A 121,896-nucleotide genomic window follows, 5' to 3' on the forward strand; every position below is an offset into this window, starting at 1 on the left:
CTAGATCTGAACTTCTTCAAACACATCATTTATGTTTCAAAACGAAGCTAGATATTTTGGGGATTCAGTTCAGTTCAGTTGCTCAGTCGTGTCCAACTATTTGTAACCTCATGAATCGCAGCACACCAGGCTTCCCTGTCCATCACCAACTCCCGGAGTCTTCCCAACCCATGTCCAATGAGTCAGTGATGCCATCCAACCATCTCATCCTCTGTCATCCCCTTCTCCTCCTGCCCCCAGTCCCTCCCAACATCAAGGTCTTTTCCAATGAGTAAACTCTTTGCATGAGGGGACCAAAGTATTGGAGTTTCAGCCTCAGCATCAGTCCTTCCAATGAACACCCAGGACTGATCTCCTTTAAGATGGACTGGTTGGATCTCCTTGCAGTCCAAGGGACTCTCAAGTCTTATCCAACACCACAGTTCAAAAGCATCAATTCTTTGGCGCTCAGCTTTCTTCACAGTCCAGCCCTCACAACCATACATGACCACTGGAAAAATCATAGCCTTGACTAGACGGACCGTTGTTGGCAAAGTAATGTCTCTGCTTCTGAATATGCTATCTAGGTTGGTCATAACTCTCCTTCCAAGGAGTACGCATCTTTTAATTTCATGGCTGCAATCACCATCTGAGTGATTTTGGAGCCTCCCAAAATAAAGTGTGACACTGTATCCACTGTTTCCCCATCTATTTCCCATGAAGTGATGGGACCAGATGCCATGATCTTAGTTTTCTGAATGTTGAGCTTTAAGCTAACTTTTTCATTCTTCTGTTTCACTTTCATCAAGAGGCTCTTTAGTTCCTCTTCACTTTGCCATAAGGGTGGTGTCATCTTCATATCTGAGGTTATTGATATTTCTCCTGGCAATCTTGATTCCAGCTTGTGCTTCTTCCAGCCCAGCAGTTTCTCATGATGTACTCTGCATATAAGTTAAATAAGCAGGGTGACAATATACACCTTGACGTACTCATTTTCCTATTTTGAACCAGTCTGTTGTTCCATGTCCAGTTCTAACAGGAATAAACTTAAATAGCTGATCAAATAAATGAACATAGGTCTAATTTAATAGCATGAACAAGAGAGTATTCTTATTTTTATTTTCTGGCCACACCATGTGGCATGTGAAATCTTAGTTCTCTGACCAGAGATTGCAACTGGAATCATGGACTCTTAACCACTGGATCACTAGGGAAGTCAAAGAATTTATCCTTAATTCTCTTCAGTGTCTGCTAGGTCAATTTCTAACAATATTTATCAGTTTTTAAATTACTAATAAACTGTATAAACCCTGCTTAAAATACTTTTGAATTATTACTAGCATTGCCCATTGCCTCTACATTTTCTTATATAAGAAATTGGTGCTTTGTAAAGAACTCTACTGTACTGATTTCAAACTAGGTGATGTGAACTGCTTATATTGTGTTCTGCTGTCAGATTTTAACAAACATGTCATTTGATGCTATATTATTTGTCACAGGTCACAGATGTACATAAGATAAATCAAATTGTTCTTTGTCACTGTAATATGCACACCCAAACCAACAAATGATCAATTAAGAAGACTGACTGAATTGATTGAAAGTAAAGTCTAACTTGATCTTGTAAATCATACAATATGACATTTAAAATTTAGATAGCACTTACTATTTTCCACTTCAAGACAATTTAGGTGTTCTATCTGTCTTTCTGAAATCTGTTGAACACTACAGAGACATAAAATTCAATTGGAAGACTTAATTCTCTATTGACAGTTCAATATTTACCACTATAGGGATTTTCAGTTTATTAGTATTTTTGTTAGTCACACTTTTGACACTAGTCAATCTGACTTCTCCTAAGTATTCAGTGTAATAATTCCTTGCATTTTTACAGCACTTTGTTTCTCAAAACACTTTGAAATACATTGTCCAATTTGATCATCTCAACACCTTGTAGTATAGGATCAGTTCAATTCAGTTGCTCAGTCATGTCTGACTCTTTGCAACCCCATGAATAGCCGCACACCAGGCCTCCCTGTCCATCACCAACTCCCGGAGTTTACCCAAACTCATGTCCATCAAGTTGGTGATGCCATCCAGCCATCTCATCCTCTGTCATCCCCTTCTCCTCCTGCGCCCAATCCTTCCCAGCATCAGGGTCTTTTCCAATGAGTAAACTCTTGGCATGAGGTGGCCAAACTATTGGAGTTTCAGCCTCAGCATCAGTCCTTCCAATGAATACCCAGGACTGGTCTCCTTTAGGATGGACTGGTTGGATCTCCTTGCAGTCCAAGGGACTCACAAGAGTCTTCTCCAACACCACAGTTCAAAAGCATCAATTCTTCAGCACTCAGCTTTCTTCAGAGTCCAACTCTCACATCCATACATGACCACTGGAAAAACCATAGACTTGACTAGACGGACCTTTGTTGACAAAGTAATATCTCTGGTTTTTAATATGCTATCTAGGTTGGTCAAAACTTTCCTTCCAAGGAGTAAGCATCTTTTAATTTCATGGCTGCAATCACCATCTGCAGTGATTTTGGAGCCTAAAAAAATAAAGTCTGAAACTGTTTCCACTGTTTCCCCATCTGTTTCCCGTGAAGTGATGGGACCAGTTGCCATGATCTTAGTTTTCTGAATGTTGAGCTTTAAGACAACTTTTTCACTCTCCTCTTTCACTTTCATCAAGAGGCTTTTTAGTTCCTCTTCACTTTCTGCCATAAGGGTGGTGTCATCTGCATATCTGTGGTTATTGATATTTCTCCCAGCAGTCTTGATTCCAGCCTGTGCTTCTTCCAGCCCAGCATTTCTCATGATGTCCTCTGCATATAAGTTACATAAGCAGGGTGACAATATACAGCCTTGATGTACTCCTTTTCCTATTTGGAACCAGTCTGTTCCGTGTCCAGTTCTAACTGTTGCTTCCTGACCTGCATATAGGTTTCTCAAGAGGCAGGTCAGGTGGTCTGGTATTCCCGTCTCTTTCAGAATTTTCCACAGTTTATTGTGATCCACACAGTCAAATGTTTTGGCGTAGTCAGTAAAGCAGAAATAGATATTTTTCTGAAACTCTCTTGCTTTTTCAATGATCCAGCAGATGTTGGCAATTTGATCTCTGGTTCCTCTGCCCTTTCTAAAACCAGCTTGAACATCTGAAAGTTCACAGTTCATGTATTGCTGAAGCCTGGCTTGGAGAATTTTGAGCATTACTTTGCTAAGTGTGAGATGAATGCAATTGTGTGGTATTTTGAGCATTCTTTGGTAATATAGGATAGCTAGTGTCAAAATTATTTATATAATAAGGAACTGAGACCCCTATTGTTCAGACAACTAGGATCGGATTCCTAGACTCTTGACTCTTGTTTTACTGCTCTGTTCTTAACTAGGCACTGCCATTCTTTACTGATTTCTAAAACACCTTATCTTTTTGCATATGTAGCTCATTTTTTGTGCAATTATACAAATTTATTTATACTCACTAGAGTTTTACAAGTCAACTGTATCAATCTTAAGTATATATCTTATAGACAGAGTCCCTGAAGAACTCTGAACAGAGGTTCATGACATTGTACAGGAGGCAGGGCTCAATCAATATCATCCCCAAGAAAAAGAAATACAAAAAGGCAAAATGGTTCTCTGAGGAGGCTTTACAAATAGTTGTGAAAAGAAGAGAAGCAAAAACAGAGGAGAAAAGGAACAATATACCCATTTGAATGCAGAGTTCCAAAAAATAGCAAGGAGAGATAAGAAAACCTTCCTCAGTGAACAGTGGAATGAAATAGAGGAAAACAATAGAATGGGAAAGACTAGAGATCTCTTCAAGAAACTTACAGATACCAAGGGAACATTTCATGCAAAGATGGGCACAATAAAGTATCATATATGAAACAAGTCGCCAGTCCAGGTTCGATGCAGGATACTGGATGCTTGGAGCTGGTGCACTGGGATGACCCAGAGGGATGGTATGGGGAGGGAGGAGGGAGGAGGGTTCAGGATGGGGAACATGTGTATACCTGTGGCAGATTCATGTTGATATATGGCAAAACCAATACAATGTTTTAAAGTTAAAAATAAAATAAAATATTTTAAAAAAGGACAGAAATGGTATGGACCTAACAGAAACAAAAGATATTAAAAAGAGGTGGCAAGAATACACAGAAGAACTATACAAAAAAGATCTTCATGACCCAGGTAGTCACGATGGTATGATCACTCACCTATAGTCAGACATCTTGGAATGTGAAGTCAAGTGGGCCTTAGGAAGCACCACTATGAACAAAACAAGTGGAGGTGATGGAATTCCAGTCGAGCTATTTCAAATCCTAAAAGATGATGCTGTGAAAGTGTTGCACTCAATATGCCAGCAAATTTGGAAAACTCAGCAGTTCCTGTAGCAGGAAAGGTAAAGGACTGGAAAAGGCCAGTTTTCATTCCAATTCTAAAGAAAGGCAATGCAAAAAAAATATTAAAACTACTGCACAATTGCACTCATCTCACAGGCTAGCAAAGTAATGCTCAAAATTCTCAAAGCTAGGCTTCAACAGTATATAAACCGTAAGCTTCCAGATGTTTCAAGCTGGACTTAGAAAAGGCAGAGGAACCAGAGATCAAATTGCCAACATCCACTGGATCATCGAAAAGAGCAAGAGAGTTCCAGAAAAAACATCTATTTCTGCTTTATTGACTATGCCAAAGCCATTGACTGTGTGGATCACCACAAACTGAGGAAAATTCTGAAAGAGATGGAAATACCAGACCACCTGACCTGCCTCTTGAGAAACCTATATGCAGGTCAGGAAGCAACAGTTAGAACTGGACATGGAAGAACAGACTGGTTCCAAATAGGGAAAGGAGTATGTCAAGGCTGTATATTGTCACCCTGCTTATGTAATTTATATGTAGAGTACATCATGAGAAACACTTGGCTAGAAGCACAGGCTGGAATCAAGATTGCTGGGAGAAATGTCAATAACCTCAGGTATGCAGATGACACCACCCTTATGGCAGAAAGTGAAGAGGAACTAAAAAGCCTCTTGATGAAAATGAAAGAGGAGAGTGAAAAAGTTGTCTTAAAGCTCAACATTCAGAAAACTAAGATCATGGCATCTGGTCCCATCACTTCATGGCAAATAGATGGGCAAACAGTGACAGACTAATTTTTTGGGCTCCAAAATCACTGCAGATGGTGATTGCAGCCATGAAATTAAAAGACACTTGATCCTTGGAAGAAAAGTTGTGACCAACCTAGAGGTAATATTAAAAAGCAGAGACATTACTTTGCCAACAAAGGTCTGTCTAGTCAAGGCTTTGGTTTTTCCAATAGTCATGTATGAATGTGTGAGTTGGACAATAAAAAAAAAGCTGATTGCCAAAGTTCTTGCTTTTGAACTGTGGTATTGGAGAAGACTCTTGAGAGTCCCATGGACTGCAGGGTGATCCAACGAGTTCATCCTAAAGATAATCAGTACTGAATATTCATTAGAAGGACTGATGCTTAATCTGAAACTCCAATACTTTGGCCACCTGACGTGAATAACTGACACATTTGAAAAGACCTTGGTGCTGGGAAATATTGATGGCAGGAGGAGAAGGGGACGATAGAGAATGAGATGGTTGGATGGCATCACTGACTCAATGGATATGAGTTTGAGTAAACTCTGGGAGTTGGTGATGGAAGGGAAGCCTGGTGTGCTGCAGTCCACAGGGTTGCAAAGAGTTGGAAATGACTGAGTGACTGAACAGAACTGAACTGATATATCAGTTGTATGTGTATATTCCCCAATCATTTATAGAGAGCCTGATGCTTTAGTATCTCCTGCATACAGTGTTACAAAAACTTTTCATTACCTTGGAAATCTCTGTTTACCTACTAGTATTGGTTAACATTGGAGAAGGCAATGGCACCCCACTTCAGTATTCTTGCCTGGAAAATCCCATGGATGGAGGAGCCTGGTGGGCTGCAGCCCATGGGGTCACTAAGAGTCAGACATGGCTTCACTTTCACTTTTCACTTTCATGCATTGGAGAAGGAAATGGCAACCCACTCCAGTGTTCTTGCTTGGAGAATCCCAGGGATGGGGGAGCCTGGTGGGCTGCCGTCTATGGGGTTGCACAGAGTCAGACACGACTGAAGCAACTTAGCAGCAGCAGCATTGGTTAACATGTAATGAAGGTCCTAAACTTCCCAATATTAGCCTTAGCCTCAGTGCTAGATATTTTATCAGCTAGCTAGTTTTTCAGCTCAGTCATGTCCAACTCTTTAAGACACCATGGACTGTATGTAGCCCTCCAGGCTCCTCTGTCCATGGGATTCTCCAGGCAAGAATACTGGAACAATTTGCCATTTTAATCTCCCAGGTGTCTTCCTGACACTTGGATCAAACCTGTGTCTCTTTTGTCTCCTGCATTCTTTCCTAGCTGAGCCACCAGGGAATCTGTCCTAATTCTAGATATGTAAACCAAAGTGTTAACTCTGTACCCTGATTCATCAGTAAGAATTAGTGAACTCCTATTCCTTCCTGGAAAATCCCCATGGACAAAGGAGCCTTGTGCACTACAGTCTATGGGGTCACAAAGAGTTGGACACAACTGAGTGACTAAGCACAGCACTGCGCATCTTTATAAAAATAACATTTTTTAATACTTACAAGTTTCAACAACAGGGGTATATTTACTATCTTCAAATCCTAAGTATATTTAGTCAAATAGCATTGAACTAATAAGAACACAAGGGGACTAGATGGCATATTATCATTATAGATATGAAATGCCTGTGCCTTTTACAACACATGGGCAAGTACAATATTGACTTATATTTGTTATCCAAATGGCTAGACACATGGTAAAATGGTTATAGTTTGTCACTGCATAACATTATTCTTCTTAGCATTGCTTAGTGCCTTGATATAAAAGTGTTTTTCAAAAGTAACAGGTAACGATGCAAGTTAGAATATTCTTAGTACTGAATTCATTACTTAGAGCATTGAAACATCTCTGTAAGATTGAGTGACTATAACTGAATACACACATTTGGTAGTGACATTCTTTCTGCCCATGAGGAAATAATAATTATGTATAGGGCAACGTATACATGTGTTAAGTATTTTGAAGTACATTTCTTTGTGGATATGCATAAAGAACAAGTATTGCACTTTTGGAGACTACTGTTCACTACCAGTGGCCCGAGGCCATATATTGTGTAATATTGGCCATGAGAACCACCTTCCCCACCGCCCCCAGGCATCTCAGTATTCTTGCACTAACCAGTGTGATTACCCATGAAGTAATCACCTCTGGAGACTTTTTATTTCTCAGTTTTATTCTCAACTTTTCTGGAGGGATAAGTCAGCTTAGATAGTTGAGTGAGAGGTTTACACTGGGAGGAAGAAGGGTTATTTTCAAATGTTCTCCCAGGAGGCCAGTATTGAAGCTGAGATCTCAGTGCATGGTGTGTTTGCAATTTTATCGATAGAAACTCAAATGCCAGATGTGCTCCAATAATCTACAACATGGCATTGATAACATTCCATGGAAGCCACTAAGCACAAAGATGTTATATTATCCATTTGCAGTGTTGACAAGCTCCCAAGCAATTTTAAATACAATGAGATTTGGAGTGACATCTAACATTCTACAGCTACTGAAACTTCTGAATTTGTGGAGTTGCCCTATTCTAGTGAACTGAGTTGCTAGTACAGTTTAGACAACTAGGACTGACAGAGATTCAAGTAACATTGCAAATAACTAGCTGATCCCACGGGGTAAATGCAGACACACCTGCACCTTTGCAAAGTATTTGCTTTGCGAGAGCCAGAAATTGCCTTTTGTGACAGAAAACTCCATGCTGCTTGCTCAGCTTCATTATTGAGCCTTCTGCCTTGGCATAGGAGAATGGAGATGCTGGGACTGATGAGTTTAGGGATTTAGCACACACTGAAAGAACAAAACTGTTTCATTTGGTTCAGGCAGCTTTTCAGCATCTTGTAAGCATTGAATGTGTAATAAGACCAAATGGAATGATTCCTGCCATCCTAGAAAATTTCCTTTCTTCTTCCCCATCCACTCCCACCAGGGTCCATTTTGAGGGGGAGGTTCCATAAAGTGTATATAAAATTTTTGGACATGGCATGTGGGATGCTGAGGGGAAGCAGTTCTGTTCTATTATCAGTAACGTGTTTAAATAAAATATCGTGTAGTCACACTGTTAATAAAAAATTCTGTTCAATTATTATATACTCAACACTGTTTTTGGCTTCCCTGATAGCTTAAATGGTAAAGGATCTGCCTGCAGTATGGGAGACCTGAGTACCATCCTAGGTTGAGAAGATCTCCTGGAGAAAGGAATGGCAACCCACTCCAGTATTCTTGCCTGGAGAATCCCATGGACAGAGGGTCCTGGTGGACTACAGTCCATGGGATCCAAAAGAGTTGGACACTACTGTTCAACTAAAACTTTTACTTTCAACACTGTTTTAGGTACTATAGGGGATATAAAATGTGAGAGATACAGATCTTTCCTTCAGAAAGAAGAAACTCTCTGGAAGCCAACTTAGGTCCATATGGTAAGAGTTCTAGAGGTCTATGTGAGATTATTTTTACAATTAAGATGGGTAACAGTTATAGATGTTTTAATCACAGATAATTTCTTAAGATATATCTCTTTCTATTGATATTTCTGTCTCTGTTTCTCTGCATGTTCATATGTATGGGGGTGATTGTGTGTGTATTATGGACTTTCCAGTATTAGTTTTCAAATATGATTAGATTTTAAAGCAATAATGACTATTTTCATTGGTAAAGACAACATTAGACACTGATAGTTATGTGGCAATGGAGATCTGCAGAATATCACTGTTGGATAATCATAATCAAATACTTACAAAAAGTAAAGTTCTGGGTGACCACATATTGATCCCTTAAAACATTTTTGTGAAACTAATGAGTATGATGAGATTGTCTTGTTGTTCCTGCCTGCATTGCAGGAAATGAAGGGGTAAAGTGTGAGCTCAGGGCTTCTAATTTTCAGTTCAAGCAGTACATAAAATTACCTGAAAACTTCTATGACTTCCTTGAAGAAAATATTCATGGCTTTTAGTATCAGGTCCAAGATGCTGAAAACCAAATCCAGACTCTCATTCTCTTAGTGGATGCATGGCATAATTTGTATTCCCAACATTGTAAAGTCTCTTATTTTAAATCAGGAGCATTAATTTGGAAGGATAAGAATCATGAAAATTGGAATGGGAGCCTATGGACAGATTCCAATGAATAGGGATATTAAACCATCAAATTCTTATGAGTTATCTCTGCCAAATCTTCTACCCTTGTCTGAGAAGTATAACCATGGTTTGCCTAAAGAACTTGTATAATGGCCTCCACTGAGGAAATTTCTTTGGGACTGGAATGAAAACTGACCTTTTCCAGTCCTGTAGCCACTGCAGAGTTTTCCAAATTTGCTGACATATTGAGTGCAGCACTTTCACAGCATCATCTTTTAGGATTTGAAATAGCTCAACTGGAATTCCATCACCTCCACTAGCTTTGTTCATAGTGATGCTTCCTAAGGAACACTCGACTTCACATTCCAGGATGTCTGGCTCAAGGTGAGTGATCATACCATCGTGATTATCTGGGTCATGAAGATCTTTTTTATAGAGTTCTTCTGTGTATTCTTGCCCTCTTTTTAATATCTTCTGCTTCTGTTAGGTCCATACCATTTCTGTCCTTTAATGAGCCCATCTTTGTATGAAAAGTTCCCTTGTTATCTCTAATTTTCTTGAAGAGATCTCTAGTCTTTCCCATTCTGTTGTTTCCCTCTATTTCTTTGCATTGATCGCTGAGGAAGACTTTCTTATCTCTCCTTACTATTCTATAGAACTCTGCATTCAAATAGGTATATCTTTCCTTTTCTCCTTTGCTTTGGCATCTCTTCTTTTCACAGCTATTTGTAAGGCCTCCTCAGACAGCCATTTTGCTTTTTTGCATTTTTTTGGGAGGAGTGGACTTGATCTCTGCCTCCTGTACAATGTCCAAACCTCTGTCCATAGTTCGTCAGGCACTCTATCATATCTAATCCCTTGAATCTATTTCTCACTTCTACTGTATAATCGTAAGGCATTTAATTTAGGTCATACCTGAATTGTCTAGTGGTTTTCCCTGCTTTCTTCACTTTAAGTCTGAATTTGGCAATAAGCAGTTCATGATCTGAGCCACAGTCAGCTCCTGGTCTTGTTTTTGCTGATGGTATAGAGCTTCTCCATCTTTGGCTGCAAGAATATAATCAATCTGACTTCGGTTTTGACCATCTGGTGATGTCCATGTGTAGACTCTTCTCTTGTGTTGTTGGAAAAGGGTGTTTGCTATGACCAGTGCGTTCTTTTGGCAAAACTCGATTAGCCTTTGCCCTGCTTCATTCTGTACTCCAAGGTCAAATTTGCCTGTTTCTCCAGGTGTTTCCTGACTTCCTACTTTTGCATTCCAGTCCCCTATAATGAAAAGGATATCTTTCTTGGGTGTTAGTTCTAGAAGGTCTTGTAGGTCTCCATAGAACCATTGAACTTCAGTATTACTGATTGGGGCATAGACTTGGATTACCATGATATTGAATGGTTTGCCTTAGAAACAAACAGAGATCATTCTGTCGTTTTTGAGATTGCATCCAAGTACTGAATTTTGGACTCTTTTTTGACTATGATGGCTATGCCATTTCTTCTAAGGGATTCCTGCCCCAAGTAATAGATATAATGGTCATCTGAGTTAAATTCACCCATTCCAGTCCATTTTAGTTCTCTGATTCCTAAAATGTCAATGTTCACTCTTTCTATCTCCTGCTTGACCACTTCCAATTTGCCTTGATTCATGGACCTAACATTCCAGGTTGCTATGCAATATTGCTCTTTATAGCATCAGATCTTGCTTCTATCACCAGTCACATCCACAACTGGGTATTGTTTTTGCTTTGGCTCTGTCTCTTCATTCTTTTTGGAGTTATTTCTCCACTGATTTCCAGTAGCATATTGGGTACCCACCAACCTGGGGAGTTCATCTTTCAGTGTCCTATCTTTTTGCCTTTTCATACTGTTCATGGGGTTCTCAAGGCAAGAATACTGAAGTGGTTTTCCATTCCCTTCTCCAGTGGACCACAATTTGTCAGAACACTCCAACATGCCCCAACCATCTTGGGTCGCCCTACACGGCATGGCTCATGGTTTCATTGAGTCAGACAGGCTGTGGTCCATGTGATCAGATTGGTTAGTTTTCTGAGGTTGTGGATTTCAGTCTGTCTGTCCTCTGATGGAGAAGATTAAGAGGCTTAAGGAAGCCTCCTGATGGGAGAGACTGACTGAGGGGGAAATCTAGTCTTGTTCTGATGGGCAGGGCCATGCTCAGTAAATCTTTAATCCAATTTTCTGTTGATGGGTGGAGCTGTAAAAGTGCTGCACTCAATATGCCAGCAAATTTGGAAAGCTTAGCTGTGGCCACAGGACTGGTAAAGGTCAGTTTTTATTCCAGTCCCAAAGAAAGGCAATGCCAAGGAATGCACACACTACTGCACTATTGCACTCATCTCAGATGCTAGTAAATAATGCTCAAAATTCTCCAAGCCAGGCTTCAACAGCTCATGAACTGTGAACTTCCTGATGTTCAAATTGGTTTTAAAAAAGGAGGAACCAGAGATCAAATTGCCAACATCCATTGGATTATCAAAAAAGCAAGAAAGTCCAGGAAAAAACATCTCTTTGTGCTTTATTGACTATGCCAACGCCTTTTACTGTGTGGACACCACAAACTGTGGAAAATTCTGAAAGAGAGGGGAATACCAGACCTCCTGACCTGCCTCTTGAGAAACCTGTATGCAGGTCAGGAAGCAACAGTTAAAACTGGACATGGAAGAACAGATTGGTTCCGAATAAGAAAAGGAATACATCAAGGCTACATGTTGTCACCCTGCTTATGTAACTTATATGCAGAGTACATCATGAGAAATGCTGGGCTCGAAGAAGCACAAGCTGGAATCAATATTGCCAGGAGAAATATCAATAACCTCAGATATCCAAATGACACCACCCTTATGGCAGAAAGTGAAGCATAACTAAAGAGCTTCCTGATGAAAGTGAAAGAGGAGAGTGAAAAGGTTGGCTTAAAGCTCAACATTCAGAAAACTAAGATCCCATCTTAGATCCCAACTAAGTGATGGGCATCTGGTCCCATCACTTCATGGCAAATAGATGTGGAAACAGTTGAAACAGTGACAGACTTTATTTTGGGGGGCTCCAAAATGGCTGCAGATGGTGACTGCAGCCATGAAATTAAAATTGTTTGTTCCTTGGAAGAAAAATATGACCAACATAGACAGCATATTAAAAAGCAGAGATATTACATTGCCAATAAAGGTCTGTCTAGTCAAGGCTTTGGCTTTTCCAGTAGTCATGTATGGATGTGAAAGTTGGACTGTAAAGAGAGCTGAACGCTGAAGAATTGATGCCTGTGAACTGTAGTGTTGGAGAAGACTCTTGGGAGTCCCTCGGACTGCAAGGAGATCCAACCAGTCCATCCTAAAGGAAATCAGTCCTGAATATTCATTGGAAGTACTCATGCTGAATCTGAAATTCCAATACTTTGGCCACCTGATGCAAAGAACTGACTCATTTGAAAAGAACCTGATGCTGGGAAAAACTGAAGGCAGGAGGAGAAGGGGATGACAGAGGATGAGATGGTTGGATGACATCACTGACTCAATGGACATAAGTTTGGGTAAATTCCGGGAGTTGGTGACAGACAGGGAGGCCTGGCGTGCTGCAGTCCATGGGGTCACAAAGAGCCGGACACGACTGAGTGACTTAAGTGAACTGAACTGAACCTGAGGTAATTACCTTGTAGGAAACTACAGATTGAGAAAAATAAAATTGTCAGATACTAATGGGATTAATATATGGTGGCTCTGAACTGATAATAATTCCAGGAGACTGAACATGTTTGTATGCCACATCAGTGAAATTAAGAGTTTATATAGATCAGGAACTCAGTGGACCGTCAGCTTCAGTCAGTCACACATTGGGCCAGGGGGTCTGCAACCTGTCCTCTAGTTCTCTAGTTCTAGAATGCTAACATGGAGTAAAGATACTTGGCACTAGTAGAATATCCATATTAGTTACGTGACATGTGGAGTGAGGGTATTATGGTAGGAGAGGCCAAATGGAAGTCACTTAGAGCTTCCTCTTCCTGGGAAAATGGAAAACAAAAGCAATACCACATTCCAGGAGGGATTGTAGACATCTGTCCCACCGTCAAAGACTTGAAGGTGATTCTTACCACATTCCATTTAACTCACCTGTTTGGCCTGCAGAAAACAGGTGGATCTTGGAGAATGACAGTAGATTATTATAAACTTACTCAGGTGGTGACTCAATTGCAGCTGCTGTACCAGATGTGATTTTATCGTTTGAACAAATTAGCAGATACTATGGCACCTGATATGCAGCTGTTGAATCGATCTGGTAAATATTTTTGTTTTTGTTTTTCTCCACACCTCTTAATAAAGGCCACTAGAAGCAGTTGACTTGCAATTGACAAAGCCAACAATGTACCTCCATTGTTTTGTTTCAGGAACGTATCAACTCTCCAGCTCAGTGTCATCACAGAAATGCTTGGGACTTGATCTTCTTTCCCTTCCACAAGCCATTACAACTAAAAAGAGGCTTAACTCCTAGTCAGTCTCTTTGGCTATTTGAGACAACATATTCTTCATTGGGATGTGCTGTTCTGGCTCATTTACTGAGTTCCATGAAATCTCATAGTTTTCAAGAACAAGAGCAGGTTTTCCAACAAATCCGGGCTGTCATGAAAGCTGCTCTGCCACTTGGACTGTCTGATCCAGGAGATCCAATGCTGCTTGCAGTGTCAGTGGCAGATAAAAATATGTCCCATTGTCAATGAATCCTTGAGTATTAATAGATTCTTAGAATTTTGGGGCAAAGTCCTGTCATCTTCCTGGATAACTACTTTTTTTTTTTTTTTTGAGAAACCACTTTTGACTTGCTACTGAATCTTTGTGGAGATTGAATGGTTGGCCATGAGCAACCAAGTTATCTAAGTTGCCCATCATGAACTAGGTGTTTTATGAGCCACCAAGCCAGCAGTACTCCATCATCAAATGGAAGTGACACATATTGGGCTGGCCAAAAATTTTGTTTGGGTTTTTCATAAGATGTTACAGAAAAACCCAAATGAACTTTTTGGCCCACCCAGTAGAAAATCAGGATTGAACAGACTGTGAAGGCACAATTAATTATATTACAAAGTGACCCTAATGCCTATGACCCCTTCTCCTGCTGTATATTGTTCTTTCACCCAGCCGGAATCTATGGCCTCATGGGGAGTCCATATGATTAGTTGACTCAGTAAGAGAAAACTCAGGCCTGATTTACAGATGGTTCTTTATGGCATGCAGGCATCACCTGAAAGTGGACAGATACAGCAGTACAGCACCTTTCTGAGACATCCCTGAAGAACAATGGTGAAGGGAAATCCTCCCAGTGTGCATAGCTTTGAGCTGGTCACTTTGTTGTTAATTCTCAAAGAAGGAGAAATTGCCAGAAGCACAAGTATATTCCCATTTATTGACTATGGGAAGTGATTTGTCTGGGTAGGTAGGGATTTAAAACATGATTGGAAAATTAGTAACAAGGAGGTCTAGGGTGAAGATATGTGGATAGACTTTTGTGAATGTACAAAGCAACAATAACAACATGAAGATATTTGTGTTCTATGTGAGTGCTACTAGTGAGTGACTTCAACAGAAAAGGATTTTAATAATCAAGTGAGTAGGATAGCACGTTCTAAGGATAGCAGTTGGACTCTTTCCCCAGCTTCCCTGGTCATTACCAAGTGAGCTTATAACAATGGTCATAATGGCAGGGGTGGAGGTTATCACGGGCTCAGCAACATGTACTTCAATTCACCAAGGTTGTCCTGACTATAGCTACTGCTGAGTGCCCAATTTGCTGGTGGTGGAGGCCAACACCGGAGAAGGCAATGGCACCCTACTCCAGTACTCTTGCCTGGAAAATCCCATAGGTGGAGGAGCCTGGTAGGCTGCAGTCCATGGGGTCGCAAAGAGTCGGACACGACTGAGTGACCTCATTTTCACTTTTCACTTTCATGCATTGGAGAAGGAAATGGCAACCCACTCCAGTGTTCTTGCCTGGAGAATCCCAGGGACGGGGGAGCCTGGTAGGCTGCCATCTATGGGGTCGCACAGAGTCGGACACAACTGAAGCGACTAAGCAGCAGCAGCAGCAGCAGCAGCAGCAGCAGAGGCCAACACTGAGTCTCCAATATGGACTGTTCAGGGTGATCAGACCTGATGTCAGGTTGATTATATTGGGTCACTTCTATCATGGAAGAGGAATTGCCTGATTTTTACTGAAATAGACACTTTGTCTTTGGATTTACCTTCCCTAAACACAGTGCTTCTGTAAAAACTGCCAGATGTGTACTTGATGGTGCCTTATGCACCATCCTGGTATTCCAGACAGAATTACTTTTGGTTAAGGAACCTACTTTAGAGTAGATGAATTGCAACAATAGGTCCATCATCTTGAAATTCATGGTCTTACCATTGTCCCTACCATCCTGAAGCAGCTGGCTTGGTAGAAGAGTGGAATGGCCTTTTGTGATTTTTTTTGTTTTTGTTTTTCTTAATTTTTAATTTTATTTTTTTACTTTATAATATTGTATTGGTTTTGCCATACATCAACATGCATCTGCCATGGGTGTACATGTGTTCCCCATACTGAACCCCCCTCCCACCTCCCTCCCCATACCATCCCTCTAGGCCATCCCAGTGCACCAGCCCCAAGCTTCCTGTATCTTGCATCGAACCTGGACTGGCAATTCGTTTCTTATATGATATTATACATGTTTTAATGCCATTCTCCCAAATCATCCCCCCCTCCCTCTCCCACAGAGTCCAAAAGACTGTTCTGTACATCAGTGTCTCTTTTGCTGTCTTGCATACAGGGTTGTCGTTTCCACCTTTCTAAATTCCATATATATGTGTTAGTATACTGTATTAGTATTTTTCTTTCTGGCTTACTTCACTCTGTATAATAGGCTCCAGTTTCATCCACCTCATTAGAACTCATTCAAATGTATTCTTTTTAATGGCTGCATAATACTCCATTGTGTATATGTACCACAGCTTTCTTATCCATTCATCTGCTGATGGACATCTAGGTTGCTTCCATGTCTTGGCTATTATAAACAGTGCTGCGATGAACACTGGGGTACATGTGTCTCTTTCAATTCTGGTTTCCTCAATGTGTATGCCCAGCAGTGGGATTGCTGGGTCATAAGGCAGTTCTATTTCTAGTGTTTTACAGAATCTCCACCCTGTTCTCCATAGTGGCTGTACTAGTTTGCATTCCCACCAACAGTGTAAGAGGGTTCCCTTTTCTCCACACCCTCTCCAGCATTCATTGTTTGTAGACTTTTGGATCACAGCCATTCTGACTGGCGTGAAATGGTACCTCATAGTGGTTTTGATTTGCATTTCTCTGATAATGAGTGATGTTGAGCATCTTTGCATGTGTTTGTTAGCCATCTGTATGTCTTCTTTGGAGAAATGTCTATTTAGTTCTTTGGCCCATTTTTTGATTGTGTGATTTATTTTTCTGGAATTGAGCTGCAGGAGTTGCTTGTATATTTTTGAGATTAGTTGTTTGTCAGTTGCTTCATTTGCTATTATTTTCTCCCATTCTGAAGGCTGTCTTTTTACCTTGCTTATAGTTTCTTTTGTTGTGCAGAAGCTTTTAATTTTAATTAGATCCCATTTGTTTATTTTTGCTTTTATTTCCAGTTTTCTGGGAGGTGGGTCATAGAGGATCCTGCTGTGATGTATGTCGGAAAGTGTTTTGCCTATGTTCTCCTCTAAGAGTTTTATAGTTTCTGGTCTTATGTTTAGATCTTTAATCCATTTTGAGTTTTTGAAAACTCAGTTACAATGTTAGCTAGGTGGCAATACTTTGTAGGTCTGGGGTAAGATTCTCCAGGTGGCTCTATATGCTTTAAATTAACATCCAATATAAGGTGTAGTTTCTCCCATGGCCAAGATGTATATGTAAAAAATGTATACCTTTTTGTTTTTCAATTATACTGTAATAAATTATTTTTTAAAAAAGAAACAAGTAGATGGAATCCAGGGTGAGGGTAAGTGGAAAGATATGGATGACAAGATATGGATTCTTTTTCCTTGGTGATAGTGATCTGGATTATTTGTTTTTAAGTATTTCATGAATGTTTAGTGTATACTAAACAATGATGCTGCAAAGGAAAGACAAAGGGTGGAGGAATGACACATCAGTAAGGAAGATAATAAAGAACAATGGACAGTTCTTGAGAAGTAGAGATAGAAAAAATTAGTTGTTATATAGAATGACAAAAAAAAATTCATTTCTTGGGCAAACTGTCCAATTGGTTGTGGCTCCTTGGGCTGTAAAGGATTATCTGAACACATCTGGGTTCAAAGCATAACAACATGATGAATTAGACATATTTGTTTAGTGTCATGTTTCTGCTAATCCCAGTTATTTCTAGGCTGCCCTTTTTTCCTTTTCTTTATTGAAATGTTTAAAGGTCACACAGTGGCAGAGACAGGACTAGAATCCAGGTCACCTGACTTTTATTTCCTTATGTTTCTCCATGTGATTTTGCCTAGAGTAGAAAATTATATAGGTTTATATTAATATTTAGGAAAGTAAAATCAACAAATAAAATACCATTTACAGAATGAATAAAAATATTTTTTAAATTTTATAATTAGACAATTTTATAGTGATGTCAGATACGCAGATGACATCACCCTTATGGCTGAAAGTGAAGAGGAACTAAAGAGCCTCTCAATGAAAGTGAAAGAGGAAAGTGAAAAAGCTAACTTGAAACTCACCATTCAAAACACTAAGATCATGGCATCCAGTCCCATCACTTCATGGCAAATAGATGGGCAAACAATAGAAACACTGACAGATTTTATTTTTGGGGCTCCAAAATCACTGCAGATGGTGACTGCAGCCATGAAATTAAAAGATGCTTGCTCCTTGGAAGAAAAGCTATGATAAATCTAAACAGCATAATAAAAAGCAGAGACATTGCTTTGCCAAAAAGGTCTGTCTAGTCAAAGCTATGGTTTTTCCAGTAATCATGTATGGATGTAAGTTGGACCATAAAGAAAGCTGAGCACGGAAGAATTGATACTTTTGAACTGTGGTGTTGGAGAAAACTCTTGAGAGTCTCTTGGATTGCAAGGAGATCCAACCAGTCAATCCTAAAGGAAATCAGTCCTGAATATTCATTGGAAGGACTGAAGCTGAAGCTCAAGCTCCAATATTTTGGCCACCTAATGTGAAGAACTGACTCATTGGAAAAGACCCTGATGCTGGGAAAGATTGAAGTGGGGAGGAGAAGAGGATGACAGAGGATGAGATGTTTGGATGGCATCACTGACTCGATGGTCATGAGTCTGAGGTAGCTCCGGGAGTTGGTGATGGACAGGGAAGCCTGGCGTGCTGAAGTCCATGGGATCGCAAAGGGTCAGACACAACCGAGTAACTGAACTGTTAGGGATATCGCCTTTCTCCAGGCATTTATCATTTGATACAGAGCCATATAGGAATATTGAGAATCATAAAAAGATAATGGATTAGTGGATCATTATCTGTCTTAAAAAATTAGTGTAGAATGTATTTAAATAGCCAACTTGCCCATTAGAATGAAAACATAATCCATTTTATAAAGACGTAGCCTATTTTATTTTGTCATGAGAAATTATTTTCCCATCCCTTCTTCCCACTGACTTTGTCCCTGAGGTAACTGATAATTGATATTAACTGTATAGTTCTTTTGCCCTTGCTTTTAAGACTATGTGTGTGTGTGTGTTTAAACAACTTTCTTTTTTTTTTTATAAACAACTTTCTAATTTCACTTATTATATCCTGTTGATATCTACAGGTTGATAGGTACAGTTCTATTATTTTTTTTCTGTTTTAATGTACATATTCACCCTTTTATGCAATTTCCTGTGAATGACATTACACTATTCTTTGATAGGTTTGGGAGGGGTGCAATAATTTTCCTATTTTATGCCTCTACAAGTTGCTTTCCTTCAAACTCCAACCATTTAGACTGTTTGTATGATAGAAAAGTGATGTGTAAACATTGACATAGATAGCTAGTTTTTGTCCCTGATTGTTTTACCTATCACTAAATAAACTGTATGTTAGTGGGCATGAACTCTTGAGTTAACACAGTAGTGCATATGTATTAACATCAACATATAACTAAGAATTAACGTCTTAGTGAATATATATATACACACACACACATACACACAATGGCTTTGTTCCTGTTAGAGTCCCATATTGCTTTTCCTGTCCAATAATAACTTATGAAAATTATTTCATCTCAAATGGTATAGCGCTAATTCATTATTTTAATGGTTATATTTATAAGTATAGCTGCTTCATAGTTTATTTAATAACATAAGTAAATTTAAGCATTCCCTTTTCTTTTTATTCTTTGTTTCTATAAACAATGCTGCAGCAAACATATATGTACGTACATTTTCCATATGGTTGGTTTTAACACAGTAAGTCAAATTCCCAGTAATAGGGCTGTGACCTTGAAGTGAAAGTGAAAGTCGCTCAGTCATGTGTCCGACTCTTTGCAACCCCATGGACTATACAGTCCATGGAATTCTCCAGAATACTGGAGTGGGTAGCCTTTCCATTCTCCAGGGGATCTTCACAACCCAGGGATCCAGCCCATGTCTTCAGCATTGCAGGTGGATTCTTTACCAACTGAGTTACAAGGGAGACTTTGAAAGATATGTATATTTAAAAATTTGATAGTTTTATTAAATAACTTTTAGAAAGGGTTCTGGTAATTCAAATTCAAAGCCTACATTTTATGAAAACAGTCCTTTACTGTATATCCCTCTCATCATAAAAGAACTTTTTTTCCTTTTCTCTTGTTTTGCCAAGTAAAAAATAATACATGAAAGCTCATATCACAGTGTTATATGTATTTCACTATTAGTGATTTTAGCATCTTCTGAAATGTGTTGGTCATTTGAGTTTTTGCTTCTAAATTGCCTTTGCATACTCTGTCTATTTTTTCCCATGGGGATGCTTCTTTTCTCATGACAAATTTCTTAGTGTCAGTATTAGCATCACCTATGAGTTGATTGGGAATGCCCCATCTCTGATCTACTGTATTAGAATTTGCATTTCAATAAGGTCCCCAAGTAATACTCCTTAAATTTTGAGAAGCATTGATGTACATGTTGCACCTTTTCTTGTCATCTAATTTCTTATTTCCAAATTTATTTCTTATTTATTTACTTTGCTTAATGCATTTTTGCCTTATGCTGCTGCTGCTGCTGCTAAGTTGCTTCAGTCGTGTCTGACTCTGTGCGATCCCATAGACGGAAGCCAACCAGGCTCCCCCATCCCTGGGATTCTCCAGGCAAGAACACTGGAGTGGGTTGCCATTTCCTTCTCCAATGCATGAAAATGAAAAGTGAAAGTGAAGTCGCTCAGTCGTGTCCGACTCTTTGCGACCCTATGGACTGCAGCCTACCAGGCTCCTCCGTCCATGGGATTTTCCAGGCAAGAGTACTGGAGTGGGTCGCCATTGCCTCCTCTGCTTTTTGCCTTATAAAAGTTATTAATTTTTCATAAACTGGAATGCTTATTTTGTTTTCCTTTTGCAGATTTTAGGTTTCTTACTTTGTTGAAAGACTTCTTAGAGAACAAGAATCCCTAGGTTACATTTTTAGCCTCATACATATCTTAAGAAGTTTTAAATTTATTTCCCATTGACTTTAATACCTCTCTTTATTTTGATATTGGGAAATAGGATTTTAATTTATATTCTTACAAATTACTATCCAGTTGTGCTTATGCTACATATTAAATATTCTTCTAACACTCAATTGGAATCCTATCTGTGTATTATAGTGAATTCTTGTATGTCCGAACATCTGTTTCTGAATTCTTTTCTCTGTTCCACTGATGTATTTCTCTCTTTCTGTATCAATACCGCATTGATTTGATTACAGTATATTAATAGAATATTCTCATCTGGCAGGGCAAGTGACTACTCACTGATCTTTTAATTTTTATTGGTTATTGTTGTCAGTTACTCTTCCAAATGAAACTTAAATTATTTTTGTTTCTAATAACCAGAAAATTGACTAATGTATAATTCTGGAATTGTAATTAGAATTGCATTAAACATGTATATTCATTTTAGTATTATTTTCATTTTTATGGTATAAAGTCTTTACATACAATAGCATGATATCTCTCCTAATATCCCAACTAAATGTTGAGATAAAACATTATTTACTAATTATTATAATTTGTACCTAAATACTGTGGCTCTATCAACTATTAGCTGGTGGGCATAGTATAAAATAATAATGAGCAAATGCAGAGGTCAAGAGAGTCAACAGGGTATATTGAGAAGAACATAGGCTTTGGAATTTGAAACAATTTTGAATCTCTTGCGCCTATGCTAATTATTTAACCTACCAGAGCTTCAGATTCCTCATCTATAACAAGTGGATAATAATTGTTATACTTGTGAATATTAGGTTTTTGTACAGAAAAGAACCAAATACATAGTAAGCACATAACAAATATTAGTTACAAAATTCTCCTTATGATATGATCTTGCAGTTTGGCAATCTTCTGTTGATTTGAATAATGCTCTGTTCATTAACTTTTGATACTCTGAAGCATTTCTGCTCTGTCTGGGACCCTATTAAAAACTACAATGTGTGTAAACGTATGTTTATACTTAAGGATTTCTAAATACATTTGCATTACCCATGGGGATGATTTGCGTTAATCAAGTAGAACTTTTTGTACAAAATACACTGATGATCCCTGCATTAATTTGCTATTTCTCTTTGATGCTTTCAGATAAAGTGTGTCCTTTTACTTGAAATACACAAACACTAGAAAAGACCTATTGAAGAATGTAAATTAGATAGAGCTGATCTTTTCATTGTTCTTTCCTGTATCTCATTTATTTACTCAGTAAATATGTACTGAATTCCAGTTATGTACCGGGCATATGATAGGCACTGGGAATGAAAGGATAAGCATCAATGAGTGCTCCTTGTTCTCATGGAGATTATAGTATAACATGGAAGACAGATTAAAAAAATAGCTATAAGTTCTTAAACTACAGTCATGTGTTATAAACAAATGATATACATTAAGAAAACCCTTGGGGGCTCTCCCAGCTGGCTCAGTGGTAAAGAACCTGCCTGTCAAAGCAGGAGACACAGGAAACATGGGTTCGATTCCTGGGTTGGGAAGATTCCCTGGAGGAGGAAATAGCAAGAAATGGCAACCCACTCTAGTATTCTTGCCTGGGAAATCCCACGGACAGAGGAGCCTGGAAGGTTACAGTCCATGGGAGGAAAAGAATGTTAAAACTGAAACCTTAAGAATAGATAAGTATTAATCAAATAAATAAGGAATGAGACATTTTAGGGAGAGGTAACAGTGTGTATGAAGGCCTTGGGCTATGAGAAGCATGACAGATTTCAAAAAATGAGAGCAGCCCAGTAAGGCTGGAGAAGAGGAATACAAAATTAAGTTTGCAGAGAGAGGAATGGGTTAGGGTTTATGAACTTAGCCCAAGAACAATGGGAAGTTACTGCTGGATTTTAAGTAAGAGAGTTTCTCTTTAACTAATACAATTATGTAAAGTTTAAAAATAAAATAAAATTAAATTAAAAAAAAAGAAAAGAAGGAAAAAAAAAGTTACTCTGAAGAGTGGAAAACATAGAAGGGCAGAGGTAGATATAAAAAGACCAAAACAAGCTGATCATTCACTAGTATTGCAAGTGCTGCAAGTTCCAGAAAGATATACAGGGGAAATATCCAAAAGAAAGAAATTGTATTAATTAATCTGAATTTTCTGTGGATTAGGAAAGCTAATCTCCTATTTGATTAGCAACATAGTACACTGGTGGTGTTTTTAGGACACCAGTGTTTGATGGGATCACACTTTGAAAACTTCTGTCTCAGAGGCTACAAGTAAACATAAACATGTAACTTTTGGCTTTTCTGAATGTGAATGCATTCCTTATGTTCTTAAATGATCATTCATAAATGGGATCTGTTTTATTTTCATGATTTACAGATTAATGTTTAGAGTAATAGCTTATATATCAAAATTCCCTGAGATGATTTTTGGAAAGACAGTAGATTTCATTATCAGACAGCCCTGTGTTTGAATATCAGTGCTTTTATTACATAAATGAGTTACACAATCTCACTTAGCCTTGGTTTCCTTAGCTGTAAAAATGAAGAAGTGCCTTTTTAGATACTGATTTTACAGGTCCTAAGTGAGATCTAATTTAATTAATGTAGGTATGGTGCTGAAAACACTACAATTATTCAGTGATGGTAATTGCTTATGACAGAAAAATTATAATAGAGATAGTAGTTATGTTTATTATTTTATTCATTGTCACACTGGTTAAAAGGAAGTTCTTCTTGTCATGCATCACAAGAAAGGACATTAGAGAGAAAGAATCCTTGATGGTACAAAAGTGAACACAGAATGCCTCAAGAAGCTTTCATCAGACCTGATCCATTAGAACATCAGACAAGGAAATACTACTCCCAACCTATGACACCCAGAGAAATTCTTCACTCACAAAGTAGGAAAGTTATCATTAGAGGAAAAGAGATGTGAAGAGAAATGTTCAAAGAGAAAAGCAATGGCTGAACTGCTCAAAATCAGTCCATTTGCAAAAAATAAAAAAAGAATAAAAGGGGTTATTTCTGTTACTTATGTACATTTGCAGAGTGATTTTACTCGATTTATTTCATAAAACATTTATAATACTGCATGCAGTGATCATTTCAGATATAGAATTAGTATTTTCCCTTTATTTAGATGAGTAAATGGAGTAACAAAGTTAAGAAATGTTTTTATAGTGATACAATTTGTTGATGACAGCTCTTTGTCCAGGAAAACTTAATCCTAGTCTAAATTTAATTCCCAGCTCACTCACTGAATGTTGTCAAAACATAAACCATCAGCAGATGAATGGATAAGAAAGCTGTGGTACATATACACAATGGAGTATTATTCAGCCATTAAAAAGAATACATTTGAATCAGTTCTAATGAGGTGGATGAAACTGGAGCCTATTATACAGAGTGAAGTAAGCCAGAAAGAAAAACACCAATACAGTATACTAACGCATATATATGGAATTTAGAAAGATGGTAACAATAACCCTGTGTACGAGACAGCAAAAGAGACACTGATGTATAGAACAGTCTTATGGACTCTGTGGGAGAGGGAGAGGGTGGGAAGATTTGGGAGAATGGCATTGAAACATGTAAAATATCATGTATGAAATGAGTTGCCAGTCCAGGTTCGATGCACGATACTGGATGCTTGGGGCTGGTGCACTGGGATGACCCAGAGGGATGGAATGGGGAGGGAGGAGGGAGGAGGGTTCAGGATGGGGAACACATGTATACCTGTGGCGGATTCATTTTGATATTTGGCAAATCTAATACAGTTATGTTAAGTTTAAAAATAAAATAAAATTAAAAAAAAAACATAAACCAAATAAAACATAAAGAGTGACTCTAGTAAAACATTGTATGCAGTATCCAGTGGTTCCTCAAGTATTGCTAAGTGTCATCACTTAAAACCAAGTATTACAGTAAAGCCTGATTTCTCACACAACTTAATAATAACAAACAAGAAAAGGGAAAAAAAATAAAATGGCTTGAAAATTAAAATATATAGGATACATTAATGCATGCATTCCTTGTTCACTGAATAGCTGTTGCATTCCTGTCCTATACTAAGTGTTTAGTACTCAAAACAAAGGAAGGCCATTAGGGAATTAATGTTTCTTAAGGGCTTAAGACACCACATCCAAAGTCAGGAGTAGTGGCCAAGAGGAGCTATCCCACGTCCAAAGTAAGAGAAACCCAAGATGGTAGGCACTAAGAGAGGGCATCAGAGGGCAGACAGACTGAAACCACAGTCACAGGCAACTAGCCAATCTGATCACATGGACTACAGCCTTGGTAACTCAATGAAACTAAGCCATGCCACGTGGGGCCACCCAAGATGGACAGGTCATGGTGGAGAGGTCTGACAGAAAGTGGTCCACTGGAGAAGGAAATGGCAAACCACTTCAGTATTCTTGCCTTGAGGACCCCATGAACAGTATGAAAGGCAAAAAGATAGGACACTGAAAGATGAACTCCCCAGGTCAGTAGGTTCCCAATATGCTACTAGAGATCAGTGGAGAAATAACTCCAGAAAGAATGAAGGGATGGATCCAAGACAAAAATAACACCCAGTTATGGATATGACTGGTGATGGAAGCAAGATCTGATGCTATAAAGAGCAATATTGCATAGCAACCTGGAATGTTGGGTCCATGAATCAAGGCAAATTGGAAGTGTCAAACAGGAGATAGCAAGAGTGAACATTGACATTTTAGGAATCAGCAAACTAAAATGGACTGGAATGGGTGAATTTAACTCAGATGACCATTATATCTACTACTTCGGGCAGGAATCCCTTAGAAGAAATGGCATAGCCATCATAGTCAAAAAAGAGTCCAAAATTCAGTACTTGGATGCAATTTCAAAAACGACAGAATGATCTCTGTTTGTTTCTAAGGCAAACCATTCAATATCATGGTAATCCAAGTCTATGCCCCGATCAGTTAATGCTTAAGAGGCTGAAGTTGAACAGTTCTATAAGAACTACAAGACCTTTTAGAACTAACACCCCCCCAAAAAATGTTTTTTTCATTATAGGGGACTGGAATGCAAAAGTAGGAAGTCAAGAAACACCTGGAGTAACAGGCAAATTTGACCTTGGAGTACAGAATGTAGCAGGGCAAAAGTTAATAAAGTTTTGCCAAGAGAATGCACTGGTCATAGCAAACATCCTCTTCCAACAACACAAGAGAAGAGTCTACACATGGACATCACCAGATGGTCAACACCAAAATCAGATTGACTATATTATTTGCAGCCAAAGATGGAGAAGCTCTATACCATCAGCAAAAACAAGACCAGGAGCTGATTGTGGCTCAGATCATGAACTCCTTCTTGCCAAATCAGACTGAAATTGAAGAAAGTGGAGAAAACCACTAGACCATTCAAGTATGAACTAAATGAAATCCCGTATGATTATACAGTGGAAGTGAAAAATAGATTTAAGAGACTAGATCTGATAGAGTGCCTGATGAACTATGGACAGAGGTCCGTGACATTGTTCAGGAGACAGTGATCAAGACCATCCCCAAGAAAAAGAAATGTGAAAAGGCAAAATGGCTGCCTGAGGAGGCCTTACAAATAGCTGTGAAAAGAAGAGAAAAACAAAGGAGAAAAGGAAAGATATACCCATTTGAATGCAGAGTTCCAAAGAATAACAAGGAAAGATAAGAAAGCCTTCCTCAGCCATCAATGCAAAAAATTAGAGAAAAAAATAGAATGGGAAATACTAGAGATCTCTTCAAGAAAATTAGAGATACCAAGGGAACATTTCATGCAAAGATGGCCTCAATAAAGGACAGAAATGGTATGGACCTTACAGAAGCAGAAGATATTAAGAAGAGGTGGCAAGAAGACACAGAAGAACTGTACAAAATAGATCTTCACAACCCAGATAATCACGATAGTGTGATCACTCACCTAGAGCCAGACATCCTGCAATGTGAAGTCGAGTGAGCCTTACAAAGCATCACTATGAACAAAGCTAGTGGAGGTGATGGAATTCCAGTTGAGCTATTTCAAATCCTGAAAGATGATGCTGTGAAAGTGCTGCACTCAGTATGTCAGCAAATTTGGAAAACTCAGCAGTGGTCACAGGACTGGAAAAGTCAGTTTTCATTCCAATCCCAAAGAAAGGCAATGCCAAAGAATACTCAAACTACCGCACAATTGCAGTCATCTCACACACTAGTCAAGAAATGCTCAAAATTCTCCAAGCCAGGCTTCAACAGTTTGTGAACCGTGAACTTCCAGATGTTCAAACTGGTTTGAGAAAAGGCAGAGGAACCAGAGAACAAATTGGCAACATCTGCTGGACCATCAAAAAAGCAAGAGTTCCAGAATAACATCTATTTCTGCTTTATTGACTGTGCCAAAGCCTTTGACTGTGTGGATCACAATAAACTGTGGAAAATTCTGAAAGAGATGGGAATACCAGACCACCTGACCTGCCTCTTGAGAAACCTATATGCAGGTCAGGAAGCAACAGTTAGAACTGGACATGGAACAACAGACTAGTTCCAAATAGGAAAAGGAGTACATCAAGGCTATATATTGTCACTCTGCTTATGTAACTTACATGCAGAGTACATAACCCTAACCCTAACCCTAACCCTAACATCATGAGAAATGCTGGGCTGGAAGAAACACAAGCTGGAATCAAGATTGCCGGGAGAATTATCAGTAACCTCAGATGTGCAGATGACACCACCCTTATGGCAAAATTGAAGAAGAACTAAAGAGCGTCTTGATGAAAGTGAAAGAGGAGAGTGAAAAAGTTGGCTTAAAGCTCAACATTCAGAAAACGAAGATCATGGCATCTGGTCCCATCACTTCATGGCAAATAGATGGGGAAACAGTGGAAACAGTGGCTGGCCTTATTTTTCTGGGCTCCAAAATCACTGCAGATAGTGATTGCAGCCATGAAATTAAAAGACGCTTACTCCTTGGAAGGAAAATTATGACCAACCTAGAAAGCATATTAAAAAGCAGAGATATCACTTTATCAACAAAAGTCCATCTGTCAAGGCTATGGTTTTTCCAGTAGTCATGTATGGATATGAGAATTGGACTCTGAAGATTTCTGAGCGCCGAAGAATTGATGCTTTTGAACTGCAGTGTTGGAGAAGACTCTTGAGAGTCCCTTGGATTGCAAGGAGATCCAACCAGTCGATCCTAAAGGAGATCAGTCCTGGGTGTTCATTGGAAGGACTGATGTTGAAACTGAAACTCCAATACTTTGGCCACCTGATGCGAAGAGCTGACTCATTGGAAAAGACCCTGATGCTGGGAAAGATTGAGGACAGGAGAAGGGGACGACAGAGGATGAAATGGTTGGATGGCATCACCGACTCAATGGACATGAGTTTGGGTGGACTCCGGGAGTTGGTGATGGACAGGGAGGCCTGGTGTGCTGTGGTTCATGGTGTTGCAAAGAGTCGGACATGACTGAGCAACTGAACTGAACTGAGGGCTTAAGGTTTTCTGTTTTCCTCATCTCCCCTCACACCCTTCCCCAAACATATTTACCATTGCACCTTTTATCTGTTCAGCATGTAAAATATATCCAAATCCATTTGGTCTTTCTCCAAATGCATTGGTAACTCCCAAGCCCAAGCCATCTCTCTGTTTATTTAAATCACTGCAGCAACCTCTTTTCACTATTGCCCTACTTCAATCCATTCTCTACATAGAAATCACAGCGACCTTTCATAAAACACAAGACTTTCCTTTTTTTATTGTTATTAAGACTTTATTTTTAGAGCAGTTTTAAATATATAGCAAAATTTAGGACAACAGACAGATATTTCTCATGTATCCCCCCCTCCACAGGCTCCCCTATGTCAACATCACTCATTAGAATGCTGCAATTGTTAACATTGATAAACTGAGTTTGACAACATCCTCATCACCAAAAGCTCATAGTTTGCATTACCGTTCACTTTTGGTGTTGTACATTCTAAGGAATTGAACAAATGTATGATGACTTGTGTCTATAATTAGGATATCATGCAGAGTATTTTCATTGCCTTAAAAATTATCTGTGTATTGCCTATTCATTCTTCCCTTCACCCTGAACCCTTAGATATTCACTGAATGTTTTACTGTCTCCATAGTTTTTACTTTTCCAGAATGTCATATAGTTGGAATCACACATTACATAGATTTTTCAAATTAGCTTCTTTCAGCTAGCAGTATACATTTACATTCCTCCATGTCTTTTCATGGCCTGATAGCTCATATCTTTGGGTAATATCTCATTGTCTGGAAGTGTCAAAATTTGTTTATCCATTCACCTACTAACGAATATCTTGGTGGCTTCCAAGTTTCAACAGTTATGAATAAAGCTGCTATAAACATCTATGTACAAGTTGTTGAGTAGACATAAGTTTTCCACTCCATTGGGTAAATACCAAGGAATATGATTTCTGATTTATATGCTAAGTGTATGATTAGTTTTCTAAGAAATGGCGAACCTATCTTCCAAAGTAGTTGTACTGTTTTGCATTCCCACCAGCAGATATTGAGTGTTTTCATTGCCCTATGTCCTCATCAGCATTTGATGTTGTCAGTATTCCAGATTTTGGCCATTCTGATAGGTATGTAGTGGTATCACACTGTTGTTTTAATTTTCATTTTCTTGACAGCATATGTTGTGGAGCATCTTTTCATATTTTTATTTGCCATCTGTATACCATCTTTGAGGTATCTGTTGAGGTCTTTGGGACATTTTTAAAAGGATTGTTTGGCTTTTTTTACTATTGCATATTATAGAGTTTTTTGGCAAAGTATTTTGGCTAACAGTCCTTTATCAGATGTGTCTTTTGCAAACACAGTTGACCCTTAAACAGCACAGAAGTTAGGGACACCAAACCTCCCACACAGTTGAAAATCTCCATATAATTTAGAATTGGCACTCTACAGAGTCAACCAACTGTGAACCCTGCAATACTGTTATAGTTACTGTTGCAAAACATTTGCCTGTTAGGGGACCATGCAGTTCAAACCTGTGTAGTTCAAGGTTAAACTGTGTTTGCTCCCAGTCTATGGCTTTCTTCTCAATTTCTTGACATTGTTATTTGCAGAGCAGAAGTTTTAAATTATAATGAAGTCCAGCTTATCAGTTATTTCTTTCATGGGTAGTGCATTTGGTGTTGCATCTACAAAGTCATCACCAAGACCAAGGTCATCTAGGTTTTTTCCAGTATTATCTTCTATCAGTTTTATGGTTTTGTGTTTTACATTTATGTCTGTGATCCATTTTGAGCTAATTTTTGTGAAAAGTGTAAGGTGTTTGTCTAGACTTATTTTTTGCATAGGGACATCAGTTGTTTCAGCACCATTTGTTGAAGAGTCTATTTTTGCCCCAATTTAGTTTATTATTTATTTATTTATTTATTTTTGGAAATTTCAGTGACTTTTTTTTTTAAACTTTACATAATTGTATTAGTTTTGCCAAATATCAAAATGAATCTGCCACAGGTATACATGTGTTCCCCATCCTGAACCCTCCTCCCTCCTCCCTCCCCATACCATCCCTCTGGGTCGTCCCAGTGCACCAGCCCCAAGTTTATTTGTACCTTTGTCAAAGATGAGTTGACAATTTTTATTGCTTAACCTAACCTGCAAGGCCGTGCATGATCTGGTCCCTGTTAGCCTTTCCAGCTCATGCTTTCTCCTCCATTGCTCCTTCCTATTCTTCAGGTCTCATTCAATTATCATCCTGGCCTTCTTTGACCATTCATTCTAAGGTAAATTTCCCATCTCTGCTATTTAGCTACTATCTTACATTACACTGTTTTCATTTCTCCATAACACTTACCACATACTATGTTTTCTTATATATTCATTTATTTATTACCTTAGTGTATTTACTCCCAATCATCTATTCACTAGAACATACATTTTGCAAATGTAGGAATATCATTTCTTCCTGTTCTCTGCTGTATTTACAGCTCCCATAACAATGACTTGATGTAGTTGTTGTTTGGTAAATATTTTAGAAATATCTTTCTCAATATGAATAATATTTCATTGTTTTGGTCCAGAAAAGGGCAAGCTTTATTTATCTGAAATTATTTTTTAGTGGGAAAGTCCTTCTCTAATGTGTTCTGTTAGCTTCTGTTTTACTGCTAATGCATAATTGCTTTAGATATTGTCCATGTTCAAGGGCCTGTGACAGATGCATTTATACCTGGTATCATTTACTTTTAACAAATCTGTATATACCTGATCTCATGTATTTTTCACATTTTTTTTCACACACACAGCGTGCACACATGCACACAAATACTTTACAATGCTTGTTCCCCAAATCAGGTCCCTCTAGTTAGCTGGAACAGAATTAAGCATGCTGGAAACCCTGGATCACTTCCTCCTCTCCTTCATCTTGCCCCTTATAAAATATAGATTGTCACTATTGCTTGCTCTAATCCCATGCCAAGTGATATAGTTTTTCCTACCCACAGATTAGTATGTGCAGAAGTCCATGCTGTGGTGTGCCATTTTGGTCCAGGTGCTTGGACAGGCAACATAATTAACTGTTGCAGAATTATCTAAGGAATTGGATTTTCTCAGCGAAGCCAATCAGAGCTTTCACAGGATACTCATAGAGCAGGGGCTATGGGGACATTTCAGTAGATGATTCTTTAAATAAAGTTTGGCAGACAGAAGGCTTAGTTATCTGCATCACCTCTTTTCATCTGGTCTATTATTATGTTATTCTCTTTCATATTTCATTTGGCTTTCCCTATGGATATGTTCTTCATGCCCACTTTTCTTGCAACTTAAGATTCTTGCTATAAAACATTTATGTTCATGAAACCTTCCAGAGTCTTTAATTTTAATAATATTTAAGGCTAGCAGTATTGAGATTAACTCTTCTCTTCTGTACTGTCCGCCTGGCCATGGCTTAAAAAGTGTATTAGTAATCATTCTATTTCCCTAAGACTTGAAGACCTCTATGGAGAATTTCTCCCCAGTTTCACTCATTTTTTCTCATTATATTTAGTCATCTATAGGGTATCATATTTAAGATGGACAGATATTTACCTTTCTCTTTATTGATGCTAAATTCCCACAGGATAATTATTTAATAGTAAATATGACAAATATTTATAAAATCTAATTGTTTTACTATGCTCCCTGCTTTTGGTCTTTATGTTATTTACTGTTTTGATTCTTATTGGTATCATGGTTTCCTGAAATGTATACACACCCAAGGTGTAAATTCATCACTCCTCCCAAGTTGCTGAGGGGTAGGAGCCATGTTTAGTCATGTTTGGTTTTTCAACAGCTAGCTCTGTGTGTGCCACAAAGGAAGTGATTTATGAATGTTGCTGAAGGGAGCTGAGTTGAAATGAACTGACAGCTTCCAAGTTAAATGGTTATATATCCTCATTGTCTTCACGTAACCTGACAGTTGTTTCTCTTATCACTAAATGTAGATATGTAGCTGTCACAACAGAAATTCTTTAAAAAAAAAAACTTATTGATCGAACTGAATATACCCAAATATATAAAAACCAGCTGAGTTAAAATGGGAATTGACTATATTCTCTAGGTTGATCTTAGTTTATTGAAACATCTGTTGTATATTTTCACATTGACTTATTTATAATACACATCATCATCTTTGGTGTAAGGCTTAGAGTTTCTTTTCTCAACTCATTAACTTTATTTTTTTTTAATTTTATTTTATTTTTAAACTTTACATAATTGTATTAGTTTTGCCAAATATCAAAATGAATCCGCCACAGGTATACATGTGTTCCCCATCCTGAACCCTCCTCCCTCCTCCCTCCCCATTCCATCCATCTGGGTCATTCCAGTGCACTCATTAACTTTAATCTGAAAAGATGCATTTGTAACGACATGACTCAAACCACTTTGTAAATACTGATGGCCACATACACTCTTGACAAAAGGCACTACAATAATAAAGATAATGCATCCGTGCTCAGTTGTGTCTTACTCTTTGCGACGCCATGAACTGTAGCCCACCAGGCTCCTCTGTCCATGGAATTTCCCAGGGGAGAATACTGGTGTGGGTTGCTCTTATCCACTCCAGGGGATCTTCCTGACCCAGGTATCGAACCTGCATCTTCTGTGTGTCTTGTATTGGTAGGTGGATTCTTTACCACCATGCCACTTGGGAAGTCCTAATAAAGATAATAACCAAACTTTATGAAGTACTTACTATATGCCAATTGTTGTAAAACTCTAAAAAGTTGCTGAATAGTTGGAATTCCAATCCTCACAACAAACCTATGATATAAATAGTTATTATCATCTCTACTATACAAACAAGGAAAGTGAGGCATAGTTCAGTTCAGTCGCTCATTCGTGTCCGACTCTTTGCAACCCCATGAATCACAGCATGCCAGGCCTCCCTGTCCATCATCAACTCCTGGAGTTCACCCAAACTCATGTCCATCGAGTTGGTGATGCCATCCAGCCATCTCATCCTCTGTCATCCACTTCTCCTCCTGCCCCTAATCCCTCCCAGATTCAGGATATTTTCCAATGACTCAACTCTTTGCATGAAGTGGCCAAAGTATTGGAGTTTCAGCCTCAGCATCAGTCCTTTCAGTGAACACCCAGGACTGGTCTTCTTTAGGATGGACTGGTTGGATCTCCTTGCAGTCCAAGGGACTTGCAAGAGTCTTCTCCAACACCACAGTTCAAAAGCATCAATTCTTCGGGGCTCAGCTTACTTCACGGTCCAATTCTCACATCCATACATGACCACTGGAAAAACCATAACTTTGACTAGATGGACCTTTGTTGGCAAAGTTATATCTCTGGTTTTTAATATGCTATCTGGGTTGGTCATAACTTTCCTTTCAAGGAGTAAGTGTCTTTTAATTTTATGGCTGCAATCACCATCTGCAGTGATTTTGGAGCACAGAAAAATAAAGTCTGACACTGTTTCCACTGTTTCCCCATCTATTTCCCATGAAGTGATGGGACCAGATGCCATGATCTTAGTTTTCTGAATGTTGAACTTTAAGCCAACTTTTTCACTCTCCTCTTTCACTTTCATCAAGAGGTTTTTTAGTTCCTCTTCACTTTATTCCATAAGGGTGGTGTCATCTGCATATCTGAGGTGACTGATATTTCTCCCGGCAATCTTGATTCCAGCTTGTGCTTCTTCCAGCCCAGGGTTTCTCATGAGGTACTCTGCATAGAAGTTACATAAGCAGGGTAACAATATACAGCCTTGACATACTCCTTTCCCTATTTGGAACCAGTCTGTTGTTCCATGTCCAGTTCTAACTGTTGCTTCCTGACCTGCATATAGGTTTCTCAAGAGGCAGGTCAGGTGGTCTGGTATTCCCATCTCTTTCAGAATTTTCCACAGTTTATTGTGATCCACACAGTCAAAGGCTTTGGCATAGTCAATAAAGCAGAAATAGATGTTTTTCTGGAACTCTCTTGCTTTTTTGATGATCCAGCCGATGTTGGCAATTTGTTCTCTGGTTCCTCTGCCTTTTCTAAAACCAGCTTGAACATCTGGAAGTTCACTGTTCATGTATTGATGAAGCCTGGCTTTGAAAATTTTGAGCATTACTTTACTAGCGTGTGAGATGAATGCAATTGTGTGGTAGTTTGAGCATTCTTTGGCATTACCTTTCTTTGGGATTGGAATGAAAACTGACATTTTCCAGTCCTGTGGCCACTGCTGAGTTTTCCAAATTTGCTGGCCTATTGAGTGCAGCACGTTCACATCATCATCTTTTAGGATTTGAAATAACTCAACTGGAATTTATCACCTCCATTAGCTTTGTTCATAGTGATGCTTTCTAAGGCCCACTTTACTTCACAATCCAGAATGTCTGGCTCAAGGTTCGTGGTCACATCATCGTGATTATCTGGGTCATGAAGATCTTTTCGTACAGTTCCTCTGTGTATTCTTGCCACCTCTTCTTAATATTTTCTGCTTCTGTTAGATCCGTACCTTTTCTGTCCTTTGTCGAGCCCATCTTTGCATGAAATGTTCCCTTGTTTGTCCAAAATCACTCAGCCAATAAGTTTAGGAGCATGAATGAAAAAACAGTCGTTTTGGTCTAAGCAGCAGTCTCTTATCCACCTTACTTATGCATTTACTTTCCTCCCTAGGCTGCTCCAATCAGAAAACACAAGAACTATAAAGTAAAAAATAGAATACAGTAATGGAAGGGGGGATTTCAGCCTGTTTCATTAGTTACAGGTGTATGTATAAGAGTAGAATTTGATGCTATACAGTTGTCCCAAGTGTCAATTTCATGATGGAATTCCTATGTACATAAATCTTATAATTTCCTATAAAAGTAAGTCTGAAATCTCAGCCTGACTGTCATAATTGACTGTTGTCTTAGTCCCTTCATGCTACTATAACAAAGTACTGCAGACTTAATGACTACTAAATAGCAGAAACTTATTTTTCATAGTTCTGAGGGCTGGAAGTCCAAGATGAAGTTTATAGTATGGTCTCAATCATTCTCTGGGAGAAGGCAATGGCACCCCACTCCAGTACTCTTGCCTGGAAAATCCCATGGGCGGAGGAGCCTGGTGGGCTGCAGTCCATGGGGTCACAAAGAGTTGGACGCGACTGAGCGACTTCACTTTCACTTTTCACTTTCATGCATTGGAGAAGGAAATGGCAACCCACTCCAGTGTTCTTGCCTGGAGAATCCCAGGGACGGGGGAGCCTGGTGGGCTGCCATTTATGGGGTCGCACAGAGTCAGACATGACTGAAGCAACTTAGCAGCAGCAGCAGCAGCATTCATTCTCTGGTGAGGACCCTCTTCCTCGTTCACAGCAAGTGTCTTCTGTCTGTGTCCACACAAAGTGGAAGAGAATAGGGATCTCTTTGGAAGCTCTTTAGTAACACACTAGTCTCATTCGTGAGAGTTCAAACCTTAAGACTTATTTAAACATCTCCCCAAAGTCCAGTCTACTATTACCAGCACATAAGGCATTAAGATTTCAATATATGAATTTGCAAGGGACAAGTTGGACAAACATTCAGACTATAGAAACTATATTCTAGATCATTTTTCTCTATTGGTCTAAGATCATTTTTCTCTATTGGTCTAATATGTAAGAATTCATAGTTCTAGTCAACATACTCATTTTTCCCCTCAAGTTATGTATTCTATACGTTTTGTCATGCCATTCTTGCTCTACCTAGGATGTTATCCACAAGAAAAATCCCAACAATCTATTAGCACTCTTCACCATCTCTTTAAGATACATTCATCTCTCTACTTTAAAATAATCTACCAGTGCTTTTGGATGAATGTATTTACTATTGTTTTAGAGTTTTATTTAAACACTCTTTAAAGGTAAGTTTTATCTCCTTAATAATGTTAACTGAGATAGGGACAAGATTTTGTTTCTTGTATATTTCTTGTATAATTCTTGTGTATTTCTCTAGCATCACTGGGTAATGTTACACATTCAAGTGAAGTGAAGTGAAAGTCACTTGGTCATGTCCAACTCTTTGCAATCCCATGGACTATACAGCCCATGGAATTCTCCAGGCCAGAATACTGGAGTGGGGAGCCATTCCCTTCTCCATGGGATCTTTCCAACCCAGGGATCGAACTCAGGTTTCCTGCATTGTAGGCAGATTCTTTACCATTGAGCCACCAGGGAAGCCCACACATTTAACAGGTGTTCAATAAATAATACTGATTAGACTGAATTACCAAGTTGTATTAAGAGGCTCTATCTTCACCCTCAAAAAATGTATCACCCACTCACACCAGTGAATTAGCAATACCTGATATATTTAATATTGATTAGTAATAATGTTTGTGTAGCTACTAACTGGTAATTGATGCTTAATAATTGTATTTTCTAACTTATTGAACTGATGAAAATAGTGCAAATTTTATTAAGTTTACTATGTTTCTCTTGCATTGATAATTTTGAGAAGACCAATATTATTCAGTTGCTTGGCCTCTCTGTGTTTTTAAAAATTATTTTTACCTTATAGAAAGTTCTTCTATTTCAGTCTTAGAATCAAATGAAAAACTCATAACACCGAATGTATTTGAAATATTTGGAAAAAATAAGCAAGGACCCCCATCTCAAGAGGCCAATTATTAATTTGTCTTCTGTTACCAATCCCTATTCTTATACTACCTTAATTTCTCTTATTTAGTAACTCTGTCTATTTTATATTAGTAACACGCTAATATGAAACTCTGCTACCTGCTTAGTGAAGATATTTGCATGAAAGTAAAGCAGAAATAAGCTGGAAGAAGAGGACTGAGGTAGAGAGTCCATTTTTATTACACTTTTGGATCCAATTTTTTAATATTTTTTCCAGTATTAAAAGGTTTACTTTTATCATAAAAGAACTACAGATTAAACTAGGAATTGTTGAAGCAAAATTTATTTCTGCCTCTTATTTATTATTTTCAGCATCTCTCAGTAGACATGGCCTATGAAATATCTTTCTTCTGTATTCATTTGTCTACCCTGGAGTAATGGAAAGAAAAAGAAAAAACAGATGGAAATTATCATAAATCCTCTCTGTCAGCCAATCATATTCTATTCAACAACTATTCTTGCACAATAAGAGGGAACTCAGAGAGAAATCAGAGTTGACAGAAAATACAGAAAGCACAGGAGCTAGTCTCACTTGGCAGATGAAGTGAATATATTATGTGAGTTGTGCTACTTTTACTTTTAGGTCTATCAAAGGGATCTTGTATAAATTGGAAAATATAAAGGCTAGAATTGGTACTTTCACTTTACAGATGGAAGAGATTGGAATAGCTATGGACTATACCAAAAATCGTTTAACTACTTATTGATAAAGTTAAGACAATACTAAATATCTAAATTCCCAGCTGAGTGTCCTCATTTAACCATAGAACCATCACACTAGCTGAAGTATCTGACAGAGGAATTCATTGATAGCTTTTTTTTTTTTATGTGAAAATAGTTCAATCTTAATCCACAAAATAACCCTTGTAGTTGTTATACTGGAATCTTCCTCTTTAAGGAGAAGCACTTTGTGCTTTCCCCACTGGATATAATTACATTTCTTGTAAACCATGTCCTATTGTGATGTGCTGGAAATCCAATCTCTACACCATTTCCTCATCTTCCTGTACATACAAAAATCTATTTCCCAGTTCTCTTGTACACACAAGAGAAAGGTAGTGGTATATGACTAGCTCTGGCCAATGGAATATGAACAGTGATATGTGTCAGTTACAGACTGTACTGCTAAAAACATATATGATCTTTCATGATCTCTCTCTCTCTCCCCAACACACACACACACACACACACATGCACACACACCCCTTCTCATTTCATAAGCTGTCTGAAGGTACATTATCTGGTTCATAGTATTTTGTGGAGGCCAACTAGAATGGCAGAACCACTAAATACAAGGAACTTAGATCTCTGAGTCACTGCTTGGAGGACAGCTATACAAAAGAAATGTTTGTCCAGGAACACTGACTTTCGCATGAGCCACTCTGCTGAAATTTTGGCACTTTCTTTTCTCTTTTTCTTCTTTAACATTGAGCATTAATAACTAATAATGCAGGCTTTTCCTCCTGTTACATATGATTGAGTAGGTATGCATTAGAAACAGAATTAGTCACTGCTTACTAGAAAACACTCTTGTCTATAAGAGAAATGTCACACTTTACTGATGCCAATTGCCATCTGACTGTGACTATGGCAGGGTAAATACTGAATTATGCCAGTTGCCCTTTACTTTATGCCTTCTAATCATACCTACAGTACTTTCTCAAGAAAAAATGTTTTTACTCCAATTAGAACTATAATTCCCTGCAGCTGTGGGTACTACTCTTTCTTTACTATTGTCTTGACACCATAGTCTGTAATAGTGAATTCTAATTACAGAATTTTAATAACTCGGGAATAGGGCACAAATGTGCCCCAGGAGCGAATAGTGTGATTGTAATGCAATTATAAATACCTACTGTATTTGCACAGTCTGTAACCTCTATCCAAAAGGCCCCAATCCTTAATTCTGCCTAGCAGCTCTCCACATATCCCTCAGTGGTATGGAGAAAAAAAGAGCTTTAGGCTGCAGAAAATTCTTTTTCTGATTTTATACACAAAATGATTCACACTTGAAAAGCAAAAAAAACACTTGCATATGTGCAGAACTCACTGCCAAACCTCTGATTTTCTGGCAAAATTTCCCAGCCATGACCACTACTTAATTTTTGCACATACAGAGCCCAGGATGATTTGAATTTGATTTATTTAAGTAATATCTGAAACTTTAAGATTATATGAAAATATTTCTCATGTACTTTCTCATTAATTCACTGATTTTTAAAGCATATTTTCTTATTTTTAATTAATTTATTTTTTGTTGAAGGATAATTGCTTTAAAGAATTTTGCTGTTTTCTGTCAAACCTCAACATAAATCAGCCATAGGTATACATATATCCCTTCCCTTTTGAAACTCCCTCCCATCTCCCTCCCCATCCCATCCCTCTAGGTTGATACAGAGCCCCTGTTTGAGTTTCCTGAGCCATACAGCAAATTCCCATTGGCTATCTGTTTTACAGATGGTAATGTAAGTTCCCATGTTACTCTTTCAATACATCTCACCCTCTCCTCCCCTCTCCCCATGTCCATAAGTCTATTCTCTATGTCTTTTTCTCCACTGTTGCCCTATAAATAAATTCTTCAGTACCATTTTTCTAGATATTGTATCTATGTGTTAGAATACGGAATTTATCTCTTTCTGACTCACTTCACTCTGTATAATCGGTTCTAAGTTCATCCACCTCATTAGAAATGACACAACTGTGTTACTTTTTAGGGCTGAGTAATATTCTATTGTGTCTAGGTACCACAACTTCTTTATCCATTCATCTGTCGATGGACATGTAGGTTGCTTCCATGTTCTACCTATTGTAAATAGTGCTGCAATGAACAGTGGGATACATGTGTCTCTTTTAATTATAGTTTCCTCAGTGTATATGCCTTGGAGTGGGATTGCTGGGTCATATGGTGGTTTTATTCCTAGTAAAACATATTTTCAAACAAAATTGCCCCCATACCATAAAGATATGAGTACAAGTAATGTTGCAGTTTATTAGATGTCTTTTTTTGGGTTTTTTTTAATATAATTTTTATTTTATGTGGGATTTTGATTGATTTACAATGTTGTGTTAGTTTCAGGTGTACACAAAGAGATCCAGTTATACATATACATGTATCCATTCTTTTCAAGAATCTGTTTCCATATAGGCCATTACAGAATATTGAGTAGAGTTACCTATGCTATATGGTAGGTCCTAGTTGGTTATAGCCGGAGAAGGCAATGGCAACCCACTCCAGTACTCTTGCCTGGAAAATCCCATGGACAGAGGAGCCTGGTAGGCTGCAGTCTGTGGGGTTGCTAGGAGTCGGACATGACTGAGCGACTTCACTTTCACTTTTCACTTTCATGCATTGGAGAAGGAAATGGCAACGACTCCAGTATTCTTGCTGGAGTATCCCAGGGACGGGGGAGCCTGGTGGGCTGCCATTTATGGGGTCGCACAGAGTTGGACATGACTGAAGCGACTTAGCAGCAACAGTTGGTTATAGCTATGTGTGTATGTTAAAACCAAGCTCCTTATTTCTCCCCTCCAATCTTTCAACTTTGGTAACCCTAAGGTTGTTTTCCAAGCCTGTGAGTCTGTTTCTGTTTTGTTATAAGTTCATTTGTATCATTTTTTTTAGACTCCACATACAATTGATATCATATGGTATTCTCTTTGTCTGGTTTACCTCACTTAGTATGATCATTTCTAAGTACATACATGTTGCTGCAAATGGCATTATTTCATTCCTTTTTATGGCTGAACAATATTCCTTTGATGTATGTACCAAATCTTCTTTATCCATTTCTCTGTCAATGGATATTTAGGTTGCTTCTCCACCCCCAATGCAGGAGACCTGAGTTTGGTCCCTGGGGTGGGAAAATCCCCTGGAAGAGGGCATGGCTACCCACCCGAGTTTTCTTGCCTGGAGAATCCCCATAGACAGAGGAGCCTGGTGGGCTATAGTCCATGGAGTCGCAAAGACTAGGACATGACTGATCAACTAAGCATAGCACATAGCCATGTCTTGGGTATTGTAAATAGTGCTACAGTGAACACCGGGGTGCATGTATCTTTTAAAATTATGGTTTTCCTGGATATATGCCCAGGAGTGTAATTGCTGGATCATGTGGTTTTCTGATTTTAAGAAACTTCCATACTGTTCTTCATAATGGTTGTACGGATTTATTCAATATATTCCCAACAGTGTTCCCTTTTCTCCTCACCCTCTCCAGCATTTATTGTTTGTAGACTTTTGTTTGGATGTTCTAGCAGTGGGGCACAACTTCTGGTATACCCTTGACTGAAATCAGTCCTCCTCTATTGGGGATAGTTGTCCTCTTTGACCAAGTGCACAGCTTCGGGAGGGATGCACATGGAGCAGTGAGGAAGGAAGGGGTCACCCACCTAGCCAGCCAGATAAGCTGAATCAACCCTGGCAATCAATGGGGTGATAGATGTCACAACCAGATCACCCTCACATCCTGTTTATAGATGTTTTGATTATAGCCATTCTGACTGGTGTGAGGTGATAGCTTATTGTAGTTTTGATTTGCTTTTCTCTAATAATTAAGGGTTGAGCATCTTTTATAGTACCTGCTGACCATCTGTATATCTTCCTTGCAAAGCTATTTTGATCTTTGTCCATTTTTTCATTTTTTTTTAATGTTGAGCTGCATGAACTGTCTGTATATTTTGGAGATTAATCCCTTGTCAGTCATTTTCTTTGCAAAAGTTTTCTCCCATTCTATGGGCTGTCTTTTCATTTTATCTATGGTTTCCTTTGTTGTGCAAAAGCTTCAGAGCTTAGTTAGATTTTATTTGATTATTTTTGTTTCTCTTTTCATTACTCTAGGAGGTGAATCTAAAAAGACATTGCTTTAATTTATATCAGAATGTTCTATGTTTTCCTCTTAATAGTTTTATAGTGTTAAGTCCTATATTTAGCTCTTTAATCTATTTTGAGTTTATTTTTGTGAATATTGTTGGAGAATGTTCTAATTTCATTTCTTTACATATAGCTGTCCAGTTTTCCTATCACCTCTTATTGAAGAAACATTTTCTCTATTGTATATTCTTACCTCCTTGACTCTGTGCATGTGTTTAGTCCTGGGCTTTCTATCCTTTTCCATTAATCTATATTTATGTTTCTGCACCAGTACCCTGCTTTTTTGATTAATGTAACTTTGTAGAATATTCTGTAGTTTGGGACTCTGCTTCCTCTAGTTCCATTTTTCTTTCTCAGGATTGGTTTGGCTATTTAGAATCTTTGTGTTTCCATACAAGTTTTAAGATTTTTTATTCTATATTTGTGAAAATTGCCATTGGTATTTTGATTGTGAAAGTGTTAGTTACTCAGTTATGTCCAACTCTTTGTGACTCCAGGGACTGTATACTGCCAGGCTCCTCTGTCCATGGAATTCTCCAGGCAAGAATACTACAGTGGATAGCCATTCCCTCCTCCAGGGGATCTTCCCACCCAGGAATTGAACCCGGGTCTCTTGCATTGCAGGAAGATTCTTTACCATCTGGGATTGCATTGACACTGTAGATTGCCTTGGATAGTATAGTCATTTTGATGATATTGATTCTTCCAATCCAAGAATGTGGTATATATCTTTCCATCTGTTTCTGTCCTTTTCAATTACTTTCATCAATGTCTTCTAGATTTTAGAGTATAGGTCTTTTGGCTCATTGGGTAGATTTATTCTTGGTAATTTATTGTTTTTGATATGATGGGAAATAGGGCTGTTTACTCACTTTCTCTTTCTGATCTTTTATTTTTAGTATATAGACATACAAGAGATTTCTACATATTAATTTTGTTTCCTGCAACTTTACTGAATTCATTGATGAGTTCTAGTAGTTTTCTGGTGGCGTCTTTAGGATTCTGTATGTGTAGTATCATGTCACCTGCAAACAGTGACAGTTTTATTTCTTTCCAATTTGGATTCCTTTTCTTTCTTTTTCTTCTCTGATTGCAGTGACTGGGACTTCCAAAACTTTGTTAAACAAAAGTAGTGAGAGTGGGCATCCTTGTCTTGTTTTTGATCTTCGAGGAAATGCTTTCAATTTTTTCACCATTGAGTATGATGATAGCTGTGGGCTTGTCATATATGGTGTTTATTATGTTGAGGTATTTTCCCATATGCCCACTTTCTGGAGAGATTTTATCATAAATGGGTGTTGAATTTTGTTAAAAAGCTTTTTCCTGTATCTATTGAGAAGATCCTATGATTTTTACTTTTCAACTGGATAACACGGTGTATCACATTGATTGATTTGGATATGTTTAAGAATCTTACATCCTTAGGTTAACCCTACTTGATTATGGTGTATGGTCCTTTTAAAGTGTTGTTGGATTCTGTTTGCTAGTCTTTTGTCGAGGATTTTTGTGTATATGTTTATCAGTGTTATTGGCCTGTAATTATCTTTTTGTGTGATATCTTTGTCTGATTTTGGTATCAGAGTAATGGTGGTTTTGTAGAATGAGCTTGGGAATGTTCTTTCTTCTGCAGTTTTTGGGAAGAATTTGAGTTTCTTTTGCAGCTGAAAGCTCAGGACAGCTTTAGGCAGCCTGTCTCTTGATGGATAAGGCCATGTTCCCAACTTCTTGGCTTTTTGACCTAAGACATCCCAGTGCTAAAGCCTGCATGCTGTTGGGTGAGGCCAGGTTTCAGTGCTAAAATTGTGTTCTTCAGGAGAGCTCATGCTAATGAATATTCCCTGGGGCTTCAGCCACCAGTGTCTTCACCCTCACAGTGAGCCACAGACATCTCCCACTCCCTCAGGTGACCTTCCAAGACCTGAATGAAGGTAGGTCTGGCCCAGGCTACTATGGCATCACTGTTTACCCTGGGTCCCAGTGAACATGAAACTTTGTCTTTGCCCTCTAAGGGTGGAATCTGTTTCTCCCCATCCAACAGAGCTCCTGCACTCAGGTCCCACTAGCCTTTGATATAAATGCTTTCAGGGCTCCTCCTCCCAATGCCCAACCTCTAGGCAGGGGTGCCTGATGTAGGGCTCAGAACTCTGACTCCTGTTGGAGAACCTCTGCAATATAATTACTTTCCAGTTTGTGGGTTGCCCACTGGCAGGTATGACATTTGATTATTTTGTGAAAGTGCTCCTCCTACCATCTTGTTGTAGCTTGTCTTTGGCTATAGAATATCTTTTTTGGTAGGTTCCAGTTTTGTTTTTGTTTTTGTTTTTGTCAATGACTGTTTGACAGTTAGTTGAGATTTTTTGTTTTTTCGTGAGAGGAAGGAGCTCAAGTCTTTCCACTCTGCCACTTGTCTCCTTCCTCAGCCCAGCCATCTTTTAAATCTATATAGGGCATACCACTAATTCACCAGACCTTAATTTGAAGGACTTGTCTTAGAGTCATATGGATTGACATTTAATGATTAGTGACTTCTGCCAAAGCCTTCTTGTAATCTGTTCAATTTCATTTCATTGAGTTCACCCACAATGGTTTGGCATCTGGTCCAGTTTCTTCTGTATTCTCTGTGTTGCCTTTCCCTAGGGTAGTTGTGTTGGTATTGACTTTCTGACTACATCTTCTCCCTATTGATTTCAACTGTACAATACTTTTCACTCATCCTTTTTTCTATTCATTCCTTTCACCCTAATTCATGTCCTTCTTTCATTGTTGTTGTTCAGTTGCTCTATCATGTCTTTGCAACCCCATGGACTGCATGCAGCATGCCAGGCTTCCTTGTCCTTCACATCTCCCAGAGTTTGCTCAAACTAATGACCATTGAGTCAGCAATGCCATCCAACGATCTTATCCCCTGTCATCCCCTTGTCTTCTGCCACCAATCTTTTCCAGCATCAGGATCTTTTCTAATGTGTTGGTTCTTCACATCAGGTGGCCAAAATATTAGAGTTTCAGCTTCAGTCCTTCCAATGAATATTCAGGATTAATTTCCTTTAGGATTAACTGGTTTGCACTCCTTGCTGTCCAAGGGAGTCTCAAGAATCTTCTCAAGCACCACAATTTGTAAGCATCAATTCTTTGGCACTCAGCCTTCTTTATGGTTCAACTCTTACATCCAGACATTGGAAAAACCATAGCTTTGACTATATGGACCTTTGGCAGCAAAGTGATATCTTTGCTTTTTAATACACTGTCAAAGTTTGTTATATCTTTCCTTCATGCTTGGAGTCTATTGTAATATCCCGCTTTGCCTCCAGTTTCTACTTGTTCTAAACCATAATGCTCCAATCATAGTAAGCTTCCTAACATTCAAAATTGATTATGCCATTCACTTTATCTAAACCTGTTTGCTTTGAATAATATCTAAATTCCTCTCCATGGCATTCAGAAACTCAGTCATCTTTTTCAACCTACTTCTTCAGCCTGTATTCTGATTACCCTCTCCTCTGCTCCAGGTACATTGGGCAGTACTTGTTTGGCTCTTCACTTTTGCTCATGCTTTCCTGTCTCCCTGGAATGACCTTCTTTGCTCAGTCTCTGTTGATCAAGACCATATCCATTTTTCAAAGAGCAATCCCAATGTTACATCCTCCTTTACGACTTGCTCCTTGAAGTTAATTGCTTTATTCTCTTGCCTCTTAGTATACTTTTTTCTGTATTTTTTTATATTACTGTTCAAGTTCTGCTTTCAAGCAATTGCTTACCCACTAAATTTTTTTAACCTATATCTCTGTTTCTTCTTCTAGATTTTGAACTACTTGAATGAAATAACCATTTTATATTATCAGTGTATTCTAAAATAGCAGGTGTTCAATATATATACCTTATCAATTGAAGGTATCTATTGCCTACACATAAAAATTTGCTTTTATGTGAAGCCCTAAGGCCAATATACTATTAGGCATGCATGAAATAGAAGTTATAATGAGTCCTTGGGCAAATTCTCCTCATACCTGAACACTTTGTACTTGTTAACCCTAGTACATGTTTAACAAGCACAGAATTTCTTTTACTGAGCTTCTAGTCATAAAGGGCCAGAGTGTCAGATTATTCACTGTTTTGTGCAACACTGCTGGCACACAATCAAGAAAAAAGAAGCAATTTGGGGGGCTCTTATCTCTTGTAAACATGTCATTCAAGACTGAAATTTCAGTAAAATGAGACAAACAAGCATGTCTGAAACCAATGGCAACTGAAAAGTTTTTTCATCAAGGCACTTGGGAAGTTCATGTAAAATAAACAGTGTTAAGAAAGGAGAAGCGAGGACTGAATATGATCAGAAATAGCTGCCTTGGCTTTATTCTATCAAAAAATCTTTACTAACTAGATTCACAAAATTTAATGTCCCAACTTTTCTTCACTGTGTTCATGATATTTCCTTTTTCAAATCTAATTAATGTGTTGCATAAAATGTTAGGTTTCTAGCAAGAACGTGTTAATATGAGAGGAAGAAAACTAACTTGAGAAGTGAAGAGTTCAGTATTTTTTTTAAAGGGCTGAGATAGTTAACGATCAATCAATTGAACATTTATTAAGCTGTGCAAGAACATAATGCTGTATTTAGGTACCAGGGAGTTATCCATAAAGTGGAAGGCATGTTCTCTGACCTAAAGAAGCTCAAAACCTATTAATTATAAACAATCTTTTAGCACTGCAATGCATTTACAGAAAGCTTGTTTTATATGTGGCTTTTCTCTCATGTAAATAACAGTATTTTGAGAATTCTCATATAGGTTCATTTATTCTATGCTTTTACAAAGACTGCAGGTCCAAATCTGTCTGAGAAATATAACTTCATACAGTAAGATCACGATATGAAATAGTGCAGTAATATTATAAGCTCCTATTCAGTATTGTGCCTGAAATGTGCCAGACTCAACACCATGTGATATTTGCACCACCAGGATTCAAATGTTGGGGAGATAACAGTCTGATGGGAAAAAAAAAAAAAAACAGATAAATATACAGAAAAAAGAGGGAAGTTCAGCATTTCAAAACTTCTATTCAATACTGTATTCTAGACAGTATTTTAAATATTTGCATATTCAGTCTGTAGGTAAAATATGATGTGCTGTGTCATACAGACCATGACCCTCTCTTCAAGATCTACTAGATCAGGGTCAGTGCCCCAAATCAAGTTTCATATTTAGAAAAAGCAGAAACCTCTACATAATAAAGATAACTGAATCTAGATGCCTTCATGTACATAAAAGGAACATGTCAGTAGATATTGGTGTGGAAAACCCCTAAACTATTTTAAGATTTTATCCGTCTAGATATGAGGGCTATATACATATACAGGCACGCAGATCTAACACTTCTGGGTTTTTCCAAATTTATCTAGTTTGGTAGGAACCAGAGTTTAACTGGAGGCATTGTGGTCGTAACAAAAAAACAAACACAAATAAAACAAAAATACAACTTTTGTTAATCCCTGTATACTTCAATTAAAGCAATCTTACTAATGTGAAAATGGTAAGCTTTGTTATTTTAGACTTGATCTTAGCCCCATTCATATATGTTGTCCTAAGCTAACATGATTTGGTCTAAAAGAAATTTCTCAGAGATCAAAGAGATTATCACTACTATTTCTTTTTCCTTTCAAATCTGTATGTTTCTGTTCAGTGCTCAGTCACTCAATTGTGTCTGAGTTTTTGTGACCCTATGGACTGTAGCCTGCCAGATTCCTCTGTCCATGTATTTTCCAGGCAAGAATGCTATAGTGGGTTGCCATTTCCTATTTCAGGGGATCTTCCCAACTCAGAGATTGAACCCACATCTCTTGCATCTTCTGAATTTACAGGAGGATTCTTTACCACTGTACCTGGGAAGCCCATATATCTGTTCCTGATGAAATGCTGCTCAACAGTCACACTAGAATGGAAGGTAACATTTTCATTTGAGATTGTGACTACATACACAAAATAGCCTTACTCATACTTCATGTCCTATAGTTTATTTTGCATACTCAATATTTTACTCTTATTTAGTATATTAAATCAATCAATTAATTAAATTAATAATGTAGGACTAAACACTGAACTGGGAATCACATGATCTGCTTGTGACTTGGGAAAGTCATTGCATCCTTCAAACCCTGGTTTAATTCTCTGTAAAACTAGAGCATGTATACTTTCTAGTTCTTTGTCTCAATTGTACTAATGAATACACACACACACACACACACACACACATATGTACATATACACACAGAAACACGCTCACATATATAAATAATTATTAAAATAATTTTTAGTTATTCAAGGACAAAATATATTTCTTTTTTTAGAGTTCATATTGTTTTCTTTCAGTAACTTTATTTTTTTTCTCAATTTTATTTTTTATTTTTAAACTTTACAATATTGTATTGGTTTTGCCAAATATCAAAATGAATCTGCCACAGGTATACATGTGTTCCCCATTCTGAACCCTCCTCCCTCCTCCCTCCCCATACCATCCCTCTGGGTTGTCCCAGGGCACCAGCCCCAAACATCCAGTATCGTGCATCGAACCTGGACTGGCGTCTCGTTTCATACATGATATTTTACATGTTTCAATGTCATTCTCCCAAATCTTCCCACCCTCTCCCTCTCCCACAGAGTCCATAAGACTGTTCTATACATCAGTGTCTCTTTTGCTGTCTCGCATACAGGGTTATTGTTACCATCTTTCTAAATTCCATATATATGCGTTAGTATACTGTATTGGTGTTTTTCTTTCTGGCTTACTTCACTCTGTATGATAGGCTCCAGTTTCACCCACCTCATTAGAACTGATTCAAATGTATTCTTTTTAAGGGCTGAGTAATACTCCATTGTGTATATGTTCCACAGCTTTCTTATCCATTCATCTGCTGATGGACATCTAGGTTGCTTCCATGTCCTGGCTATTATAAACAGTGCTGCCATGAACATTGGGGCACACGTGTCTCTTTCCCTTCTGGTTTCCTCAGTGTGTATGCCCAGCAGTGGGATTGCTGGATCATAAGGCAGTTCTATTTCTAGTTTTTTAAGGAATCTCCACACTGTTCTCCATAGTGGCTGTACTAGTTTGCATTCCCACCAACAGTGTAAGAGGGTTCCCTTTTCTCCACACCCTCTCCAGCATTTATTGCTTGTAGACTTTTGGATCGCAACCATTCTGACTGGCGTGAAATGGTACCTCATAGTGGTTTTGATTTGCATTTCTCTGATAATGAGTGATGTTGTAACTTTAAAGCTGGCTCATAGTCATCTGTATTAAAATGCAAAGTATAATACAGGTTAATTTTCAGGCTAAAAGAAAGCTTGAGAAACTGGGTGTTGGAAATCTGTCTATGAAACCATATCAGTAGAATCACCATACAGTTATACACTATAATCAATAAGTCCCAAGAATGTACCTAGCCCTTCCAATCAAGTTTTAGGATCTTCTTTTAACTATGAAAGTGATTGTTGTTCAGTCACTAACTCGTGTTTAATTCTTTTTGACCCCATGGACTGCAGCACACCAGGCTTCCCTGTTGTTCACTATCTCCTGGAGTTTGCTCAAATTCATGTCCATCAAGTCATTAATAATATCTAACCATCTCATCCTCTGTGCCATCTTCTCCTTTTGCCTTCAGTCTTTCCCAGCATCAGGGTCTTTTCCAATGAATCGGCTCTTCCCATTAAGTGGCCAGAATATTGGAACTTCAACTTCAGCATCAGTCCTTCCAATGAATATTCAGGGTTGATTACCCGTAGGATTGGCTTGTTTGATGTCCTTGCAGTCCAAGGGACTCTAAAGAGTCTTCTCCAACACCACAATTCAAAATCACAAATTCTTCAGTGCTCAGCCTTCTTTTTGGTCCAATTATCACATCTCACATTTTCTGGAAAAATCCTAGGTTTTAATATATGGACCTTTGTTGGCAAAGTGATGTCTCTGATTTTTAATATGCTGTCTAGGTTGGTCATAGCTTTCCTTCCAAAGAGCAAGTGTCTTAAGTCTTGGCTGCTATCACCATCAGCAGTGATTTTGGAGGCCAAAAAACTAAAATCTGTCACTGCTTCCACTTTCCTCTTGTGTTTGCCATTAAGTGATGGGACCACATACCATGATCTTAGTTTTTGGAATGTTGACTTTTAAGCCTGATTTTTAATTCTCCGTTTTTACCCTCTTCAAGAGGCTCTTTAGTTGCTCTTCACTTTCTTCCAATATCATCTGCATATCTGATATTGTTGATATTTCTCCTGGCAATCTTGATTCCAGCTTGTGATTCATCCAGTTCAACATTTGTCATGATGTATTTATTTCCCTGGTGGCTCAGATGGTAAAGCGTCTGCCTACAATGCGGGAGACCCAGGTTCGATCCCTGGGTCAGGAAGATCCTCTGGAGAAGGAAATGGCAACCCACTCCAGCACTCTTGCTGGGAAAATCCCATGGATGGAGGAGCGTGGTAGGCGGTAGCCTATGGGGTCACAAAGAGTCAGAGATGACTGAGCAACTTCACTTTCACTTTTCATTCTGCATATAAGTTAAATAAACAGGATAACAATAAACAGTCTTGTATTATTTTCCCAATTTTGAATCAGTCTGCTGTTCCATGTAAGGTTCTAACTGTTGCTTCTTGACCCACATACAGGTTTCTCAGGAGACAGGTAAGGTGGTCTGGCATTCTCATCTCTTTAATAACTTTCCAAAGTTCATTGTGATGCACACAGCCATTGGCTTTAGTGTAGTCAATGAAACAGAAGTAGATGTTTCTCTGGAGTCAGTTTTCATTCCAATCCCAAAGAAGGGCGATGCCATAGAATATTTAAACTACCGTACAATTGTGTTCAATTTACATACAAGTAAGGTTATGTTCAAAATCCTTCAAGCTAGGCTTCAGCATTATATGAACTGGGAACTTCTAGATGTACAGCTTGGTTTAGAAAGGGCAGAGAAACCAGATATCAAACTCCAAAATTCCTTGGATCATAGAGAAAGCAAAGGAATTCCAGAAAAATATGAAATTACAGTGAATAATTAAACAGCCATTGCAGAAAAAAAATAATAATTAAAATTTTTAAAAATTTAAAATATCAATTTTATTCTTGAAGAGTCAGGAGAATATATATGAGGATATAATCTCATTTTTGTCAGATGAAACAACTACTATGTTATATATTACATTAAATATATGCATTTAATAGCCCAGTTGGTAAAGATTCCGCCTGCAATGCAGGAGACCCTGGTTCAATTCTGGGTCAGGAAGATCGTCCTGGAAAAGGGATGGGCTACCCACTCCAGTATTCTTGGGCTCCCCTTGTGGCTCAGCTGATAAAGAATCCACCTGCAATGCAGGAGGCCTGGATTTGATCCCTAGGTTGGGAAGATCCCCTGGAGAAGGGAAAGGCCATCCACTCTGGTTTCTGGCCTGGAGAATTCCATGGACTGTATAGTCCATGGGGTCGCAAAGAGTCAGATATGACTGAGCGACTGAACTAAACTGAACTGAACTGAATATATATAGAGAGAAGAAGAAAGTTGAACTGATTCTTCACAGTTTATAAAAGAAGGGAGGAAGGAAAGAAAGATTACGATAACAAAGAAAATAAAAGGAAAAATAAATTATTTATTTGTGAACATTTGATAGATCTTAAGAATATGATTTTCTAGTCTGGAGTGGTTCATTGAACACCCATTACAATGAATGATAACATAATCAAAGCAAGACAAATATTACTACATTTTAATAATAAAGATAAAGAGATAATCCTTAAGGTTACAGAAAGGGAACCACACTTTGGTCCCATTCAAAAGATCACAAATCGGAGTGATAGCAGACTTCTCCATAGTAGTACTGAAGAGTAGAGGACCAAGGAGGATAGATTTTAAAATCCTAAGGAAAAGTAATTTATAGTATAAAATTCAATACCCAATCATACTATTAATCAGGGGTAACATTAGAATAACAACATTTTAAGACATGAAAAAAATTAACAAAGAACATCTCTTGACCTTTTCCAGGAAGCAATTTGATTCATCAATTGTACCTGTAGGAATATATCCAAAGGAAACAAAACCATCAACTCAAAAATATGCCTGCACCCTTATGTTATAATAACACCATTATTTACAATAACCAGTTCATGGAAATAACCTAAGTTTCCATTGTGGATAAATGGATATTGAAGATTTATTTATATATATGAATTAATATATATATATATATAATATGTGATTTATATATTTATATATGTGATTTATATATTTATATATATGATTTATATATATATATGTTTAAACATACATAAACAATAGAATATTATTAAGCCATCAAAAATGAGGAAATCCTAATATTTAGTACAACATGGATAGATATTGAAGGCGTTTGGCTAAGTATCATAATTCAGACAGAAAAAGACAAATTCAGTATGATTTCATTTATGTTATATATGAAATCTAAAACAAAAACAACAAAATCTCATAAAAAAGAGATCAAAATTGTGGTTGCCAGAGGCAGAGGGTGAGGGATGGGAAATTGGAGGCCAGTGATCAAAACGTACAAACTTTTGGCTGATAAATAAGTACTGGAGATGTACACCATGAGTATAGTTAACACTGCTGCATGATATAGAGGAACATTGTTAAGAGAGTACATTCTAAGAGTTCTCATCACAAGAAATTCCTTTCTATGTTTCTTTCTTTTTACTAGCTCTATGAGATTATGGATGTTAGCTGAACCTATTGTGGTAATCATTAAAAAAATATGTAAATAAAACCATTATTTCTGCATGCCTCAAACTTATATAGTGATGTGTGTCAATTATTTCTCAACAAATTGAAAAAAAGGTAAAAGAAACCAGAACAATTTTAGAATATACTCCCCAAAATAGTGATGTTACCTAAGATATGGAATGCAAGGGTAGGAGAATCAAAGTGAATTTTGAGATCAATTTCCAGGATGATGGCAAAGGGAACTCCATAAAAACTATGTTGTAGTCCAGATTGTAGCAGAGGACAGAAGGATCCAGGAGTAATGCCTTCCAGATTTAGAAGGATGAGAAGGAAAAAGAAGGAAAAAGGAAGGGTAGGAAGAAAGGAAAGAAGAAGAAATCAGATTATTTGCTATGTCTGAATATAGGAAAGTTGTTATTGTTCAGTTGCTTAGTTGTGTCCAACTCTGCAACCCCATGGACTGCAGCATGCCGAACTTCCCTGTCCATCTCCAGAAGCTTGCTCAGACTCATGTCCATTGAGTTGGTGATGCCATCCAACCACATCATCCTCTGCCATCCCCTTCTTCTTCTGCCTTCAGTCTTTCCCAGTATCAGTCTTTTCTAATGAGTCGGCTCTTTGCATCATGTGGCCATAGTATTGGAGCTTTAACTCCAGCATCAGTCCTTTCAATGAATATTCAGGACTGGTTTACTTTAGGATTGACTGGTTTGCTCTCCTTGCAGTCCAAGGGACTCTCACGAGTCTTCTCTAGCACCACAATTTGAAAGCATCAATTCTTTGGCGCTCAGCCTTCCTTATGGTCCAACTCTCACATCCATACCTGACTACAGGAAAAACCATGGCTTTGGCTCTACTGATCTTTGTTGGCAAAGTAATGTCTCTGCTTTTTAATATTCTGTCTAGGTTTATCATAGCTTTGTCTAGGTTTGTCATATCCATATATATTGGAAAGAGATTAGCATTATTAAAAGAAAGTGTAGTTATGGATTATGTATAGGTTCACAGATGATCAGGGACATAAAAAAGAGGCCATTTTTAATTCCAAGGAAAATAAAACATTGTCATAACAATCTACAGAAAGAATGAATGCAATGGAAAATACTGATTTAAGTATAATGAAGCAGAGAAAGAGGACAGTTTGTGCTTTCCGAGGTAGAGAAGTTAAAACTAAATCCTCATTTTCCATAATAAAGTATCAACAAGTAATATAAAAATTAAAAAAAATGAATTCTAGTAGTATAGAAAGACATGTTATTTACTATTGTGGAAGTTATAGATAATAATTGAAAACCTTTATCTGGTGAAGAGGGATCAGTTACGAGGAGGGAAAGGGAAGGAAACTGCTCAATTTCTTTCCATCATAACCACATGGAACAATTTGACTTTTTAGACTCTGTGAGTGTCTAATTTTGATAAAAATGAAATTAAGTTTAAAGCAAAACTGAAGTTTGTACAGTTTTGTCTACAGGTTGTTCTATTTGTAGATAATTCATTCTGTTATTTTTATTCCCTGTGTGGCCTTTTTGTTTTTGTTTTGTTTGTTTTTGAGCAGTCAGATCAGATCAGATTAGTCGCTCAGTCGTGTCCGACTCTTTGCGACCCCATGAATCGCAGCATGCCAGGCTTCCCTGTCCATCAACAACTCCCGGAGTTCACTCAGACTCACGTCCATCGAGTCAGTGATGCCATCCAGCCATCTTATCCTCTGTCATCCCCTTCTCCTCTTGCCCCCAATCCCTCCCAGCTTCAGAGTCTTTTCCAATGAGTCAAATCTTCTCATGAGGTGGCCAAAGTACTGGAGTTTCAGCTTTAGCATCATTCCTTCCAAAGAAATCCCAGGGCTGATCTCCTTCAGAATGGACTGGTTGGATCTCCTTGCAGCCCAAGGGACTCTCAAGAGGCTTCTCCAACACCACAGTTCAAAAGCATCAATTCTTCGGCGCCCAGCCTTCTTCACAGTCCAACTCTCACATCCATACATGACCACAGGAAAAACCATAGCCTTGACTAGACGGACCTTTGTTGGCAAAGTGATGTCTCTGCTTTTGAATATGCTATCTAGGTTGGTCATAACTTTCCTTCCAAGGAGTAAGCGTCTTTTAGTTTCATGGCTGCAGTCACCATCTGCAGTGAATTTGGAGCCCAAAAATATAAAGTCTGACACTGTTTCCACTGTTTCTCCATCTATTTCCCATGAAGTGATGGGACCGGATGCCATGGTCTTTGTTTTCTGAATGTTGAGCTTTAAGCCAACTGTTTCACTCTCCTCTTTCACTTTCATCAAGAGGCTTTTTAGTTCCTCTTCACTTTCTGCCATAACGGTGGTGCCATCTGCATATCTGAGGTTATTGATATGTCTCCCGGCAATCTTGATTCCAGCTTGTGTTTCTTCCAGTCTAGTGTTTCTCATGATGTACTCTGCATATAAGTTAAATAAGCAGGGTGACAATATACAACCTTGACGTACTCCTTTTCCTCTTTGGAACCAGTCTGTTGTTCCATGTCCAGTTCTAATTGTTGCTTCCTGACCTGCATACAAATTTCTCAAGAGGCAGGTCAGGTGGTCTGGTATTCCCATCTCTTTCAGAATTTTCCACAGTTTATTGTGATCCACACAGTCAAAGGCTTTGGCATAGTCAATAAAGCAGAAATAGATGTTTTTCTGGAACTCTCTTGCTTTTTCCATGATCCAGTGGATGTTGGCAATTTGATCTCTGGTTCCTCTGCCTTTTATAAAACCAGCTTGAACATCAGGAAGTTCACGGTTCACATATTGCTGAAGCCTGGCTTGGAGAATTTTGATCATTACTTTACTAGCATGTGAGATGAGTGCAATTGTGCGGTAGTTTGAGCATTCTTTGGTATTGCCTTTCTTTGGGATTGGAATGAAAACTGACCTTTTCCACTCCTGTGGCCACTGCTGAGTTTTCCGAATTTTCTGGCATATTGAGTGCAGCACTTTCACAGCATCATCTTTCAGGATTTGGAACAGTTCAACTGGAATTCCATCACCTCCACTAGCTTTGTTCATAGTGATGCTTTCCAAGGCCCACTTGACTTCACACTCCAGGATGTCTGGCTCTAGGTCAGTGATCACACCATCGTGATTCACACCATCTGGGTCGTGAAGATCTTTTTTGTACAGTTCTTCTGTGTATTCTTGCCACCTCTTCTTAATATCTTCTGCTTCTGTTAGGTCCATACCATTTCTGTCCTTTATCGAGCCCATCTTTGCATGAAATATTCCTTTGGCATCTCTGATTTTCTTGAAGAGATCTCTAGTCTTTCCCATTCTGTTGTTTTCCTCTATTTCTTTGCATTGATCGCTGAAGAAGGCTTTCTTATCTCTTCTTGCTATTCTTTGGAACGCTGCATTCAGATGGTTATATCTTTCCTTTTCTCCTTTGCTTTTCGCTTCTCTTCTTTTCACAGCTATTTGTAAGGCCTCCCCAGACAGCCATTTTGCTTTTTTGCATTTCTTTTCCATGGGGAGGGTCCTGATCCCTGTCTCCTGTACAATGTCATGAACCTCATTCCATAGTTCATCAGGCACTCTATCTATCAGATCTAGGCCCTTAAATCTATTTTTCACTTCCACTGTATAATCATAAGGGATTTGATTTAGGTCATACCTGAATGGTCTAGTGGTTTTCCCTACTTTCTTCAATTTAAGTCTGAATTTGGCAATAAGTAGTTCATGATCTGAGCCACAGTCAGCCCCTGGTCTTGTTTTTGCTGACTGTATAGAGCTTCTCCATCTTTGGCTGCAAAGAATATAATCAATCTGATTTCGGTGTTTACCATCTGGTGATGTCCACATATAGAGTCTTCTTGAGCAGTAGGCACCCCATTAACAAAATAAATTTGTAGATATATTTCCCACAGTGAACTTGGATCATAAAAATATAATGTGTATTATCAAACTCATTAATAAGAATCATATTTTTAATTATATAATCAATGAAAAACCTCTCTCAGATCCACTACTTCATTGTTATGATCTTTTTTCAGGTCTTCATCATCTCTTGCATACATAATTGTAGTGTGCCCTGGATGGTCTTCTTACTTTTGTATTTTGTAAGTTTATAGTCTTTTTTTTTGAAAGCAGTCATGTACACATAAAATAATAATTTTGCAGATCACAGTGTTTTATTGGGATTTCATGAGCATGGACCCACTTTATCCAGTATATTCCCAGGGTGTCAGGTTTCAATGAGGTATAGAAAGTTAATTAAGCTAATTAATGATTATTAGTTCATGATAGAATAGTAAATGGAGCCCTAATTAATGAGTGAGCTTATAACTGCTCCCTATTTCCAGAAACTAGTCTCTAGTCCTTTTTAGTCAGTTATATATGGCATGGTATAATCATAAGATATAACATTAATACTGGAAATATCAGCAGTAAATACTCTACGTAATTATATTTCATTCCCTGCCCACATAAAATATTGTTTTAAGCACCAAATTTGTGTGGCTTGTATTATATACTGTTCAAAGAGGATTTTTTTAAATTGATATTTTAATTTATTTTAATTGGAGGCTGATTACTTTTACAATATTGTAGTGGGTTTTGCCATGCATTCACATGAATCAGCCATAGGTGTACATGTGTTCCCCATCCTGACCCTTCCTCCCACCTCCCTCCCTATCCCATACCTCTGGGGCATCCCAGTGCACCAGCCCTGAGCACCCTGTATCATGCATCGAACCTGGACTGCCGATCTATTTCACATATGATAATATACATGTTTCAGTGCTATTCTCTCAAATCATCCCACCCTCGCCTTCTCCCACTGAGTCCAAAAGTCTATTCTTTACATCTGTATCTCTTTTGATGTCTCACATATAGGGTCATCGTTACCATCTTTCTAAATTCCATATATATTCATTAGTATACTGTATTGGTGTTTTTCTTTCTGGCTTACTTCACTCTGTATAATAGGCTTCAGTTTAATCCACCTCATTAGAACTGATTCAAATGCATTTTTTAATGGCTAAGTAATATTCCATTGTGTATATGTACCACAGCTTTCTTACACATTCATCTGCCAATGGACATCTAGGCGGCTTCCATGTCCTGGTTATTGTAAACAGTGCTGTGATGAACACTGGGGTACATGTGTCTCTTTCAATTCTGGTTTCCTCAGTGTATATGCACAGCAGTGGGATTGCTGCGTCATATGGCAGTTCTATTTCCAGCTTTTTAAGGAATCTCCACACTGTTCTCCATAGTGGATGTACTAGTTTGCATTCCCACCAACAGTGTAAGAGGGTTCCCTTTTCTCCACACCCTCTCCAGCATTTATTGTTTGTAGACTTTTGGATAGCAGCCATTCTGACCGGCATGAGATGGTACCTCATTGTGGTTTTGATTTGCATTTCTCTGATAATGAGTGATGTTGAACATCTTTTCATGGGTTTGTTAGCCATCTGTATGTCTTCTTTGGAGAAATCTCTGTTTAGTTCTTTGGCCCATGTTTTGACTGGGTCGCTTATTTTTCTGGATTTGAGCTGCAGGAGTTGCTTGTATATTTTTGAGATTAATTCTTTGTCAGTTGTTTCATTTGCTATTATTTTCTCCCATTCTGAAGGTTGTCTTTTCACTTTGCTTATAGTTTCCTTCATTGTCCAAAAGCTTTTAAGTTTAATTAGGTCCCATTTGTTTATTTTTGCTTTTATTTCCATGACTCTGGGAGGTGGGTCATAGAGGTTCCTGCTATGATTTATGTCAGAGAAAGTTTTGCCTATGTTTTCCTCTAGGAGTTTTATAGTTTCTGGTCTTACATTTAGATCTTTAATGTATTTTGAGTTTATTTTTGTGTATGGTGTTAGAAAGTGTTCTAATTTCATTCTTTTACAAGTGGTTGACCAGTTTTCCCAGCACCACTTGTTAAAGAGCTTGTCTTTTCTCCATTGTATATTCTTGCCTCCTTTGTCAAAGATAAGGTAATGACACTACATTTATTTTTGTTTAAATCCTTTTTAATGTTTCTCTTTTTTAAGAAAAAGATAAAAATCAAATTATTAAGGCTTACTCCAGTTCATCACTGCCAACACATTCATACACATACACAAACATACATGTTTGTGTTTCACTACTTCTTTCAATAGATTCAGGCTGGATCATGGAAATCAAGCATTGTCTCATAATTCTTTCTGAATTTTATTGCAACAACCTTTCTCCTTATTAATAAAGGAAGTTAAATTTTTAAAGGGGTATTTTTATAATCTAGTGGAATTTGGGTGGCAAACAGAAGGGTGGTATAAGAAGATTTCAAAGGTAGTAGTCATTGAAATTTAGGGCTATGCAGATTACTTTTTTTCATTTCATATTGAAACCATCATTAGGAATTCACAGTGAAGTAACATACAATAAAGTATTGGCATCACTCCCTCTTCCTCAAGCTTTAGGGTTAACATAAAATTAGACACCTTTTTAAAAATGTCTTTTGATAATCAGCTGCAACCAAATGAGAAATAATATGGCCCTCAAGAAAATTTTTTTGCTATTCATTTCTGTCATAAAGAGAGAACACAGAAACAAGTGACAGTGATTATAAGCAAATTCTGAAAATACTACTCTGACTACATCTGAGTAATTAAATATCACCCTTGGCTAACTTGGATTTCCGTGAAATTTTGCCATGGCATATATCCCTTGCATACAAAATAATATATTTATATATTCTTTTGATGGAAATGTTGAGACAAAATGTGGATTATAGATGAGCCAAGTTGCTGGAGAGCATTCTGTTTAACAATCTTAAATAGTGATAGACCAAGCATATATTGGCCTGATGCAGAGATGCAGTAGGGTGCCAGGGACCTACCAGTGACCTGAGCATTGGAAGCCTTGAGTCCTGACTCTGCTATGAAGGAATTAAAATAGATTATCATTAAGATGTTTTCAAGTTACATAATTCTGATCATTAAGATGTTTTCAAGATATATGATTCTGTGTTCTAATATTAGACTCTAATATTAGAAAATACCTATAGTATTAAATATACATGAAAAGTCTGGATGATTTAGAATAATTGGTTAGGAATGAGTCAAGCCCTATATGAGCACTTATGAGCTCTGTAGAAGAAAACAAATTTCTTAACTCCTCTTAGTCATAATTTCCTCAGTTTTTAGAAAGGAACAAAAAGTTTCCTGAAAGAGTTTTCTGTAGTTCCAGTGAGATAGTGTATGTTAAACACCGAGTATAGACCCTGCCCCAAAAGAAGGATTAAAAAAAATTAAAAGAATTTTGTCATCTACCTTAATGCTTCTAATGTCTCAGTTATGTATCCCTATGTAAAATGGTTTTACCCACATAACTATTATACACACACATTACCACCTTAGGTGTTAAATATATATTTGATGAAACAGTCAGTAAGTATTGAAACAGTTATCTCTTTTCTGTCAACTCTTTCTAGCCAGATTTTGGCAATAGATTAACTGGCCCTTGAATGTCAGTGTGCTACTTATTGGCTGGCTATATAACTTTGGACAGGCTACATAACTTCTTGGCATTTCAGTTTTTCTCATATGAAATTATTAAATATAATCTACCTTACAGAATTTTCTTGTAGCTTAAAAGTGTAAATAAAACATCTAGTGTAATGCACAGTCATAAAAAGCATACAAGAAACCAGTTATTATCACCACTGGTCCCCAAATAAGAGAGCTAAACTATCTTCATATAAAAACAATAAGAAAATAAGACAGGGTCAGACATCAGTTAAAATCTCTGACATACAGTATGTTTAAAATTAAAAGATCTCTGAATCCTTACATTTAATTGAATGGAAAAAATTATGTGTAAATAGACTATTCATTTTGATATTTGGCAAATCTAATACAGTTATGTAAAGTTTAAAAATAAAATAAAATTAAAAAAAAAAAAATAGACTATATTAACACATTCCATTAGAAATTACACATTTTTAATTGCTATAAACACTGCATAAACCCCAAGACATCTATGTCATATTAAAAATAAAAGTTTAGGTTTTTAGTTAAACAAAATTATTTAATTTGATATTTAAAATAATAAGTTCTAGATGACAATGCTGATTATAAATGAGCAGGGAAAAACATGAATTAAAAGTTCAACCCTGCCAATAGACATCATTTGTAAATGCATTTAGGTGCCCTGATAAAAATCAACTTTCAGGGTGAAAAAGGAAATGAAAGCATTTTTACTTCATGTCAGCTCCATCAATGAAGGTCATCATTTTTTGTTCTAGTGCATTTAGCTAACAACAGAAAAGAAAGGGACTTCTCCAAATGTTATTTCAATGTATTCCTTGATTCCATTTAATTTGTGTCGCCTGTCCTTGTACCCTTAACAAAACTCCCTCCCCTTAGGACTTTTGAACTAGAAGTCATTTTGAAAACAGAACTGTTTTTTCTACAGTTTTAATGTGAGGAGAAAGTACTGTTGGCCATCTCTAGATTTTTCTCTCTTATGAGGAAGAAATAAAGTTTTTGTATATTGAATAAAGCTGTATATAGTGACTTAATGAAAAAGTTATTTTCTCATAAGGTAAGAATTAGAGAGTGAGTGGTCAGAAACAAATTGTAAAACAAAGTGAAGGGAAGCTGAAACTTGGCGTTAATATGGTATAACCTGGATCATGACATGACTTATTTCTCAAACCATAATGGGGAATTTAGATGATGAACTCTGAAAGAAGACTAGATAAGCCTATACTGATGTTGCTAATAAAACAATGCCGCCATAATGGTAAACTATATTAGTGATACTTTAGAGCACTTGTAATAACTTTAAAATTAATTAATATAATTTGCTTCTTTAGCATATTTGTAAGAAAAATCAACAAATTCTCTAGATAAAGATCATTTGTTAAAATTCAACATCCATGTTTGGCAAAAACTTTACAAAACAAAAATAATTTTTTAACAAGTAAAATATCCACAAAATCAATAGCAAACATAATATTTAAGGTTGAAGTATTAAAAATATAATTTGTGTAGGTATATGTTAATAGTTATTGCACACTGAATATATTCTACAGTTTACTGGCTACAATGTCTAGAAAAAGGTGTTTATTATCACCTTTTCTTTTCAACATTGCACTGAGGATTCTAATCAGTAATGGAAGTCAAAACAATGAAGTCATAAGGATTGGAAAGGAAAATGTGATCTATAGATAGACTATTCAAAATAATTTAAAGATAAATCATGGAACTAAGTACAAAGTTTCAGCAAGGTGGCTGGATATAAAAATATCCATACAAAACCAAGTTAGGTTTCTGTATACCAAAAACTAGCAGGAAAAAATATAACTTTTAATATATTTACACATATACCAAAATATAAATTATACTTACTAGAAATCTACCTTCATGAAAAAATTATAAAACTTTATTGAAGATCGGATCCAATCAGATCAGTCACTCAGTCGTGTCCGACTCTTTGCGACCCCATGAATCACAGCACGCTAGGCCTCCCTGTCCATCGCCAACTCCCGGAGTTTACTCAGACTCACATCCATCGAGTCAGTGATGCCATCCAGCCATCTCATCCTCTGTCGCCCCCTTCTCCTCTTGCCCCCAATCCCTCCCAGCATCAGAGTCTTTTCCAATGAGTCAGCTCTTCGCATGAGGTGGCCAAAGTACTGGAATTTCAGCTTTAGCATCATTCCTTCCAAAGAAATCCCAGGGCTGATCTCCTTCAGAATGGACTGGTTGGATCTCCTTGCAGCCCAAGGGACTCTCAAGAGGCTTTTCCAGCACCACAGTTCAAAAGCGTCAATTCTTCGGCGCCCAGCCTTCTTCACAGTCCAACTCTCACATCCATACATGACCACAGGAAAAACCATAGCCTTGACTAGATGAACCTTTGTTGGGAAAGTAATATCTCTGCTTTTGAATATGCTATCTAGGTTGGTCATAACTTTCCTTCCAAGGAGTAAGCGTCTTTTAATTTCATGGCTGCAGTCACCATCTGCAGTGATTTTGGAGCCCCAAAAAATAAAGTCTGACACTGTTTCCACTGTTTCCCCATCTGCTTCCCATGAAGTGATGGGACCGGATGCCATGATCTTCATTTTCTGAATGTTGAGCTTTAAGCCAACTTTTTCACTCTCCACTTTCACTTTCATCAAGAAGCTTTTAAGTTCCTCTTCACTTTCTGCCATAAGGGAGGTGTCATCTGCATATCTGAGGTTATTGATATTTCTCCTGGCAATCTTGATTCCAGCTTGTGTTTCTTTCAGCCCAGCGTTTCTCATGATGTACTCTGCATATAAGTTAAATAAACAGAGTGACAATACACAGCCTTGACGTACTCCTTTTCCCATTTGGAACCAGTCTGTTGTTCCATGTCCAGTTCTAACTTTTGCTTCCTGACCTGCATACAAATTTCTCAAGAGGCAGATCAGGTGGTCTGGTATTCCCATCTCTTTCAGAGACTAAAGAATATTTAAATTATGGTATTATAGACTAAATTATGTTTCCTCTCCAAATTACTGCGTGGAATCCCTAATCCCTAATGTGACTGTTTTTATACACAGGGACATTAAAAATAAATTAAGATTAAATGAGATCTTAGGGGTGAGACCAGGATACCATAGGACTGGCATCCTTGTAAGAAGAAGAAATCTCAAAAACCTATCTCTCTCACGTGTTCTCTCTCTCCCTCTGGATATCCACATAGCAAAAAGGTCTTGTGAAGACAAAGCAAGAAGATGGCTGCCTGCAACCCAGGAAGAAAGGCCTCACCAGAAAGCAGTCCTGATGGCACCTTGATCTGGGACTTCCAGCCTCCAGACTGTGAGAAAATAAGCAGCCAAGCCTGGTGGTATTTTGTCATGGCAGCCTGGGCAGACTAATACAGGTGAGATACAACATGTTTATGGATCAGAAGACTGAAAAGCATTAAGATACTAAATCTCCCCAGAATTATCTGTAGAGTTATTCTTTCCTTCAATGTTCAACTCAATTGTTTGTTGAGTCCCCTCTATGCACTAAGCATGCTTCCCAGGTGGCGCAGTGGTAAAGAATCTGCCAATGCAGGGGACACAGGAGCCACGGGATCTATCCCTGGGTCGGGAAGATTCCCTGGAGTAGAAAATGATAACCCACTCCATTATTATTGCCTAGAAAATTCCAGAGGAGACAGAGGACAGAGGAGCCTGGCTGGCTATACTGTCCATGAGGTCACAAAGAGTTGGACATGACTGAGCACGCATGCACTATGCACTAAGCACTATTTTAGGCACATAGAATAAAATAGTGAACAAAGAATCAAAATCCCTGCCTTGATGATGCTCTGTATTAGCTCCTGGAATGCAGAGCCAATTCGTTTAGGACACAGAGTCCAAATTTTGAAAACTTCTAAATTCAATGCAGTTCCAATAAAAAATACCCACAGGTTATTTTGGTATAACTTAATCTGATTTAAAATTTTGTATTCAAAGACAAATGTCCAAAAATAGCCACATAAAGAAGAAAAACATGATAGGAAGATTTGTCAATGCCAGTATCAAACAGTAATTTAAAACTATATCATATTAGTTTAAGTCAGTGGTGAACTTTGACAAACTGATGAACTGAACAGAATGGGGAATCCAGGGACAGAACCATATACAAATGGAGATTTAATGTATAATGAGTTGGCAAGATTAGATAGACTTTTCAATAATGTTATGACAATTGCTTGACCATGTGTTTTTTTTTTTTTTTAATTCAGACCTATGTTTAAACCATGCATTTTAAAAATTGATCTCAGGTAGATAAAAGCTTTAAATGTGAAAAAGCAACAGGATAAGTTTTATAAAACATATAGAAAAATGAGTTTGTTAACCCAGGTAAGAGAAAACATAGAAGGCACAAAACTTGTAAAATTTAAAAATGGAAAAAATAATTTTAATTTATCACACTAAAATGAGCAAATTCTATTCATCAGATGATACCACAAAGAGAAAAGACATGAGGTAAACTAGAGAGTATGTTGAAAAGACATTTATCTGGCAGAAAACCTGTATTCATATTATATAAAAACTCCTCACAGGAAACAAGAAAATGTACTTTACATTTTGACTAGATGATCCAAAAATTTATATAGGAATGACAAGGGCCAAAAATAACTAAAGCATTCTGGAAGAAGAGTTTAGTCAAAGGACTTATTTTACTCAGTGTGCAGACTTACTATTAAGCTGCAGTTAAGGTGCTTTGGATTTAATACAATGAAAGGTGGTATGGATTTGATGTTTGATAGACAAACAGATATCAGAAAGAGATTATATGGAAAAATAGAGATTGATTGATAAAGGCATCAAGAGGAAAGATAGCATCTTTAATAAATAATTCTGGCTCAATTGCATAGTTATATGAAAAAGAAATAAATCTTGGTCCCTACCTACACTATTCACAATAATCTATTTTAGGCAGTACATAGATAAAATTGTGAAAAGCAAAATATACATCTTTTAGAAGATGATAAAAACAAATATCTGTAGAAACTTTGGTGGGAAAAGATACTTTTAGGAAGAACACAGGAATTGCTAACCTACAGGAAAATGTATTTGAATCAAACTAAATCAAAATTTCATAAAAAAGCCATGTTCATGAAAAGTCACCAGTAAGAGAATGAGAAGATAAAATTGAAACTGAAGAAGGGTGACATTTGCAACACATATCACCCAAAAGGGGACTGTATCTAGTATATATAACGAGCACCCATAAATCGATAAGAAAAGGACAAACACCCTTACAAAAAAATGGACAAGAGACTTGAACAGGCACTTCCCAATAAAGGAAAATTGAATGGCAAACACACATCCTAAAAGATGTTCTATCTCAATAGAAAGTGGAAAGTGCAAATTAAAACTGGAAGATGTCATATCATATCCATCAAGCAGGCAAAAATGTCAAATTTAACATTATCCATGTTGCTGAGGATGTGAAATAAATCTATACATTTATACACTGCTGTTTGGAATATAAATTGCTACAGATATTTGGAAAATAATTTAATATTGCACAATAATTTTGAATGTGTGAATGAGCATTGGATTAAGCATTCCACTCCTAGGCATATACCCTAGAAAATGTCTTACCCCTGCCCACCAGGAGATACATATAAGAGCATTTGTATGAGCATTGTTTCTATGGGCAGAAAAAATAAACCAGAAACAGATCAAATGCCTGTCAACAGAAAAGGGTTAAATAAGTTGTGTTGTATTAATAAAATATACTGAGGCTACACAGTAACATGAATTATCTCACTGTCATAATGTTAAGCAAAAAAGAAATGATGTTTAAGAAATTAAGAAGTCACAGGAAAGTTCCTACAGTATAATTGCTTTATATAAGTTTCAAAAAACAAACAAAAAAAATCAGAGTTGTTTAAGGAAAAAGATAAAAATTTGTAAAGAAAAGTGGGGGACAGCACATATAGAATTCAGGATTCTGAGACTCTGAGTGGGCAAGAAAGGACATGAGTTGCTTCAATGTCACACAGGCGACATTGATATTAATGCAGGTTTTGTTGTTTTCTTTAAATTGAATGGTAGGAATATGGATGTTAACTGCATTCATTACTTTTCTTCATCTTAAATTCCATTCAATATTTAATGAAAACAAACAGAGCTATCAGTGATCCTTTTTATATAAACAAAAATGTATGTATATATCTAGATATTATACATATATAAATTTACCATTAAGTAAGTAAGTAAGTGAAAGTCACTCAGTCGTATCAGACTCTTTTCGACCCCATGGACTATATAGTCCATGGAATTCTCTAGGCCAGAATACTACAGTGGGTAGCCTTTCCCTTCTCCAGGGGATCTTCCCAACCCAGGGATTGAACCCAGGTCTCCCACATTGCAGGCAGATTCTTTTTACCAGCTGAGCCACATGAGAAGCCTATTACCATTAAGAGAGAAGCAAACATTCCATTTTTCATTATGTGCTGTTAAACCCAGAATTTAAAATTTTCTATATCTCTATATGCATTACTATTATTATTTTTATTCCATAACATGATTTGGTGGTCAAATTATACGCCACTAGATAATAAAGCTTGTTCTTTCTAAAGAAAGAAAGACAACCAACCAAATATGTGTTATTAAGAAGAAATAAAAAGTAGGAATCAAAAGAACCACATCTGCCTAAGGAGCAGAAAGTCTCTGAGTACTCCAGAAACCTCCACCATTTCTTATCATCAAGCCATAAAGTGCTCAAAGGTATACAGTGTATCATTAGTAGTCCTTTGACTCTCTTAGGTACTGTAGACTCTTCTATTACTTTGCACCAGAGCTGAATCTCAATACCTTCCTCTGAAACGTGATAGAAAGGCACAAGGGAGTAACAGTGAGTGGGACAAAGAACCCCAGTAGCAGCCCGCCTGAGTCTTCACCTTTTGAACGGGTCTTTAGCTACCCGAGTGAAAAATCATCAGCATGGAAGGGCAACCACTGACCTAGATGCTGTTGTCTATGAAAAGTTATTCAAGAGCTGTGCCTTCTGGCTCAGAACTGTCAAAGCCCTGCCAATGTGTGGCTAGTGGAGAGCATTTTGGAGGATAAGGGCAGAATATGATGCAAACAATCTTTTTAGCCAGATAGAAATGTGCCAAACAGTGAGAAGACAGCTTAGCTTGTTGTGTGTTACTTCCAGGATCCCCTGAGAGCCCAAAGCCCAGCCAGACTATTGGTCATGAGCTCTGTGAACTGCTGCTGAGAAACTGTCACAGAATTAAAAAGGAATATAAAGTCAGCTAATCTGACTAGTGCTAGGAGTAAGAAGGGGATTGGACGACTAAATGTTTTGGCTTCACAGGTCTCTTACTGGGCTTCTGACTTGAGCAGAAAAGGGGTTCACACACTTAGGTGGATATAACCAGAGTGAACAAACATCCACAGTTTATATTATCATTATCAAGAAGTAAAGTAGAATATTTACTACCACAAGAGTGGTGTGTTGTGTTACCACCATGTAGATGTGACCTTATTCTCTGAGCTCATATTCATACTCTTGGGTGATTCTTCTGGTTTCCTGTTCACTGGCCTAGGGTTACATTACTTTTTATTGTGCCTCAAAGTATCCTTGACAATATTTTAGTGTTGGTGGTGGTTATATTGAAGTAGTGTGCATGGCTTCTTTCTGAATAATATCTTGAACTCCTAGCCATAGTACAGAAGGCATTACTGCACTTCTGGTATTGGAAAGCATCATGGTAGACTGGAGCAAAGGGAAATGGGGATATCATATTGTTTGTTTTTTGCTGACTAAAAGTAACATTTCATGTTGATGGTAAAGTCAAATATTTAATCTTTAGTTGTTCATACTTAAAACTCTGTTACAAAAATAAAGCTATACTAGCCTTCTAAAATGTATGTTCTTCTAAAACCTAGGAATAACTCAATCTTACCCTTGGTAATACAGTTCCAACTCAATAGTGACTTTGAATTATAAATGCAAAAGGAGTGTCAGTTCAGTTCAGTCACTTAGTCCTGTCCGACTCTTTGCAACCCCATGAATTGCAGCAAGCCAGGACTCCCTGTCCATCACCAACTCCTAGAATTCACTCAGACTCATGTCCATCGAGTCAGTGATGCCATCCAGCCATCTCATCCTCTGTTATCCCCTTCTCCACCTGCCACCAATCCCTCCCAGCATCGGAGTCTTTTCCAATGAGTCAACTCTTCGCATGAGGGGGCCAAAGTACTGGAGTTTCAGCTTTAGCATCATTCCAACCAAAGAACACCCAGGAGTGATCTCCTTTAGACTGGACTGGTTGGATGTACTTGCAGTCCAAGGAACTCTCAAGAGTCTTCTCCAAAACCACAGGTTACAGTTCAAAAGCATCAATTCTTTGGTGCTCAGCTTTGTTTACAATCCAACTCTCACATCCATACATGACCACTGGAAAAACCACAGCCTTGACTAGACAGACCTTTGTTGGCAAAGTAATGTCTCTGCTTTTGAATTTGCTGTCAAGGTTGGTCATAACCTTCCTCCAAAGGAGTAAGTGTCTTTTAATTTTGTGGCTGCAGTCACCATCTGCAGTGATTTTGCAGCACAGAAAAATAAAGTCTGACACTGTTTCCACTGTTTCCCCATCTATTTCCCATGAAGTGATGGGACCAGATGCCATGATCTTAGTTTTCTGAATGTTGAGCTTTAAGCCAACTTTTTCACTCTCCTTTCACTTTCATCAAGATGCCCTTTAGTTCCTCTTCACTTTCTGCCATAAGGGTGGTGTCATCTGCATATCTGAGGTTATTGATATTTCTCCCAGCAATCTTGATTCCAGCTTGTGCTTCTTCTAGCCCAGCATTTCTCATGATGTACTCTGCATATAAGTTGAATAAGCAGGGTGACAATATACAGCCTTGACATATTCCTTTTCCTATTTGGAACCAGTCTGTTGTTCCATGTCCAGTTCTAACTGTTGCTTCCTGATCTGCATATAGGTTTCTCAAGAGGCAGGTCAGGTGGTCTGGTATTCCCATCTCTTTCAGAATTTTCCACAGTTTATTGTGATCCACCCAGTCAAAGGCTTTGGCATAGTCAATAAAGCAGAAACAGATGTTTTTCTAGAGATCTCTCGCTTTTTCAATGATTCAGCAGATGTTGGCAATTTGATCTCTGGTTGCTCTGCCTTTTCTAAAACCAGCTTGAACATCTGTAAGTTCACAGTTCATGTACTGCTGAAGCCCGGATTGCAGAATTTTCAGCATCACTTTACTAGCGTGTGAGATGAGTGCAATTGTGTGGTCATTTGAGCATTCTTTATCATTGCCTTTCTTTGGGATTGGAATGAAAACTGACCTTTTCCAGTCCTGTGACCACTCCTGAGTTTTCCAAATTTGCTGGCATATTGAATGCAGCACTTTCACAGCATCATCTTTCAGGATTTGAAATAGCTCAACTGGAATTCCATCACCTCCACTAGCTTTGTTCATAGTGATGCTTCCTAAGGCCCACTTGACTTCACATTCCAGGATGTCTGGCTCTAGGTGAGTGATCACACCATTGTGATTCTCTTGGTCATGAAGATCTTTTTTGTACAGTTCTTCTGTGTATTCTTGCCACCTCTTCTTAATATCTTCTGCTTCCGTTAGGTCCATACCATTTCTGTCCTTTATTGAGCCCATCTTTGCATGAAATGTTCCCTTGGTGTATCTAATTTTCTTGAAGAGATCTCTAGTCTTTCCCATTCTGTTGTTTTCCTCTATTTCTTTGCATTGATCACTGAAGAAGGCTTTCTTATCTCTCCTTGCTATTCTTTGGAACTCTGCATTCAGATGCTTATATCTTTCCTTTTCTCCTTTGCTTTTCACTTCTCTTCTTTTCACAGCTATTTGTAAGGCCTCCTCAGACAGCCATATTGCTTTTTTGCATTTCTTTTCCATGGGGATGGTTTTGATCCCTGTCCCTGTACAATGTCATGAACCTCCATCCATAGTTCATCAGGCACTCTATCTATCAGATCTAGTCCCTTAAATCTATTTCTCACTTCCACTGTATAATCATAAGGGTTTGATTTAGGTCATACCTGAATGGTCTAGTGGTTTTCCCTACTTTCTTCAATTTAAGCAAAAGGAGTGTAGTGGCTCTATTAATATTTCAATAAGGTGAGGAATTTCATGTTAGACACTGAGCAAAGGAAGTTAGTATGAAGTCCTGCAAAAAACAGTGAGTGGAAAGAAAGGAAGCATGGGTCTTAATCTATTGGCAGCAGAGTATTATCAGACAAGATCTGCCAATAGATTGCAAGGCCCATACAGTCGTCCCCAAAATTGTTAACATCTTTTAGCACAGGCTTTGTTCTTTTTTGTTTTGTTTTTCATTTTGGTTTTTTTCTTTTTCTTCTTTCTGTATAATGAGTTCCAGATTTGTGATAGAATTTCAAATGGAAATAGAATGAATTTTACACTGAATTATGTTGGCCTATAAAGCAGTAGATATTGGTATTATAGAACTGTAAATGATATCCTATACCAGAGTGTGCTGTCTGCAGATCTATGTTGAGAGAGTCTTAGCTGAAGTCTAAGCTCAACACAAAAGAGAGATAATAATAGATTAACAAAGTTCAAGGGGGCAAGAATGGCAGGAACGTTGGCTAATATACTACTCATTCGCAATTATCATATCATTCTTTTCCCACTGTGCATGGGCATTTTTTTTCCTTGCTGTCATTTTGGTTTAGCCTACCTGACAAAATACAAGTAAATGGTCTTTACAGTGGTAGAAGCAGAAACGACTATGATTTTGTTGGTGGCAAAAAGCAGTTAAGTAATAGTGGTTTGTCAGTTTAAAGAGTTTGTGACTGATAAATTGGATATATTTGTATTACATAGTTATGCAGTCTTGACTCTTTAGGCTCATTCTTTTTACTTTTGTTCCTTTAAATGATATTGTAAATATTTACAGAAATATCCATAGGAAAATAACAAAAAGTGAAATTAACAAGATATAGTTTGTGAGTTCTGTATAAATGACAACGGGCAATATTGAAAATAAAATACCACTCTTCTCTCCTTTTCCCTCCCTCCCACCCCACCACTGCATATATTTTAATTTTAAAATATCAGACTCTTCTTAAATTGATATTCTCATTTTCACATTTCTCTACATGATTTCATAATGTCATATTAAAAACCACTTTAAAAACAGCTAAGAAAATAACAGTCAACCATGGAACTGCAGAATGGAAATTAGCACTGAAGTTAGAAAACCTGGTGTAAATGTGATTTTCTAATTTACCAGCTGAGTAACTTTGGGAAGGTCGCATAACTTCTTTAATAACAAATTTCTGTAAAGTTGTAAAGTCGTGATGAAGATAAATATGATAATGTGATATAGTCTGTGAAACATCTCAGATAGTTCCTGATACATACTAGGTACTTGAATGGTTTTTAATTTAAATAAAGTGCCTTTTTTTCCTCAGAAATGCTTCTGCATAAAATAGTTGTTTATAGTTGATAAATTTCCCAGCACTCACTGTAAGTCAAATGGTCAGAAATCAACTGATAGGAATAAGAAATATGTATCATTTTCAAATTTCTGACTTAATATACTTAATAAAATAATAAATAAAATAAATAGAATAAAGTAATATCCACAAAAATTCAAACTGAGAAACCCATGACTCAAACAGAAGTTGGAGAACGAAATGGCAAGCCACTCCAGTACTCTTGCCTGGAAAATCCCATGGATGGAGGAGCCTGGTAGGCTATAGTCCATGGGAGTGACTTCACTTTCACTTTTCACTTTCATGCATTGGAGAAGGAAATGGCAACCCACTCCAGTATTCTTGCCTGGAGAATCCCAGGGACAGAGGAGCCTGGTGGGCTGCCGTCTATGGGGTTGCATAGAGTCAGACATGACTGAGCGACCTAGCAGCAGCAGCAGCAGCAAACACAAGTAGAATATTTATTTATTCTCTACTCTGTGTTTTCTGAGTTCCAGAAAAACATCTGCTTTATTGACTATGCCAAAGACTTTGACTGTGTGGATTACAACAAACGCTGGAAAATTCTTCAAGAGATTGGAATACCAGACCACCTGACTTGCCTCCTGAGAAATCTGTATGCAGGTCAGGAAGCAACAGTTAGAACTGGACATGGAACAACAGACTGGTTCCAAATCAGGAAAGGAGTATGTCAAGGCTATATATTGTCACCCTGTTTATTTAATTTATATACAGAATACATCATGAGAAATGCCGGGCTGGATGAAGCATAAGCTGGAATCAAGATTGCCGGGAGAAATACCAATAACCTTAGATATGCAGATGACACCACCCTTATGGCAGAAAGATAAGAACAACTAAAGAACTTATTGATGAAAGTGAGAGAGGAGAGTGAAAAAGTTGGCTTAAAACTCAACATTCAGAAAACGAAGATCATGGCATCTGGTCCCATCATTTCATGGCAAATAGATGGGGAAGCAATGGAAACTGACAGACTTTATTTTTTTGGGCTCCAAAATCACTAAATTAAAAGATGCTTGCTCCTTGGAAGAAAGTTTATGACCAACCTAGATAGCATATTAAAAAGCAGAGACATTACTTTGCCAACAAGGATCTGTCTAGTCAAAGTTATGTTTTTTCCAGTTGTCGTATATGGATGTGAGAGTTGGACTATAAAGAAAGCTGAGCACCGAAGAATTAATGCTTTTGAACTGTGGTGTTGGAGAAGACTCTTGAGAGTCTCTTGGACTTCAAGGAGATCCAACCAGTCCATCCTAAAGGAAATCAGTCCTGAATATTCATTGGAATGACTGATGCTGAAGCTGAAACTCCAATACTTTGGCCACCTGATGCAAAGGACGACTCACTGGAAAAGACCCTGATGCTGGGAAAGATTGAAGACAGGAGGAAAAGGGGACAACAGAGGATGAGATGGTTGGATGGCATCACCGACTCAATGGACATGAGTTTGAATAAATTCCAGGAGTTGGTGATGGACAGGGAAGCCTGCCATGCTGCAGTATATTGGTTTGCAAAGAGTCAGACATGACTGAGCAACTGAACTGAGGTGAAACTCTTATAAAAACTACTTATTGACTTGGTGGTTTTAGTTCTGTTATTTCTGTATTTTTTACATCTGGTAGAAACACTTTAGCTTGATATGGCTTATTTAATCATAAATACTTGAAGCACAAACTAAAATCATGTATGAAAATGACATCAGCAAAATGGCAGAACAGGCAGCTCCATGCTCTTACTCCCTCACAGAAACATCAACACATGGCAGAAACTGTCAGAACGAACATTTTCAATACTCTGGAAAACAAAGTTTTATAGTTGCCAAGAAAGCACTGAATTTCTTAAATAGGCAATTTGAAAATGGTATGAAAGTTTTGTGGCATTTTTACCTGCCCTTGCCCAACCCCCAACCTTATATACTGGCAGTTTTAAAGCAGTTCCAGCCTGTGTCCCACTGTGGGAGTAGCCTTGTCCCTAGTTCTAGATGGCGCAGATCAGATATTATTTGCACATTATTTTGTGCATCTGTTCTAATATGTCCAAGGGCTTCCTGAAGGAATGATGTGAGGCACTCTTTTCTATTTCAGCAAATTGGGAACACAAGTTGGAAAAGTTGGCAGAAATTGCTGAAAAGTGCTGCAAGGTGAACTCATAAGTGAATGATGTCTGAGACAAAAGATAACTGGTCCAAATATACAGTAGACACACACGAGGCCCAGTAAAACCTGGTAAAGATTCTTTGAGAAATTAGGAAAATCAAAACCAGTTGTATATATGAGAGGATTTCACAAGCCACATACATGTCAAGGGCAGAGTGTGTACTCAAAAATAGCACAATAGACCCTTAGCTTTCACCTCAGACTGATTCCTATACTTGGTGAAAGACTGGCTGACTGTTGAGGGAATCCCTCAGCAAGAGAAATCTGCCAACACTGGGAGAGGCGCTTACCTTTATATTTTGTTTTTGTTTCTTTTTCTTTAAGATGTTGGGATTCAAGAAAAATTCTGTCAAAAAGCATTAGTTGAACTTGAGCTAAAAGAATAGAGACTTCAGTTATCACATGTGACAACGAATATAGGCTTTGCAAAAAGAGTTTGGAAAAGTAGCTAAATAAATAGACTGCTAAAGCCTGTAGCAACAACAGCAACAAAAACAAACCCTGGAGAATGGAGAGAATATGATTTCCATGGCACATTAAAATATTTAAATGTCTACTTTTTGACAAAAAATCACAAGGCAGACAAAGAACAGGAACATTTGGCCCATTGAAAGTAACAAAATAGTTTCATCCACCTCATTAGAACTGATTCAAATGTATTCTTTTTAATGACTGAGTAATACTCCATTGTGTATATGTACCATAGCTTTCTTATCCATTCATCTGCTGATGGACATCTAGGTTGCTTCCATGTCCTGGCTATTATAAACAGTGCTGCGATGAACAAGAAAAACACCAATACAGTATACTAACGCATATATATGGAATTTAGAAAGATGGTAACAATAACCCTGTGTACGAGACAGCAAAAGAGACACTGATGTATAGAACAGTCTTATGGACTCTGTGGGAGAGGGAGAGGGTGGGAAGATTTGGGAGAATGGCATTGAAACATGTAAAATATCATGTATGAAACGAGTTGCCAGTCCAGGTTCGATGCACAATACTGGATGCTTAGGGCTGGTGCACTGGGACGACCCAGAGGGATGGAATGGGGAGGGAGGAGGGAGGAGGGTTCAGGATGGGGAACACATGTATACCTGTGGTGGATTCATTTTGATATTTGGCAAAACTAATACAATTATGTAAAGTTTAAAAATAAAATAAAATTTAAAAAAAAAGAAAGTAACAAAATAAATTGACAAAAATCATCTCTTAGGCATATCAGACTTGCCATTAAAAGATTTTAAAATAACTGTCTTAAATATGCTCAAAGACCTAAAGTAAAACATGGTCCCCCCAAAATAAATGAAAGCAAATTGATGTATGACCAAAATGAGAATATCAAAACAGAGAATTTATTTTTTTAAATAAAAAAATTGTGGAGATGAAAAGTAGAGACAGTAACTGAAATTAAAGCTTCAGTGGAGGGGACTTCCCTGGTGGTCCAGTGGTTAAGAGTCTGCCTGCCAATGGAGGTGAAACAGGTTCGATCCCTGATCCCAAAAAATCCCACATGCCACAGGGCAACTAAACCCTCATGCCACAACTACTGAGCCCACGTGCCTAGAGCCCATGCTCTGCAACGAGAAGCCACTGCAGTAAGAAGCCCATAACTAGAGAGTAGCCCTTACTTGATGCAATTAGAGATAGCTTACATGAAGCAAAGAAGACCCAGTACAGCCATAAAATAAACAAAAATTTTTAATTTTTCAATGGAGGAATTCAAAGCATATTTAAGCATACAGGAGAAAAATAACATGATATTGAAGATGGGACAATTGGAATTATTGAGTTTGAGGAAAATAAAGAATGAAGAAAAGTAAGTAGAACTTAAATAAAATAAAGTAAAATGAAGCAAGTAAGGTAAATGAATGACAATAAATATAACCTGTGGAACAGCAACATACATGTCAAATGGATGCACAGCATATACATCATGGAAGTCCCCAAAGGAGATATATTTCCACATCTTCCTATTTTATAGAAGTATATACATATTTCAAGGTTAAAATAGGAAATCCTACTGTATGCTACAACTTAGATGAACCTTGAGGACATTAAGTGAAACAAGCCAGTAACAGAAGGTTGAATATGACTTGATTAGAATTAAATCAAGTATATAAATTATACAAAGTCATAGAAGTAGACTGTAGAATGGTGGTTGTCAAGGGGCTAGGACAGGAAACAGAAGTTTCTGTTCAATGGTTATAGACTTTCAGTCATACAAGATGAGGAAGTTCCAGAGATATGTAGTAAACCAATGCACATATAGTTAATAATATTGTACACTTAAAACTTTGTTGATTTTTTAAAATATGTTTTAATTGAAGTATAGTTGATTGACAATGTTCTGTTACTTTCTGCTTATATGTTTTCTTTTTAATTAACCACAAAAAATAGCAAGTGTTGGTGAAAAAGATGAGAAATTGAAACCCTTGTATATTTCTGGTAGGAATATAAAATGGTATAGCAGCTGTATAAGACAATATGGAAGTTCCTCAAATAGCTGTTCATAGAATTACCCTGTGACTCTGTAATACTCCTTTCATTACCCAAAGCAGTGAAAGCAGAGTCTCAAAGAGATACTTGTACATCAGTGACACAGCATTATTCACAACAGCAAAAAGTTAGAAACAACCTATGTCCATCAACAGATGAATGGGTAAAATATGGCTACAAAGATACAATAGGATATTATTTAGCCATAAAAAAACAATGAAACTTTGATACATGCCACAACATTGATAAATTTTGAAGACATGCTAACTGAAATTAGCTGGACACAAAAAGACAAATATCTTATGAATCCACCTATATGCAGTATCTCACATAGACACATTCACACAGATAGAAAGTAGATTAGAGGTAACTAGGGCCTGGTGCAGGGTAGAATAGAGATTTAGGGTTTAATTGCTATATGGTTTCTGTTTGGGATGATGAAAAATTTTTGAAATAGTGATGATAGCACAACATTGTGAATGTAATTAATGCTACTGAATTGCACACTGAAAATGGTTAAAATGGCAAATTTTGTTATATTCTTTCTTAGTTCAACTGTTAATATGATATATAAAACAACAGAATTATACAACTTAGTGGGTATATTGCTTGAAAAATGAAAGTGAAAGGGAAGTCATTCAGTCGTGTCCAACTCTTTGCGACCCCATGGACTATAGCCTACCAGTCTCCTCTGTCCATGGCATTTTCCAGGCAAGAGTACTGGAGTGGGTTTCCATTTCTTTCTCCAGGGGATCTTCCTGACCCAGGGATTGAACCCGGGTCTCCCACATTACAGGCAGATGCTTTACTGTCTGAGCCACCACAGCTAGCCACATATTGCTTAGTATGTGAATTATATCTTGAAAAAGCTGATACGAGATTTTACAGGCTCTTTAACGGCAGAAAGTGAAGAGGAACTAAAGAGCCTCTTGATGAAGGTGAAATCAGAGAGTGAAAAAGCTAGCTTAAAGCTCACCATTCAAAAAACGAAGATCATGGCATCGGGTCCCATCACTTCATGGCAAATCGATGGGAAAAATGTGGAAACAGTGTCAGATTTCATTTTGGGCTCTAAAAGCAATGCTGACAGTGGCTGCAGCCACAAAATTAAAAGACACTTGCTCTTTGAAAGAATAGCTGTGACAAACCTAGATAGTGTATCAAAAAGCAGAGATATCACTTTGCTGACAAAGATCCTTATAGTCAAAGCTATGGTTTTTCCTGTAGTCATGTATGGATATGAGACTTGGACCATAAAGAATGCTGAGCACTAAAGAATTGATGCTTTCTAACTGTGGTGCTGGAGAAGACTCTTAAAATTCCCTTGGACAGCAAGGAGATCAAACTAGTCAATCCTAAAGGAAATCAACCCTGAATATTCACTGGAAGGACTGGTGCTGAAGCTGAAGCTCTCATACTTTGGCCACCTTATGCAAAGAGCCGATTGATTGGAAAAGATCCTGATGCTGAAAAAGATTGATTGCAGGAGGAGAAAGGGGCTACAGAGGATGAGGTGGTTGGATGGCATCACTGACTTGATGGACATGAATTTGAGCAGATTCCAGGATATAGTGAAGGACAGGGAAGCCTGGTGTGCTGCAGTTCATGGGGTTGCAAAGAGTCAGACATGATTTTGCAAATGAACAACAAGAATAACAAAATGTCCTTATTATTAACTAAGTATGTTTGTTAGTATATGTGTGTAATGGTAGCAGTGCTGGGGATGTAGGGTTAAAATCTCTACATAAACAGCATGCATGTATGTCTAATTATAGAGAGGTAAATCATCATATGAGTTTCCCTGGTGGCTCGGCCATAAAGAATTCTCCTGCCAAACAGGAGATGTGGGTTTGATCCCTGGGTCATGAAGATCCCCTGGAGGAGGAAATGGCAACCCACTCCAGTATTCTTGCCTGGGAAATATAATGAATAACAGACTCTGGTGAGCTATGTAGTCCATAGGGTCACAAAGAGTTAGACATGACTTAGTGACTAAACAACAAACCATCATATACTTTTAAGCTATCTTAAAAATCATTCTTAGTAAGTATGCCTTTATTTTATGAATAAAAAAGAACTTGTAAGATATTCTTCCACATAAAAACTGCCTCCTTATTTGTTGTATTTGTAAAGGTCTTAATGAATACCACTAGCAATAATTTCTATACATCACATATTGTTGTAGTTAAACAATTTCCTCTTCAAAAAATTCATGAAATCTCACCTTGTAAGATTGGAATGATCTTAAGCATCATCCAATTGAACTTTGACTTAGCGCAGAAAGAGCTGAATTTATGTCAACATTAACTTTTGTCTGATCCTTTCTATCTCAAATTTATTTAAAGCAATTTTCAAAATGCAAAATTTAAAGCTATCAAATAGCACACTCTACTATGTTTCTGTAGGGTGTAGCAAAACCGGCTAGGGATATCCCCTAGGATTTTTTTTTTTTTTTTTTTGTGTTTTTTTTTTTTATTTTTTTTTTATTTTTTTATTTTTAAACTTTACATAACTGTATTAGATTTGCCAAATATCAAAATGAATCCGCCACAGGTACACATGTGTTCCCCATCCCGAACCCTCCTCCCTCCCCCCTCCCCATTCCATCCCTCTGGGTCGTCCCAGTGCACCAGCCCCAAGCATCCAGCATCGTGCATCAAACCTGGACTGGCAACTCATTTCATACATGATATTTTACATGTTTCAATGCCATTCTCCCAAATCTTCCCACCCTCTCCCTCTCCCACAGAGTCCATAAGACTGTTCTATACATCGGTGTCTCTTTTGCTGTCTCGTACACAGGGTTATTGTTACCATCTTTCTAAATTCCATATATATGCGTTAGTATACTGTATTGGTGCTTTTCTTTCTGGCTTACTTCACTCTGTATAATAGGCTCCAGTTTCATCCACCTCATTAGAACTGATTCAAATGTATTCTTTTTAATGGCTGAGTAATACTCCATTGTGTATATGTACCACTGCTTTCTTATCCATTCATCTGCTGATGGACATCTAGGTTGCTTCCATGTCCTGGCTATTATAAACAGTGCTGCGATGAACATTGGGGTACTCGTGTCTCTTTCCCTTCTGGTTTTCTCAGTGTGTATGCCCAGCAGTGGGATTGCTGGATCATAAGGCATGTCTATTTCCAGTTTTTTAAGGAATCTCCACACTGTTCTCCATAGTGGCTGTACTAGTTTGCATTCCCACCAACAGTGTAAGAGGGTTCCCTTTTCTCCACACCCTCTCCAGCATTTATTGCTTGTAGACTTTTGGATCGCAGCCATTCTGACTGGTGTGAAATGGTACCTCATAGTGGTTTTGATTTGCATTTCTCTGATAATGAGTGATGTTGAGCATCTTTTCATGTGTTTGTTAGCCATCTGTATGTCTTCTTTGGAGAAATGTCTATTTAGTTCTTTGGCCCATTTTTTGATTGGGTCATTTATTTTTCTGGAGTTGAGCTGTAGGAGTTGCTTGTATATTTTTGAGATTAGTTGTTTGTCAGTTGCTTCATTTGCTATTATCTTCTCCCATTCTGAAGGCTGTCTTTTCACCTTGCTAATAGTTTCCTTTGATGTGCAGAAGCTTTTAAGGTTAATTAGGTCCCATTTGTTTATTTTTGCTTTTATTTCCAATATTCTGGGAGGTGGGTCATAGAGGATCCTGCTGTGATGTATGTCAGAGAGTGTTTTGCCTATGTTCTCCTCTAGGAGTTTTATAGTTTCTGGTCTTACATTGAGATCTTTAATCCATTTTGAGTTTATTTTTGTGTATGGTGTTAGAAAGTGTTCTAGTTTCATTCTTTTACAAGTGGTTGACCAGAGTTCCCAGCACCACTTGTTAAAGAGATTGTCTTTAATCCATTGTATATTCTTGCCTCCTTTGTCGAAGATAAGGTGTCCATATGTGCGTGGATTTATCTCTGGGCTTTCTATTTTAATTTTGGTTTGAGCTGTACAATACTGAGAGCAGTAATTAGTTGAGATCTACTCAGTCTTCATTTGGAGAAGGCAATGGCACCCCACTCCCGTACTTTTGCCTGGAAAAATCCCATGGACAGAGGAACCTGGTAGGCTGCAGTCCATGGGGTCACAAAGAGTCAGACACGACTGAGCGACTTCACTTTCACTTTTCACTTTCCACTTTCATGCATTAGAGAAGGAAATGGCAACCCACTCCAGTGTTCTTGCCTGGAGAATCCCAGGGACAGGGGAGCCTGGTGGGCTGCCGTCTGTGGGGTCACACAGAGTTGGACATGACTGAAGTGACTTAGCAGCAGCAGCAGCAGTCTTCATTTCTTTCCATGAAAATACCTGCAAGGGAATTTTATTTTAAGCTTTATAAATACAGTGCCTTATTCATTTAGGATAAACGAGTGAATGAAATTGTGATTCTATATACCTGCAAACCAAGTACTATTTGGTAAGCTCAATGAGAGCAGGGACTCTAATTGCTTAAAGTTTAGATACTTAAGTCTTTAAATAAAATTTATTGCAAAGCAAATTTACTTCCTGAAATATTTCTGCTGTCAGTTAATTATTACTTATTTTATTTGCATGCTACTATTGTTTTCTAGCCTTCTACTCTGATGGTTCTCTGTATGTTCACTGCATTGTGACAATGAAGTGAAGAGTGTGTGCAGGAGTGTGCATCAGATTGTGTGTGTTGTGTTTAAGGTGGATGTTGTTATCTATTAGGTGATTAGATGGGAAGATAATATAAATTTATTTAAATTCAAAAAGAATTTATAGATCAGAGTCATGGATATCATTGATAAGAACATTTCATATTTTTATTAATAGTTTTATATCTCCTATCACAGAGGCCCCTGTTAATGAAAATGTGTTCAATGGACCAGTAGCATCATCATCTTCTGAAACTCATTAAAACTGCAGAATCTTGGGTGCCTGTCCACACCTGCTGAATCACAATCTGCATTTAATGAGATCCTAAGGTAATTCATATGCCCATGAAAGTATCAAAAAGTATTGATTTAAGCATATAGACTTTTACTAATTCATTTTTTTGAACAAACAACCTAACACTGAATGTTTTAAAGAAACACCTTATTTATTTCCTTAGGATTTTGTGGATAGTTAATTTCAGCTTAGTACATACAGCTGGGATTTTTTTGTCTGTTCTGTAAACTATATTTTCTTAAATATTTGTAGTTAGCTAGAGGTTGATATCCTCATTCACGTGTCTAGCAGTTGTCTGCCTGTCACCAGGTGTGATAAAGGAAGCTTGCCATGTATTCATTATCAACCAGGTTCTTTCACATGGTGATAGTTGCAGTGTTCTCTAGAGCACTGGGAACAGCAGTTTCCAAGCCTTGGCTTGTGTTATATCTGCTAATGTCCTGTTAATCAAATCAAGCCATGTGACCAAACTCAGATAAGTGCCAGCTCTTAATGAGAGGAGCTATAAAAGTCTCATTGTAGAGAAGGATAGTGGTGACAGGGATGCAAAGAATCTGTGATCATTTTGTCATCTACTACAAGTACAAAATACCCAAACCCTTCTATTTTCTAATGAACATAAAAATAATCCACTAATGCTTTATTCTCTACCATGTAAGTAGACATAATTCAAGAAACTGAGGCAAGTGGACTAAGGCTACACTTATTCATTCATTCACTGATTAAAATCTTCATAGCCTCTTCCTTCTCATAGGTAAAGTAAAAGTAGCAAATCTCAGGTGGTATAATAATCACATATTGTTCATTGACAGAGTCAATTTATAGATTAGAGATTGACTGATCTAGTAAACATATATATGGTAGATACGCAGGCTACATCTCTGATATAGTATCTCATATTAGATAGTAATTGAAGTTACTTGTAATAATATATAGATGTAGTCTATATCCATGTGTGCATCTGTATTTGCAATTTGTAAGAATCTAAGGATACTCAAACAAAAATCTGAGGAAGTCATAAATTGTGATGGTACATTTCCCCAGGGAAGACTAAAGACTGCTCAAGATCTAAAGATAGAGAATTTTTTAAAAATTTATCCAATTTCCATTTACAATTATTACAAAACATTGACTACATTCCCTGTATTGTACAATATATCCTTCAGCCTATCTTATACCCAGTAGTTTGTACCTCACACTCTGCACACCTCTATACTGCCTCTTCTCCCTGCTCCCTACTGGTAACCACTAGTTTATTCTCTATATTTGTGTCTGCTTTTTTGGTTATATTCACTCAGTTCAATTCAGTCGCTCAGTTGTGTCTGACTCTGCAACTCCATGGACTGCAGCATGCCAGGCCTCCTTGTCAATTACCAAAGCCCAATGTTTACTCAAACTCATGTCCATTGAGTCGGTGATGCCATCCAACCATCTCATCCTCTGTCATCCCCTTCTCCTCCTGCCTTCAATCTTTCCCAGCATCAGGGTCTTTTCAAATGAGCCAGTTCTTCACATCAGGTGGCCACAAGTATTGGAGTTTCAGCTTCAGCATCAATCCTTCCAATGGAATATTCAGGGTTGATTTCCTTTAAGATGGACTGGTTGGATCTCCTTGCTGTCCAAGGGACTCTCAAGAGTCTTCTCCATTCACTAGCTTGTTGTATTTTTTAGATTCTACATATTAGTGATATCATACATTATTTGTCTTTTTACTTCTTTATCTATAGATTAAAAAACTAACATTACTAACATCTGAAAGTACAGTAAAACCTTTAGTTAACCATGATGAAATAAATTTTAATTCCTTATTGTAATTATGCTATTCTGGCAATATTTCTGACTAAAAGGCAAATATTAAAATATATGCACATGCTCATACTTAATACAAATAACTAGCATAGTATCTGGCACACTTAAGTATTCAATAATTGTTATTGAATGAACACATACCTTATATTTTAATAGATTTTCATATAGGTTTTTATATATGTGTCTAAATTGAAATTTATAATAAACATACAAGCTAGATGCAAGTGTATTTTTTCAAATTAAACAAAAGCATACCAGAGAGGTCTGAGAGTCTAAATACACTCAGTTCAGCCTCTTGTACCATCTCTTCAAATAATACAGGCATTTAGTTTATTGAGACAGAGAAACCATAAGTCCTCCAATCATCAAGAATGTCAAAATATGTTGTCTATATGATTTGGCAAATGCACCAAAACGTGCAGACATATTGAAATAGTCTTCACCAAAAGTTTTTGGAGTTAAGATTATTTTCCTAAGAAATATTGAATAGCCAGAATATTCTTAATAGATGAACATTTTGGCTAATAGGAGTTTAATTGTAGTTTACTGAAATTCTCTCTTACTCAACATTATGCCAGAATGATAATCTCACTTATTAAAATACTCAAAAGAGTTGACCATATAGGTCAAAAGTGGGTTCTAAATTCATGTGATTTTCACTTTTCAACTAGCTTTTTTGTTAATCATCATAAAGTAATGTTTTCCTCCTCACTTCTGCTAACCTGACATAAGGAACTTTTCTTGATGATGAAAGGTTGTTGCTGAACCACGAAAGATGCCAGGATTCTTAGCCTCCAGAGAAGAATTCAATCCAGGGCCAGAAACGAGGCTTGATCACTCAGAGCTTTTGTGTAATAAAGTTTTATTAAAGTATAAAAGAGATAGAGAAAGCTTCTGACATAGACATCTGAAGGGGGCAGAAAGAGTACCCCCCTGCTAGTCTTTTGCTGAATATTACATAGCCACTAGCAGTCTGCTAATTAAAGAAAGGAAATGTCTCAAACCTCAGACAATGGCACCAGATGAGTCATCTGTGCCATAAAAAGATTGACGTGAATCTTGAAGAAAGGCAGATTTCCATACAAATATATAGTTTCATTAACAAAGATCAGGAGAACAATGTATGAGTATAACATACTGGTTTGTCAAGTAGGTTCTGAGCCTTTAGTCTTGACTTGAAGATAGAGTCTAGGGTAAATGCATAGTACATTAACATAGTTAAAGACAAACACTTCTATAAGAAAAATGCATTGGTTAGCTCAAGGTTTGAGAAAAGTTAAGTTCAGGTGGAACCTGGTGTCATTACGGCAACACAAAATTTTAAGAGAAGCCTCTTTTTTATATTTGTATAGAGAAGGGGAAAAAATATAACACTAGTTTGCTTCCTCCTACCGCTTGAGAGAGATAAAGATGTCTGACGTTTGCAGCCTATTTCCTGCATTTGGAGACATGGCCTTCCTGCCTGTTACCCTCTCAATAAGTCATCATCATAGTTGCTAGTCATTATTTATCCATGCTATATAATAAAATAATGAGAAAGATTAGAGTGAACAATATGTTGCCATAACTTAATGCATTTAGTTTGTGAAATGGGAAAATTGTTTATGAGTAATATTCACACCTCTAGATTTTTACATGTTTTAAAACAAATCTTAAAAAATAATATACAGGTATCATATTAAAAATAATTCACATCTCCCTTGTTTCTTTCTGTTTTGAAGGACCCAATACTTATGGTAAAAGACCAGATCTATGAGAGGATACACAGTAAATAGTACGTATCTAAGGAGTGATATCAATAACCTCAGATATGCAGATGATACCACCCTTATGGCAGAAAGTGTAGAGGAACTAAAAAGCCTCTTGATGATGAAGAAGGAATTAATAGGGCCTGGACTCCATCTTAGGCCTGTTCATGCTGATCATGCTCAGCCACCTTTCCAATGGACTCTGAATTCTGTGTTTAGTGCCTATGAGAACAACAACAGAAGGATAAGACCCCCTCCAGACAGGGGAACCTTGAAGATCATATCTAGGTTGCTCATCCCCTAAGAGAAAACATACACTAATCACCCCTTCCTCCAGACAGGCCATAAATTTTTCTGAATCTATTGGAGTGTAACCTCAGGTTTATTGATTATTGGCTAATTGTTTGACTGTTTGAGCACATGAGTACATAGCACGTGAATCATGGGGTTATTGGGATTGTATTTTCCTTGGTTTATGTAAGTCTCAAGGAATTTGGACTGGTGGGTTCAGACATGTAAAAATGGGGTATAAAAGATTTTCGCAAATGCTGGTCAGGGTCCTTGGCTAAGAGGAGACTCTGCCTTGGGCCCGCCAGTGTAATAAACTGCACTCCACTATCTGTATTGTCGTTCTGAGTGAGTTTGTTTCCCAGAACACATGGCTACAACAGTGAAAGTGAAAGAGGAGAGTGAAAAAGTTGGCTTAAAGCTCAACATTCAGAAAACTAAGATCATGGCATCTGGTCCCATCACTTCATGGGAAATAGATGGGGAAACAGTGGAAACAGTGTCAGACTTTATTTTGGGGGGCTCCAAAATCACTGCAGATGGTGACTGCAGCCATGAAATTAAAAGATGCTTACTCCTTGGAAGGAAAGTTATGACCAACCTAGATAGCATATTGAAAAGCAGAGACATTACTTTGCCAACAAAGGTCCGTCTAGTCAAGGCTATGGTTTTTCCAGTGGTCATGTATGGATGTGAGAGTTGGACTGTGAAGAAGGCTGAGTGCCAAAGAATTGATGCTTTTGAACTGTGGTGTTGGAGAAGACTCTTGAGAGTCCCTTGGACTGCAAGGAGATCCAACCACTCCATTCTGAAGGAGATCCACCCTGGGATTTCTTTGGAAGGAATGATGCTAAAGCTGAAACTCCAGTACTTTGGCCACCTCATGCGAAGAGTTGACTCATTGGAAAAGACTCTGATGCTGAGAGGGATTGGTGGCAGGAGGAGAAGGGGACGACAGAGGATGAGATGGTTGGATGGCATCACTGACTCGATGGACATGAGTCTGAGTGAACTCCAGGAGTTGTTGATGGACAGGGAGGCCTGGCGTGCTGTGATTCATGGGGTCGCAAAGAGTCGGACAGGACTGAGCGACTGAACTGAACTGAACTGAAGACATTTGGAAAAGTACAAAAATCCCCAATTTACAACTCATTGTAACTCCCATGTAAAACCATGTATCCACTACTATGAAAAAGAAATAATATTGCCAGTGTTCTGGAAGCCCCATTGAGATTCTTCCTTTCTACTCTCCCCACTTTATATATCAAAGGGAGCCATTATCCTGCCTACTAAAAAAATAGACTTTTCTGTAATTTTAAGCCTTGTATAAAATATGTAAAGTATGTATTCTGTTATGTCTCCCTTCTTTCAGCAGTGTAATGATTTGAGATCTATTTATATTGTCACGTATGGAAGTACTTCATACAGTTTCATTGCTAATATCATACTCTGTGGTTATACTGACATATATTTATCCATTATATTGTTGATGAGCATTTGTTACCATTTTGTGGCTGTTGTGATTAGTACTGATTTGAAGCATCTTGACCTTGTTATTTTTTGGCAAAAATAGTAACTCATTGTGTCAGGTATATATGTAGGGGTGGAATAACTGCATTATAGGGTATGTATATCTCCAACTTTGGCATACAATGCTGAAGATTCTTATAAATTGTTGTAACAATTTAAAGTGTGACCTATTTTGTTCCAGTATCCCATCCAGAGTATGACATTTTATTTAGTCATCATATCTCTTTAGGCTCTTCTTATTCGTGACAGTTTCTCTCTCTCCTTTCCTTCTAGGTATTCAATCATCATATAAAATTAATGCCTTTTCAGCATTTTCCTCCCTTTTATCTCTCCAAGTTTGTTTCTGGATATTTTCTTTGGATCTATTTTTTAGTTTACTAATTCTCTCCTCTGCAGTCTTATCTGCTGTCTAGCCTATTCACTGCATCTTTTACTTGAGTTATTTTACTTCATATTTGTATGATTTATTTAGTTCATATTTATAGTTTTTAGTTCTATGTTAAAATTCTCAGTATTCTGTTCTATCAATATTTTATTGTCCTATTGTTTATATTAAACTCCATACATAAAAATTCCATTATTTGGATAATCCATGAGTTTATTATTATTTTGTAGTGTATGTCTTAGTTTTTGATCACAGAGTATAACTACTTATGTGCTTGGCAATTTCTGATTGGATTTCATATATTATGTTTCAAAAGTTGTTAGATAATCTGAGACTCTGCAAGATATTGATAAATATCTATCTCCTTAGAGGAATTATATACTTATTTATAGTACTTCAATAGGGGACTAGCTAGAACAACTAGCAAATCTTTATCTGTTTACCCAACTAGGATTGATATGATTCAGAAATTGAGTTTAGTCTCTCTGAGGAGTGATCCATTTTTAGTTCTTTCTTCCTCATTGGATATAGTTCCTCAGATTCTTCGGTCAAGATGCTTACTCCTTGAAAGGCCCTAATCATCATTATTAATAACTCTATTAATAATAGGATCAGTGAGTCTATTGAAAGGACTGCTCAGTTTTGTGTTTCAGTTGAACTTTCAGAATTAGCAGATATATCTGGAAAAAGGTTCCCATAAATGCTTAATTTATATCTGTGGATTTCTTTCTGTCCTACATTTGAGTTGAGCTGAACTGAAATGTCCACATACTACTTACTTTGCATAAATTATTTTTCAATATTCTCTTCATCACTTTTTTTTTGGTTCTCATTAAGGGTACTATCCCCAAATTAGAAGCATTCTGTTGCTAGAAGCAGTACATTGCTTTACTCAAACAAAGTGCCGTTGATTAACGTTTGTTCTCAAATTATGCCTTTCTCACTCACAATAGAACATTTCATCTGATGTAAGAAAAGTTTAGAGTTTTGGAAAGTAAAACAGGAATTGAGTATGCCCAATGAACGTGTGAAAATCTTGGAAATGACATTTTTGTTCTTTACAGAAAGAAAACATTTGAAGCCCTTTCCTTTGTAACATTTAGTTCAGTTTTATCTTGTTTTTTTCTGTCACTCTCCAAATCTTGTGATCCATTACATTCTATTTCCTAAGTATTTGTCTTACTCCTTTAAAGCAGCCATTTACTAGTTTTTCCCTCCACTCTCTATTGAAAAGCCCATTTAGTATCTTTACCATTGTTAATGTTATCCTCTTCATCATCAAAAAATGGTATTTAACTTCTATATATAGGGCTCTATTCCTGTGGTCATGTATGGATGTGAGAGTTGGACTGTGAAGAAGGCTGAGCACCAAAGAATTGATGCTTTTGTTGTTTTTTTTTTTAATTTTATTTTATTTTTAAACTTTACATAATTGTATTAGTTTTGCCAAATATCAAAATGAATCTGCCACAGGTATACATGTGCTCCCCATCCTGAACCCTCCTCCCTCCTCCCTCCCCATATCATCCCTCTGGGTCATCCCAGTGCACCAGCCCCAAGCATCCAGCATCGTGCATCGAACCTGGACTGGCAACTCATTTCATACATGATATTTTACATGTTTCAATGCCATTCTCCCAAATCTTCCCACCCTCTCCCTCTCCCACAGAGTCCATAAGACTGTTCTATACATCAGTGTCTCTTTTGCTGTCTCGTACACAGGGTTATTGTTACCATCTTTCTAAATTCCATATATATGTGTTAGTTTGAACTGTGGTGTTGGAGAAGCCTCTTGAGAGTCCCTTGGACTGCAAGGAGATCCAACCACTCCATTCTGAAGGAGATCAGCCCTGAGATTTCTTTGGAAGGAATGATGCTAAAGCTGAAACTCCAGTACTTTGGCCACCTCATGTGAAGGGTTGACTCATTGGAAAAGACTCTGATGCTGGGAGGGATTGGGGGCAAGAGGAGAAGGGAACGACAGAGGATGAGATGGCTGGATGGCATCGCTGACTCAATGGACGTGAGTCTGAGTGAACTCCGGGAGTTGGTGATGGACAGGGAGGCCTGGCGTGCTGTGATTCATGGGGTCGCAGAGAGTCGGACACGACTAAGCGACTGAACTGAACTGAACTGATATACAATCTCAATTAATTGTTACTCCGTGTTGTGGCAGAAAATCTGAATCCACAGTAAAAATAGCAGTATATACTTATACAAACGGAAGAGTGGAAAAAAAGAACTGATATTTATGAGACAGGAGTTATGTGCTAAGATCATTGCATGCATGTTTTATGGACCTAAGAAGCAGATATCAATGATATTTGAATATTTGGGATCTCCTTAGCAGTTTGGCTTCAAGGTTTATGTTTACTTCACTAAGTTGTATCCTCAGGTGGAAACATTTAATAGCATAAAAAATTTCTGAGAGCTAATTCTCCCATTATGTCTTGATGTTTGACAGTTGAGAAAATTAAGAAACAGAGAATTTATTTAAATTCCCTGAGGTCACACAACTTGTTAGTTGTGGAACTGAGGTTCCAATCCAGATCTGGTTAATTTCAGAGTCTGTGCTTTTAATCAATAAAGGACAGGTCTCTGCAAGATCATTTCTTGCATGTGCGAGAAACCTCCAAACATATTTTAAATAGCCAGCATGTGAGAGTTGGTTAAACATGGCTTCTAAAGGAAGAGCTATGTTACTATCAATAAGAAAAGCTTAATCAGTGTGAAGGTGTGTGTGTGTGTTTTTCCTTATAGGTTCCTTTCATATACACTTTACGTAGAGAAACTGAGGTACATGTAATAAGTGAGTTATACAAATGCAAACAAGAACCTTTTATTAACTGAAGGAGCAATAAAGTCTGAGCTCAAAAGAGATATATTGCTACATTTTTTGGTAAATCAGAATATTTATGATAAATTAGTTCTGAAAATGAAATAAAACATAGCTATCCTTTTAGATTCAAAAAACTATCCAGATTAGAATTTGCATAACTGTTATTAATAAAGTTTTAGGAATGCCTGTTTATACTTCAGTAAAAATAAAGTTATAATGAAAAACTGAGTTTCATTTAGATGTTGGCTTGGTCAACTCATTGTTTGTGGTACTATTACACAGATAACAAAAACAATTGGCTCAGAATCATTTCCTTCTCCATGAAATCATATTTGGGTTGAATATAGGTGCTCAAAGTAAATGCAGTACTTTAGTTTGAGTTTCTGAATAGTTGTTATTTTACATGTTATCTTGAATGTGTAGACTTGAGGTGTTTATACAAATTAATACTTTTACATTTTTTTGCAAATTGGAAATTTTGCAGTCATGCACATTAACAAATCTAAGTTGGCCACCTTAAATGTTTCAAGGTGATAATTTTTTGACATGAAAATGAGGTTTTGATGTCTTTTTAAAGCTAATTAGAACAAAGCCATTTCTAACAATTTCCTTGTTATAGGAATGCAGAATCAGTTAAACACAGGGGGTGCTAATTAAATTAACAAAATTTAATTTAATTAATGCCATGATTAAGCACAGATAAGAAGTTACAGCAGTGATTATTCCCAAACTTCATCCTCTTGACATGGTACCATTTTTACACATCGGTCCCTAGGCCCTATTAAAGTAATATATGACTTATTTAAAAGTAGATTGCCAGTGATGTCAGCAAAAAATGGGAGAGTAGGGAACTCCAATAGCTCATTGTTCTACAAAAGCAGAGAATTAACTTGCATAAACTGCCATAATGACCTTTAGCAGAACTCTGGAAATTAATCAAAAGTTTATAGCAACCTGAAAAATGCTTAATCAAGAGAAAACCTAAACACTTGAATTTCATTAACAGTGCTTTATGGGATTATTGCCTACCCTAACCATACCCTGCCTTCTTCAGCTTGATGATAGCCTTAAAGAACTCTGACCACATCCTGGTAGAGTTTCCTAGTGATGGAAGGAGAGAATGCAATATACTCCAAGAATTGTGATTATTTATTTGATCTGTCTAATATCATCCTGAAGGACCTACTCAAAGGGCTTACTTTTATTTCACCTACCTCAGTAAGTTAGCATGGCTGAAGTGGCTACCCTGGGGGTGATTGTTGAAAATATGTAAAGGCAAGTTCATTAGCCTCTGTCCCATCAAGCGAGGGATAAATATTTGGGTAGACAGTAGACAAACTGAAAATCATAACTGCCAACATGACATAAGAAAAAGGGAGTCTATATGAGAATGCTGTGAACAAGTGTAGATATCCAATCCAGTAAATCACATAGCCTAGGTGGGTAATTTCCTGAAAACACACAAACTACCACAAATGTCTGAATAAGAGATAGACTATCTGAATAGAACAATAATAAGAGATTGAATACATAATCTCAAATTCTAACAAAGAAAAGCCCAGGACCAGAGAACCTCACTGGTAAATTCTACCAACCATTTAAAGAATTAGCAGCAATCCTTTTCAAACTCTTACCCATGCCCCTACCATTGAAAGGAAAGAACCCTTACTAACTCATTATATGAGGCCCCAATCCCCCTCATACTAAAGCCAGGCAAAGATATTATAGGAAAAGAAAATGATAGGCTAACATCCCTAATGAGTATAAATGCAAAAGTATTCAACAAAAATACTAGGAAACTAAATTCAATAGTGTATTAAAAGCATGAACGAATTAGATTTTCCCAGGAATACAAGGTATTCCAACATGCAAAAATCAATCAATGTAATACTCTATTTTAATAGAATGAAGAAACTAAAACACCAAATGATCATCTCAATACATGAAGAAAAAGCATGTAGCAAAATCCAACACCCTAGCATGATGAAAACTCTCAACAAAATAACAATGCAAGGAAATGCGTTGTTAAAGGTGATAAAGGTTATTTTTTTTAACTTTACAATATTGTATTGGTTTTGCCATATATCAACATGAATCCACCACAGGTATACAAGTGTTCCCCGTCCTGAATCCTCCTCCTCCTCCCTCCCCATACCATCCCTCTGGGTTGTCCCAGTGCACCAGCCCCAAACATCCAGTATTGTGCATCTAACCTGGACTGGAGACTAATTTCATATATGATATTATATATGTTTCAATGCCATTCTCCCAAATCATCGCACCCTTTCCCTCTCCCACAGAGTCCAAAAGGTTATCTATTTTAAAAAGCCATATCTATGGAAAGAGTCACATGTAAGCTTACATTCAGTTCAGTTCAGTTCAGTCGCTCAGTCATGTCCAACTCTTTGCTACCCCATGAATCGCAGCATGCCAGGCCTCCCTGTCCAACACCAACTCCCGGAGTTCACATAGACTCACATCCATCGAGTCAGTGATGCCATCCAGCCATCTCATCCTCTGTCGTCCCCTTCTCCTGCCCCCAACCCCTCCCAGCATCATTCTTTTCCAATGAGCCAACTCTTTGCATGAGGTGGCCAAAGTACTGGAGTTTCAGCTTTAGCATCATTCCTTCCAAAGGAATCCCAGGGCAGATCTCCTTCAAAATGGAGTGGTTGGATCTCCTTGCAGTCCAAGGGACTCTCAAGAGGCTTCTCCAACACCACAGTTCAAAAGCATCAATTCTTCAGCACTCAGCCTTCTTCACAGTCCAACTCTCACATCCATACATGACCACTGGAAAAACCATAGCCTTGACTAGAAGGACCTTTGTTGGCAAAGTAATGTCTCTGCTTTTCAATATGCTATCTAGGTTGGTCATAACTTTTCTTCCAAGGAGTAAGTGTCTTTTAATTTCATGGCTGCAGTCACCATCTGCAGTAATTTTGGAGCCCCCCAAAATAAAGTCTGACACTGTTTCTACTGTTTCCCCATCTATTTCCCATGAAGTGATGGGACCAGATGCCATGATCTTAGTTTTCTGAATGTTGAGCTTTAAGCCAACTTTTTCACTCTCCTCTTTCACTTTCATCAAGAGATTTTTTAGTTCCTCTTCACTTTCTGCCATAAGGGTGGTGTCATCTGCATATCTGAGGTTATTGATATTTCTCCCAGCAATCTTGATTCCAGCTTCTGCTTCTTCCAGCCCTGCATTTCTCATGATGTACTCTGCATATAAGTTACATAAGCAGGGTGACAATATACAGCCTTGACGTACTCCTTTTCCTATTTGGAACCAGTCTGTTGTTCCATGTCCAGTTCTAACTGTTGCTTCCTGACCTGCATATAGGTTTCTTAAGAGGCCATATGTAAAATAGATAGCCAACGGGAATTTGCTGTATGGCTCAGGAAACTCAAACATGGGCTCTGTATCAACCTAGAGGGATGGGATGGGGAAGGAGATGGGAGGGAGGTTCAAAAGGGAGGGGATATATTTGTACCTATGGCTGACTCATGTTGAGGTTTGACAGAAAACAGCAAAATTCTGTAAAGCAATTATCCTTCAATAAAAATAAATAAATAAATTGTCAAAGCCATATCTAACATCATACTCACTGGTGAAAGATGGAAAGCTGTACTCCAGAGAGGGTTACCAAAACAAGGATGTCGAATCTTGCCATTTCTATTCAACATTGTACTGGAAGTTCTAACTAGGGCAATTAGTAAAGGAAAATAAATGATATATACAATGAATTTAAAATAAATAAATGAAATGGTCTTTATTTGCATGTGGCATGAGAATGCATAATAAAAATTCTAGGAATCTAGAAAAATATTATAACTAATAAATTAATCAAAGGAGCAGAATGTAAGATCAACATACAGAAATCATTTATATTGCTATATACTGGAAACGAATAATCCAAAAATGAAATTACTAAAACAAATCCATTTACAACAGGATGCAAAAGAACAAAACACTTAGGAATAAGTTTAACCAAATAGATGCAGGTCTCACATGCTGAAAACAGTTGAAAGAAATTAAAAATGACCTAAATAAATAGGAAAATATTCCATGTTTACTAGATTGAAATAATATTGTTAAAATACCAATACTCCCTTAAATGAGCTACAGATTCAATAAGATATTGATCTCAATCGTATTTTTAGTGAAACTGGACAAATTGATACTGAAATATATATGGAGATGCAAGGGAATCTGAGTTACCTAAGCAATCTTGGAAAAGAGAAAAAAAGTTGATGATCTCGCCTATCCTAATTTTAAATCTTGGAACAAAGCTACAGTAATCAAAGGAGTGTATTTCTGCCATAGGGATATCCATACAGATCAGTGGAATGGAATTGTCCAAAAATCCATATATCCTTCTCGAGTTGATTTTAACAAGGTTGCCAAGACAGTTTAATGGTGAAAGAATAGTCTTTTCAAGGAATGGTCCTGCAACAACTAGATATTCACTTGCAAAAGCATGACCTGTACCTCATGCCATTTTTAAAAAATAATGCAAAGTGGGTCAAAGAACTACATATAAGAGCTAAAAGTATACAACACATAGAAGAAAACAGGAGTAAATTTTAATATTCTTGAATTTGGCAATGTGCACATAGCTATGACGCCCAAATCACAAGCAACAAAAAAGAAAACATGTAAATTGGGCTTCATCAAAATTGAAAACTTTTGTGCATACAAGGTTATTTAAAAAGTGAAAAGATAATCCACAGAATGTGAGAAAATATTTCAAAACCATATATATAGTCATGATCTGTGTCTAGAAAATATAATAACTACTTACAACTCAGGAACAAGAAAAAACTATCCAACTAAAACATGGGCAATATTGGCAAAATAGCTGAAAATAAATTTCTCCAAAAAAGAAAAATATATGACCAATAATCACATTGAAAATGCTCAGCATCCTTAGTCTTTGTTGTTCAGTCACTAAGTGATGTCCGACTCTTTGTGACCCCATGGCCTGCAGCACACCAGGCTTCCCTGTCCTTCACTGTCTCCTGGAGTTTGCTCAGACTCATGTCCATTGAGTTAGTGATGCCATCCAGCCATCTCATCTTCTGTCACCCTCTTCTGAACCTCCTACCCTCAATCTTTCCCACCATCAGGGTATTTTCCAATGAGTCAGCTCTTTGCATCAGGTGGCCAAAGTATTTGAGCTTCAGCATCAGTCCTTTCAATGAATATTCAGGGTTGATTTCCTTTAGGATTGATGGGTTTGATCTCCTTGCTGTCCAAGGGACTCTCAAGAGTCTTCAGCACCACAATTCGGAAGCATTGTATCTTTAGTCATCAGGGAAATACAAATTAAAACCACTGTGAGATATTATTTCAAATTTATTAGATTAGTCATTAAAAAATAACAAGAGTTGATGAGGATGTGGAGAGATTAGAACACTTGCTGGTAGGAATATAAAATGATAGAACTGCTGTAGAAAACACGACTTTGGCTGTTCATTAAAATTTAAACATACAATTTCCATATGAGTCTGTGCTGTGCTCTTAGGTAAATACCTGCGATAACTGAAAACATATATTCCTAAAATAACCTGTATTTAAATGTTCATAGCACCATTTTTCATTATATCCCAGAAGTGAGGGAAAGAAAAATGTCCATCAGCTGCTAAACAAAATGTAGTATAGCTATACAATGGAATATTATGTATCCCTTAGAAGGAATGAAAATGTTGAAACATGGATGAACTCCAAAACATATTATGTTAATTCAAAGAAGCCAGAGAGCAAACCCACGTATTGTATGATTCCATTTATTTGAAGTGTCCAGAACAGGCAAATCCATAAGGGAATAAAGCAGATGAGTGGTTGCCAGGAACTGGAGGGAGAGAGTGGAGGGAGGGGAGTGACTAATGAGTGCAGAGTTTTCTTTCGGGTTAATGAAATTGGATAGTGGTGGTGGCTGTACAGCATTGTGAATGAATTAATACCAAAAGCCACTGAATTAAGCCAGGAAATGGAAAATATTTCCTTTGGGGAGGCTTGATCTCTGATCAGATGACTGAAAAACTCATTGTGGGCTCCAGATTTGTGGGAGACAGACACTTAAACTAATTGTAGAATGCTCTACTGCAAACTGGAGAGAATACATCATCAAATCTGACTGTTTGCATTTCTTGGGAGCTACTTATTTGAATGATAGCACCTAGAGTGTAATCTATTAATATAGAATGTTTCTTTTGTTTTTTTTTAAGTGAACCTTTATATATTTTTATTCAGATTTTTAAGAACAGTTTAATGTTCACAGTAAAATTGAGAGAAAGGTAGAGATTTTGTGTATACTTCCTGTTCCAATACATCCATAGCTCCCCTATCATCAACATCTTCCACCAGAGTGGTACAGGTGATGAATTTACATTGACAGATCATAATTACTGAAAGTTTACCAAGTGCATTTTGGTCCCAGTGTTCTACATTTTATGGGCCTCTTGTTTTTAAGTGGAATCCGACCTTTACACCTGCCAAGACTGAAAGAGAGGACCATTCTTAAAGCAACTCTGCTTTTATCTATTTCATAAATTGGGTATCTGAAAAAGTTTCATTTAAAAACAGGATCTAGGTGCTAAAAAGTATTTTGCAAAGTATTCAACTAAAGAGTTCTAAAATTCCCTTCATTTTTGATGTTCTATGTGACCATTGTGACCTTTAACTATGGAGCTTCTGACATCTATGAAATATTCCTGCTCAGAAGCATAACTGCACGGCTTGCAAGAATTTTTATTTAACAATTCCATATAGTTTGTATTATGGATCACATGCTACTCCCAAAGCTTTGCAGTAATTATTAACTTGAATCATCATAGCAGCACTATGTAATAAGAAACTATTTCATCCCAATTTTACAGAAGATAAAAGTGAGCAAAGAGAATTAAGAAATTTTCCCAAAGCATAAGTGAATGACAGGATTGGGATTTGTATTCCATTTAGATGGCTTCACAGCTCCATGCCATTTTTCCATACTAAAAAAGCTACCTTTCCATGTCAGTGAATCTCCAATCAGATCAGATCAGATCAGTCGCTCAGTCGTGTCCAACTCTTTGCGACCCCATGAATCACAGCACGCCAGGCCTCCCTGTCCATCACCAACTCCCGGAGTTCACTCAGACTCACGCCCATCGAGTCAGTGATGCCATCCAGCCATCTCATCCTCTGTCGTCTCCTTCTCCTCCTGCCCCCAATCCCTCCCAGCATCAGAGTCTTTTCCAATGAGTCAACTCTTCGCATGAGGTGGCCAAAGTACTGGAGTTTCAGCTTTAGCATCATTCCTTCCAAAGAAATCCCAGAGCTGATCTCCTTCAGATGGAGTGGTTGGATCTCTTTGCAGTCCAAGGGACTCTCAAGAGTCTTCTCCAACACCACAGTTCAAAAGCATCAATTCTTCGGCACTCAGCCTTCTTCACAGTCCAACTCTCACATCCATACATGACCACAGGAAAAACCATAGCCTTGACTAGACAGACCTTTGTTGGCAAAGTAATGTCTCTGCTTTTGAATATGCTATCTAGTTTGGTCATAACTTTCCTTCCAAGGAGTAAGCGTCTTATAGTGCAGCTTAATTTTTTGTTGGCCTTCGAACTACTGGATGAGTGGACTCATCGGCACTTTCTTACTGACTTACTCTTGTGACTTCAGGGAGGCATTATGAGATGACTGGTCAGTCTATAGGGGTCACATGTTTCCTGGGAGTTACTCTTTCTGTGCTTTTGTTTTCTTTTCTAGTGAAGGCAACCATACCTGCAGGCAAACTAGTGAATACCACTTACAAAATCAATTGGCTGACTAGGTGACAGACCAAGAACTGTGGTGTTATCAATTCTGTTTTAATAAATCTTTACATTTAACCCTAACGTTTATAGCACATGGTGGCTCAGATGGTAAAGCATCTGCCTGCAGTGCAGGAGACCTGGGTTCAATCCCTGGGTTGGGAAGATCCCCTGGAGGAGGAAATGGCAATCCACTCCAGTACTCTTGCCTGGAAATTCCCATGGACAGAGGAGCCTGGTAGGCTACAGTCCATGGGGTCACAAAGAGTCGGACATGACTATGTGACCTCACTTTCACTTTTTTCACTTTACATTTAACCCTAGAAACACATAATGGTAGCATTCCCAGGACTAAGACAATGTATTTATTGATGAACACATTTTACTGAGAATTATTCTCAAGAATATAATTTCACCATTGTCTGTTTAAACAACTCTTCAGGGGATGTATTTATCCATTCTCCAAAACCTACAAATAAGTATACTTATTTGTAAAGTTTATGATCATGTGTTTATGTTCATAATAAAGAAAATTATTTTACTATAGTCAAATATTATCTAGAATATGATTATTTACAGTATTCTTTAATAATGTCTTTAGTACTGATAAGTTGTGTGAAATGGAGCATGTATGTAAGGCAGATTTAAATCTCTTCTGATTCAGAAATAATGCATAGAACCAAGTGAATGTCTATTTATATCACTAGAGCTAGCTAAGTAATTTTCAAGATGAATAATTGACATAATTGAGTTCATTTAAAAGATGCGTGTGTGCTAAGTCATGCTAAGTTGCTTCAGTTGTGTCCCAACTCTCTACGACCCTACGGACTGTAGCCTGCCAGGCTCCTCTTTCCATGCGATTCTCCAGACAAGATTACTGGAGTGGGTTGCCATGCCCTCCTCCAGGGAATCTTCCTGACCCAGGGATCAAACCCACTGCTCTTATGTCACCTGCATTGGCAGGCAGGTTTTTTACCACTAGTGCCACCTGGGAAGCACTAAAAGGATGGAAAGGACGATAAAACTCCTTTTCAGTGACTGAATATACACATATTGTTAACAACCTGTAGATTTGTAACCACTTGGCAAAGCTCTGTAGTTATAGTACTAAAAATATGCTTTGGCAAAATATATCATTTAACATTTTTTAAAGATGATATAGGTTTAGAAAACTCAAAGATATAATTAAAAGGATTCTGAAAGTATTTCAAATTTGAGAAATTAAGACTCATGAGAATAAGTGGAAAGAACTAAGCTTATTTGGGCTGAGGCAGAGAAGACTGAGGAGAAACTTAATAATGGGTTTCAAGTATATGAAATTCTGTTATATAGAGAACACTATATATCTGTCTTCCATCTCCACTGACAGCAAAACAAAAATAAAAGAGCTAAAACAGTAAGGTTGTGCTGTGCTGTGCTCAGTTGTGTCTGACTCTTTGTGACCCCATGGACTGTAGCCTGCCAGGCTCTTCTGTCCTTGGGGATTCTCCAGGTAAGAATTCTGGAGTGGGTTACCATGCCCTTCTCCAAGGGATCTTCCCAACCCATGGATCAAACCCAGGTCTCTTGCATTGCAGACAGATTCCTTACCAGCTGAGCTACCAGGGAAGCCCAAAACAGTAGGGTTATGGATTACATAAGTTAGCAATCAATTGAGGCACTGGAAGTGTTGGTGATGTGAAGTCAATTCCTTTAAGGAGAAATTAAGCATTGTGAATAATAAAGTAAAATAAATTTTAAATATTGAAAGGTAAAATATTATTTTTAGCTATTGTATAAATGGGGGCTTTACTAAAGTACTGAAACATTTAAGAATCCGAGGATATCTTCTAGTGATAACATGAAATTTAATATTTGTGATACTCAGACTTGCAGAGAAACTTACCTTGAAAATATAAGGGATCCTTGTATTTCTGAGAACAAGAGAGTCTGTGCTATCACTTGGAAAAACTTGTAAGGCAAATAGAGACAACGCATTTGTGCATCATTCCACTTTGAAGGGACTCAGATGATCAGGCCATTTTCTCATTGAGACTGAAAACTTCTTCACCATTTCTTATATACCCATTTGGTAAGAGAGTAACATAATGTTTCTACATCTAGTATTTTTTCAAATTTTACACACATCATGGTATTCTGAGAGTCAACAGGAGCATATATTCAGTTCATAATGTCTAAATAATTACCAAAGGGAAAAATGCTCAGAATATTTTAAAAATATGCTCGAAATTTCATGTATTTGTGTATGTGTGGTCTGTGGGTCTGTGTTTGCTTTGTGTTAGTAGAAGATTGCTAGTTTTTGAAAACAAATACAATTTCTGACTCAATAAAGAAATTATGTGTCTATTGGATTTACTATGGTTGTAAAAAAAAATTAAACCCAAGAGAACAGAACTTACAGTGGATCATAAGTGCTATTTCCTACTGTTAAGTTAATGTTTTATGACATCATTATGCAACTTTTTCACTCCCATTGGAGAATTGTCCTCTATTCTCTCTTCTTGAATAAATAGCCTGAAACAATATACTCTGATAACTGTTCTGGCTGAAAATCATATCTGCACCCTGTTGAGAAATATAGCCCAATTTAAATTAGTATTTCTAGTAAATATACAAAAACACTTTCCAAAACATCTTTCAGAAAGCTGCATCACCAAATGATGTATTTTCCAAGTCAGGCAGACCAATTTGTATTCAAGTCATTTTGCCATCCCATTAAACTTTACAGCATATGGCATTTTCTTCAAAAGTAATGGGACAAAAGAAAAGAGACACAGTGGAAAGGAAATAGTAACTACCTTCCTTTGTATTATATATTTTGTTACTTGAATTTTGCTTTGATGATAAAACAGACTTTTTTTTTACTCTATGAAAGATAAGTGTGAATGCACATTTTGAATAATATCGTGACTCTCCATGCAATGTTGATTCATTTGATTTAAACAGCCTAGGACAAATGCTGAAGCAGCAAAACAGTTTATAGCTTATTATTGACAATTATAATTCAACAAACATTTATTGCTCTCCTATGGTTTCCAGCCTCTTGTTGTCACTAGTTATATTGGGAAGAAGGAGATAGGCAGAGTCCCTGATCTCATGGAGCTTACCTTCTATAAAGACAGAGAGAGGGAGGATAGAGGAAACTATACAAATCTGAATAAATAAAAAATTTGACAGTGAAAAATTTGATGAACAAAATGAAATAAGGTAATTTAATACAGATATCCTTGGGTGGTGATCAAGGGATTTTTTGAGAACAGGAGGCTTATGAAATATTTGAATTGAACCTTTATGATAAGATGGAACCAACCTCATGAATATGTAGAATCAGAGCTTTTCGAGTGGAAGAGGCTATAAATACACAGGCCCAGAAGAAGGAGTTAACTTTGTACATTCAAGAAACTTAAGGAAGAATTCAACAAATGGCATTGGGAAAACTGGATATCCACATGCTAAACAATGAAGTAGAACCCTGACCTTATACCATATATAAAAACTAACTTGAAATAGGTCAAAGACTTATATGTAAGAGCTTTGAAAGTTAACATAAGAAAGAGCTACATGACATTGGATTTTGCAGTGATTTCTTGGATATGAAACCAAAGCACAGGCAGCAGAAGAAAAAAGTAGATACAGTGGAATTTATCAAAATCAAAACTTTTGTACATTGAAGGTCACTAGGAACAGAATGAAAAGCAGCCCATGGAATGGGAAAAATATCATATATCAGATCAAGAATTAATACACGGGGTAAAGAATTTCTACAAGTCAACAGAGAAAACAAACAATCCAAGTAAAAAATAGGCCAAAGATTTAAATAGATGGTTTCCTGAAGAAAACATTTATAAATGACCAATAAGCACATAAAAAGATGCTCAGTATCACTAACCCCTGAGGAAATGCAAATCAAAACCACAATGTGATGTTGCTTCACATCCATTAGGGTGTTTATTGTAAAAAATAGTAAATAAAAAGTGTTTGCAAAGATGTGTAGAAACTAGAACCCTTTGTGCATTGCTGGTGGGAATATAAAATGGTGTAGCTGGCTCTGGAAAATAGTATGGTGGTTCCTCAAAAAATTAAAAATATAATTAGTATATGATCTAGCAATTCCATTTCTGGGTATGTGCCCCCAAATAATTAAAAGCATATCCTTGAAGATAATGTTGTTCATCTGTGGTCACAGCAGCATTATTTACAGTAGCTAAAAGGTAGAAAAAGCCAAGTATCTATTGATGGATGAATGTAAAAAGAAAATGAGGTGTATATATATATATATATAAAATGGAATATTATTCAGCCCTAAAAGGAAAGGGAATTCTGTCACGTGTTGCAACATAGAGAAACAGTGAAGACGTTATCCTAATGTGAAAAAAGCCAGTCATAAAATTACAACATTACATGATTCCAGTTACATGAAGTAACCAGAAAAGTCAAATTGAAGAGACAGAAAGAATGTTAGCTGCCAGAGGCTGGCAGGTAGTAATGAAATTTTAGTTGGATGACTCTAATTTTCTAAGTAAAAAGATAAATAATATATTTTTGTTTGTAAGTAATTAAGAACGACCTGGAACATTTTAATTTGTCAGTTTACCTAAAATCATCTTGCTTATATTTAACTTTGCACATTATAAAATGCTTAAATTAGTAATTTGTTTATTGTCTTAAAGTGTTTTAAATCTCATAGTGTCTTTTTTTCTAACAATTATTCTTCAATTAATTATTTGGGTAATATTAAATAATTTAAGGTACATACATTCAAAGTCCTCCCAGGTGGCTCAGTGGTAAAGAGTCCCCCTGCAATGCAGGAGATGTGGGTAGGATCCCTGGGTTGGGAAGATTCCCTGGAGAAAGAAATAGCAACCCACTCCAGTATTCTTGCCTGGGAAATCCCATGGACAGTGGAGCCTGGTGGGTTACAGTCCATGGAGTCTTAAAGAGTCAGACACAACTTAGTGATTAAAGCAACAACAACAATATATTCATAAATAAGTTTACCTATTTTTACACTATGCTTTTCATTTTCTCATACAAACATTTTTTGACTACTATAATCAGGATCAGGTACATAATAGACACTCTAAAATATTGAATCTGAATCTAAAGTATTAAGAGTCTCTTCTATTGTTTACCTATAAAGTATTATTACAAAGTTAAGGCAAAAGTTGTTTTAGTATGTATTTTAGTTAATATTGAACATGGCAGCCTGAGAACAATACTAAATTCATAAGTAGCATGACTTATGCTCTGGACCATAATCTGAAGTCACAATCATCTATATCTAGAGACAGTAGTGTATTTCCCCTTAGGATTTTATTATTTAAAAAATAAAATCTAAATATATATGATAGTATTCATATGTATTGAATATATATTAACTAGTAATACCCTGCAAATTTCTACTCAACTTTAAATTTTAGTATAAAGGAAGCCATGGCTGTTTCTCATAAAATTAAGCCACATGCCTTTAGTGTTTTCCAGAATGCTATATGATTACAAAATGGTAGTGTTGATTCACAAGACAGATAACTTTTAAATAAGCTTTTTGTGAAGAAAACAGTTTTTCCTGAAAATCAATATGCCTGGCCTAAAATGGAACTGGTCATTACAACACGTGGAAGTCAAATATTTAATATTTTGTTGTTAAAATACTGAGGTGTTATATTTCTGTTAAATAATTAAATGAGTGGGGAGGAAGTGTGGAGGGCAGTGGCACTCAGGAAACAGATATTCCAATGATTAGATAGAAACAATTCAGGGGATGACTTTTCAAAACAAAACTTGATTTTGTTTCGAAAATGTCAAGGTGAAGAAAAGCAACAGTTCTGCCCTTTTTAATTACATGAGAATGTCAGCCTGGCATATATTTATAGTTCCTTTCTTTCTCATTACAGATAAAAATATTTTGCTCATTATAAATATACAGCAATCTAATTTCTTAGGTGTCAATTTAGAGGTGTATTTTTTCCCATTTTCAAGAAAGAAAATGTCTTTACACTCTAAGAAGTTTTAAATAATTACAGGGCAAAATGGCAGAAGAGGAAGCCCCATACTTCTCTTCTTTCCACAGGGACCTCAACTCAATAACACACTCAAGAATACACTAAAAAATTTCCTCTGTGACAAATGCAGAAACAAATGATTTCTTTACCCCATGCTCTATTAAAACCTGTAAGAAAATTCATGGTACTCACTTGCCATATTCCTTTTCTTCAGCACAGTATGTTATAATTGAAAGGACATTCCTCACTTCCCTTGTAGTCCTTCTGATGAATAAGCAAAATGACAAATGTATAAATATAACCACAATAGTTAAAATAATGTATGTACAATACAGAGTATGTAAATAGTATATATAGTATACCATTAGCATTATACACACACGCACACATATATATATATATACATACACACACCTATGCACTAAATAAATGATGTTATTTTTGACACCAATAACATAAAATATGTGTGGACAGGGAAAAGTACAAGAGTAGAGTTTTTTATGTGATTGAAGTTGCTGCTGTCAACTTCAAAAAGATTATTGTAACTATAAGATATTTTATGTAAGCTCTATGGTAACCCCAAAGGTGTACGAATAGAAGGTACATAAAGAAAATGAGAAAGATATCAAAGCATGTCACTTCAGAAAAGTAAATGAAATAGAAAGACATCAAGAGAGGGGAAAAAGGAGCAAAAAAGTTACAAGACAGAAAACAATAAACTGACAATAGTAAGTCTTACCCTATCAGTAACTGCTTTTAATGTGGGGGGATCACCGCAACTAAGTATGGGCTAGATATAATCTTTAAAAGTTCATAGATTAATAAGAACTGACTTTGACCTGATAAGAGCATAAGAAACAAGACATTTAAAACTTCTTTCATTTACTATAGTCTCAATTTGTACTTTTAAGATGTCATCCTTCAGTTGAAAACAACTTTGTTTATATGTGGATAGATATATTGGAACATATATATATTCCAATATAAGCTGTAAAAATATTTGGGGAAAAGGAAAAAGAGGGGAAATTCATTAATAATCTGTTATACCAAAATCATTATTAATATTTTCTTTTCAGTATTTTTCTAGTTATGCGTATAATCCAGTTGCATATGTAACTTTATATAATTTTCCATTAAAAATTATACCATTGCAACATAGTCTTGATAGTTAATTTTACTGAAGAGGGCTTTTTTTTTTTTTACTATTATACTGCCTATATTTATATGAACACATTCAAGTTCATTTTTGAAAGATGTGGAATATAAATGAATAAATAAATGAGCAAATGCATCATTTAAGAGCTGTATCATATTCCATCATGAATGTAGTGCTGTTAACTTAATCACTTATTAGTAATTGAGAAATTTTGGTCTCTTTTTCACTTATATAATTTCAAAAATATTTTGCTGCAAATTATATTTTCATTATGCTGCATGATCTTCTTTGATTAGGTTAGCACAATTAGAATTTCTGGAGGACAGGACTTGAACATTTCCATGGCTATTGATAAATACTAAAACTTTGATTCCCAAAAGTTCAGAAGCAATATTTCTTGACAGTAGCCCTATACAAATTGGCTAATTTTATGGACACACCAATAAATGGGAAAGAAGACTTTAGATATTTCAAGAATACTAAGGCTTTCAATTCCTGAGGTCACTATTTGTTATCCACAATCCTGTGCTTGCATAATGAAACCCAATAACCTATTTCAACACCATATGTCCTTCCATAAACTTTCTCCCCAACTCCTCAGTACTTGAATGGTAAAGAGGAATTTTGGTGGTAGTGATAGGTTGTCTCCATCCCTTCCTTTATTTCTTCTTTCTTTTGCTTGAGATACATTTTCTACTAGTATTATATTGTTGTTGTTTACTCGCTAAGTCGAGGCTAACTCTTTTGTGACCCCACAGACTGTAGCCAGCCAGGCTCCTTCTGTCCACGGGATTTCCCAGGCAAGAATACTGAAGCAGGTTGCCGTTTCCTACTTCAGAGGATCTTCCCAAGCCAGGGATCAAACCCACATCGTCTGTGTCTCCTACATTGACAGGCAGATTTTTTTTTACCACTGAGCCACCTGGGAAGCCCCACTACTATTATATAGGGATGTGTTATGTAGTACAAAACAGTAATGTTTTACTTTTTAAGCCCATCGACCCTGAGGAAGAGAATGTACTCATTGGAATTGAGCCTGTATTTGCTAAACAATAAACACATGTAGCGTAGGAATATTTGTTATGATGAAATTTAAATAAAAAGAGAAACAAAGTGGTATTGTTGTAGTAATAAAGCTTTCCACTTTAAAGCCTGCTGGAACTTCTTCAAATGATAATCTAGATGTTACTAGACTTCTCAGTTCAGTTCAATCACTCAGTAGTGTCCGACTCTTTGCGACCCCAGGGACTGCAGCACGCCAGACTTCCCTGTTCATCACCAACTCCTGGAGCCTACTCAAACTCATGTCCATCCAACCACCTCAGCCTCTGTCGTCCCCTTCTCCTCCTGCCTTTAATCTTTCCCAGCAACAGGGTCTTTTCAAATGAGTCAGTTCTTCGCATCAGGTGGCCAAAATAATGCAATTTCAGCTTCAGCATCAGTCCTTCCAATGAATATTCAGGACTGATTTCCTTTAGGATGGACTGGTTGGATCTCCTTGTAGTCCAAGGGACTCTCAAGAGTCTTCTCCAACACCACAGTTCAAAAGCATCAATTCTTCAGCTCTCAGCTTTCTTTATAGTCCAACTCTTACATCCATACATGACTACTGGAAAAACCATAGCTTTGACTAGATGGACCTTTGTTGGTAAAATAATGTCTCTGCTTTTTAATATACTGTCCACGACCTTGTCTACCTCAATGAAACTATGAGCCATGCCATGTAGGGCTACCCAAGATGGACAGGTCATGGAGGAGAGTTCTGACAAAATGTGGTCCACTGGAGAAGGGAATGGCAAACCACTTCAGTATTCTTGTCTTGAGAAACCCATGAATAGTTTGAAAAGGCAAAAAGGTATGACACTGAAAGATGAACACCCCAGGTCGGTAGGTGCCCAATATGCTACTGGAGATCAGTGGAGAAATAACTCCAGAAAGAATGAATAAACAGAGCCAAAGCAAAAACAATACCCAGTTGTGGATGTGACTGGTGATGGAAGTAAAGTCTGATGCTATAAAGAGCAATACTGCATAGGAGCCTGGAATGTTAGGTCCATGAATCAAGGTAAATTGGAAGTGGTCAAACAGGAGATGGCAAGAGTGAACATTGACATTTTAGGAATCAGCAACCTAAGATGGACTGGAATGGGTGAATTTAACTCAAATGACCATTATACCTACTACTGTGGGCAAGAATCCCTTAGAAGAAATGGAGTAGCCATCATAGTCAACAAAAGAGGCCAAAATGCAGTACTTGGAAGCAATCTCAAAAATGACAGAATGATCTCTGTTCGTTTCCAAGGCAAACCAGTCAATATCACAGTACGCCCAAGTCTATGCCCCCACCAGTAATGCTGAAGAAGCTGAAGTTGAACGGTTCTATGAAGACCTACAAGACCTTGTAGAACTAACACCCCCCCCCCACAAAAAAAATGTCCTTTTCATTATAGGGGACCGGAATGCAAAAGTAGGAAGTCAAGAAACACCTGGAGTAACAGGCAAATTTGGCCTTGGAGTACAGAATGAAGCAGGGCAAAGGCTAACAGAGTTTTGCCAAGAGAACACACTGGTCATAGCAAACACCCTCTTCCAACAACACAAGAGAAGACTACACATGGATATCACTATATGGTCAATACTGAAATCAGATTGATTATATTCTTTGCAGCCAGAGATGGAGAAGCTCTATGCTGTCAAGCAAAAACTAGACCAGGAGCTGACTGTGTCTCAGATCATGAGCTCCTTATTGCCAAATTCAGATTTAAATTGAAGAAAGTAGGGAAAACCACTAGACCAGTCAGGTATGACCTAAATCAAATCCCTTATGATTATACAGATTATGCCAGACTTCTAGTGATGGCTGGAGAAGGCAATGGCGACCCACTCAAGTAGTCTTGCCTGGAAAATCCCATGGACGGAAGAGCCTGGTAGGCTACAGTCCATGGGATCACTAAGAGATGGGCATGACTGAGCAACTTCACTTTCACTTTTCACTTTCATACATTGGAGAAGGAAATGTCAACCCACTCCAGTATTCTTGCCTGGAGAATCCTAGGGACGGGAGAGCCTGGTGGGCTGCCGTCTATGGGGTCGCACAAGGTCAGACACGACTGAAGTGACTTAGAAGCAGCAGCAGCAGTGATGGCTAGTTCTGTGAACTATATCTGGTATGACTTCATTTCTTATAGTCTCTAGGACAGAACCTCTGAAGCCATGGTAGAGCAGAGAACTTATCAAATAATCCAGTTGTCCAAATATCCCAGGCATTGATTTTCTGTTACATGCCCTCTTGAATTAGACAACTGTAGAGAAGGCAATGGCAACCCACTCCAGTACTCTTGCCTGGAAAATCCCATGGACGAAGGAGCCTGGTGGGCTGCAGTCCATGGGGTCGCTAAGAGTCAGACACGACTGAGCGACTTCACTCTCACTTTTCACTTTCCTGCATTGGGGAAGGAAATGGCAACCCACTCCAGTGTTCTTGCCTGGAGAATCCCAGGCATGGGGGAGCCTCATGGGCTGATGTCTATGGGGTCACACAGAGTTGGACACGACTGAAGTGACTTAGCAGCAGCAATGATCAACTTTAAATTGAGTAAAAAAAAAAAAAAATGTGTATACAATACATAACAAAACCCTTTTATTCACAGCAAAACTTGTTCATTATTCAATATAACATTTACTTAAGATACTTTAGACTAAAGTGAGTTATGTAGCCTTTAAGTTAATCGTATTAAAAAAAAAAAAAACCTGTAAATATCTTGTATTCAAACACTAAGCTAACTGCTTAATCCTTCTAACTTTTCAGTGTAAGCCAGCTTTTACCAAAATGATAGTTCTAGATGTTGCATGAAGGCTCGACTTTGACAGCATTTAGTCTATTCCTGCACATTTTATAGATGAAGAAATTAGAGCTACCATATGATCCCTAAGACATTCAAAATCTTGTAGCTGGTAAGTGGCAGAAAAGAGATAAGAAACCAGGTCTCTCATCTTCCAGGCTTAAAAGGCCTTTCCATTATCCCCCCACTTCCACCTCTCCACCCACCACAAGCTTGTTAGTGGTGCAATTTCATCCCTTGACCACTTTCTAATCTCAGTGGGAATGAGTAGTGATGGATTAATTAGATAAACTAATTCCTACTAATGGATGTCTTATTCATTCATCAATTTGCAGTGTTAGTTGTTGGGCCCCTGAGACACAAAGTAAAATAGAGTCTAAATCTGACTGCCCTAGAGAGACTTAAAGTCTAGTGGGGGAAACAGATAATTACAGTAATGTGATAAGTGCTATAATAAAAATTGTATGAGATGCTGAGGGAGAAGAGAGGAGAAAGCTCCTGACCACTGTTTTGGAAGAAAGGGTGTGTGTTGTTGGAGGGGATTCAGAGAACTGATGCTTGGATTGAATTAGATTACTTCCAAAAATTTATGGATCCAGCATTACATGTATTTTGTCCAGGGTGCAGAAGGGCAGTTTTGCCAAAACAACTTTTTATTTATTTTCCACTACTTCTCCAAGAGTCCCCTCCATGAATAAAATCAGGCTCACCCCTAACAGCTAGGCTGCCTGACTCTACAATCCTTCTGAAAGATGTTCTATGTTTCCCTCTCATTCTCCATATGCCTCTGGAGGTTGGGTGTTTCCCCTGGGTCCCTTTGATATTTTGAGACCTAAAGGCTCCAAACATCTTGAAAATAGAAAAATTGAACAACAACAAAAATTTCTGCTCCTCTGAGACACAGGCTACCCAGTTCCCATCTACTTACTCTGCATTGTACTTATTAAAGAGTCTGTGATATGGCTTACAGTTTTTCTTCCATCTCTATTTCAGACATTACTCTTGATGACTACCATGTGCCTCAGTTCCTTGACCTTATATTCATTGAGTTCTCAATTTTCTTTCAGCCACCCATTCTCACAGTCATACCTTAGATCTTATCATTCCCTCTAACTGCCACCCCCACCATCACTGCTATCTAAACAAAACTTCACTTCCATGGCCCACAATTCAGTAATCTTTCCACTTCATCCCATTCCATCAGACCTCTTTTTTATTTACTCTCCTCCACATCCAGCTTTGATTCCATGGTTCATAATTTTAATATCACTCACGAAAACTCCAAACTCACTTGCCTTCTGTCTTTCATTGATACCTTTTGACAGAGTACTAAACTGGATGAACCCTGATACTTATATTTTATATACCTTCATCTCAGTATCACTACTTGAGAAATCTACCAAAGAGAGGAGAGGTATCTGTAAGTTTATGATCACCACCCTTCTTTTTACAACCAAACTTCCCAAAGGGGAAAGTGCCTTAATTTCCTCAACTCCCGCTCATTTTTGACTTGTCCAATATGGATTCTACCCAACATGTTTTGCTTAATATCACCAGTGACTTCTAGATCATGAAGTAAATAGACATTTTTTGGTCCTCAATTTATTTGACCTCTCTGTAACATTTGACACTGTTGCATATTCATTATTTCTTGAAACATTATCTTCTTTGGCTAAAAAACACAGTGTTCTGTTGGTTTTCTTCTTATATGGCTCTTCCATCTCAGTTTCACAGACTCGTTCCTGGCTACCTGGGTCTTAATAAGTGGTGTTCTTCAACCCTTGATTTTTTGCCCTCTTCTTTTCTCATACTTTACTCCCTTCCAAAATAATCTCACCTATTCTAAGACTTAAATGGTTAAAAATTAATATCTTCATCTCAGACTTCTTTGAGTGCCAAATAGTATATCCAACTGCCTCCTTAGTATGTCTTCTTGTCATTTCAAATTCAACATAATACAAAACCAAATTAATGATGTCCACCATCTGAAGATATCCAGGACCCTTCCCAATAGTCCCTACCTGTGAATGGCATGTCCACCCATGTAGTAACATCAAGCCAGAAAACTTAGTATTTCTAGACCTTTTCTTCTCCTTTAGCCTCAGTATCACATCAGTTATCAAGTCTTGGGAATTGTTCTACACCTCTTGAATCTGCTCAAAAAGAATTGAAGAATTTACCTCCTCTGGGTCTCTTTAATTTTTCATCTTAGTTCAAACTACCATTCTCTCTTTCCTATGTTATTTACATAGCTTCTTAATTGATCAACTTGATTATACTTTGTCCTAATTCTGGAAATGTTATGGAGTTAGAAACATCCTGATTTACTGATTGGAGGCAGAGATGGAGGAAACTGGAGTCCTAGATGTTGTCCAAGTTTTTTTTAATATAAATATATTTATTTTAATTGGAGGCTAATTACTTTACAATATTGTATTGGTTTTGCCATACATCAACATGAATCCTCCATGGGTGTACACGTGTTCCCCATCCTGAACCCCCCTTCCACCTCCCTCCCCATACCATCCCTCTGGGTCATCCCAGTGGATTACTGGGCAAGTGATGTTTCTAATCATTGAGATAGAGACACAGGAATAGGATGAGTTTTGAAACTTCAAATTTATTCTGTGTGTTGGTGGTGATTGAAGACATAAGGTTGGATGAGATCACCTTGAGAGTGTAATTTTTAAAAAGTGGAAGAAAAACCAAAGCTTGGGAAGTAGTGCTATTTTCAGTAATATATTTTTCTAACTTAAGTGGTAACATTTAAGAAGCAAAAACAATGCTAGAAATTTCCACCATTGGGTATTCTTATGAGATATAGACTCTTTAACACATGAATTTTTTGGTTAGATGACTTAGATAAGTGCTGGTTTAATGTCTTGTCTTTTCTATTTAATCATAAACTGTAGGAAGACAATGTCATGACTAGAAAACATCCAGGAATGTGACTGCTTTTATTACTTGAAAATTGTAAGTATTAATTTCAAATGAACCTGACAATCCTACTGTGTTTTCCTAGTCAATTGTTTCTGTTCATGTGTGTGGATGACTTATCTCACTTGAAATGTCTATCACTTCCTCCAACCCTCTTCCATCTCAGATGATGAAATTATTTGTGATTTTACAGGGAAATTGAGGCAGTGAGAAGAAGAAGCATCCAACAATCCCAAATTTAAATCTACTAAACTGCTTTCTTCTGTGCCCCTTTACAATTTTATCATATTACTGTGGATGAACTATCCTTGCATTTTGATAAAGACAATTATTACATTATGTACTAGGTCTTACCTGTCTCATCAATGTGAAATTTTTCTCTCAGTTTTATTTTCCTACTCCATGATAAATTGCTTCACCTCTCCTGCTACATTGCCAATAGCCTATAGACATGTCACAATCCCTCCTATCTTAATAAATTCTTTCCTTGATCTTGTACATGACTTCAGCTATCACTGTGTATGTCTGCTCTTCTTTAAAGAAAATATCTTTGAACAAATTGTCTACATATGTACTCTTACTTTTTCATCTCCCCGTTCTCACTCTTACAACACACAGAATAGTTAATAAAACATAAAGATACAATTTAACAAATATTTACAAAGCAATAACTAATCACAGCACAGGTAAAAAAGTAGAGTTTTAAAATACCCCAGAGCTACTTCCCTGCTCCCAATATCTGATCCTTCCTTATCAAAGCATCACTCCTCCCTAAAGGTATAACACTGTCCCTAATTTCTTTACTGTAAATTATAACCTTCCCAGATATGTATGCATCCCTACATAATATGGTTTGTTTTTGCCTGTTTTTGAAATATAAATATAATTGGAAATTTGCTGTATTCTTTTTTCTTCTTTTGTTTGATATTGTTTTTATGAGATTCATCCATGACAGCATTGTATTTGTTCATTCTCATTTTTGTATAGTATTCTACTGTATGAATATATCAACATTATCTATTTTCTTATTGATAGACATAGGATTATTCCCATTTTTAGGTTATTACAAAAAGGCTATTATCAATATTATTGTACATATGTCCAGATGCACTTAAATATGTGACTTTCTCTGGGTATAATATAATTAAGAATGGACTTGCTAAATCATGCATATGTGTATCTTAAAACTTACTAGATAATGTCAGTTTCCCAAAGTATTTGTACCAAACTATACTTTCACCAGAACTATACAATAATTCCTTTTGCTGTTTATTCTTGCCAACATTTAATATTTAATATTGTCAAATCTCTTTAATTTCTTTCAGTTTGACAGCTGAGTTATAATGCTTGAGTATAATTTAAAATTTATATAATTAATTTTTATTTATTATTGGGGACCATGTAGTTGTCTTCTTTTATGAAACACCAGTTCAGATATCTTAATAGTTTTCTTCTTATTCATATTACTTCTTTATACATCCTGACTTAAATACAGTATAGCTTTCTGCTCCTCCTCCTCCTTGTCCTCCTGTTCCTCTTTTTCCTCATTCCCCTCCATCGCCTCACCTTTTCTTTTTCTTCCTTCTTTTTATTTTAATTACTATCCTACTACTTGTAATAATTTGATTTCTAAAAGATTTCTCTTGGGAACACGTGTACACCTGTGGTGGATTCATGTTGATGTATGGCAAAACCAATACAATATTGTACAGTAAATAAATAAATAAAACACTTGTTAAAAAATAATAATAAAAATAAAAGATTTCCCTTGAAGTCTTTGAACTGTTGCATACATATTTCAAAATATATTTCCAAAGCTCTAAATCTACATGGATGTACAACTGTTCTATAGCATAGTAATTCTAAAATAATGTTTTTAAGTTAATATATCATTATAAAACATCAACCTTGGTGCCCTATACTTATATTGCAACTTTGTAATGTTACTATGTTTACCTCATGGCCAGTCTATCTCTCTTCTTATAAAATTTTAGTGTGTCATTTGTTAACACTTCTTGCTTATAGCATAATCTCTTCCTGGATGCAATGCTAATTGTATTTTTGGATTAACTTTCCATTCTATCTTAATTGTTTCTACTTTAGTTTGAAGTGGTGCAGTTTGGAATTGGCTAACAATTTAAAGCTCCTTTTCAAAGGTTTAAAAATAAAACATATAGAAATCCACTTAACCAAACTTGGCATTCAAAGACTTGGTATTTATTGTATTTAAAAACTTGGCTCCACATAGTGAGGTAGAAAAGTCACTTCATACCTTCTTAAATATGAGAAGAGATTATAATGTGAAGTAACAGAGATAAAGATTGTCTCTTTCTCCATCTGTCTCTCTTTCTTTCTCATCCTTCAATAACAAAAGCATCACATGAAAATCAAGTATAGAGAGAGTTCATTGATCTTTACACCATGATGAATTAGGATGTAATCCTGAGATGCAAGGATGATTCATCATACGCAAATCAGTAAGTATGATATTCCAGGCTAACAGAATGAAAGAATAAAATCATATAGTCATATCAATAGATATAGAAAAAAATGAGAAAATTCAATGTCCTTTCTTAATAAAAACTCTCAAAAAGTTAGGTATGAAAATATGTACATCAATGCCATAAAGGCCATGTATGACAAGCCCACAGTGACCATCATACTCAACAGTGAAAAGCTAAAAGCTTTTCTTGTAAGATGGGCTTTCCTTGTAGTTCAGTTGGTAAAGAATCTGCCTGCAGTGCAGGAGACCCAGGTTCGATCCCTGGATTGGGAAGATCCCCTTGGGAAGGAAATGGCAACCCACTCCAGTATCCTTGCCTGTAAAATCTCATGGACAGAGGAGCCTGGTAGGCTGCAGTCCATGGGGTCACAAAGAGTCGGGCATGACTGAGCGTCTAACACTTACACTTATGAACAAGACAGGATGCCCACTGTCATCACTTCTATTCAACATAGTGCTGGGAATCTTAGAGTAGTTAGACAAGAAAAAGAAAAGACATTGAAATTAGGAAGAAAGAAGTAAAACTGTCTCTACTGGCAGATGATATGATCTTACATATAGAAAACCCTAAGGATTCCACCAAAAAACCTGTTGGATCTAATAAATTCAGTAAAGTTGCATAATATAAAATCAATATACAAAATGGGATTTCCCTAGCAGTCCAGTGGCTAAGAATCTGCCTTGCAATGCAGAGGACATGAGTTTCATCCCTGGTCAGGGAGCTAAGATCCCACATGCCTTGGGGCAACTAAGCCTCTGTGCCACAACTACTGAGCCCAGGGGTCACAACTAAGGCTGATGCAGTTAAATAAAGAAAGAAATACATGTTTGAAAAAATAAGTTGTGCTTATGTACATTAACAATGAACTATCCAAAAAAGAAATTAATCAATCCTATTTACAATAGCATAAAAGTTGGCAAAATAGTTTGGAATACGTGTAACCAATGTGGTGAAAGATCTGTATACTGAAAACTATAAAATGTTGATGAAAGACATGAAAAAGACATTAGTGATTGGAAAGATATCCTATGTTCATGGATTGATAAAATTTATATTGTTGAAATATACATACTACCCAAAGCAATCTAGAGATTCAATATAATTCCCATCAAAATTCCAATGACATTTTTCACAGAAATAAAAAAACAACAACACTAAAGTGTATATGGAACCACCAAAGACTGAATAGCCAAAGCATCTTGAATAAGAAAAACAAAGCTGGAGGCATCACACTTCCAAATTTCAAAATATGTTCAAATTAAAGTAATCAAAACAGTATGTTACTGACATAAAAACAGACAAATAGACCACTGGAACAGTATTAAGATCCCAGAAATAAATCCACACATTTACAGTCTTCATCAAGGGTGTCAAGATCACATAATGGATAAAGAATGGTCTCAATAGTGTTGGGAAGACTGGATATTAATGCATAGAATAATTAAATTGAACTAAAAGTAGACCCAATATGCACTATAGAATTAAACATAAGACCTGAAATTGTAAAATTTCTAGAAGAAAACTTAGGAAAAATGCTTCTTGACTTTGGCCTGGACAATGATCTCAAATTCACTGAAAATAAAAGCAAAAATAGATAAATGGGATTGCATCAAACTAAAAAGCTTCTATACAGCAAAGGAATCAATAAATAGAGAGAGAAGACAGTCTACTGAATGGGAGAAAATATTTTCAAATCATACATCTGATAAGGAGTTAAACCCAAAATATATAAGGAATTCAAACAACTCAAATGAAAACAAAAAGAAACAACCCCACAACAACAAGAGAAACCAAACCAAAACAGCAAAAATAAACCAAAAAATCCAAATAACATGATTTTTAAAATGGGCAAATGACCTAAATAGACATTTCTCTGAAGAAGCCATATAAATGGCTAATGTTTATAGGAAAAGGTGCTCAACATTACTAATGATCAAAGGAATGCAAGTTAGAAACTACAATTTAAAAAACTGTAACTTTGTGAAGTGATGGATGTTTTAACCTTTTCTCATTAATCATTTTGCAATATATATATTTATATTTATATATTTATATATATGTGTATGCTAAGTCACTTCAGTCATGTCCAACTCTTTGTGACCCCATGAACTCTAGCCTGCCAAGCTCCTCTGTCCACAGGGATTTTCCAAGCAAAAATACTGGAATGGGTTGCCATTTCCTCCTCCCAGGGATTTGCCCAGGCCAGGGATTGAACCTGTGTCTCCTGCATTGGCAGGCAGATTCTTTACCTCTGAGCCCCCTGGGAAGCCTATGTATATATATACGTAATCACAAGGTTGTACACCTTAATATTAGACAAGGTTATATGTCAACCTTATCTTGATAAATCTGAAAGGAAAAACAAAATGATTAGATATTGCCTCATACCTGTTGGAATGCTTAATTATCAAAAAGACAAAAGATAACAAGTATTGGCAAGAATGTGGGGGAATGTAAACTATTGGTGGGGATGTAAACCAGTACAGAAAGTACGGAGACAGACAGACAGACAGAAAACAATATGGAGTTTCTTCAACAAATTAAAAATAAAACTACCACATGATCTAGGAGTCTCACTTCTAGGTATATACCAAAAGGAAATGAAATCACTATCTCAAAGAGATGTCTACACTTCCATGTACACTGAAATATTATTCATAATAATGGAGCTATGGAAAAAATCTAGGTGTTCTTTGACAGATGAATGATTAGAATGTGGTGTATATATGTATATATATATAATACACAATAGAATATTATTCATCCTTACAAAGAAGGAACTCCTGCCGTGAATCATGATGGATAAGCCTGAAGGATATTATGCTATGTGAAATAAACCAGACACAGAGTAACAAATACTGCATGACCTGACTTATGTAGACTTTTTAAAAAGTTAAACTCATAAAAGCAGGGAGTTGAATGGCAGGAGCTAGAGCATATGGGAAATGGGAAGATGTTGGTCAAAGGGAATAAAATTTTAGTTATGCAACATGAAGAATTTCTGGAGATTAATCTATAGCATGGTGAATATAGTTAATAATGCTGTATTATATACTCTGAATTTCCTAAGAGAGTAGGTTTTAAATATTCTCACCACATACACACAAATCATAAGTGACGAGATAGACATGTTAATTATCTTCACTACGGTAATCACTTCACAATGTATAATATATCAAAATATCACGTAGTACAACCTAAATATATACAGTTTCTATTTGTCAATAATACCTCAATAAGCTGAAAAAAAAAGTATAATCAGAAAGAAAAGGAACCCTGGCAACAGACATTTTATCTGTTCAATAATATTGTGGGGCATACATCTGAACTATGTACAATTCTTTAAAGGGGAAGACTAGGGGAATTCACAAAATGTGTATATTTTAAGATCTTGTCAACCATCGGTATGATTAAAATAAACAACATAAAAATTAAAGTAAAACTGGAAAACAGTCAACCAAGCTGTTCCATCACCTTAAGATGCTTGTGGAAAAGGAGAGACAATCACCTGTTTAGCATGGTGTAGCCATTTGTCAGCTTCAATTGTTATAATTTGATTAGATGATTCCTGTATACTCTTCCCATCTTCTATAGCCTGAAAAGCAATATTTCTGTGAGTCTATGCATAATCACATAGCTTGGCAACATGGGGAATATTCTCCATGCTTTGGGAACATTATCTTAATGTGCTAGAAATTACTTGATATGGACCCAGAGACTGTGTAATCATCTCTTCTAAGCATCTGGATTGATTTTATGTTTCCCTGGAAAAATATCAGTTGCTCCATCAAGCATCACACATTTTCTATATTTAAACTTTATTAATTCATTCATTTACTTACCTATTAAAATTTATTGAACTTCTACTACATCTATTACATAACAGTTACTTGAAGGATATAAAGTATATTAGATAATTCTACTTTTGAATAACATAAGACACTAGTTGGAATTTGGACTCCCTTTCCCAATCCCAAAACCTGAAGGAGACAGATGTTGATAATAAAAATTGCCTGCCACTGCCAGTGGCCCCAGAATTAGATAAGTTTAACAGTTGAATTCTAGCAAACATTCAATAAACATGTGTTAATAATATCTATTCATACCTTGTATTTTTCTCCTGAAAATAGAAAAATAAATTAAAATGATGAAAATTGTCCCAAAATATTTTGACAGCTTTATTGAGGTATAGTTGGCATATTATTAACTGTTGGCAATGATTTGGGGGCAATAGGAAACATCATGCACCACTACTGAGAATGCAAACTGATGTTCATTCTTGAAAGCATACTTAACAGTTGTTTAGTCACTCAGTTGTGTCTGATTCTTTGTGACCCCATAGACTGTAGCCCACCAAGCTCCTCTGTCCATGGGATTTTCCCAAGCAAGAATACTGGAGTAGGTTGCCATTTTCTTCTCCAGAGGCTCTTCCCAACCCAGGGATTGAACCCACATCTCCTGCATTGGCAGATGGGTTCTTTACCACTGAGTCACCAGAGAAGCCTATACTTAACAGTACTTAACTTAAAATGTATATATCTCAGTGCCTAAAGTCTTATTCTTGTGTTTCTATCTCAGAAAAACTGTTACCCAGCTTCTAAAGAAAACAGGTGTGATATCTCTTTTAATGAGTTATCTAGCATAGTAGCTATTTCTTAGGTAGAAATCTACTGACTGTATCACTTAGAGTGCTTTGCTAAAAATACACATATTAAGAACTAACCTCTGGAGATTATGATTCAGTATGTTTGGGTTGGGGCCCAAATAATGCCTATTTTGAAAAATCTTAACACATGGTTTTGATATTTTACTCTTAGTTAAGACCTAGTGATGTGGAAGAAGTAACACATACCTATCTTTTCCAAAAGTTCAGTTAAAAGATTTTTGAGGTTTACTGTAGACAAAGTACGGGAGAAGACAATGTCACCCCACTCCAGTACTCTTGCCTGGAAAATCCCATGGACGGAGGAGCCTGGTGGGCTGCAGTCCATGGGGTCGCTAGAGGTCAGACACGACTGAGCGACTTCACTTTCACTTTTCACTTTCATGCATTGGAGAAGGAAATGGCAACCCACTCCAGTGTTCTTGCCTGGAGAATCCCATGGACAGGGGAGCCTGTGGGCTGCCATCTATGGGGTCGCACAGAGTCGGACACGACTGACGTGACTTAGCAGCAGCAGTAGACAAAGTACAGAAGAACATAAGAGGTCAGGAAAGGCATTCATCCTCCAGTTTTCTCCTAATGTTTACATTGTCCATTTTTTCAGAGTCAGAGAAGCCAGAAAGCTCACCCCATAAATGCTCTACTATAATGCTACTTTCTGGAATAGAGTAAGCATTTATGGATCCTTTGTGAAAGGATCATACTGAAGACTACTGAACATACTGAAGACTCCTCCACATGAAGTTGGTTTTCTCTCAGGAGTTTTGTTGTTGTTGTTGTTGTTGTTAAAAACAAACAACAACAACAAAACCTTCAAACCTTCATGTTTCACTGGGTATTTAAATTGGAGATATGGAAAGCTCACTGGACTCTCATTTCTCCCATCAGTATCACATATTCTGTGTCCAGAGAATGAAAATCCAAATCCTTTCCTATAGATCAATATCAAGATGTAACCTCTGTATGATAGAGCTCACTAACTGTTGACTGAGAGTGCAGAGAAAATGAGAGACCCTCTACAAGTGTGTGGTTAACACTACTCCACACTCCAACATCCAAATAACGAAGAGATCTATTAAGTTGATCTTCGGAACTTGCTTGCTGGCTGGTGTGATTTGAGCCACATGCCCCTTGTCTCACCTCCCACCTGCCCACTTTTCAAGCCAAATGTTTCAGTCAGTAGATAATCTAGGTTTTCTTGTTAATTCTTGAAACTTCTAAGTGCATCATGGAGTTGAAGTATAAAGAGCCAGTCAATCAAAAGCTTAACAAACTGATTATGATCCTTTCATTTTGAAAAGAGAGAAAGGAATGATGAAAAGATATGAAAAAGGAGCTGAGAGTGGAGAGTAGATTGTTAAGGGAGAAGGAAGTAGAGAAAGAAGAGTACATATTCGTTATTGACTTCAAGTATGTCTAGAATGGATTCTTCTAGGTCTCCCTTGGGCAAAAACATATGTAGTGAGGTAACAGTTGTGGGTTTGACTTCTGTAAATATAAGCAACTCTGCCTCACAGGATTTATGCAGTTTTGTTTAAATCCAGGAGATTTTACATGAAGGTTATTTGAGGGATTTTTATTGCGGAATTGTTGGATTTTTAAATTCTAACTTCATGACTAATAACATTTCTTACACACTTACCCAGTACTCTTTAAAGTGCTGTAAGAATGTCTGCTTAAACAGAATACTTTCCACTATAGCGGTGCTGGATGACACAAGAGCCTCCCTACCACCCCATTTTTCCTATGAGCTTTGTGATAAAGCAAAGTAAATTTGCAAAATAAAAATGAAATAATACTGAAGGGAAACTGCAGGTAAAAATGAAAACTCTTTTCAGCAAATAGTTCCTCTGTTTAGAGGATTTCCACTCCATACACATTTAGTTTCAGTCTGAGGTGATGAGAGAAGACAACATTTGACACTGTACCAAGAAACCTGTCTGAAACATTATTTTTATTTGAAAGCTGGACAATTGATAATAGGAATGGAACAATGGTGGAAAATTGGAAAGCTATGGCAGCGATAACATTCTGGTGGCATCCTGTCTCTGAGCAAGCAGTGTAACTCAAGTCCTCCCCAGTTCCCTGCTTACTACATTCAAGAAAAGTGGAAGAATTGCCATTATCCTTTAACATTGGTAGAGGAATGGTGTGGTTACAGGCTGAGAGCTAATTAGAAAAAGCTTAGGCAGTGGAATGCAGTGGGAACCTGAGGTCAGAGACTCCTGGATTTGAATTCTGGCTTTCAGAACTTTCTAATACAATGACATTTGACAAATAAATGTGTCCTGATTTCCTTTTCTTTAAAACTGGAATATTAATATCAACTTTGCAGAGTAGTTGTAAGACTTAGAAATAATATATATAATCTAGTACTATGTATGTGCTCAGTAAATGGTAGTAGTGATTATTGCCTTTCCCACACCAAGAAAAGTTTACCTAGCAGGAACTCAAAAATAAACAAGTATTGTAGTGAATGTTCTGATAAAGAAGCAGCATAATCAATGAATTTTCCTATTTGACTTTCAAGTTCAGTTCAGTAGCTCAGTCGTGTCCAACTCCTTGCGACCTCATGGACTGCACCACACCAGGCCTCCCTGTCCATCACCAACTCCTGGAGTTTACTCAAACTCATGTTCATTGAGTCAGGGATGCCATAAAACCATCTCATCCTCTGCCATCCGCTTCACCTCCCACATTCAATCTTTCCCAGAATCAGGGTCTTTCAAATGAGTCAGTTGTTCGCATCAGGTGGTCAAAATAATGGAGTTCCAGCTTCAACATCAGTCCTTCAAATGAATATTCAGGACTGATTTCCTTTAGGATGGACTGGTTGGATCTCCTTGCAGCCCAAGGTACTCTCAAGAGTCTTCTCCAACACCACAGTTCAAAGGAATCAATTCTTCAGTGCTCAGCTTTCTTTATATTCCAACTCTCACATTTATACATGACTACTGAAAAAAAATATAGCCTTAACTAGATGGACTTTTGTTGGTGAAGTAATGTCTCTGCTTTTTAATATGCTGTCTAGGTTGGTCATAACTTTTCTTCCAAAGAGTAAACATCTTTTATTTTCATGTCTACAGTCACCATCTGAAGTGATTTTGCAGTCCCCCCAAAATAAAGTCTGCCACTGTTTCCACTGTTTCTCGATAGATTTGCCATGAAATGGTGGGACTGGATGCCATGATCTTAGTTTTTGGAATGTTGAGTGTTAAGCCAACTTTTCACTCTCTTCTTTCACATTCATCAAGAAGCTCTTTAGTTCTTCTGCCTTTTCTGCCATAAGACTGGTGTCATCTG

General features: G+C 37.2%; 2 long non-coding RNA genes across 2 annotated transcripts; one reads left to right on the plus strand and one right to left on the minus strand.

Moving 5' to 3' along the window:
- The first annotated feature begins 63,237 nt into the window (after nucleotides 1-63,237).
- On the plus strand, nucleotides 63,238-85,204 carry LOC129639343 (uncharacterized). The gene is made up of 3 exons (XR_008708348.1): nucleotides 63,238-63,393; nucleotides 80,991-81,122; nucleotides 84,618-85,204. It is a non-coding gene; the product is annotated as an uncharacterized LOC129639343 (long non-coding RNA).
- Nucleotides 85,205-94,622: 9,418 nt separating this feature from the next.
- On the minus strand, nucleotides 94,623-117,537 carry LOC129639520 (uncharacterized). The gene is made up of 3 exons (XR_008708449.1): nucleotides 117,439-117,537; nucleotides 103,684-103,755; nucleotides 94,623-94,994 (listed from the first exon to the last, which is right to left on the minus strand). It is a non-coding gene; the product is annotated as an uncharacterized LOC129639520 (long non-coding RNA).
- Between the last annotated feature and the right edge of the window lie 4,359 nt (nucleotides 117,538-121,896).

The sequence above is a fragment of the Bubalus kerabau genome, chromosome X (assembly GCF_029407905.1).
Source record: "Bubalus kerabau isolate K-KA32 ecotype Philippines breed swamp buffalo chromosome X, PCC_UOA_SB_1v2, whole genome shotgun sequence".
NCBI classification, from domain to species: Eukaryota; Metazoa; Chordata; class Mammalia; order Artiodactyla; family Bovidae; genus Bubalus; species Bubalus kerabau.